We start from the raw sequence: 131,850 nt of genomic DNA, 5'->3' as shown, positions 1-131,850 counted from the left end.
TTCAAATCACTTTCAAGGTAAAAGTATAGATTCTGATCAAGTCCGGTGGCTTTCATGTGACAGCGGTGGGAAGCTTCCTTCCAGAAGGAGATTAAGCCTGGTCTTTGAGGACTAATTTGGGTCCAGAAAACTTGAACACAGAGTCAAAAGGCAGATGCAGTCCAAAAGAAGTGATAAGCAGGAGAAAGCAGAGTAATTAGAGAGTACAGGACTATCACGCGTTACTTCAAAGCGTCTGTGGAAGAGCTTTGCAGGACGCCGCCTTGGGCTTAGAGATAGGCATCGTGTGGATGTCTCTCTTTTCTTCTCGCAGTCAGACAGGCCAGAACCGGCATGTGTTTCTCAGAATAACTCCAGTATGGTGAGGTGGACTCCTTCTCAATGTCTCGATAGAGATGTGTCATCTCTCTGAGCAAGAGCAGAAAGTTCTTCTGGAGAAGTTGCTTGACAGAGTTGGCCACATAGTTAGAGGAAGCTCAAATACTCAAGTGTAACAAAGTTTGACTGTCCTTGATTAGATGTGAACTCAAAAGTCAAGTGGTAAACACAAGCAGGTTCCATGCACAGAACTGGTTCAAAGGTTAGGGGCTAATCCCTGGGGATTAACTCTTGAAAGAAACCAAGTTTGACAGATAGAAGGAGGTTGCTATTCAAACAAAACCATTTTGAATGAGTGACCACTACAAGTTCTAATTGGTAACCTGTATGGTAGTGTCGCAGTCACACAGCTCCAGGGTCCTGGGGTTGTGGGTTCGAGCCCTGCAGTCACTGACTGTGAGGAGTTTGGGGTGTTCTCCCTGTGTCTGCTCTGGTTTCCTCCCACGGTTCAAAAACATATGTTGGTAGGTGGATTGGTGATTCAAAAGTCTCCATAGGTGTAAGTGAATGAAATGTGAGTCTGTGTCATTGAAGGACTGGTGCCCCCTCCAGTGTGTGTTCCTGCCTTGCACTCAGTGATAACAGTTAGGCTCTGGAACCACCATGACCCTGAACTGAATACGTGCTTCACAGTGAATGAAAATGAATGAATCATGTTAGTATAAAATATGGTAGTAGGTGTCAGGGGTGATGTGTCTAATGCTACATTATTTCACAAGGACCCAGGAAGTAGGAGTTCATATTCATTCATTCATTCATTCATTATCTGTAAGTGCTTATCCAGTTCAGGGTCGCGGTGGGTCCAGAGCCTACCTGGAATCATTGGGCGCAAGGCGGGAATACACCCTGGAGGGGGCACCAGTCCTTTACAGGGTAACACACACTCACACATTCACTCACACACTCACATCTACAGACACTTTTGAGTCGCCAATCCACCTACCAACGTGTGTTTTTGGACTGTGAGAGGAAACCAGAGCACCCGGAGGAGTGAGTGAGGAACTGTATTGACACTGTATTAACGTCTCTAGATAAAATTAACATTTTTTACAGCAGTTTCTACTTCCAGCATCTGAAGTCTGGTAAGTCAATGATTTTATCCTCAGAATATTATGCCTTTTATCTCAAAGACATCTACAACTTCAATTTCTCTATTAAAAAAGTGGCTGTGAAACACACTAGTAGAAGATTTTCTTGTGCTTTTAGTTTTGAATTTATTTAAACATTTTTAAAAGCTAAATCATCCAGTCACTAGCCAAATGAAAAACATGAATTAAAAACTCATGTGAAGTCTATGCCCCCCACCACCCCCTCAAACCTAAAACACCTTCCAGAGTCTCAGTTCTTTCACCCTCCAAGGTGAAAGGCCAGTGACCTCCATTTTCCCCCCAGTAGCTTTTCTGCGCAGGCGCACAATTACCCCTCGTCGCCTCCATCGTGCCTAAACTCAACTGCTATGACCCGGCAGGTCTCCGTCTGGCCGGGCCTGTCATGTGGAGGTCTTCTCGGATATTCCCTGTTTGGGCGGCTTGTCGGCGAGGAGCAGAGGCTATTCTGTGGTTCATGAGCCGTGTGACACTGTGTCTGAAGGTCCGATTTCCCTCTCACTTAAGGCATCCAACAGCGCGCTCCCTGGTGAGCCCCATCAGACGTAAGCTGTCTGCTCGGAGGGGAAAGGGTCGAGAGGCGCTTCACACCGAAAACTGGCAGAACACACGGCGGGGGACACTCACCCAGACACACGTCCGGCTGCATACACAACGAGCCCTGGCTACTGTGGGGAGCTTTTATAGAGCTCAGCAACAACTGCCTTGCAAAAAGAACCAGAATTAGAGCAGGAATCACACGCTCACTGTCCTTGACAATGGCTCGTTTGATTGATGACGACCTGAAACATTTTAGTCATGCCATCATTGTAGAAACGGTTCATATCAAACCTCAAGAACACCACCACAACAGGGTGTGTTCACTATTATCTAGTTACCTTGTGGTCTGAGGGCCCCCTAGGCGTTGGCCCCTGGAAGTCAGAGGCCCCTGGGCACAGCTGCCACCAGCACGGTCGATCCAACTGTGAAAAGCACTCCAAAGTCATTTTGAAGAGCTGGGTTATCTGCTTATGTGGATTTAAAGTTCAGGTTAATGGAATGTATCGAATGTTGGCTTTTAAAGACACACACACACACACACACACAAAATGGGGCAGCTGTGGCCTAAAGGAGAGAGAAACAGGCTTAGGACCATAAAGTTAACAGCACTTTATCCTCCTTCAACATCCACAGCTGGATTGCCCTTGAGCAAAGCTGTTTCCCATTTCTTACAACACCCTTCAATTTGCTCCTCTCCGAATAGACCCCCACCCCCCCACACCCCCCAATCAGCCATGACAAGTAGGAGACGATGAAGAAAGGAGCAGCTGTCTCGTGGTTGCCATGGCGTCTCCATAGCTCCGGTCTTGAAATTTTGAAGCTGACATGAAAATCAATGGGAGAATGTTGCTCTCCTTGCTTTGACTTACCTGACAGTATGTCATATCCCAGCCGCCATAAATAGTTCCCCCCACTTATAGCTGCGGGAGGGAAAGAGCAGGAGACATAGACCGACAACCGAGACCCTTTCGACCTCGTGTTATGGAGATGAACGGTCTCGTAATAATCTGTGTAGGAAATCCAGCACTGGGACCCTTTATCCCCCATTAACTACAGATCCCCTTTCATTACGTAACACAGACCACCTCTCTTGCTTTCTTCCCACGGATTTTTACTATATCGATTTTCAGGAGGTTTTTTAACCACCTCTCCAAACGGCAAAGCTACTTTTTTTTTCCGTCGTCCACCCGGCCCACAACTTTAATAGCTTTTAACATAGTACAGTGCCGCATTGGTAACAAAGAGAGAGGCTTCCCCAGCCATTAATCACGGTGACAAGTCTTTTGTTGTCAGTTAGCAGCTGTGCGTGGAAGAACATTACTCTTCTATTCTGGCCCGCGGTGCTGACGCCCCCTTCTCGTGAGGAATCGGAAACCGGAGGGTCCACACTCCTGCTCTCCCATCAGCTGCTAATTGAACTCCCAGCTGTTAAGAAAATGGTCCCTGTGTTGTTTCTTCTTCTTTCCCCCCGGCTGCTGCTTTTTTGGCCCGAGAAGACCACCTGGAGTGAACCCAGGAAAACTTACTTGCTGCTAGTTGTAATGTTGACGGTTTGTTGCTGGAAAAGTCAGAAATGATTGGAACGAACGTTTCTCACTTTTGAGAAATTACCTGCGATCCTGAAAAATTCCTCAGCCACTCGGACAGGGATCTCCTTCCTAAAGTGTGGAAGAGTATGGCTTTTAATCAACCAGCATCAGTAACTCCTGACCTTGTCATTCATTCATTCATTCATTCATTCATTCATTCATATGTCCATCCATTTACTCATTCATTTTTCAATCTATCTGTTCATTCATTCACTTTTCATTAATTAATTAATTAATTCATTTATTTACTCATTCATTTTTCAATCCATCTGTTTATTCATTCATTCGTTTGTCCATTTGTTCGTTAATTCGTTCATTCAACCGTTTGTTCGTTCATTCATTCATTCATCCATTCATTGATCCATCCATCCATTCATCCATTTAATCATCAATCCATCCATTTGTTCATCCATCTATCCATCCGTCCATCTGCCATTTGCTCCATCCATTCATCTATCAATTAATTAAATAATTAATTAGTCTATAACTGCATCATCCAGTTCAGGATTGTAGTGGGTCTGGAATCACTCACACACTCACCTGTGGACAATTTCACACATTCCCCCAGTCACTCACACACTCACCTGTGGACAATTTCACACACTCCCCCAGTCACTCACACACTCACCTGTGGACAATTTCACACACTCCCCCAGTCACTCACACACTCACCTGTGGACAATTTCACACACTCCCCCAGTCACTCACACACTCACCTGTGGACAATTTCAAACACTCCCCCAGTCACTCACACACTCACCTGTGGACAATTTCACACACTCCCCCAGTCACTCACACACTCACCTGTGGACAATTTCACACACTCCCCCAGTCACTCACACACTCACCTGTGGACAATTTCACACACTCCCCCAGTCACTCACACACTCACCTGTGGACAATTTCACACACTCCCCCAGTCACTCACACACTCACCTGTGGACAATTTCACACACTCCCCCAGTCACTCACACACTCACCTGTGGACAATTTCACACATTCCCCCAGTCACTCACACACTCACCTGTGGACAATTTCACACACTCCCCCAGTCACTCACACACTCACCTGTGGACAATTTCACACACTCCCCCAGTCACTCACACACTCACCTGTGGACAATTTCACACACTCCCCCAGTCACTCACACACTCACCTGTGGACAATTTCACACATTCCCCCAGTCACTCACACACTCACCTGTGGACAATTTCACACACTCCCCCAGTCACTCACACACTCACCTGTGGACAATTTCACACACTCCCCCAGTCACTCACACACTCACCTGTGGACAATTTCACACACTCCCCCAGTCACTCACACACTCACCTGTGGACAATTTCACACACTCCCCCAGTCACTCACACACTCACCTGTGGACAATTTCACACATTCCCCCAGTCACTCACACACTCACCTGTGGACAATTTCACACACTCCCCCAGTCACTCACACACTCACCTGTGGACAATTTCACACACTCCCCCAGTCACTCACACACTCACCTGTGGACAATTTCAAACACTCCCCCAGTCACTCACACACTCACCTGTGGACAATTTCACACATTCCCCCAGTCACTCACACACTCACCTGTGGACAATTTCACACACTCCCCCAGTCACTCACACACTCACCTGTGGACAATTTCACACACTCCCCCAGTCACTCACATACTCACCTGTGGACAATTTCAAACACTCCCCCAGTTACTCACACACTCACCTGTGGACAATTTCACACACTCAGCCCACCTGCCAACATGTGTGTTTGGTTTGTTGGAGGAAACACACACAGACACAGGGAGAACACACCAAACTCCACACAGAGAGTGATCAGAGATGGGGATGAAACCCACAAGCCTAGGACTCTGTGACAGTGCCGCCCCTCACTGCTGCTGTGGCACACGGGGACAAACTCTGTATTTATTCTGTACATTTCATGAAAAATGTTGGATGACTAATTTTTCCCACCAAAAGTCTGGCCGCGTAGAGTGCATCTGAACCAGGAACCAATCAGCAGCCTTCCTGTTTCAGTGGGAAGAAAAACAGTAAACTCTCAGTAGGTCATAGACAGTTCACGTTCACCCCGTCCCTGGTAAACAACAGTTTCCTAAAGCGAATGCGGGTGATTCTTACAGCGAACTCCTGAAAACTCAGTTTTGTCGCAGACCCGAACTGACCGGCGACTCCAGATCCGCAGCGTCACCGGAAAAGCAGGACACGTTAATTGGCTGTAAACTGCAGCGAGCCTGGGGGGCTTCCCTCTCTGCCCAATGCTAATGCCAACGTGCCGAATAATGAGCCGTATGAATAATGTGCGTTAAAAACACCACAGAGGGGTCTGCGCTAATGCGTAAACAGATCTGTTGGGCTTATTTATTCACTCATTTATTTATTTCTCTCTTTGCCACAGCTGTTGTTGAGATTGGGATGGTGTTTGGACTGTGCTAAGGGCTAAACTGCTACACTGATGCCGGAGTGCCAAAAAAGCCCAGAGTCAATCCCTTCTCTCTGGAGAAAGAGACAGAGAGAGAGAGATATAGAGAGGGAGAGAAAGAGAGATGGAAAAAAAGAAGAGCCTCTGGATGAACTCTGTCTCACCCTGCTTCCCACCAACTAGCGCCGCCACCGCCGCTAGCTCGCCCCCCAAAAAAGTGTCAGAAAGCTTCTGCTACGAGGCTGACAAGCCTTTTTCTTTCTCTTTTATTATTCCCTCTCTTCCTCCCGTCCTTCCTTTTCACTGGCTGCTGGAGTGGGAGAGAGAACGAGGGAGGAATAAGAGAGTTGTACGCTGAGGGAGGAAGAGGAGATGGAGGGAGGGAGAAAAGAGAAGGAAAGTCAGGATGTCTCTGTCAGCTCAGCAGAAATCCCTCTCTAATGAAGTCCTTTCTGTCAGCCTCACCAGCTGTTTGCTTGCTTCTACTTCAGTTTGCATATATATATATATGTGTGTGTGTGTGTGTGTGTGTGTGTGTGTGTGTGTGCGAGATCTCTATCAGCCCGCGACAGATAATTAGTTCTGCATTAGCGACTCTTTAATAAAGGCAGAGGCAACAACAACTTCATATCACACACTGTCTTGCCTTTATTATAAACACCAACAGCCTGCAAGTGCACTGTGTCTTTGGAACAAAAACAGAAGCATTCAACCTGAAGTTAAAGTGTACACTATTATGACACTTTTCCACTACATGGTCCCTACTCAACTCGACTTGGCTCTACTCAGATCTTTCACTTTTCCAAAAGGGTAAATTTGGTCCTGGCACCTGGAATCGGGTGCTTCTTCAGTCCTGGCTTCCTCCTTGTTCCAATTGAGCTCAGTAGGGACATTCGCATGCGCGAATATTGCAGTGCCCTGATTGGCCAGAGATACTTTTTTAGAGACATCCAGCACAAACAAACGGTCTGTAAAATCTGCAGTTTTATTGTGATCCTTCAACCCTGTGATGATCGAAGGATAACGACTTCTGTTTCTAGGTGTAGTTTGCCTCAGAAGCCCTGTGAAAGACAGTACAACATGAAAGCATGGTTTAATGAAGTAGTTACCCCCAGTTTTACCTCTCTGTGGGAGCAATAATGCTCTGTAGATGGTGCATCTAATTGCCCTTGCTTTTAGACAACAACAACAACAATACCATGCCTGACTGTACGCTTAATTGCACTGACCCTTTCCAGCGGAGGTCGTCAGTTTAGGATCCTCTCACGATCTGTAGAGCTCTGTGATCGATCGTGCGGCAGTCTGAAGACCTTACGTGTGCCTCCTTAAGACTGAGGATGAATGAGTTGATAAACCATCATTTCCTTCACATATGTAGCTTTTAAGGTGGTATGGTTTCTTAAAACGAAAGAAATGAAGTGGGGAATGTCAGTAGTGTGATAGATCCAATGCACTTAAGTGTGCCTCCTTAAGACTCTGAGCATAAATTTCATGTAGCTTTTAAGGCAGTATGATTTTTTAGAGTGGAAGAAATTAAGTGGGGAACATTGAAAAGGGTAGTGATTCTACCAAACATGACTGTGATGAATGATGGATGATGAAAAATAATTTCTATCACATTTACATAGCTTTTAAGGTGGTATGCTTAACATAGAAAAAAAAGATGAAGGACCATCAATCTTACAAACTTCTGTGTGCCTCCTTAAGACTCTGAGCATGAAATAGGGTGCTGGATGATCAATTCTATCATGTTTACATAGCTTTTAAGGTGGTATGCTTTCTTAAAATGAAAGAAATGAAGTGGGGAATGTCAGTAGTGTGATAGATCCATTGCACTAAAGTCCTCCTTAAGACTCTGAGCATAACATTTTCATGTCGCTTTTAAGGTGGTATGCCTTTTTAGAGTGAAAGAAATTAAGTGGGGAACATTGAAAGGGTGGTGATTCTACCAAACACAGCTGGGCCTCCTTATGACTCTGAACATAATGAAAAGTAATTTCTATCACATTTACATAGCTTTTAAGGTGGTATACTTAACATAGGGAAAAAAATGATGAGGGAACATCAATAATGCTCAAATCTTACAAACTCCTGTGTGCCTCTGAGGATGATCAATTCTATCATGTTTACATGGCTTTTAAGGTGGTATGATTTCTTAAAATGGAAGAAATTAAGTGGGTAAAATGCTTCTTTGTTTATGTATCCCAACCATGTCCCAGTTGTTTCCTGGTAAAGTTGATTATAACAACATTTCTTGGGAACAGTGAAATATGGCGGTATACGGTATAAGGACTGTTAATGAAAACTGGTGGTCAACGTCCTGCATCAACGCGTGTGAAACCTCAATGTCGTTCTGAGGTAATTAATCCTAATTATGTGTTCTTTAAGTGATCGTCCATCATGGGAGGACCTCATCTCGCTGCCTCTGATAAAGTGATAATTGGTTCCTAATTACCTTCTACTTACTGTAAACGTTAATATGAGGGATATAAGGGTCTTTCACCGACAAGAGGCCCACAGCCTCGGCCTGAATCGCTAAATCCAAGGTAGCGCTAACAGCCCGCGAAGACCCTCCGCTGCATAATAAGTCATGGATCTATTCAGCAAGTCCTTGCAGTGAAGGAGTATCATTACAGGAAGAATACACAGGCCTCGGCAGTATTTACAGTCCGCCAGGGTCCTGAGCATGTGCAGCAGCACGTTCAATAGAGCCCCCAGCTAATTTGCAACGTGTATGAGGGGTGAAGACCACATTAATCAAGGCGCTGAATTCGGAAAGGCTTGGCACTTTCATGCAAGGCAGCTTCTTATGCTTTTGAAGGAGATAAGGCAATCTTTCACCATCGCTAAAGAAATAAAGAGCCTCCCGAGGAGCTCCCGCGGCAAAAGCCACTCTTCAGAACTGAGCCTCCCTGCAAGGGTCCGAGTATGAAGGCTAATGGAATCACATGAGCAGGGGGCTTCTTGGAGATCACAAGAGATGGTCCAAGAAGTCTGGACATCTAGATTCTAAAGCTGCAGGGATGTTCAGCGCTAAATGGATTTAAAGGATGGTGTATATCTGGTCAACACCTGGTGAAGATTGACGTAGAGGTGACTGACTGATGAGGATTTAATCCAGTCTTGTTGACCTTGTCCACACATTTAATGTCCAAATGTTTCCTATGCTCAAAAAAGACCTCTAAATATAGTGTTGTTATCTGTTAGGGGTAGGTTTAGGGTTAGGGTTAAATTTAGGGGAAGTTTTAAGGCTGTTTTTTATGCTGGGTTGCCAGAAATGCACAGAAATATTAATTAATTAATTAATTCATTCATTCATGAATTCATGGATATGCCAAGCCACCTAGCAACGTGTGTTTTTAGACCTTGGGAAGAAAAACCGGAACAACCGAAGGAAACCCGCATGGACACAGGGAGAACACACCAAACTCCTCACAGACAGTCACCCAGAGCGGGACTTGAACCCACAACCCCCAGGTCCCTGGAGCTGTGTGACTTGGATTTGAACAGCTCAGGCCAATCAGATATTAATGATGATGATGCTCCCACAAATCCTGATCATCTTTTATGTGTTAATGATTCATTCTCGTACTGGGACATAGGAAAGTAGCTTTGAGGAACAACAGAATGAACGGCAGGAGTCTCGTCTGGACGTTGAATTTTCAGGTTTGGAATCAAAGATTTGAACGCATTCAGTCGTAAGGGTACTGACTGGTGTTGGGGGATTAGTTCTGACGCTCACACCTGTGGACAGTTTCACACACTCAATCCCCTATCAATGTGTATTTTTGGACTGTGGGAAGAAACCAGATCTTCCGGTGGAAACCCACCAGACACAGAGAGAACACAGCAATCTCCACACAGACAGTGTCCTGAGATGAGGACACAACCCCAGACCCTGGAGCTCTTTGAAAGTGACGCTACCTGGGGGTCTTAGGGGCTTTATCCCTTCTAGAGCTGATCTTCTAGCACTGACTGAATCATCACAATTCAAACCAAAGGATGGTTAGCTACTAGGAGGAATACTCACGCCACAACAGCGCACTCAAACGAGGTAGGGCTGATTTCTCTCCCCCCACAGGACTCAACTCTACTTTGAATGTCACTTTGACGGCAGCAGCTGATGCAGCCCTCAAGAATGTAATTAAAGTCTTGTTAGATGTTCTCAAACTGTCGCTGGAGATAAGAGTGAGTTACGGGCAGTTCTCTCAGTCGCTCTACAGTGAGTACCCCTCCGTTTCTAAAATATACAGTTCTCAATACCGGGGTACATTTTCCAGCCACTGCTTACTGACAGCAACCTGCCTATAAGGGTCCTACAATCCCAGATTGACCTGAACAGACTGCCAGTATTCACCTGGCCTGTGGTCAGTCTGCTTGAGCACACACACACATTATCAGTGACCACACTGCCACTGGAGGACCAAGTCCACGGACACTTTGGGACAGTAAAAAATGGCTGTATATGTCATGGTTTATTGCATTTTGTGCCTCTCAGTATCACAACCTCATCCCAAAAACAGTGGGTCTGGGGTGGGAGGTCCATTGTTCTGAGAACAACAGCAGGTTTATAGTCTGATTTCTTCATGTTTGCCTTTTTATTCTGTCTATTATTTTTGTTTCTCAGAAACAACTCACTGACAGGTCCACATCCTTTCACATCCACGGTACTGAGGGTTTGTGGGTTGGTGCCGATCTGAAGCGAGAGTGGAGCTAGATGTCTCTAAAAGTTGGAAGCTTGGACGTGAAGCCGTTAGTCTAATGGGGATAGGTTTGGATTATACTCCAAAACATCTACTTGTTTTTATTGGTTCATTCTAAGAAGATGTCCACAAGTATGTACATATTTCACTAAAGACACTGCCCTCATCCTTTCATCCTGTTTCACTAAATGCGCTAAAGCTATGTAGGTTAAAGAGCTACTAAAACACTACTTTTTTCTGTTAGTGAAAGCAATACCCAGCTGTTTTTAATCTTTTGGAGTTACGGTAATTTATTAGGTTGAGTTTAGGGTTAGGGGTAGAGCTGGGTTAAAGAATTTGTGTTAATAGTAGAACTTAACAAGTAAAAACATTGCCTTTTGCAATTTATTTGGAGCATGGAATTATGGATAAGTTGGAGTTAGGTTTAAAGTTAAGGTCAGGTTTAAGGTCATTAGAGAAATGTGTATTATTTAACCCTTTGTAGCTTAGCCATATATTTAAGCTTAACGTTAAATTTAAAGTCAGGTTTAAGGCTAGATTAAGGTTCAGGGTTAAGTTTAGATGATGTTTTAATGAAAACTGGGCCATACATTCACATGAAAATTCCCCAAACATGAATCATACACATCTTACAGATGGCGACTATAATTCATTTACATACTGCGAATCTGGGAAATGGTCTTTTTTTTGTTTGTTTTTAGTGTGTTTGTGTGTGTGTGTGTGTGTGTCCATTCGTCACTGCTGAGAATCTTAAGGGAAGCTTTCAAGGAAATGCCAATAGATCGTTAATAACGGTGATGGGAGACTTATCCGTCAACAAGATGATTATAATATTGTTTGCAGTTGTTGGTGCTGGGGATCTTTTAGCTGTGGCCTAATTTTGGTTTGGTGACTCAGTGGGAGCTCCAGCGATTCTGCACCTTCGTCATGCTTCGCTGAGCTGCGGGGCTTCCCAATGTGATTAGCTCGGAATTGGCACCGGATCGGGCCCGTGGAAAAAGTGATTTATGGGTATGTTTTAAGTTGGCAAGCAATTTCAGAAAGCCTCTCAGTGGCTGGTTGAACTCAGTTTGACCTGTCCGTTGGAGCCTCCCTCTCTCTCTCTCTCTCTTTCTCTTTCTTTCTCTCTCTCTCTCTCTTTCTCTCTCTCTTTCTGTGTGTGTGTGTGTGTGTGTGTGTGTGTGTGTGTGTGTGTGTGTGTACTGTTGTCGGAAAGCCTCTGGAGTTCCTTTTTGGGCTCCATTTCAACCCCCCCCCCCACCCACTTGTGTCCCGACACTTTAGATCACCTCCATATGTGAACGCTGCGCACTGTATAAGCCTGAACTCCCCACTGTGAACCTCTGCTGTTACTCTCCATAATTCACAGGCTAACATCTCGCCGACAAGATTCTGAACCACTTTACGGCTTGCTATTCCCCATGTACCCATCCTAATCAAGGCAGGCCAGCACCTGCCCGCTCCAATTAACCACTCAGACGACTTATTTCTTCATAATAAGACAGCTCATCAGCAGCAGCTTACATAAAATTAAAAGAGTAATTTATCCCACCCCCCTCCCAGCAAGTCTCAGTGAAGAAGAAGGGTCTCCACTGGAGCCAGATCCATATTGTACAGCGATGTTACCGTGTCTCGGTCACTCTTCTTTTAAGGGCTCCTGGGCCTCGGGGTCCTGGGTTCCAGCCTAGTTTCTTGTCTTGTCTGTGAGGAGGTGGGTCTTTTCTCTCAGTGTCAGTGGAGGTATCCTCTGTGTGCTCCAGTTTGGTCCCACAATCCACAAACAAGTTCATAGGTGGACAGGCTTTGTGCATGACTTTGTCCACAGGTGTGTGTCATGCTGAGTGTTTGGGACTGTCCACAGGTGTGAGTTTGTGTTCTTGCTTTGTGTATAAAGAAGGCTCTGGACCCATGGAAATCTATTTTAAAAAATGAGGTGGTTACAAAAGAATTAAAGTGTCATAAAGTTCACATTGTCTTGTGAACAGGTTACATTGATCTCTGCTCTGATTGGGTACCATCTATTGCCTCATTCAGGAACAATACCAGACTGTAAAAGTCCTTATAAGTTAACTATAGCATTCATTCATTATCTGTAAATGCTTATCCAGTTCAGGGTCGCGGTGGGTCCAGAGCCTACCTGGAATCATTGGGCGCAAGGAATACACCCTGGAGGGGGTATCACAGGGCAACACACACACACACCACACACACACACACACACACACACACACACACACACACACACACACACACACACACACCACACACACACACACACACTTTTGAGTCGCCTGTCCACCACTGTGGGAGGAAACTAGAGCACCTGGAGGAATCCCACGCAGACACAGGGAGAACACACCACACTCCTCACAGACAGTCACCCGGAGCAGGAATCGAACCCACAACCTCCAGGTCCCTGGAGCTGTGTGACTGCGACACTACCTGCTGCACCACCGTGCCGCCCTTTGCTATAGCAGGTTTTTGCAAATTATACAAAATAAAACCTGAATGGAAAAAGCCCAACATTTGCAAAAACACTCACCCCAGACTGCCCCCAGCAACAACATGCTTTTAACAGACCCCTCACCACCCCCCATTCCTCATCTCTCTCCTCACCACACTTTAGGGCCACTCCAGGGTCTTATTTTAGAGCATGTGTAGATCACTGTACACTTACAATTTGTGCACTGAGCAAAAGTCAGAGATCACACAGCATTTATTTACTGTCCTCTAAAAGTAAGAACAACAGAAACAACACTTTTTTTGTAAAGATACATTTGGGATTTATTCCCAGAAGCGCAGTGGATGGAAACACGACTCATTTAGCTTGTTTTCTGATGATATTTCTGCACTGCACATAACAAATTTACGAACGTTTTGAAACCCAGAGGTGATAAATTATCCCTGGGCTTTTATTCACAAAGTGTAGGGGGCACCCCAAAGCCCTGCTGCCACTGTGGTCACTTCTAGACTCTGAACAATCTCTTAGCTTAATCATTCTCTCACATTTCCTCTGTGTGGTGAGTGTATTGGAGTAAATTGCCTGGCGCCACAAGATCCAGGTTGAAGTGGCCCATTGGTTGTGTTGGAGGTGACCCTGTGATGTTTCCACAAAAAGACAAATCTTTAAGGTGCAAACATTGCTTCATCAACTGTACATACATAGGTATGGAAACCCAGCTTATGAGTGGGCGGGGCTAAAGAAACTTGAAAACTGTGTTAATGGTTTTAAGTATATTATTTATTAAAATATTCATTCATTCATTATCTGTAAGCGCTTATCCAGTTCAGGGTCACGGTGGGTCCAGAGCCTACCTGGAATCATAGGGCGCAAGGTGGGAATACACCCTGGAGGAGGCGCCAGTCCTTCACAGGGCAACACACACACACACACACACATTCACTCACACACCTATGGACACTTTTGCGTCGTCAATCCACCTACCAACGTGTGTTTTTGGACTGTGGGAGGAAACACCCGGAGGAAACCCACGCGGACACAGGGAGAACACACCACACTCCTCACAGACAGTCACCCGGAGCGGGAATCGAACCCATACCCTCCAGAGTAAAGCCTCTCAGGACAATGATCTGGCGATTAACTTGATTTTAAAGTTGGATGAACAGTGTCCAAAGGTTTGATCACATGGCGTATGTTTTTACAAACCCTTTACGTACTGCAGGAAGATTTGTGTTTTCATCACCATGGGCCCTTTAAGTCAACACTGACGTTACACTAAATGACCATGTCAGCGACGCTCTATATATAGCCGGTACCCGATGTCCAAGCCTTCCATAGTGACCCCCGCCATCTGCCATCACACAGAGCCACAAAATGGCAAACCGCGGTCCAGCCAGGCAGGTAATTCAAGGTTACTGTGTGCCAACTGCTCCCGCTGACCCCCTATCAGGCACAGATGCAGGTCCTCACACGCACACACCAACACTGCTCCTCTCCATTACCCTCCCTCACACCCACCCACACACACACACACACACACACACACTCTTAAAGATCGCTTCCTAACAACTAGGGCAGAAGTGGGGAGGCGCCATGTCCAGGGTGTGTTTCTGGCTTGCGCCGATGATAGGGTCTGGACTCATCAGGATGAAGCAGTTAAAGAAGATGAATGAAGGAATGAACTCATGCAGTCATGTATATAAAGGGTGTACACCAAGACCAATGGACATTGTGTATATACCATTACTAACCAGCAGGGGGCTCAATAGTTTGGCACAGGGCCTTATATTGGGGGAACAGTGTTTTTTCCTCCCTCAACATCCACAACTCTACCAGCAGCGCCCCTGACACTGATGTGGTTTCCCCACACTGTGTGTGTGTGTTCCCTACCACAGATGGGTTAAATAGTTGAAATCTTGCTTTACATGCAGTGACAAAAGGATGGTTCGTGTCCCTGGAGTTGGGCCATTCTGGGCCGGCGTATAGCTGCAGGGGCTGCAGGAAGAACAAATGTTAGTGGATCAGATGATGTGCGCTTGCGGTGGAACCCCCCCAAACACACCTTCAACCGAGCGGCAAAAATGATGAAAATGATGAAAATGATGACAATCCTGACAGTGATGGAGGCTGGGCTTGGGGGCTTCAGATCATTGGTGGCGATGATGGTAATGACTGAGGACTCGTCCAGGCTTTCTCAGGGCCCGTGCCGTCCGGCCGCGAGGGACATCAATCCCCAGCCTCCTCGCTGTCCTTCCGCAATGCTGGTCATTTGTTTTCCTCGCCCGCCATCGTTCAAGCTTGTAAAGCTGATTGTGCCGTAATGACTCCCCACTGACAGTTCGTCCGCAAACAGGGGGCCACCCTTGATGAGAAATGAAATAGTCTTGATTTTAATGAGGAGGGTTTCGCTTATTTGCTGGGAGACATATGGCTTGAGCTGATTACAAGATATACAAGATACGCAAGACACATCTCTCTCTCTCTCTCTCTCTCTCTCTCTCTCTCTCTCTCTCTCTCTCTCTCTCTCTCTCTCCCTCTCTCTCTCTCTCTCTCTCTCTCTCTCTCGCTCTCTCTCGTTCGCTCTCTCTCTCTCTCTCGTTCGCTCTCTCTCTCTCTCTCTCTCGCTCTCTCTCTCTCTCTCTCTCTCTCTCTCTCTCTCTCTCTCTCTCTCGTTCTCTCTCTCGCTTGCTCTCTCTCTCTCTCTCTCGCTCTCTCTCTCTCTCTCTCTCTCTCTCTCTCTCTCTCTCTCTCTCTCTCTCTCTCTCTCTCTCTCTCTCTCTCTCTCTCTCTCTCTCATGTAGCGTAAGTACCTGTCTAATTCATGGTCTTTGTTCCGGGATATTTCTGTGTTTTTGGCTCAATCTGAAAACAGGCCCAACTTTAAATGGTAATAAGGCTGTGTTGTTTCCACTGGCATGTTTTTCTTCTTCTTCTATTTTTTTCCTCCACCCATCAAACCAAAGCAGAGCAGCTATGCATCTCAGGCTCCACTTCTCCTGGGGATTAGCAACTAAGGAGCTAAAGAAGCCTCACACACACACACACACACACACACACACACACACACACAAACACATACTGCCTTTACATTACAGTCTGGGCCAGGCAGCTATTGGGAGATGAAATGAAATCGCTTTACATCTCTCTGTTCATCTCAGGTCTGGCCTGATATTTTCGGCTAAAGGAAAGATGGTGTGTTCGAGCTGAGGTTGAGATCTGGACCTAATTCAGGGAATTCCATGTGTTCGCCTTCTTTTTTGTTGCTGCATTCATCAAACTTTAAGCTCATGCTGTTTATGGAAAATGCTTAGTGCCAACAGACGAAACAGTTCAGTAGGAATTGACTGTTTGGAGTTTATGTTCGACCATCAAAATGGATTCTGAACACTATGTTTATGCTAATCAAATCAGGGAGGCTGTTTAGGCCACTTGATGCTTCAGTGAAAGAGGTTTTAATGATATACCTTTAGATATACCACTTATCCAATTCAAGGTCGCGGTGGGTCCAGAGCCTACCTGGAATCATTGAGCGTAAGGCAGGAACACACCCTGGAGGGGGCGCCAGTCCTTCACAGGGCTAGATATATATACCACGTTATATTAAATATTTCTAATAACATTGTAGTTACACATGAACAACATTTGCAACAACAATGAATGAATTAGCACAGGTTACAGATGGATTACAGAAGTAAAGCTAATGTAAGCACATGTGTATCAACTTCAGTTTTGCCTTTTTTTTCCAGAAGCTTCTTCTGACAGATGTGTATTAACTTACATTAAGACATTAAACTGGATTTGCCATAGTCTGTAACATTTATTCATTCATTCATTATCTGTAACCCTTATCCAGTTCAGGGTCGCTGTGGGTCCAGAGCCTACCTGGAATCATTGCCTACCTGGAATCATTGGGCGCAAGGCAGGAATACACCCTGGAGGGGGCACCAGTCCTTCACAGGGCAACACACACACACACACACACACACATTCACTTTTGAGACGCCAATCCACCTACCAACGTGTGTTTTTGGACTGTGGGAGGAAACCGGAGCACCTGGAGGAAACCCACACAGACACAGGGAGAACACACCACACTCCTCACAGACAGTCACCCGGAGCGGGAATTGAACCCACAACCTCCAGGCCCCTGGAGCTGTGTGACTGCGACACTAACCTGCTGCACCACCGTGCCGCCTCTGTAACATTTAGCTAACATTTATTTTATTGTTAAAGTTTCAGCAACCATTCTGTAACGTGAAAGTTCAGTGGATGTCCATTATTTCACAGTGTAACATTTATGAAATTATTTAAATATGTTGCATTATTATAACCTCTAAACAATGTCCATATTAACACCCAGTTATTACACAGTACTTACAAATGTATTAACATAAGCTGTCGTACTGTAATCCACCAATAACCGTCAAGTTATTACCAAAATTTACATTGTTGTATCATGCATATTTATGTGTTATTACAGTTGTTAATAAAAGAGGTTTAATATATTCTGATCTACACACATATTTAAATGCTTGAAATATCACCTGTTTTGGGCAATCACTGTAAAAACTGTCTTTAAATTTTACGATGAAAAACTGTTAAATTGTGACAGTAAAAGACTGTAAACTATAAAAAGGTTGAGTACAGTTCTTGAAACAGGGAAATATTGTAAATATTTATCAGCACAAACACTCATTTTTACTTTACACTCATCTTTGTCTGAAAAAAAAATGTTATTCCAAAAATCACCTGCACTGCGCTTAGAACTAAAATTTTTCAAAATATTTATAAAATTTCATTTATTTGTATGAAATATTTTGTCACTGTTAAATACACAAACAGTTATGGGTTGTACATTTGGCCAAAAACTGGGAGGAGTTGAGATTCATGGGGGAGCTCCCAGCATGCCTAGCAGCATATTTTACATTTAAGTATAATTTATATTGAAATTCTGGCAAACATAGCTACCAGTTTTTTTACCCTAAATTTTACAGATTTTTTACAGTGTGCAAACCCAATGATGTACAACATTCCAAAAATTACTGCAATATTATTTCACCTCCAAGAAACCGTAGAGCACTGTGTTTATACTCGCTACACAACAGAGACTTCACAAGGGATACATTCTTGTTGTTGTCTCCTGACAGCCACAACATCAAAATGGTGGAGATCTTATATTGCACTGCATACTTTTCTTATCCTCCTTCCACTTTGGTCTACAATGGCCAGGACCTCTACAGGGCCACCACAGGGCAGGTGTGATACGGGTGGTGGATCATTCTCAGCTCTGCAGTGATGGTGGCGTGTTAGTGGATGCAGCATGGACATAGCACCATGTGTTTAAAAAAAAGCTTGAAACAGTAAAATCTAAACTCGCAGCATTCAAACTTCTGCGATACACAGTGGTTCACTACTGTCCAAAGGTTTTGGCACTGGGGCTCTGCACATAGGCGTGTGTGTTTGAAGCCAGGCTTTGGGCGGCAGAGTGAAGAGAGGTGGTGATTGTGGGCCAGACAAACTCTCCCCTGTATTCCGCCAGAGTGTGTATGCATGCATGTGTGTGTGTGTGTGTGTGTGTGTGTGTGTGTGTGTGTGTCTGCATTGGCAGGCAGGCAGCTGCCCCTGTGTTTGGCTCCAGCCACTTATCCCTCCTTCCTCTGTCTCTCCTCCGTTCACTCCAGCAGCTGCACAGAGCAGAGGAAAGAGCAGATCTGCGCTGGAGGAGAGCGATTTGCTTCTACATTGCCTCCTTAGTTCTGTGTTTCCTATAGTTCTGGAAACTTCAATTCCAAAACTCTTGGGACTGTGTGTGAGACGTTAATGAAAACAGCAAGTGAGGATTTGAGGATTCTGTTTGACCTGTACAAAAGAATACAAAGATGGAAAAGGGTGTGTTCTTTCTTAAACGTGGCATAATCTACCCCTGTTTCACAAGTGAACACAGTTCTGGGGTCTTAATGAAATCTGGGAGCTGTTTTGGTCAAAATGCCACAAGGATCAAATGCCACAACAGCAACCCCCTCCCTCCAAGAAAGACGTGAGTGAGTATTTTAGACTAAAGCCACATTATTTCTGCAGAATTACTGCACTGTGGTTGGAGCCATGACCATAAACTACATTTACTGATGAATTATGGGTCACCAACAGCTAAGAAACTAAAATGAACATATTACCATATTATTACCATATTATAACACACTTATTGCTAGTGAATAAAGCACAGCTGGAATGTCTGGTAAGTTTGCTACACTGAGTGAAGGGCTGAACTTTACACTGAGGACAGTGATGTTTTTGTTGTGCACTGAAGCTGCAGTATAAGCTGGAAATCAAGAGCATGTCAAAGCGAAAACAGAGGCTTCAAACGTAATAGTATCATTAGCCCTGTACGCTAATTATTCCTTCATTGGGCGATAATTAGCGGATCTGTTTCAGCATATTTTACACCGGTAAAGAATCCAACCCCACACTGAAGCATGTCATATTGATATTCCAAGCATCTAATGGAGCGTCTGCAGCATCCAGCTGCAACTATTTACTGACTACACCACCGTACGCACCCTTGGACCCACGGCCTATTTTCTTGCCATTCTAGATGTTAATAGACACCACTTATTATCTGTTGTTATCTGTGTTATACCCACATTGTCTTGTTTTGTTTGTATGATCTCCATAGTAATGTATTGCTTCACGCTGGTGGTGGTGGTGGGGGAGACTCTCAAAGGATGTAGAGCTCTTTTACACGTCTAGAAAAGTGCTGTGTATGTGTAAGTAAATAGAATCGAACGCTCAGGAGCAGCTGCACATGAGCCAAAATCCTCCAAAGGCTCCAGGCTAAGCATTGGCAGAGTGGGTCTTCTCCAGTAACTTGTGCGAATTGTGCATTAGTCTACGTCCCCTGTAGAATAGGTGCACTCTTTTCACCTTATGGCTTGTCGTCCCACCCGAGGCAAACAACTGAATTTCTGGACGCTGCTGCTCAGATCCAGCCCTCTGTCTGTTTTAAGGTTATCGCAGGGAAAGGACATTTTTGTCCAATAAAAGCTGAAGGACCCGCCACGAGACCACGTCCGATAAGAAGCCGACAATAATCCAATATGCAGTATGCATCATGTTTGCGCCCGCAGCTACGAGGGGAGAAATCCATCTGATCTCCGCTTGATTGTGTGTGACCCTTCGTTCGCGTGTGAAGTAAATAATACGATTTCTGACACAAACAGATTCTCCCCCCGCTACACGTTTTAAGACCATAAAAGCTCATGTGAGATTACGCACTTTCAGCTCGTTTGAGTTGGGAAAAGACCCTGGGGGTGGTTGTAGAAAACAATGCTACTTTCTTATGCAAATGAGTTCGAAAATAAGATCAAATCAGATTAAAGGGTACGTTCACTGCTTTTCCAACCTGCTCTGATTTTACTGCCTCTGTGGTGTATGGTCAGTTTGTAAGAATCTTATTTCGCTGTCAGTGCCTGTGCTTCATAAAAAGGGACAATCCCGTGAAACCGGCGGCACGGTGGCACAGCAGGTAGGAGTCGCAGTCATACAGCTCCAGGGGCCTGGAGGTGGTGGGTTCGATTCCCACTCCGGGTGACTGTCTGTGAGGAGTGTGGTGTGTTCTCTCTGTGTCCGCGTGGGTTTCCTCCGGGTCACTGTCTGTGAGGAGTGTGGTGTGTTCTCCCTGTGTCTGCATGGGTTTTCTCCGGGTGACTGTCTGTGAGGAGTGTGGTGTGTCTGTGTGGGTTTCCTCCGGGTGCTCCGGCTTCCTCCCACAGTCCAAAAACACATGTTGGTAGGTGGATTGGTGACTCAAAATTTTCCGTAGGTGTGAGTGTGTGAGTGAATGTGTGTGTGTGTGTGTCTGTGTTGCCCTGTGAAACACTGGCACCCCACTCCAGGGTATATTCGTGCTTTGCGCCCAAATTATTCCAGGTAGGCTCTGGACCCACCGTGACCCTGAACTGGATAATCGCTTACAGAGAATGAATGAATGAATGAATCCTGTGAAACCGAGACATGTTTGTTTCTAAACTCAATGGACAGCTGTGCAATCACGCGTCTGTTGGCTTCTATTGTACATGCATTGGTTTTTGACAGAAGAGAAAAGGTCGTTTATGGTTTTGGAACTGACCAAGGTACCAATCACCAATGGTTCTTTGCTTGTTCCTTGTTCATTCCCTCTTTTGTTCAAACGTCCTTCCAAAATAAAGGGTGTCTATGGGAAATATTTTCCCATTTGCTGCAGGAACAGCTTCTGAGGGGTTTATATATTAGATGTTGGAACATTGCTGTGAGGATTTGATTGCATTCCACCACAAGGACCTAAGTGAGCAGCAGGTACTGCTGTTGAATAATTAGCTCTGGGTCACAAACACCACTCCAATGAATCCAGAAAGGTATAGGATGGAGCTCTATCACCCCAGAGACATGTCTGCTTTTTTTCTTTCTTTCTATTTCAGTGGAGTTTTAACATTAAAGACCTCTTTTGTTCAGTGTATCCACACTCCACTTGAACCCCCTTCACTTCACAGGAATTCAGGGACAAAGATGTGTCCCCAAACTTTTGCTCCCAGCGACACTCCACACATGAACATAGTTGTGTATGTGCATACACCGAGCTGAAACAGAACAGGAGCAGGGATGGGGGAGCGTTTGCCAGTATTTCCAGTGTTTCTCTTGTGCATGTGCCCAGCCGTGCTCTGTGATTGGTTGCGGAGTGTTAACGGACAGGGCTGGCCCCGCCCCCCTTCAGCCTGCGTGCTCCCTCAGAGCAGGCAGGCAGTCCTGAAGTCAGCCGAATGAGCTCCGAGTTGCGCTCTGCTTTCTCCGCCGGCAGAGAGCTTGAGCGAGGGAGCGAGGGAGAGGCAGAGAGAGAGAGAGAGGAGAGAGAGGGAGAGAGGGGTAGAGAGAGAAAGAGAGAGAGAGTGTGGTTCTCTCCACATTAGCGCGATGGCATCAGACCCTGGGCTGCTGCCTCTCGTCCTGTGGACTATATCCTTACAGGTGCTGGGCTCCAGAGCCTCCTCCGGTAATGAAGGTATGACTTAATGATTATTAATTGGATGTGTGGGTTTTTACAGTATTTATGAGAGAGAGAGAGAGAGAGCATGTACACACACAAACACACACACACACACGATATATATATATATATATATATATATATATATATATATGGATGTATGTGTGTGAGTGAGAGAGAGAGAGAGAGAGAGCGAGAGAGAGAGAGAGAGAGAGAGAGAGAGAGAGAGAGAGAGAGAGAGAGAGAGAGAGAGAAAAGGGTGCATTGGCACTTTTAATGAGTGTGGTCCGGTGTCAGAACTTCATCCCTGTGCAGTGTGTGTGTGTTAACACAGGACACACTTGGTGAGATCAGACACTGCTATAATATAATATTTCTTCATTTATTCCTAGTTATTATAAAATATAATATAACACATTCACTGATATTGAGGTCAGAATCTGCTCCATTTCCTTTTCTTCTCAATGCCCTTCTTGACACATCCACATCCTTTCAGACCCACACTGCTGAGCTGTGTTCTGACAGCTGAAAGACGGACACAAACACCTGTGGATTTGTTCCGAGCTGAAGCGGCGCCATACCGGGTCTCTTCTGGTCATCCAGGGTCCCATTCTCTCTGTGTCTTTATATGGTTTTAGTGATAACAATCTGAATGGAGAATGACAGGTGTGTAGTGATCATTTTTTAAATCAAAGATAGTGCTGTCTCTGGCTGTGTAGGTCTGTGTGACGGATGTGCACGGTTCTGAATGGGAGTTAATGGCAGTAGTTATTTGTGATCATTTCCAGCCTTGGAAGAAACAAGCTGGTCTCTTGCGGCACTTTGTAGAAACACTCAGTCTTCATTCATTTCTGGAATCCTCTCTGTACGGCGGCCCCACAGACAGATATGTCTATGTTTGTCCTTCGTTTCCCTGTGTGCTCTACAAAGATAGGGGCTGTGAAAGTGCTCAGGCCAATAACACACCGCAATGCATAACACAAAGTTCATGTGGCAGGGGTGTGAAAGCTTGTGAAAGTAGTGCCAGTCAGTTTAACTAATCAAATATTTGTTTACATAATATTCTGTAATAATAGCAATAATAATGAGCAATAATAGCATTAATCAGCACCTGGAGACGTGTGGCACAAGGCAGGAACACACCCTGGACAGATCACTATAGTACATCACATGGCATAATAATAATAATAATAATAATAATAATAATAATAATAATAATAATAATAATAATAATACATAAAATAATCATCCATCCATTCATCTTCTGTCACGATCCTGAAGTGTGTTGTGGTGGATCCCAAGCCCACCTTCAGTCATCGGGCACAAGGCAGGACCACACCATGTCCAATGCAGGGCATAATACTACTATACTACTACTACTACTAATATTAATAATAATGAAAATAAAAATAATAATAATGCATTGAATATTGCAGTGTAACTTTAATTATAAAGTGCGTTTGATCAGCATCTTTGGACAGTTTCAACACTTTCACAGGAGAGCACTAAACTATCAGTTAAAAATAAACTATCACTGTTATTCTACAGAAAGTTACTGTAATTTGTTTCTCTGCAGCAGTTTGTGTGGTTCCAAGTTTGTTTGTTTATTATAAACAAACATCGGTCTGAATTCCCGCCTTGCGCCCGATGATTCCAGGTAGGCTCTGGACCCCCCGCGACCCTAAATTGGATAAGCGGTTACAGATAATGGATGGATGGATGTTCAAAGCATCGCTAGTTCTGTGCACGTTACACCAACACAGGGTGGGGACTGTTTGTAAGATGTCTGAGACAGTCCTGAGACCTTTGACCTAATCACAGAGTCAGTGCTTAGAAAGCTGAACCCTCTGTAAAGACTCGTTGTCTTTTTGGGAATGGAGTGGTACATAGGTAAAGTACATAAGTACAGTGATACAGAACACACACACACACACACACATGGCATGCTGAGGGTTCATTGTTGGCCAGCATTGGAGAGTATAAACACACATATCCCTCCACACACACACACACACACACATGCGCGCATACCTCCGAAGCCCATATTGAGCTCTGTGTTTATTTGACGGCTAAAAGAAGCATATTAAAGGCTATTGGATTTAAATATATCAACATAAAAGCACTTAAACCTCTGTAGTTCACATCTGGAACCATTTCTTAAACTGTTTACATTTGCCCCTGTCTGGGCTCTTACTGAATTCAGCTGTGTGAGATGTGCAGGTGTATGTTGACACTCCCACAGAAGCCACTAGAAATTTGTCACTGTCAAAAAATAAATAAATAAATTAAAAACAAATCATAATTTCTTCATTTTTCAGGTTTATATTATTTAAAATCAGCCACCATCCTCCACGTTATGTGAGACATGTGATGAAGAGTCTGATACAAATGCTCCACCATCACGAGAAACAAAATGACTTTGCCTTCATTTACATTAGAAATTAGAAACAAATTTCTTCCTTAAAATTTTTAATTTGGAAAAATCTTCTTTTCGGGGGAAAATTTACAATCTGTGACTCAGTGTGTGGAGCAAAATTTTGTCACTAAAGCTGTAGACACACACTGACACACACACACACACACACACACACACACATTTAAAGTCACATCAGTAAAACGTTTATATTTGGAGAAGAAAGAAACCCACATTAAATGTGTTAATACAAAAGATAAAAATTTTAAAATGTATTCTAGAAATATTTAGAATTATAATTCAATGATATCAATACTCTCATTATTGAAATATCAGCCTAAATGTTTTAAATCCCTGTATGAAAATATATAAACACATTATTTTTTATATGAAATATACAGAATATTCTTCTTCTGGACCATGGTAAGGTTCTTGAACTCAGGAGATGAGTGTTGAGTCCTAGACTGTGCTGCAAATCAGAAACTCAAAATCCATGCTCAAGATCATCTTTTAAGCACCAAAAAGATGGTACTTTCATTTTTTTGAAATATCAGCTTGAAGAAGAAATAAAATAATGTAGGTATTAAACGTGTAATTACATATGCATAACCTATGTAACAACAGTGCCCAAAAAATCTATCAATTAAATTAAGTAAAATGCTTTCAAATAACAGAGATCATTTCACTGGCTTGTTGAATGTGTGTTGTTGTGTGTGTGTGTGTGTGTGTGTGTGTGTGTGTGTGTGTGTGTGTGTTGCGGTGGTTTGAGTATCAAACATTTACACTAATTATTAACACCAATTATTCATTTTTTTCATTCATTAAAGACAGTCCAGTAGAAAATTTACAAAACGTTAGTATTGATTTTTTTTTTATAATTATATATAACTCTATAGAGTGACTCTAGAGATACTCTATCTTCATATGACTCTATTTACATGATTTATAATGTGTAAAACATTCTCATAATTAGCCTTATATTCTGTGACCTGTGGAAATGAAATAAACCAGAAATTGATTCTTAATAAAAAGCCTGTTGTTTCTGTTTCTATAAAAGAATAAGGAAAATTCAATTAGTATAAATTTAAACACATGTAGACATATCAATCGCTCTTACTGGAAATATACAAACTACAAATAACCCGTCTGCAAAAAAAAGACATAACAATATATAAAACTATGTGAAACCTTTTATAAACATAAATGCTTTGGTTGTTATCTTTTCAACTTTTAAAATTTACCATGAGATTGATTTCAGATGGTGTTTTAAAATGTTTTGTTGAATATTTCAATTTATTGGGAGCATTCCGATGTTTATAAATGGAATGTAATATATTATAATTATTATATCAAACCCAATTTCTATTAATTGTGTATTGCTATGTAGTTACAGACGGACATAATATGCATTACAGTAGTATGCACTGAAACTACATTTGATGTATTCTGTTACAATTTAAAACAACAGTCCAATATTTGTAAATAAACACAAATATATCAACTTTTACTCTTTCACATTTACTTTAATTAATTAAATAAGTCTGTCTTGGTAATTACTACATAATTACATGTGAATACACAATACAAATGTGAAGCTGATACCATCTACATTTACATGAGACATACAAACAATCAGTACTAAGCACTGAAAAAGTGTTATTGTTAATGTGTAATTACACAGTTATTAAACTTAATATAACTTAATATACAGTGGGCACCACTTCATAATAATCTTACTTTATAAATCTTTCTCAATCCTTTTAAATCCTTTGTACAACCATCTACACCTTTACTGATTATACACCCATCAGCCACATCATTAAAACCAGTGGTAGGTTTTGGAAGCAGTGAAAGGGGGCCCAGCGTAAGGGTCTGCATCTCTTTGACAAAGAGCAAACAGCAAAGGCTGGACAAACGGGTGAGAGTTAGTACCAAAAGTGAACTGCCGGCAGGGCCATGGACACCCGGGGCTCACTGAAATGCGTTTGTGGAGAGGGGTATGTTCCCACAAAACAACTACTGTTGTTTTGCACAGAGGTCCCACCTTCCATTTTAAAGAATCTGCTTCATTTATTTTATGAGGTAGAGGTAAATAGAGGACATTATTAATGACTAATGATTTGTGACAAAATAATGGAAATTAGAAGAAATGCAATAGCTGAATTCTATAGACACAAGCCAAATCACTGCTGTCAGGAAACAATAAATAAACAAATAAAATAAACAAAATAAACAACAACTACAACAAAAAAAAGGTCACTTCAAAAATGTAAATGATTAAATGAAAAGAATAAAAGTCCCTTTAGACTATTCCTAATTTATTAACTATAAACACACGAGGAAGTAAAAAAAGATGGGGACACACCGTGTTGTTTGACAGCCATAACAAGGTTTATAATGAATTACCAGCAGGAAAACTTCCACTTTAAAAGGCTGTGTGTATGTAGCTTTGTATTTACAGTGGCTGAGGGGCGGTGAGTTTATGGGGTCAGTGCTAGCATGTCTTCTTCAATTTTGCGATTTTGCCCTCCATCTGTAGCTGTAGTGGGTCTCCATCGAGAGCGAGAGAGCGAGAGAGAGAGAGAGAGAGAGAGAGGATTGCGTGTTAGAGAGACTAGCTGCTGTCACGGGATCGTCCAGTGGGCCATGCTAAAGTCATCTCACACATCGCGTGCCTGTTTGCACACACACAGCTCAGCTCAATACAGCGTGAGGAGAGCGAGAGAGCCCAGGAGACAGAGGAAGAGCGAGAGAGAGAGAAAGAGAGGCAGAGCAGGGGAAAATAAGAGCTGCATTCATAGAATAAAACAGAATTTTCTTTAGAAAGATTGTATGGTTCACTTTGAAGGAATTTGTTTTCAAGGTTTTGGTTTTTTGTTCAGACGACAAAGCCATATTTTTTTACACATTGTACACACAAGGGCAAAGCTGTGAGTAATGTCAGTGTCCCCCAGTCTCCAGTGAATGGAGCTAATGTAGAATTTAAGAACACGTCGTCTCCATAAATTTATCTGGAACTTGGGAATTTTTAAATTTTTTTATTTGGAAATTTTAAAAATCTTAAAAACAGCTGGGGTTTCCAAATAATATTTAAAAAAAAGAGGAGTTCTGAGGTTTAGCCACAGCAGGGGTCAAAGGTTAAATGGAAGCCCTACATCCTGCAGAAACAAAAGCCAATGTGAAAAGGCTTTTTTTCTTTCCGTTCTCCTAACGTTTTCACTGCACTCCCTTATTAACTTACCTACAAAATAAAAGCCCCTTTGAAAACATGCAGCATGCGTTTTCTATTTGATCTCAGTCCATTCATCACCACTATTACGAATCCGAAGAAATCTACTCATAAAAATAAGAAAGACCTTGCCTTCAAAAAAATTCACAAGTGGAAATGTTTACTGCCCTCTGTTTTTGTAAATAAATAAATAAACAAAATAATAAAAATAATAAAATAAATAAATAAACACAGCAAAATATCAATGAATATATTATAAATAAATAAATGTTGGAAAATGAATTCACAGACATTGTTCACACTTCCCATGAGCACTGTAATCATAATAATAATAATAATAATAATAATGCTAAATAAACAAGTTTAAAACATGATTAATTGGCGTGTATCAAACGATCTTTCATTAAAATCCTACAGGTCTGTGAATAAGGTGAACTTATGCACGTATGTGTGAGGACAGGGTTCATAGGCAGGGTAGAAGACACACTGCAAAAGCGATTACGAAACATGGCCCCGGCTTCTCCGAGCTGGGAGAGAGCAGAGGCTTGGATCCGTCTGGGAGAGAATAAGAGAGATATGAGGAATCTTCAATAAAAAGCCTGTGCTTTTTTTTTTTTTTTTTTTTCTTTTTTTTTGGTGAAGGTTCTGCGGAGAGAGAAATCAGGCTGAGTTCATAAGTTCAGCCCCAGTGTTTCTGTTTGGCTCCTCATGAATTAATGATTAAAGCATCTCAATTAATTGACCTAATAACGCGATGTGCCGATAGCTGAAGCTGTTTAAAGCTCTTGATGTCGAAGCTTTTTTTTTCTCCTCGTACCAAGAAAAAGAAAAAGAAAGAGAAAAGGGAAGAAACAGAAAAGCTGGAACCAAATTAATTTTATGTCTTGCTTGCTAGCGGCTGCGAGGCTACCCCTGATTTTACAGGAGTGTGCCCATCTGATATGCCCCAAAAATAAGAGGAAAATAAAGCCTCATCGTGCTTCAGAGTTTGGGGATTGGGAGGGAAGTCTGGTTTGGGGACTTCTTTGGCTGAAACATGATCATGATATCTGCAATTCACTTTAAACTCTGCCCCCTGTTGGACGCCCTGTGCTTGACATCAAAACAGATGCATGGCTTGGAAAACTGACCCTTTCGATGACCCTCAGTGACTGGTGTTGAAGTAGCAATGCAGCACATGGTTCTAAAAACATCAGTCGACTGTCTATTTACATTTTGTAATTTATCACAGCTTTAGTTTTTTTTACATTTGCTTTTTTTTGCCTGTAAGCGCAAGGCAGGAACATACCCTGGAGGGGGCACCAGTCCTTCACAGGGTGACACACACCCTGTGTTTTGGACTGTGGGAGGAAACTGGAGCACCCGGAGGAAACCCACACAGACACAGGGAGAACACACCACACTCCTCACAGACTGTCACCTGGAGGAAACCCATGCAGATACAGGGAGAACACACCACACTCCTCAAAGACAGTCACCCGGAGGAAACCAATGCAGATACAGGGAGAACACACCACACTCCTCAAAGACAGTCACCCGGAGGAAACCAACGCAGACACAGGGAGAACACACCACACTCCTCACAGACAGTCACCCGGAGGAAACCCACACAGACACAGGGAGAACACACCACACTCCTCACAGACAGTCACCCAGAGGAAATCCACGCAGACACAGGGAGAACACACCACACTCCTCACAGACTGTCACCTGGAGGAAACCCACGCAGATACAGGGAGAACACACCACACTCCTCAAAGACAGTCACCCGGAGGAAACCAACGCAGACACAGGGAGAACACACCACACTCCTCACAGACAGTCACCCGGAGGAAACCCACGCAGAAACAGGGAGAACACACCAACTCCTCACAGACAGTCACCCGGAGGAAACCCACGCAGACACAGGGAGAACACACCAACTCCTCACAGACAGTCACCCGGAGGAAACCCACGCAGACACAGGGGGAACACACCAACTCCTCACAGTCACCTGGTGCCGTGTGACTGCGACACCTACCTGCTGCTTTTATTTCTTTTAAAAATAAAACAATAGATCTATCAATAACAACAATAATAACAAACAATACAACAATAGGTCCCATCTGCCTTTGATCATCTGACCTTAGAATTTATTGCATTTTCATCAGATTTTACAATGCGTTGAGATGTAGGCAATAAATATTTTTATGTGACTGTCAGCTCAGCCCAAGAACAAAACGGCCCATATTCTTTCAAATAATTCTTTTTATTACTATGCTATCAGTTCAACTAACTTTACCTGGAAATACAAATATCTGCCCTGCCTCCGCTCATGGAAAAGAGTCCCAATATAAAAAAGGGCAGGTCACCCATACAAATCATGTTCAAATGAAATTCAGATTCAAATAAATTCCTGAAAAAACAGAGGTTTGGTCTGTTACATGTGGGCAACCAGATGGAGGAGAAGAGAGAAAAGAAAAGAGAGAAAAACACAAACACTCCAAACACACACAGGACATAGCAAAGTCAGACCAATGCCTGCAATAGCTCACACAGGTAAACAAAATATGAAAATAAGACTTTCTCTTTGTCTTGTGGACTCCTCCAGCTGTAGTCAGGCAGCATGAATGTGTTGTTTTGTTTGGGATGTGGCAATGGAAGGAGGGTGGGTATATATATATATTTATTCATTCATTCATTCATTCATTTATTATCTGTAAGTGCTTATCCAATTCAGGGTCGCGGTGGGTCTGGAGTACACCTGGAATGACTGGGCGCAAGGCAGGAATACACCCTGGAGGGGGCGCCATCCCTTCACAGTGTGACATATATACACACACACACATTCACTCACACACGCACACCTACGGACACTTTTGAGTCGTAAATCCACCTACCAACCTGTGTTTTTGGACTGTGGGAGGAAAACGAAGCAGACACAGGGAGAACACACCACACTCCTCACAGACAGTCACCCGGAGGAAACCCACGCGGACACAGGGAGAACACACCACACTCCTCACAAACAGTCACATTATTAACTGTGTGTGTGTGTGTGTGTGTGTATGTGTGTGTATTGACAGCATCATTAGAGTAACATTAAGTTCCCGCCATGCTGCATTTTCATCCTCATCCTCTACCACTCATTCTCCAGTCTTCACTTGCCAAGCTACTGTGCAGACAGCAATCAACAACAGCTCCAGCTGCATTTACAGAAATGTGTAACGTCCTAAATTCACACTGTTCACTTTATGGGGCACAGAATATATAATTATCACAGTTCCATTCCAGTTCAGTTGTGGAAGTTAGTTAAATGTTTAACTTCTTGTAATAACCCCAATAAGATTCCGTTGACTTTTCTTTTTGATCGAGTTCCATTTTTCCAGTTCCAGTAACAGTTCTCAACATATGCACATCCTTTCAGACCCATGGTGCATGGTTTTAGAGACAGGGACAGTTTTTCTACCATAGTGAGGTCTTGCGTGGTTGTTAAGAGTCCCATTCCCTCTGTCTCTGTTAGTTTTGAAATGCAGTGGGAAGTATTGTTAATTTATTATATCTAATCTATCGATCTATCTATTTGCATACATAGTAGTCATTTATCCACATGGACGTGAACTGTGAAATTTGCCTTTACTGGTTTAATCTGGGATCTGCTTTTAGCCTATGAAAACAGACAGACAGACAGACAGACACACACACACACATTATTGATTAGCGGCAGTGCTACCTGGGCTAGATTGTGATAGATGACTTGCTCAAGGGCATTTCAGCTGTAGATGTTGAGGGAGGAGAAACTGCTCTTTCTTCACTGACCCCATCCCCATCTCTCAACCTTAGGCTATGGACCCCTCAGCACGCCCTGATAACTGTATTCATTCCACATTTTATGTGAATGCATTCATTTATTAATTATTAATAAAATAATAGAAGATCAGAGGAGTCTATGTTCAAGAACTTTGCAGTTAATTAAATTATGAATTGAATAAAATTGTAAAAGAAGCTGGCTGTGTTCTGCCTGAAATGATCATTCAGACACAAGGGAAGAATGTTCCGAGGAAATGAGGGATGCTGTATGTTGTATGAATGTTAAAAAGATATTGTTTAAAGTGAATGAAGACAAGCTAAATGTCGTAGCACAGTACTCTTAGATGAATAGATTACAGGTCTCTGTTAGAGGAATGTTTGTTTGTTTGTTTTTTTACACTCAGTGACTGTTGCATGAAGAGCTGAGGCTATTGGCTTTTCACCTGTTTGTTCCTGTGTTTGTTTAGAGGTTTCGTTTTGGTTCATCATTAATTTTAAAGCATTTCTAAATCACTTTTTCAAAATTGACAACAGGGCAACTATGGTGGTGTAATAGAACTAATATATGACTTGCTTTCTTCTCCGTTAAAGGGCCAATACATCATTTTTTAAGCGTGTATCTGTCTTTTTGTGATTTCTTGGCACCTATTCGCAGCACTTAAAGGAACACTGCATAATATATTTACCGCAAAATTATAGCTTGCAAATATTTGTGATGTTTCTCTGACATGTAAATAAGGAGAACTGAGCCTATATCATTACTACTTTGGACTCAGAACTGCAGAAAATACATTTGGTAACTGTTGGAGGAGGGTTGGATAACACCAATCCCTCCCTCCTTCTCCCCATTGATTTCAGGACAGAGCTGTAAAAATAATTTACACTAGGGGGAGCTCTAGGAGCAAAAATGCCCATATCTTACTTAGTGTTCCTTTAAGTGAATTCCGTACATATCTGACCATATCATACCATAAAATACAATGTGTACAAAATATAGTTTACCATTTGTGGGTTTACATGTGAGTTTCTAAAGCCGTCGCTGTGGTGTTACCTTCGAGAACTGAACAATGGCAGCTCAATCACATCAAACTGATACTGGGCTCTAATCAGTCGGATATGACAGTCTTCAGTAATTCGCAACACAACTGTTGTTTAAATTACTGCACTTTGTTTACATTCACTGCAACTTATTGCAGTGTAACGTCATTGTCTTTTTGTTTGGTTGTACCAGCAGGAATGCTTTTTATTTTCACTGTACTACATACAGTGTACTAACGATAAATACATTTAAATCTTAATCTCAAAAGTACATATTCTGTAAGTTTAGTTAGGGAGCATAATTGTACCTCTATACCTTCTATAATGAATTTACATTACAATATTATGTTGATTTCATACGCTCAATTTAATCTCCAGGACGTATATTATTTTCTTATATATTACACAGTTCCATGATAGAAGATTATAAACATCCACGTCTCCCTCTGGAGAAAAGAATGTAATATATATTTAGGGCACAAAACAGGACTTTAGCACCACTGTTGTACATTTAAAGGTATATTTACACTGATTGTACCTTTGGTGATTAATAATATAATAATAACCAGACCTGAGAAATCAGACTTATGCGCCGAAATAGACCTGCGCCGAACCCTAACCCTAACCACAACCCCATCCTAACCCTAAACCTAACTTTAATTCTAATCCTAAATCTAAGCATAAGCTTAACTCTAAGCTCCAAAAGTTAGCAGCAAGACTGTCTCCTGTGTAAAGTTCACCTTCAACAGGTTACAGCACTGTTTCTGTAACTCTTTTTAGATACTTAACATTTATATTCATTCTTTAATTCATTCAGCCTTTGGTACACATTTATCATTTATAATTCTATTTGTTTCAAGTGTATGTGTGTGAAAGGCCAAATAGCTAGCATTAGCATGATGGCTAAAGTTTTCATGAAGTGAGCTTAACAAGGAGGCTACAGGGGAGTGAAAGCAGCAATATATACAATGCACTTTTAATGTCCATTTTTCTTGACCAGTTAAAATCTTAAATAGCCATTTAAGTGCACACACACACACACACACACAAAAAAAAAACACTTGCCGGACAATATCATGAGACTTTCACTATGTTTCATGTATCACCCACTGCAGTGTGTGCCAGATCAGACAGTGGAGAGAGAGACTGATGTGTGTGTGTGTGTGCGTGAGAGAGAGAGAGAGAGAGAGAGAGAGAGAGAGAGAGAGAGAGAGAGAGAGAGAGAGAGATGATATTGCTGCACAGTGTGTAATGAAGTTGCCCACAGCAGGCGTAACAGGATGCAGTGTTGAGCTATGTGGTAGCAGTTCTGTCCGGATGGACGGCTCCTGCCCGAGGGTCCTTCACAGGAGCTCTGACTCCTCCTCAGCTCCAGATGATGAAGAGTTTAGCAGGAGACCTATGAGCACTTGTAATACTGAAGTACTTAATACCAGACCACTGCTAATAACACTCCAGCCCCTCTCTACATGTCATATATCTGAATGTTGTGGCATCACTACAGCCAATTCTTTAAAGGGAATGATGTCCAAAATCATTTGACTGTTCAACACACTTGGAGGAGAACACCAGCCAGCTGCCCCTTCTGTTACATGAGACAACAGAGGCATACCTCCACCCTTCCAGTTGGCACCTCCAAATTAGGTGACATCATTGATTTGAAGTTATACCCTCCTCCATACGTGTCAACCTGATATCATGGCTGAAACGTGCCTATGCTACTGAAACACCCACCACACCATCTAAAACGTTCAGTTAACTACATTAAACTTCATATGTGTCCCTAGCCTCTAAGACGGCTTAGAAAACTGCATGCTGAACCAAAGCATTCAAGTAGAAGATTATTTTACTTTTTTTTCTGGTATTTCTGGTAAGTGGTATTTTTTTAAAAGTATTGCAATGAACTGATATACCATGTGTATATAAACACTAATAAATGCAGTATACTATATATATATAATGTAATCCGGCTACCATATGATAACTTGACTATGAACTAATAAAGAGATTTCATTATAAAGCTATAGATTTGGACGTAGCTATGACAAAACATACAAGCACATCTCAAACCACATGACTTACGGCTCAGAGTAGTGACATACGAAGAATTAGTTGAGCTAAAGCTAGATGTCGAATGAACTCAAGGATATGAAACTATTAGCTAGTACAAGGTGCAAAACTATTACTTGTTTTACTGATGAATTTAGAGACACACAAGGTAGCATCACAAAGTCAGCCTTTTACCTTTGAACCTTCATCAATAAATAATTAGCACCACGGCAACAACTACGTACAAATGAATACGTTATAGTGGGTATGGTCTTTTAGTTCACTGTTTCCATTTCTGACGTGATATCGGGTTGTACGTGTTATACGCTGAGGTGGTAATGCCCTAAGGAAGATTTCATGAGGACACAGATAATACTTTACTAAAATTATGTTGGAAGCTTTTGAAGCTGTTCATTATCTGGGAAATGTAATCAAAATGTAAGTGTATGTAGTTCCAGTGTGGATTTATTTGTCATTTGCCTACTGTGTACATGTGCATTGTTTTGTGATAATAACAATGTAAATATTATATAGAAATGAAAATCTGGTGTATTCTCTCCAGATATATTGTGATGATTATTGAAAAGGAACAATATGGAACAACATTAATTTTGATAACATTTTTGGCCATACCACCCAACTCTACTTATAAACACCCCTTATGACTGGAGACGGATGTATGTGTAATCTCTATAGTAACGCATGTGCTCTTAAACACTGGCTATACAACTGTTTAAGGTCACCACTCTCAATGCTATGTGTTGTGGGGTGTAAAGTCCATCAAAACTGAACTGCGTTCTCTGGAGTGATTGAGTACTACTGTATGCCTTTTGGGTACGTTAATGCACCATTTCTGATTCAAAGGTAATCATCCAATATTCATACCTGATCTCACTAATTTAATCATGGTTGAAATTGCTCAAATACTCACACAAATGTGAAGATCTCCTCATCTGTGGTTCACTAGCTGTGAGGATATCTACTGCCTGTAGATCTGTGATATAGTCAGTAGTTTCTTAATGCTAATTGGTGGACATTTACTTCTGCTTTTTACTTGTTAGTGACATTAGCGGCATGTAGCTTGTGAAGAATCAAACTTCAGATGCCAAACATGTCTTGGGCAATGGATCAGATTTGGGTTGCAAGCTGCATACATCATTCTGATGAAAGGTCAGGGCTGCAGTTGGTATTCATTTTCCAATATTGGTCTTGCATAAATTTCCCACCGTTTTCATGAAGATGTTTAGACTCCGGTGCAGCAACAATGACGCAGCGATCCCCAAACTCTATCTGATCCATGGTGATGGATCTCTATCGCTGTTTTCAGGGGGAAATAATGTATCTGAGAGCCACTGATTTGCACATAAATCAAGGCCATAACGTAATTAAGCTACAGGGTGAGGGGGGGAAAAAAACCTACAGCAGTATACCAACACCAACACTCCCCCCTACTATATTAACGTCTGGAGCTCAAACTCATTACTTTGAAAGGTGACGAATGTATTTATCATGCCGAACCTGCCGTGTGGGCAAAAATTAATAACGATTAGAGTGAGGAGAGGACAGGGGAAGGGGAAAAAAAAAACACACAGCCATTCTGAGGGGAAAAGTTCATAATGTGTGTTTCGTGCAGTTGCATCATCATCATCCTCCTCCATACAGCAAGCACTTTAAGCGGGCGCCTGGATCTGCCGGAGAAGCGGCACACACTCTACAGGTTTAGGAGAAAAGAAATCAACAAGAGGTTTAGAGCTCCCTGACGTGTGCCCAGAACTTGAACCCAGCACATGACAGAGCTATAGCTGTGCTTTAAACTTGGACATCTTTTTTCAAACAGTGTCCATTTCTCTTTGAGGTTTTATAAACAAGACAATCCAAGTTCAACATTCATCAGCTTTTAATTCTTTATGTTGTGAATCACCATTTCAAGCAGTGCACAAAAAGTGACTCTCAGTGAATCCAACAATCAAGGCAGGAAGGAGCCTCTTTTACACTGTGATAGGAAACATTATACAAGAGAGAACGTTACTGTTTGTTAAGGCCGTCCCTCTGGTCAGTCTGCTTGTGCTACCACAAACCTACTGTGTACCACAAACCCAGCTTTTTGTCACACACAGTACACTTTACTTATATCCACTTTATAAGCTTTCCTCACCCATACATGATGAAATTATGAAGTGTTTTATTTCTTTCAGAGTGAGTGTCTAAGCTCATTCAACAGAATTAGGATCAATAAGTGAATATTACATCCTACCGTCCGTCCAGTTTCTTTAGGAGGGCTGTACACTCACAGTAACCCTGATCAGGAGGAACCAGTTGGTTCATTTGAATGAATGAATGAATGAATGAATGAATAAACGAACAAGTGGATGAATGAATTAGTGTAAAGAGTGTAAGTACTTATTATTGATCTGTTAAACCAGAATAACAATAATTTGCGACTAGCTATGCTAAACTCTTCACAGGCGTGAGTGTGTAAGTGACTGGGTAAGTGTGTGTAATTGTCAATAGATGTGTGTGTGAGTGACTGAGTGAGTGTGTGATGACCTGAGATAGGCTGATGCCCTGTCCAGGGTATATTTCTGCCTAGCTCACAGTTAGCTGTTCACCCACTGTGACTCTGAACAGAATGAAGCAGTGATAGAAAATTAATGAATGAATGAGTGAATGAATTAATGAATGTAAACCTTTTTTCTTATTTATGTACTTGGGGGGCACAGTGGCACGTCAGGTAACGTCGCAGTCACGCAGCTCCAGGGTCCTGTCTGTGAGGAGTTTGGTGTGTTCTCCCTGTGTCTGCGTTGGTTTCCTCCGGGTGACTGTCTGTGAGGATTGTGGTGTGTTCTCCCTGTGTCTGCATGGGTTTCCTCTGGGTGCTCCGATTTCCTCCCACGGTCAAAAAACACATGTTGGTAGGTGGATTGGCGACTCATAAGTGTCCGTAGGTGTGTGTGTCTGTGTTGCCCTGTGAAGGATTGGCGCCCCCTCCAGGGTGTATTCCCACCTTGTGCCCAATGATTCCAGGTAGGCTCTGGACCCACCGTGACCCTGAATTGGATAAGCGCTTACAGAAAATGAATGAATGAATGAACGAATGAATGTGTGTGCCTGTGTAGCACGGCAGTTTGTGAGAGTTTGACACCTTTGGATCACTTTCTTTACATCGAATAAAAACAGCTGCATTTTCAATAAGCGCATGTTTAAAGAGAAAGAGCCAAGTAAAGAGCATAAACACACACACACTGTTCCTGCACTGGCTGTAAAGGGTTAAGAAAAAGGCCTTCGTTTGAATCCAGTGGAACATCAGATAGCACGTCAACACCGTCTGGAAAAAAAAGCTTTTTTGGCCCAAACTGTAATGTCAAACATCAATGGGATTGTTTCCGCCGCTTCTTGTGTGTTGTTTATCCCCTGAGTTTTTTTTTTTTTCATGGTGGTCTGTAATAACATATTGGGGAACATGGTGTCATGGTGTCAGAACACAGACGTCGTGCAGCTTTCAGATGCATGCGCATGTAGAGTCAGGCATGTGGAAATCCAACATAAATAGAAAAGAGCATGCTGCTTACACACAAATACGAGCGCACACACACACACACACACACACACACACACACACACACACACACATTTCAATCAAACTATATTTCTTCAACACTCAATTTATTACCCTGTTATAACTATGCAATTCTCCAATTCATTTGCAGCTACTTGGCTTGGATGTTGCTGTGAATGCTTTGAAGGGAAATGAGATGCTCTAGAGCAGCCACATATTCAAACACTTACTGAAACGTTCCAAAAAAAATCACCACACTAACTGAGGAGCTTAAACCCATTCAGCCCTCGTCACTTTCTCCGGGGTGAAGGGTCACCACCAAGTATTTTTAATAAGAGCCGTAAAGCAGAACCTGACCTCAGAAATGCCTATGTCCTGATTTTGAGTATGAGTCGCTATGATGTTTACACATCTGGTAAGCGCCATCATAAGCCAATTACAGCCCACCACCCTCGCCCCACTCCAGCACTCCCAGTGAAAGCCAGCCCAGCACTAAAGCCATTTCTATGTATTTAAAAACATAGGCTGGAAACTGCACTGATGCTGAGGGAATGTTGTCCTCGTTATTGATCCGTGCCTAAATCCGTATTACAACTCACACTCGCTGTACACTGAGCTAAAGATAGCAGCACTGCTACAGGTGGCCAAATGACTTTGTTCTTATGTCTTGACAGTGGGCACGTGATGTAGGGTCATGCTGTTTCCAGACGAGGAGGCTTCAGTCGGGTGCGGAAGGCTGGTGCTGAAGCGTGAAAGCTGGAGCGAGGCTAAATAAAAGATGCTGTTCATTAATTGATAGCTGGTGTAGATACAGGTCCCCAGCTGTAGCCTGGAAGAGGTGGAGGTATCTGTTATATTTGCAGAGTCTTAACTCGTCTAATGAGTGATGCCCACTATTTTAAGGTCATATTATCTCCATAGAAAAGCACTGACCAATTACTAGCCTCACATGAGCCTCCAAACCCATTTTAACCGATGCCCAGTGACAAGCATGGGCTAGAAGTGATGGCGCACCATTCAGTCCCTTTGGGTGGTTCTGTGGCATTTGTGATTCAGAACTAATTATCCAGCCTGATCCGGCTAATGAGGCTGAACACTATAAGATACTCACAGCTCTATTATCTAGTCTAAATCCATCCTTGAAAAGCAAGCATGCCAAATGTACAGCTTAAATTGGTCCAATATAATAAAAGTGTGCCCAGCAGTGTATATCCTAAACTTCTATATCAAACCTACATCCTTATCATATCCAAACTTTCTATATTTAACATGCAAACTTCCTATAAGCAACCTTCTCATATCCAAACTTACTATTACTGCTCGTATACAAATGTGCTGTATCCTACTTTCCTACATACAAGGAATCCAAATGTTCTAAATACAAAACTTCCTATATCCAAACCTCTCTTATCCAAACATTCCATATCCAAACTTTCTATATCCTAAATTCCTACGTCCAAGCTTTTCAATATCCAAGCTTCCAATATCCAGAATTCCTCTGCCCAAAAGTCCTATATGCAAACTCTCTACATTCTTAAAAATAAAAGTGCTATAAAAGGTTCTTTGAGCAAAGCCATAGAAGAACAAACTTAGAGAATATGTTTAAACCTGTGATATTTTTAAGTATTATGCAATTTAATAATTTTCTTTTTCTTGTCTGGAAAGTGCTTAATATGAGCATTCTTTACTTACCCTGCAAATGACTTTACTTTCAATGGTTGTAGCAATTTAAATACTTTCTCCTTTTTTATACTGTGAAAAAAACCATTGTATATCCAAACCTTGACAATTTGTATGTTCAAAACTCATATATCCAAAGTTTCTATATCAAAATCTTGTATTTCCAAAACTCCTATATAAAATGGTACATAGCCAAACTATATCCACACCTTCTAATTCTAAAGCCTTTATATTTAAACATTGTATATGCAAAGTGCCTATATCCAAACCTCTTATAATCAAATCTTTTTTTTTTTTACAAACCCTTGTATAGCTAAATTTCCAGTATCAACACCTCACATATCCATCTTCTTATATCCAAACCTCCTATATCGACCCTTCACTAAAGGAAAAAGAGGAACAGACTATAAAGACCTTGATTTCAAAGTAAACACTGGGTAAGTGGGTGTCTACAAACCTTCCGCCATATAGTGGAACTACTTCTAAGAGTTAAAGAGAGACTAATTGCTTCAGGCTTGTCTGACAAGTGAATCTTTCAGAGATAAAGCCATGCATGGAGTCAGAGATATGATGATATTTGCTCAATAAGAGCATGATTCTCTAACCGTCTGAATGGTAAAGCCTGATTTCATTTTGTTGAAGGTCAATCTTCACAGTTCTGACTGAACATTGCTGGGAAAATGGTGCCTTTTAAATAAGTTATTTATTGACATATTTAGTTAATGCACAAGTAGAACGACTCTGGATATAGTGCCTGTCTAAAGGGCAGGATTATAATTCCAAGGGGTCAAAACCATGGCCAGTGCATTAGGTCTGTTTTCTCTTGATGACTGCACTGCTTCTGTATAAACAGAGGTGGTCACAATATGGAAGATAAGACGTAATAAACATGATAATACATTCATGAATGATAGGATTAGTGCTCGACTAACTGCTGCCATAGCAACATATTTCATATTTTGGTAGACTTGTATATAATGTTTCTTGTGACATTATACATTTTTCTTTGTTTAATGTTGGCTAACCACGTTTTCTTGCCATAGAAAAATTATTTGATACAATCATCTTCGGTGACCCATTAATCCTGATCAAGGCCATGGTAGGGTCTGGAGCCTCCTCAGAACCATTGGATAGCATATAGCATGATGTAGAAAAAATAAATAAATAAATACAACAATGGATGAGACTTGGACATGTCTCAGAAAACTGTAGAAATTAAAACATACTCTGGTTTGTTAATCACTCTTTTGCTTGCTACATAATTCCAAGTTTGCTCCTTCATATTTTTAATGTCTTCCATAGTCATTTACAATGTAGAAAATAAACAAAACAAAGAAAAACCATTGAATGAGAAGATGTCCAAAATTTTAACTGGTACTGTACATTCACAAAATGTGGAAAATGAACCAAAACAAAGCTGAGTGGGCGTGTCCAAACATTTGACTGTATATTAACACATGTTAAATACAGCAAAGAGGATTTCTCAGTAGAGTGAAAACTGTTATTGTCGGAATTAAATTGTAATTCATGATTGATTGATGCACAGGGATGATAATGGGTATGTAATATCTGTTTAATAACAGTGAAAAACCTCTTATAATATATTTGTTACATATAATATCAAATACAATAATGTTAGAGATTTAAGCTGAAAGCAGATTTGACTGATGCACAGAAAGGATAGTAAAGATATAAGAACTGTGATATGACAGTCAAAACTGGTATAACATAGTTGTTATATATTTATTATATTCAATACATATCCATTACTAAAATATTAATTTGATGGTATATGTGAATGACCTGTGATCCCTGGGCTTTCATCCCATAGTTTTCTTGTGGTTATTCCTCACTGGATGGTTGTGAACTGCAGGGCCAATGGGGAAGAGGCCTATGAGTCATTTACTATATCCATTTACACTCCTACTGTGCACCAATCTTTGCATTATTTCCAGTCTTTGCTCCAGAAAAGACTCAACATGGTCTCACACCGAATACAGCCCATAATAGTCAGTGACACTGTCTGAAAGCTGGTGAAATTGCTTATTGTTTCAGATCTCTGAATATATGGATGCATTCTGTATGTTTTCTATATGTATTAGCTTAATAGAAGACCATTGGCAGCGGAATGGGCTGCTCTGGTGTAGCTACACATGAGTCTACAGGCACCTTGCCCAAGGTCAAGTGTTGATTTAAGGGTTGAAAGCCCCCAGCACTGGGTTGGGGAACAGTGGAACTGCCCTCTGGGGAGTGATGAAGCTCTGTTTAATCCAATCAGGATGATAGTATTGGGACAGAAGTACATATATAATAGTATTCACCCAAAATCATTCCTGTATATAGCTAAAAGCTATCAAATCCTCACAACAATGTTCCAATGACAGCAGAATCATCTGAAATCAGGGGTATGTAATGTTGGCTGACCAAGTGTTTAGAAACTAAAGTTGGCTTCTCCTAAACTTTACATACCATAAAAATAGCTGTGTGCCCTGGCTTCCTTCCAGAAAACAAGCGAATGTGAAAGTGGTCCCGAGGGAAGCTGGATTCTTTGCTACCTGCCCAGTTCTGTTCAGGCAGAGTGACCCCAGCTGAGGCTTTGTAAAGATGCCAGACAACTAATGCGACCGAGGATGTGGAACACTCACTGAAACTGATCCATCATCTGGAGCAGTGGTCTGCAAGTACATGTCCAAAAGTTTTACACAAGCAGAGATGTCCTCTACTTTAAGGTGTACCCACTGCTGACACAGGCGCTCAACTGTATACACACAGAATCCCATAGGACAGTGCTGCTAATAGAATCTGAGGCTGTGGAGCAGCTGCATGAGCCTGAGGTCACTTTGTCCAATGCCAAGCATCAGCCTGGAGGGTATATAGACCCTGGTATTGGGTTGTGAACAGTGGAACGGTGTTCTGTGGAGCGTGGAGCTCCATACTCGGAGATGAGATTGAATGCAGATGTTTCATTAAATATCCGTAACTGACCCGGTTAATGTTTCAGTTTGGACATATTTCTCAATTTCAGATATAGACTGTTAGTAATGTAGGCTAATAGCTAATAAAAAAATATTATTTTTAACAATGCCTTAAGATAAATACCCAGGTAGACGTTTAAAATATTATCTTTGAGTAAACATACAAAACCCCAATTTGCATAAAAGTTCAGACATTTGTAAAACAACCTTTTATTACATTTTTAATTATTTGGGAACAAAGGATACAAATTGCTGCACTTCAGCAAGTGAACGTTGTTCTTATTCTTGCTTGATACAAGACCTCAGCTCAACTGTTCATGTTTATTATCTGCCTCTTCTCTTCATGGTACCACACAGTAGACAGATGGGGCAGGCAGGGCAGTCAAGAACATACCCTCTTTATGAATCCATGTTTTTGTAATTTGTAATATGATTCCTGGCACTGGCATTATGAAATAACCATGGTCTTCCCAGAAGAAAACATCACCTTGATTGTGTGGCAGCATGTTTGGCATGACTTTCAAGACCCAGCCTTTAGTGGATATTTCTTTTATAAATTTATATGTGTATATTGTTGAGTGATTGATATTTACTAGAACTTGACTATATTATTGCATTTTCCTCTTATTTAAACCGTCACAATATTTTTCAAAGTGTGCTCCAGGCATTTAATTAAAAATATTGGGAACTATGATTTGTGCATTAAATAAATCCTAAATGTTCAAGAGAATTCACAATCACAGATGTCATATAAGTGTGTGATTTGTGATTATATAATGATAAAAAGCTTTTAGCTTGCTGTAAAAAAATTCATTCAAATTGTGTGCTTACTGCTGGCTGCTCTTTAGAAAATACCACTTATTTTACCTTTTATTCAAGAAAGACATTGAAATCACTTTCCATAGAACATTGAAGTAAAGGCACTTCCAATTTACCTGTCAGTGGTTTTGTAGACAGCACAAAAAGCAAAGACAAATTTTTTTATTGTACATAAACCCATAAACCACACAGAAAGCCTGTACTTACACGTTGTCTGACCGTCCACAAAGAGCTGAAAATCACTGGTGTGGTCCTCCCTCTTCTATCAGAGTAGAAAATCTCAGACAGCCAGGAGTTCAAACAGGCAAACAGCAATTACAGCATTAATTACACTAATGACCACCTCACTAACCAGAGGAAAACAAATACACACGTCCAGTGAAATTATTCCCTAATGTGCCTAAGCTACAAATACATCCAGAAGATGAAATGCAGTTTGGTGCTCTTTTTTGCTAAAGGCACTGGCTCTTTAATGTCAACAGAAATGGACTTTTAATGTCTACATAAAGAAAACAGGCAAAGGCTACAAGTATGAATGTTTCTGTTTAGATTATAAGAGATCTTTCACAGAAATATGACTTTTAACCTATTATGGATATCATTAAACCATCATTAAATCTACTTTTTTGTCCAAATTTACTTCAAATTCTCACATATGTCTGGACAGTACTTGTATGCTGCCATCTCAATGATGGCCTAGAAAGATAATTATTGTTGTAGAACTAGTTCCTGTCTTCTTAAACCAAACTGTGAGTGGTTGATATCATTGTAAGGCCTCCAGTTCGGCTCCTGAAGTCCAGCAGGAGAGCTCACTGGATAATGTTCCATTGCATATTGTAAGACGTTAAATGAGTCTTAACGAATGCAGTTTATTAATAAACTGTAAAATCGATATCAAATTATGATTCATTTTGTTTATTTAAATATATGCACCCACGCATATAGTTCTGCAGCTGAACTGGGCCTGGACTGTTGCCAAGCAACACATTAACATTTCCTGCACACTAGTTTGCTACTTTGTGTAGGTCTATGTTACCACAAGCCAGTTTTATTTTTTGTATTATGCACATTTATCTGTACAAGGCTGCATTCAGGCATCTGTTGCAAACCATCCTGGCACAAACCGCCTGCGCATGTGTGCAGATTTTACATGCAGAAAGCAGATATTTAAGGGTGGTGTTCATAGGCTTAACTTCACAAGCTGAAAAATGTTCCACTCGACCCATGGCAGAATAACTGATAACACCAGAATCCAGAGTTCTGTCATGGGTGGAAGGATATTTTGAGTGGAATCTGCTTTGCTGTCTGATCACAGCCAGAAAATTAAAACCTGCCCAAAGCCCAAATTAGCTGCTGCTGCTCGAGAGCTCTCTTTTACAACTCCCTCGTGTGTGCTATTGCTAATGGTAAATAGAACACACCTGTAATGTGGATTGATACATGTGAGAATTAAGAGTCCCAATGCTGTTATACTCTATAACAGCACTCAGGGAATGTATCTTTCCTAATCAGATTACTCAGGCGGAACTAATTGTTTGTATGCTTATTTTTCATATTACGAATATGAATAATGTGTATACACATGTAACTCTCTCCTTTAAATAAAAGCTCAGTATCTAAATGATGTAGAGCCTTTTAGATAGGAGGATGCAGGTGAGAAACAGAGAGAAAGAGAGAATGAGAGCTCCATTTTGTCCATCACCAATTCTCTAAAGAAGGCCGTCAATACTTTGCACAATTGGATCTGTTAGAATGCCATTACTTCACCTTAAATTGCGAGAGAAGATACAGACGCCTGAAGTGATTTGAAAGTCAGTGGGGGGGGGGGGCTTTCAATCAGTTTGAGGACAAAGGATTAAATTGAATAGCCTTTCCAGCATGGATGTTTTGAACCTGCGTGGCTCTTATCTACATCACAGTAGAAAAATACATCTAACATTTTATACCAACTTCAACCTGTTGGCGTACGGGCTTCCAGTCTGACTGCTTCATGTGTTCACATTCACATTGTGAGTGTTATCTCTACAAAGTTCTACTGTAAAATGCAATGTCCAAAATTTCTTCACTAAACAGTGAAGCCTGGAAACAACATCAAAGCATTAACCCACAAAAAATAATATGTATAATCTTTGGCCTTTTCCCCAAATGTAATCAGTCATCCAGGAATATTTGATGTCAGTTTTGTGGCGTATGTAGTAGCTGAAATAACTGAATTGTCTGTTAGAATTCTCCTCCAAGCAGGTTGATTGCTTAACCTGATATCACATCTAAAATTTACTGAAATAAGTGAATATTGTCACATATACACTGAGGACACTTTGCTTCATCATATTTCATAGTTATTGCACATACACTTAGGGAGCCCACATCCACCGGGGGCGCTGTTTCACTACATACACTCAAAGCTTCTGTTATTTACTCAGAGAAGAGAACAGCAGACTTCCCTGTTAGCGTTAGCATTACACAAATTCCTAGAATTACAATTAGGTTTATTTACCAATAGTGTTTTTTCAATTTAATTTAATTTTTTAAGTATGTTTTCACTTAGATACCAGTCTAAGTGGTATCTCCAGGTAGCCTGTTGTGAATTTGACTTTGTTTGTATTAGACAGAGAAAATAAAATAACCTGACATTGCCCTATTCCAAGGATTTGTACAATGTTTACTGAATGTAGTCTGCATCCTGTGGCTCTACATGTGAATTTCTGACAGCTATCCAGTGTGAAAAATCAGCTTTAAAGCAACCCCTAATCATAAATCCCTAGCTTTAACCCCAAGCGTAATCAAAACCCTAATGCTGCCTCTAACCTTAACCCTAAACTCAAGCCTAACCCTAATCCTAACACTAACATTCAAAAGGTTAGAATCAGCAAGATCGTCTACTGTGTAACAGTACTGTGAACAGTTTACAGCACTGTTTCTGTAACTATTCTTCAGGAAGAGTCTGGGTCAGGAAACTAAAATGACTATAATTTATAATTAATTATTACTTAGAAATCTTCTGAATAACTTCTGAAGAGCTGAAAAGTTTTGGCAGATTCCACGTGTCTTGGAGGAACTCGGGCTAATCTTCAGTTACAGCTTGGAAAAGTGTGGCTGAGACATATATGGAACTGTTCATGCCTGCAGTGCAGGAAATGAGTATGAGTAGTTGAGTATATTTGTGATAAGAGAAAATATGTTGTGTCCAGTGCTGTCCTCTACAGTCAGCCCCTTATTCAGTGTCACTGGACGCATTGTGTAATTTCTCTGCGTCTGACCTGGCCCGGCGACCGCTACTCGTCCGATTTGATATACACTTCTCTCTGAGTGGCTGGAGAAGGTGGAAATAGGGAACAGGGTTTGGAGGGTGAGGGAATGGCTGATGAAGTTAATCACTGCCTCAGGAGTTTTCTGTTTTCTCTCGGCCACTGACAAACAACAACAAAAAACAACAAATAACAACAGTGTAATTTCACCACAGGTCAGCTAGAGGAGAGTTCTGTGTTTCATTTAGAGATTGGTAGTTTGGTGGCTTTAAGTACAGGCAATACATAGGGAGAGAGAGAGAGAGAGAGAGAGGGAGGGAGGTAGAGAGAGTGCAAGAGCACTTTGTGAGGAAGGATCCTTATGTTTATTTGGAGATGTCATTTAGTGGTGTGCCCTGTGAAAGACCAGCGCCCCCTTCAGGGTGTATTCCTGCCTTGCACCCAATGATTCCAGGTAGGCTCTGGACCCACCGCGACCCTGAACTGGAAAAGCAGATAATGAATGAATGAATGAATGAATGAATATAGTGATGTCTCAGGAGGATGGGTTACTGGTTTGGGGGCTTTCAGTGGGGATTTGGTGGTGTGTGGTGATATGAGTGAGAGAGGGAGAGTGGGTGAGAATGGAAGTAAGGCAAAATGAAGAAAATGAAAGAGAAATAGTGATATGAACAGCAAGAAGAGAGAGAGAGAGAGAGAGAGAGAGAGAGATGCCATCTGTTCCTGTTTTCTGACCCACTGACCTCATCAGCAACAGCTTTCCCAAATTAGGACTTTTATCACCGTGTGCTGAGTTCTAGTGATTAGTGCTCGCTTCCTGTGAGCGAGAGACCTGCGCCAGTCACTTAGCTGCCTCTCTCTCTCTCTCTCTCTCTCTCTCTCTCTCTCTCTCTCTCTCTCTCTCTCTCTCTCTCTCACACACACACACACACACACACACACACTTGATCATTGATCATCTAGTGTTTCCTTAAAGGCACATAAATACTTTACGATAGCTGTGCTGGTAATGACTGTGCATATAATATCTCTTTTCAGAGTGGCCAATTATTTGTGCTCAATTTCATACTGACTTTTTTTTTCCGTAACCATAGTTACCTCCCATTGAGTAATGCTGGTACTGCAACCACAATTCAATACTGGTTGTCTACGTAAACATATGTGGTCCTTCCACCTAGCCCAACAGCTCAACACACTTGGAGGAGAATGCTAAACATGCAGCTCTGTCTTGCAAGCTAACAGTCACCCACACTGCCTATGATTGAGATTATGATGAGGGGAATATCCCCAGAGATAGTGAGGCCAGCTGAATGACTGAGGTACCATCTGGGACTCAACCAAGCATTCTCCTGATACAGGTTCACCCCAAATATCAGTGCACTTCTGAAGCCATCGTTTTTCAGAATGAATTAAGGCTTTATACCTTCCTTGCCAACACGTGACACTGGGCATGGTGACCTTAGGCTAATTTGTACCTGCTCTAGAATGTCTTAGTTTATATATAGCTGCTCAACATCGCTTCCCATTTCTGAGGTCCTGAGGAAAGCCCTTGTTCTGCCATTTCCAGCAGCGCATGATGAATACAAAGCGGGAATATAAGTCTGGGGGATGAGGGCTAAGGTCTACAGGAGTGGGGAGGGGGAAAAGTGGGTCAGGTTAATGTCTCTTAGCATTTCCTCCACAGTCTGCAATGGTCTCATCTGTCACAGACCACCCCAGCCCTTCATCAAGTGTCACCAGCCCAGGGGAGGAAAAAGGGATGAGCCACTCTTCTTCCCCATGGTTTAGACAGAGAGAGTTGAGGGTGAGGGGCCGTCTGGGACGTTTATCTACTAAAGGTGTTTAACATGACATGGCCTTCAGCCAAGGGGACACCGGAACATAAATAACAGTCCTGGACAAGCTTGGAATATAGTGTGGCTCAAATAAGACATGCACAGTTTACCCTGATCCTAGATGTAGTCCACCTTTAGCTGTCATTCACCCTGCTCTTCAAAATCAGGACCGCCCAGAGGACCATCACTTATCTGCTATGATTTGTGTGTTGGATTATTGTCAGTGCTTCAGGGTTAAAACTCGAGCAGCACTGCTGTGTCTGATCCACATCTATCAGCACAACACACGCTAATAAACCACCACCACGTCAATGACAATGAACTTCTAAGTGAGATCCACCAGCCAATAATACCTTCGCTAAGGTGATTCTGAATGCAATCAAATCCTCACAGCAATGTTCCTTGAGTCCCAAGCCTTCCCATAAGAGTAGAATCCATAACGTAGTGAAGGACAGCCTGGGCATGGTGCAAACATTTGTCCATTTGACATTTTGCTAAACTATGTCTCTAAAGCTGGGTGCTTGCCTCTTATTGTGGGGTCACCTTGGAGTGTGTGGAGAGTGGACTGGGTCTAGATGGTCTAGCCATCAATAAATTAAAGGAGGGGAAAGGCCCAGAGGAGATGTCAATGTGGTGGTGGAAAACATTTCATCACGCCGAGCATAAGGGGGCTCGAGGCAAGGAGTGGGAACATACCACCCCCCGGTATCAGGGTTTGGATTATGATTCAATTGACATCGATTCTACCATGAAGGAGTTCGGACGCATAGAGTGGCAATTAATCAGTCGGTCAGAGCGACATCTGTTGCCGCCGTGGAGTAAACAACATGCTCTAATTCGGCAGGAGGTGGAGACATCTTGATTGGAGGTTCAGCTGATGACAGTCCATGAATTGTCTAGGACGTACAAAAGTATATCTCTTGGAAGAAGACACTAAGGAAGTAGGATATTGCCCTGAGTGAGTTGTGGTCCTGCCTTGCGCCCACAAGACACCACCATGACCCTAATCAGGGTGAAGTGCTTACAGAAGGTGGTTGAATGAACATAGTATTGCATATAGATGCTAGGAGGTTTAGCACAAAGAGAGGTACAATAAAAATCAAGCATATTTCAGCTAAGCTAATGAACTAGTAGAGTTAATTGGTGCAATGTTGGGTGCTGAGGATGTCTCCTATAGGACATACATAAACACTTAGGACTTATAATATTATTGCGAGTTTAACTGATGTCCGTTTGAACTTTATGGAAAGAAATTATTGGATTTGCTCCGGGGTACCAACCTAGCCGCCAACTCATTAATGTTTTAAAACAGCAAAGATGGATTTGCTGCAGCTGTAGATGCACGTACCCTCCGAACCAGGCATAGATTTTGAGGCCATGTATGTACTCATCCCTCAGAAGGACATCTGCACTGGTCAAGCAAACACAGTATGTTTCTTCCACACACACAGAACCAAGGCGGATTATCTGCAGGGTTTAAAAAAAAAAAAAAAAAAAAAAAAAAAAAAACAGTGCTATTGATTTTCAATCTCAAACTCCTCTCTATCTCTTGCAGTGAATCTCCTGGACACTTCCTCAATATCAGGAGACTGGGGCTGGCTGACATACCCATCACATGGGGTAAGGAGTTCGGATTATTTTTGGCTGTTTTGCAGCCACGTTTCTGCACTTCTTATTGGTGCCATTATTGTCCAGTGACGGATCTGGCAACTCATTGAGGATTTTAATGCTAAGTCCATTCTATAGATGAGTTTGGTAAACTTTCCTTTGAGTCTATGTGCTTTATAACACTGTATAGTTCTTATAACTACAATCCCATATGTGTGTGATTTGATGATATCAGGCTGCAGAGCAGGTTATCACAACATTGTAAATGATATTTTGGGATTATAACGAGTGTGTAATGTCTCAGCGTGAACTGTGTATTAAAGTGTAGGATCATGACAAATTAGCGTTAGATATGACACACGTCGTAAGTCTTATTGATGCACTTTTAAAGCCTAATGAATACAGCTTTCAGTACAGGAAGTGTTATCTTTAATATGAGCAGATTAATATTCAGTTTTCTTCAAGCGCTAATGAATGGATATTTGGTATATATATATATATATATATATATATATATATATATATATATATATATATATATAAGCTAATAAAAATAGTAATAAAGATACGAACCTTGACACGTTTTGTTTTGCTGTAATGACACCATAAGGCAAATCGATGGGATTTTAGTTGCCCATCAAGATGCACACTGATTACATCTACCTGCCAAGTGTGGTGTCTGTACGACCTATGGTCTCTTTTACAGGAGAAATAATTATAAAATTAATAATAATAATAATAATAATAATAATAATAAGAAGAAGAAGAAGAAGAAGAAGAAGAAGGATAAGAAGAAAAAAAATCTACACAAAAGCAATAGTAATTGTATTATACAATTATACAAATATAATGATAAATATATAAATAATAATAATTATACAAATCATAATGATAACAATAATAGTATTTTCAACGATTTCTAACTTTTTCAGGATGTGAGAATTATTTGTGCCTCTGCTCTTTTCCTCTATAAACACAACCTCTATCTCTCTTTCTCTCTCTCTTTCTCTCTCTCTCTCTCTCTCTCTCTCTCTCTCTCTCTCTCTCACACACACACACACACACACACACACACACACACACACACACACGTCCTTCCTGTCTTTGTTTGACACAGGTTCAACTGCCAGCAGAGAGTGTGAGAGAGAGAGAGAGAGAGAGAGAGAGAGAGAGAGAGAGAGAGAGAGAGAGGGACAGAGAGAGACAGAGAGAGAGAAAGAGAAAGGGACTGTGAAGGAGAAAGAAAGGAATGAGTGGCAGACAGAGAAGTGAAGAGAGAAAGTGAGACACTTGAGGCAAATAGCCAGGTACGAGAGAGAGAGAGAGAGAGAGAGAGAGAGAGAGAGAGAGAGAGAGAGAGAGTTAAAAAATGAAGGATAGAAAAAGAGTAAAAAAGGATGATGAAATGCTGTGAATGTACACTGTGAGCAGGGAGCCAAAAAGAAGAAAAGATTAAAAATAAAGAGTTGGGGCGAGTGACATAAAGCTAGAGGAAGGTGAGGGGCAAGGAGCTACTGTGTGTTTTCCAGCTGCGAGGCATTTGCATATTCTAATGGAGAAAATGATGCATGGGGAACTGAATTAGCGCCGCACAGAGCGATCTAAGCGCTGAACTATCACAATTAGCATGGCACGGCTGTCAGAGCTCAGAATGAGGCGACGATTACCCATCATCCAACATACCCCCAGCAGCCACACAACAAGCCCCATACTGTCTGTTTGCATGTTCAACAACAGTGGGGTGGGAATAAATACACTCCTCACACCCAGGGAAGGAGTGTATTAGTCATGCCGCTGGACAGATACAATCAAAAGTTCAGCTGACACTGATGAGCTAACAACATATCTCCTGTGTTTATTCAACTAAATTCAGTTCAGTTCAGTTCAGTTCAATTTGATTCATTTTTTCATTCATTCATTCATTCAGTGTTTGTAATGGCAAATCCAATTCAGGGTCATGGTTGGTTCTGAATTGGTCCTCCTTGAATCATTGGGCGCAATGCACTAACACACCCTGGATGAGGCGCTAGTCCATCGCATGGAACCACACACTCACAGATTCACTCACAGTGATGGATATTTTTGCACAGCCTGGTGTATGTTTATGGACTGTGTTAAAAAAGCCAATGCAGCACCATGAGGAAACCTATGCAGAAGGTAGGGAACAATAATGCAATTCAGCTGAACTCAATTCAGTTCAAATCACCTCAGATCATGCATTCATTCATTATCTGTAACCCTTATCCAGTTCAGGGTCACGGTGGGTCCAGAGCCTACCTGGAATCATTGGGCGCAAGGCAGGAATACACCCTGGAGGGGGCGCCAGTCCTTCACAGGGCAACACAGACACACATTCACTCACACACTCACACCTACGGACACTTTCGAGTCGCCAATCCACCTACTAACGTGTGTTTTTGGACTGTGGGAGGAAACTGGAGCACTCGGAGGAAACCCACACAGACACAGGTAGAACACACTAAGCTCCTCACAGACAGTCACCCAGAGTGGGAATCAAACCCACAACCTCCAGGCCCCTGGAGCTGTGTGACTGCGACATCTACCTGCTGCGCTACCGTGCCGCCCCACCTCAGATCAATTCAACTGAATTTTAATATTGGAATACACCATTTTCTACACACTTTATAATATCTACTATCTACTATCTGAAATCATAGCATGCTTTTTACATGATGAATGGTCCGAAATCAGATAATGATCTGAATGATTGGTGTACATCTGAACACTCATTTCTCATGACTCATGTCATTTGTTATAGATTTATTTGGTGGTGATCACTGTGATGGTAGTGGCTCCTATATCATTGTAAATTTCAAATTGTTAAACTTCATAAACCTGTTGAATGCTGTAAAATGAAGTGACTTAATGAGGGCAGGGACTTCAGGTTGTAGACCCGTGGGACTCAAAGCGGCAAATGCAGGGAGCACATTGTTTTTTTTGAAAGGAACAGCAGGCTAAGTGTTGAAATGGGCCGATAATGAGCTTCACATGGCCGAGCAATTAGTGTTTAAGTGCGTTTCTCAGTGATTAATGATTGCCATTTATGGCAGCTTTTAAATCCCTCCAATATCCATTTGCATTTACTAAATTCTTTAAGCAGAAACAGCAGAGATGGCAGAAAAGTGTTGACTGGCCTTCACTCCTCTGTTCAGCATTGTTATAATTCTGAGAATAAATGGGAGTGGGATTTTGCTGTTATTACATGGACTTATGCCAACTAGATCTCCAAAACTTACTATATACATGACCAAAATGAACTCTCCAGATACTGCATAACAATCATTTGTTATGATTGATTACAATGCGTAATTATTTTACACTAAGAGAGCTCCCAACCACTCATGGTGCTGGTTTCTTAAATTTGCACAAGGGCTCAGTTATGTGCCTGAAGAAATGCTACAGAAACAGTGCTGTAATCCGTTTGTGATACAGTTACTCAAGAAAACAAAGGCTGTTTCTAATCTTTGGGAGGTTAGAGTTCGATTTACAGTTGAATGTATTTACAGAGTTATACACTGAATGATCGCTGGCTAATAGCATCCTTCATTCCTCCTGAAATTAAAAGACGTCTCCTTTGCTCGTTCCCGTCTCATTCGTGTTGTTCCCTCCCTCTCTGGCCTTGTGCTCTGAGGATGGTGGAGAGCGAGAGGCACTCGTCCACAGCTTCGCCTGAGCGTCTCTCGGCTCTCAGTAATAGATTAAAGAGTCCTTCAGTGCTGTTTACGGCCCCCATAGCCACAATCCCTCCCCCCCATTACAAAAGGATTTGCTGCATGGACACTTTCCCCCACATCCATCTGTCTCTTTCACGGATTCGGCACTTCCATTACCTTAAAGATTCTCCCTCTGAATGCTGCAGGATTTTGGGGATGATCACAATACGGCAGCGGGGGGACGGGGAAAAAGCAATACGAGATTGCTTTGCAGAAACATTTGCAGCACTTACATATGTTTTATTATTTTCTTTAATATTTGCTGGACACTTCACTGGAAACCGCCCACATCTCCCAGCACCCCCCCCAACCCCCCCCCACCGACTCATGGGTCCACCTCACTGGTGTCCAGTACAGAACTCACTTTATTACAAACACTCTTCTTGTACTTCTTCAGCTTTATGAGGTCTGCTGATCTCATATGTGCACTTTATAGGTGGGCAATTATCTGTTTGTGAAAGGTTCATTTTATGAATGGTCAGTGTCTGGTAGGACAGCTTGGGGCAGTTGCCCACTGTATCTGATAAACACGTGACTGTATTTCATACCATGTTCTGTGATACACAGATTACCCACAAATGTTTTTTTGGTTCCACCTTAAATGGTAAAGAAACCATTATTTATGTTCAGTGTTATGGCTGTTGCCCTGTGAAGGACTGGCGCCCCCTCCAGGGTGTATTCCCGCCTTGCGCCCAATGATTCCAGGTAGGCTCTGGACCCACCGTGACCCTGAACTGGATAAGCGGTTACAGATAATGAATGAATGAATGTTATGGCTGTGTGCATCTAATTAACAGTCAATAAAGAAAGTACTTATGTTTATTGATTAATTCTAAAATGTATTTTTTTTACTAAAATGTAACAATTTTTTCATTCATTTTTTCCCCCGAGAGATAAGTTCTCACCTGATCCAAACTTGACCCTTAAATCTGTTGTGCTTACTCAGAAGAACCAAGTGCATCCTAGATTTAAAAAAAAGCCACAGCGATAGGAAACATGGTAGCATCCAGAAAGCTCTGATTCTACTCTGATTTATTTCACTCAGTATGAATATGAATGTTCACACACAGTGACTCCTCTATCACAATATGGTTAAACAGGAGAAAATATTGTTTTAGCCAGGCCATTTCGATCCTCCCAGCAGGATAGCCACTGAGGGCCTGTGTAGAAGGCTTAGGTGTAATCATCTATCTGTGACTGTTGGTTTATGTATGCGTTTATGTATGTATAAACTGGACAATGAGCTTTATCATCGACAATCCCCTTCAGTTTGATTGGTTTACAGTAAACGTAATGTTGGGTGAAGCTTCGCCAAAGCAAACACAATATTATTTCAACCTAATTATGAAATGTTGTTGACAATAAAGCCGACAGAATGTGAAGAAAATTGAGAGTTTAGGATTTATTGCATCTTTGACTTGATCCAGTCAAGCCACCGAGAGAATAATTAGACAAATGAGAGACAATTAAATATGCATGTTAATTATGCACATGTATAATAGTGCATTTTCCCCATTGTTTTGTAGTAATTACGCAGATTAATGATGTGTCTGAAAGGTGGAAGGGCATGTTTTCATTAGCCAAGATCAGCAGTAACAGCCACAGACTTCAAGACACCCCTGGCGTTTCTGATGGGTCCGTGGAAGACACATCCCTCACACATATAGACAATTTCAGACACTTACCTGGTCACTCACACACTCATATCTGTGGATAATTTCTTACACTCACACACTCACTCAGTAACTGTGGACAATGTCACACAGCCAATCCACCTAACAATATTGTTTTTTAGGGCTGTGAAAGGAAACAAGAGCACCCAGAGTAAACCCACACCACAGTCCAAAGCTATACCTCAGACTGTGCCACTCAGTAAATGCACAACTAAGTGTGGAACACCAGCCTGTGCTTTGTGACACAAGGGGAGACTTGGGGACCTCGGTTTAGTTTGGTGTTCTGCGGAATAACAACACTCTTCCTAAAAACTCATCCGCACCTCAGTCGAGTGATAGTGGAATTCCAGGCTCCTGCGGCTAATGGGAATTTGGTTTTTTGACTGGATCACAATGTGGCAGCGAGGAACTGGAGACAGATAAGAGACTTGTCAACTTGTGTTTGGACAAAAAAAAAAGAATATTTGAAAGTTTAAAGGCCTGTAATCCCTTTCTTATGGAATAACAGTTGTCAGGCTGCTGCTGCTTTTTGAGATTACCTCATCCTTAATAGTGATGACAAACCTTCCGTCTGGGGGTTTGGGGGGGGGGGGGTGAAGAATGGTGGTGGAATGTTGTATTATCTCAGCTTCTTTCCTGGTGAGGTCAGCCACGTTGACTGGAGGGGTATCAAGCATTCGAATCAGGGCCTAGCCATGTCTCACTTTTGGTGGCAGGGATGCTTGTAATGCAAAGCAGTTTGGCCCGAGAGAGGGGTTTTTAGGAGCTCGGGAAGGAATGAATAGAGGGCTGTCAGAGGGCAACGGCATGCCTCCGTTCCAACTGCTGATAAGGGACCTCCAAAGAGATTAGTGTCAAAGTGTCTGGACCCCCTGCTCAGTGGGCCATTGCATTGATCTGATTCTATTATATATAAAGCAAAACACACAAACAAGCAAGTCCAGACCGCTGGCGGTTCAGTCCGGGGGGGCAAATAACAACAGCCGTGGAGAAAGAAATAGATACACACACACACACACACACACACACACACACACACACACACACACACTATATATATATATATATATGAAGCAAAAGCTCTGTGAGATGGATCTAAAATTGGATTTAAATAGTACCTTGACTGTGAAATCCAGGAGGCCCCGCCATGTTGGTCCGAGCTTATCAAAGTGGGTCTTGAGAGTTTGTCTGAGGCAGAGATGACTGAGTGAGGGGAGAGGAGGAGTGATAGGAGTGGAAGAAATATTGAAAACAGGAGGATATATTTTACAATTTATTATTTGTACTTCATTTTCCTAGTGTTGGCAAGGGGAGGGCATGCGAAGATATGAGGTGCCACCTATGCCACATTGCATGGCCAAACTGGTATCACACGTGAGTGTGTAATACACATATTTGCCACCTGTACTCTTAAAATATAGGTGCTCCAAAGGGTTCTTTGAGCAATGCCATAAAAGACCCACGTTTGGTTCCATGAAAAACCATCATTTTTAAAAGAGATACATGAGTTAGAAGAATGTTCAAAAAAACATTCACTGCTCATCTTTTCTTTCTCATCCATCATCATACACAGGATAGATGTAAAATATCCTATCCCAATCCATCCAAGCTTCACAGATTCCTACCTGCAACACTAAGTTTGCTGTGGTCGTTTATGATCCTTAACAACTGCGGTTACTCATTGAGCCCAGCCTATGAGTACACAAACCACCCACTGCATCACTAGCTCTTCACATGGGTCATCAGGTAGTCACCCCCCTCATCAGTGTTCCGCTGAATTAAGCCCATGTCACCTCCAGAAAGCTCTACAGTGAAGCCCACCCCACTCCAAGCCAGCTTTACAGTCCTACCTTACGCTTAAGCATCAACAACCATAAATCCACACTGGACTCCCAGGTGACAAAGGCTGTACCTAGCCCCAATGGCACCGTTAATGCATGCTGAGTGCCACCAGTTCCATGTATATATAAAACATTTTACCATAAAGTACATAAAATAACATAAATAGTATTTACTACAGTATTAAAGGTTACTAAGTCATGTCTAAAATACCTTAATTGACATTAGTGAAGACATTATAAGAATGATAGCTATTGTCTTAAATAAATATTAATTAATAGTACATATAGCATTCGTATGTGTTGCTAAATGGTTAGGACATCTCGTAGTTAACCATTAACTACTGAAGGAAACACAAACTAAGCTATTTTTGTATATATTCTAAAAGTGTACTAATATTCTAGTACTAGTTTTCATTCAGGCGTAAAGTCTTAAAGTCTTTATTTATTTTTAGAATTAATAAAAGCATAAAAAATTCTGTAAAATCTTGTGTTGACATTTGGTAATGTTTAAAGTATTCTTATTGCAAAGGGTTATATTTGTTCATTATTTTTGTATTGTATTACACTGAACTAACTTGCTTTGCTTAATTCAATAATAATTATATCATTAAAAATGTGGAAAGGGGTCACGGTCCATTTCTTATCTGGGCCAGTTCTTATACAGTCCAGACCCCCAGGTTGACATTTCAATAGAAACACATTTTCCTATCAGACGTTGGTCAATCCAAGTCCATCTTACTATTCTAACACTCTTCTAATCCCAAAGTGGTTGGACAATGGCTATTTGAGCAGTCGGTCACTCTAAATATTTAACACACTTAAATAAATCTCTCAATTAGAGAGCTCACTGATCTAAAGGCCATTGTTGCCCATCTTCACCTTCGTCCCAGTCGCTCTAAATTATTTATGCAGCTTCATGAGCTGGCAACCAGGAGCCTCTGTTCTGTCCATTTCCAGCACGCCGATCGAGGCCTGACCCACTGCTGACCTCCAGTTCAACAGCGTCCGGCAGAAGCTTCATCGGCTGCGGGCTGCCACTCAGCCGAGCTCGTGACAGCCCGCACCAGACGACTTCATTATTTTCCCATCTGCCTCCTGTTGGCCATGACAAGTTCATTCGCGGCTGCTCTCTCTCTCTCTTTCTCTCTCTCACGCTCTCTCTACAGCCCACCCAATCAATAGAGCTGATAAGGCAGGTCGGGGGTCCGATGACAAATGGGCTTTGAGACTGAGATGATGGGGATGTCACAGTCCCTCGTCATGGCACTTTGTCATGTTGTCACAGTGTCACACGCCCTTTGTAGCCATAGCATCTCGTGTAAAGCTTGTCGATGGAAAAGCTACGATCGATCGGCTGCCAATCAGAATCGGACCCTCGATCGAGATTCAAATCTCGGACGCTGTGATATTTTGCCAGTCATTTCCAGACATAGACTAAAGAGCAGGGAACTGAGAAATCAAATTCCCATTTTCCGCTTGTTTGCTCCCTCTGCTGCTCCCACATGAGCTTAAGGTCACAGTGCCAAATGCTAAGTATCAGCTGAGGAGGGGGCGGGTGTCAATCCCCCTCAGCCTTGAGCTGTGGAGTGAGGCTATCCCAGGTTTCTTTTAGCTAAAAACACAACTGGGTAGAAAGATTACTCCTCCAAGTATGTTGAGCTGTACTGACGTTGGTCAAGGTGCAGAGGCAGCATGTGTTAGTCTTTGTCCAAATATGAGCAGTAATACTGGAGACTCTCATATTGATAATATGAGCCATTTCCAATATCACTCAAGGGGTGACTGTCTGAGAGGCATAACCCTAATTGGAGGGCTCTACCAGTGGCAGAATCAGCTTGTCCTGACAGGTTGGTGTGGCATCTCGTCTGATAGAGGAGGATGGTCAATGACCTTGTATTGCTGGAGGAAGGAAATTAATTAAATTAGATGTGTCCAGATCCACTCTGCAGCTCATCTGGATCCCAGTCCCGAGGCATCATCATGTCCAGCACATTGTGGGTAGAAGGGCATCTGACAAGGAATGGAATGATAGAGCAATAGAAGCTTCTGTTGAATGTACACCTTACTCTCCACATGACAATGTAAGGACACCAGCCCAATCCAGAAGACCACTCTTTGTTCTATGAAACACTGTAAATTTATAAGGACAATCAGTTTGTATTATCTTAATGGGTGGAGCCACTCTAGAGCAGTCTAAGGGTTAACTATCTAAGGTGCCAGTTGTTGGACAGAGAGGTATAAATCCCAGGACTCATACACTGTGTACATATTATTTGCGCTGGTATGTGTAGTGTTTATGTTTGTAGATTTTCATGTAAATTACTGGCAACTGAAAACTTTACAGGCCTTAAAAGCAACATATAAATTTCTGGAGACCTACTTTTCTCACAGCAAACAAACTCCAACCCCTACCTTTTAAGGTGGAGTGGTAGGTTTGAGGAGAAGCTGACTGTAGCTTGTCCACTGTTGAAGCTGAACATGTCTGTAAGTTTTTTCTACATAGACTCATTTGTAACTCTAGCTGTTTTCAGTCTGTGTTTACTCTCATGTAGTTAGTGAACTTCTGTATTTGAAGTCAGTTCCACCTTAAGTGGGCCTAATAGTTCTGAAACAGCAAAAATAAACCAATATTACTCACATATGAAGCAGAAGTAGAGCTACATCCTCATTTCTGTTCATGCTTTTCCACATTCAGAGGTCTCTCCACTGTCCAAATGTCTCCAGATGCTGTTTCTAGGCTGTGGCTGGATTGAGTGGGCAATGGAGAGAGAGAACCCCTGAGCTAGTTCAGACCAAGACTTTTTCATTCATTCATTGATTGTCTGTAAACACTTGTCCTACCCGGAATCATTGGCGCCAGTCCTTCACAGGGCGACACGCTCACACCTACGGACAATTTTGAGTCGCCAATCCACCTACCATTGTGTGTTTTTGGACCGTGGGGGGAAACCAGAGCACCCAAAAGAAACCCACACAGACACAGGGAGAACACACCAAACTCCTCACAGACAGTCACCTGGACCCTGGTCAACTTCCAGGACCCTTGAGCTGTGTGACTGCGACACTACCTGCTGCACCACTGTGTCGCCCTTAGACCAAGATTTATGCTTGTGTAATCTTTTTTCCAGTGGCGTACAGCAATGTTGCTGTAGCTCTTCTTCATGCATATAACAGAGATATTGAGTATTTTTGGTGTAACAGCGCCACCAGTGCAGGGGAGCTTGTTTAGTGACTGTGAATAAATAACTATGAATTTTGATTATGTAAAACACAGAAGAAGGAAGTTAGTTACTACCAGTGGCGATTGCTCTAAGACTGCAAGGGAAGCTCAGCTTCCCCTAAAATGTCAAAACATAAGTGATCAAATATATACTGTTGTGTGTACATGTCATTGAATAAATATGCACTACAACGCGCTCAACTTTTGTTCAGAATCAGCTTCTTATCACTGGTAAAGACGTGGCTTTCCTCTCAATCATTTCTGCAGCTTCACAGTGCTTTAAACAGTGTCCACAGAGTTCAAAAGCGAAGCAGCAAAGTGCAGCGAAACGAGACGAGTCATTGGACAAATGCTGGGCTTTGTCCCGCCCATCGGACGCTCAGCATCTCTGGGGGTCTATGGGGCAGTGGGCTGGCCTCGTCTGGCCCGGACGCTCAGCTTCTGCATGATGATTGGATGATCTGTCTGAGGCTGAATCCCTTTTTGATTGACAGCGAAATGAGCGAATCAGCGATCCTTTGGTGTAAAGATCCGTGGGAGCACAGGCGGACACACTTCACATGGGCCAAGGCCGTTTAAGCAGCCTAGCTCTGCTGGCCATTGAGAGGACACTAGTCAAGTCCCTGGAAAAGACGCCTTGTTGGTACGACAGGGTCACAGATCATTTTCTTGAAAAGAAACGGAGGGTAGAATTTACGTATAAATAAACCAACACTTTTCATGATGTAGGACGAAATTGAGCTTCCCCTGCTTGAAAGACCAGCATCCACTACTGGTTACTACCCACCTGTAACCAGTTGTAAAAAGTGTTTGTGTTCACTATTCACACTCCACTTATGATCCCAGTTTTGGAGAAATCCAAGTTTCCTGGATCCACATTTCAGCAGCCTCTATCTGGGAGGACTCGATAAGTGCCACTTACCATAGCCGCTTTCTTACCGCTGGAGTAATTACTAAGCAAGCACTTAGAGAAACAAGCCCAGCACTTATCTCCCTGCAGCAGTGTAGTCTTAGTGAGCTGTTTAAGGTACTCTCTCTCTCTCTCTCTCTCTCTCGGACACCCGATGCTCGGGTAAATATTTGTAATTCATAACCTCAGCACCGTGGCGACGGAGGGACAGGAGAGATCTTGAGTAAATGCCGTGTGGGGGTCTGCCGAGCGGGTGTCACCGTCTTGTGTTTGTTCAGGCTATTTTTTTTTTTCACAGCACGGCTGAAGATATTATAGGGAGCTCTAAGTGGGTAATTAGTTGGAGATTAGCTGCCACAAATAAATTAATAATGGAAGAGGAATAGGCCTGAGCAGGTAGCATCTGAATTTAGAGTCCTTTCTTTTGAGAACAGAATGCAGTGTCACAGGAAGAAGGGAAGCTGTAATGAAGTCTCTATCTTTCTTGATTGTTCTCTGTCTCTCTCTCAGATAAACATTAAAGATGCTTTCACAGAAATCAACACTTCTTTCATAGCAGAAACCCTGTAATTGCTCTATACACTTAGATGCCAGGAATGGTCAGCAGGTCCAGCTGGACGTGCTCCTCTCCTCCTCCTTGCATGCAACCTGTCGCTTCAATTAACAGTCATATTCTAAAAAGGTTATCGCTGTCAAAAGCCCAGATTCTAATAAGCGGGAGGAGAATTCAATTCAGCTGGAAAGTTGTGGCTGTTGAGAAAGGAAACAGCAAAGGCTAATATTTCATGTGTTAATATTCTGAGCCGACGCTTCATGGAGCCGACTGCGTCACTGCAAATGCCACCAAAGATGGACAGTCATATACTGCTGCCTGGACGCTGTTTAAACAGATTCAAAAGGATTTCTTCCTTCTCAGCTTCTAATCTGAAATTGGATCTCTCTGAACGGACGCCGGACTTTTTCTTCGTCTTTTAGAGTTGTTCTAAATCTGTCTTCTGTCAACCGAGACGGCTCGTGCATTCAAATCAATGTGTGCCAATGACTTTAATTTTTGTATTATCTCACGTAGGTGGAGTCTGGTAGCCTGGGGCCATTGTGGGTTTAACAATAAGCCAGGATCCCCTCTGTCCAGTCTACAGGCTGAACTTAGTCATAAATAGGCCTTTTGTGAAACAGTTAGTTGGAGTTTCTAAATGGCTAGCAGTAATGGTGAAGTCATTTGCATATTTGTACAGAACCTTGGCCAGCTTGTGGGCCCTGCAAGAATAATATAGGTGTTGCAATATATGGATGAGTCTATAGCACCTCTCTTGCCCATATTTGAGCAAAATGTATTATTCTATGTGTACTGTTCTCCCAAACTAGATTTTCCATGTTATAAAGTCAATTATCAATGGAAAGCACATATCCTTACGAACATACTAACTGCAGTGTACTGAAAAAGTTTGCTACTCTCATATAACAACAGCATCAGCATTTCCAAAGCTTGTGAGTTTTCTAAGGATGTTTTGGTAAGCTTGCGAGTTGTATGTTTAAACTCTATATGCAGTAGTGTTAGCTTGCACATAGCAAAATGTGCAGTATATTCACGTGTATGTTCAGTCACCTGACCACTGGTGGCACTTTTTAATTAAAACCATTCCAATATTTTTTTAATGAATAAAAGACACAGAAACATTTGTTAAATTTTTTGAGAGAATGTTACAATCCTACAGCTACACAGGACTGTTGGACATTCTGGTTTGGGTGGCACGGTGGCTTAGTGGTTAGCATGTTCACCTCTCAGCGCTGAGACCTTGGGTTCAAGTCCCATCTGGGTGGAGTTTCCAAGTTCTCCCTGTGTCTGCGTGGGTTTTCTCTGGGGTCTCTGGTTTCCTCCCACAGTCCAAAAAACATGGCGGTTAGGTGAATTGGCTTCTCTAATAACTGTCCTGGTGTGTGAATGAATGTCTGTATGTGTGTGTGCCCAGACATGGATTGGTGCTCTATCCTGGGTAAAACCCTATAGTGCCCGATGCAGTCCTCCAGGTGAACAGTCATTCCTGGTCGAGAGTACGCTGTGTGGGTTTGGCTGCTGCTTATCGCCAGTGTGTTTGTGTGTACTAAATGTTGAGTGTGGATTGTAAAGTATACTTGGGTTTCTAGAAAAGCGCTATATAAGTGCATCATTAAGTAAAGAAAATCACCGGCTCTTTTCACATGTGAACTCACTTGGACTCCCTTGAGTTGGCAGGATAAAACCTGGCTAATGTCTAGTACAACTGTTATGAACATTTGTGTTCACACATAAAAGTACTCCAGGTAAAGTCCAGAAACTTTCTGGGTTACACTGCATGCGTGAAAGTGGCTTTAGTTAAATATATTTGAACTCAAATTGAGACCAGATTGGTTATTTAGAAGGTGCAGTGACAGCCTAGTAAACTGCATGTATAGCAAAATGCATAGGATGTAAGATTTTTGCTTCCCACATGGAAAACATCATTCAATTTCTCCATAAATAATAACTGCTGAGACAAGAAATTCTTGGTAAAATCTTGATTAGTGTAAAACACTGCGACTGATACTGTATTTGTGCCTATATCAAGGCAATGAAATCCAGAGAGAAATGCAGGCATCAGAGAGGTTTAGCCATAATTAAGACATCTGTCTCCTCTGATAAACAGTGGAGCGTAAAAATGTCTGCCTGTATCTCTCTGTGTCAGCTCTCATCAATAAACTCCGGGATGCAGATTGTCTCAGATACTGTTTGCATGTCTGAAAGGAAAACTTTCATATTTACAGTTGTTTCCTAAATCCAACAAAAGCACAGAGGAACATTAAAAGGAAATCTGCTGTGGATTTACGGACGTTTGACAGGTGTCTTGGGCCCGAAAAGAGGGCAAAACAACTCACAAAAGCCTGGAAAGATTACCTCTGATGTATCAAATCCATCTTTTTATGTGGCATTACCACATCACATAAATTCTCCGCCTGAAGATTGAGAAGGAGCTCCATCTGGTAAAAGCTCCCATTTCTTTAAGCTCTACTTTTGTCCATATCCCTCCTCCTCCCCCCACCTACTTTGGTAATGTTTAGCGTCTCTGAATGGAAGGTCATCGGATGCTGTTCCAATTACCCACTAGGTGTGGAACAATCTTAAGAAATCCTTTGTTGAAGCCATACACAAGTTCCACAAAAGCTTAAAAAAGCTTTTCTTAGAGTTTAAAGAAAGAAAATGCCCAAGAAACAAAAGCAGGGAGGAACTGTAAGGCTGTGTGGATATGGAAATTATGGAGATGGGCCACATTTGCATACAAAGCTGGTTAAAAACGCTGAACAGCATCAAAACACTGTTCTAAAATTACAAGCAGCCCAGTCCTGATATCATTTGTAAAGGACGACCGTGACATAGTGAAATAAACTAAAACAAGTTCATGCAAACTGTGTGGAGTTGCTTTAAGTGGCTCATAGCAGCCTAAAAATGTCCTTTAACCAAAGTGTTTTTGGACAGGCACCACTACTTGGCTGACGCTACCACAGACATAGGCCCCATGACTTTGAGGAACTCCTGACAGTTGAAATTTGGTGGCCTGTGGTGAGGATAAACTCCAACCCAGAGAAACAGGGCAGCCTTGTTCTTAAGCAAGGGGACTGCTCTCAACCAATGGAACCCAATCCAGAGAGACAACCATCTTGTCGGGATACCAAGGCTCTACCAAAGGTTCTCTACCAAACCCAGTTTGTGTACAATCTAGTCTTTTGGGGTTGTGCCTTTATCTTGGTGAAAGGAGATCCTTCACTTGCGAGCAAAGTGGGCTGAGGTTTCCCTCACTAGATGTTCCCAATGTTCAAGTTTCCAACTTTCAGGAGTTCCTCAAGGGTCTACACTCTTGAAAGTAAAAGTGCTACAAAAGTTTCTTCGAATGATGTCATAGAAGAACTGTTTTTGCTCCCATAAAAAAATCTTTTGAAAAAACATGGTTCTTTATGGAACCAAATGTGGTTATTCTATGGCATCACTCAAAGCACCTTTTATAGCAACAATGTTTAAGAATGTAGAACGATTGCACAAGCAGATAGCACTCCAAGTCACAGTCTGAATGTGTTCTCCCAGTGTCTGTGTGGGATTCTTCCCAGGCCAAAAGCATACATTGGTAGGTGGATTGGCTGTGCAGAAATTCTCCACAAGTGTGAGTGTTTGACTACCATGGATGTCCAGGATGCTTTCCTGCCTTGTGATCAATGAGTCCAGCTGTGTACTTATTTTAACTTAGAACATCATGTCTCATTTGACCTTGGGTTGAAACTTTTACAACTGAATGGCGTATTCCTCTGTAGTTCAAGGACATTTTGGTATTTTTAAGCTTTTAGGACGCAGCAGGAAAGTGTGTGTGTAAGATCCAAGGTGTTAATTACCACAATGAGCTTTTTTTAGTCCTTTTCCCTTGGGAAAGACAAGCTGAGATAAGTTAACCAATGAGCTGCTTCAGTTGCCGGACATCTAAGCAAAGGCCGAGTTGAGCAGAGAGCAGCTTGAGGCTTTTCCGGGGTCACTGCTCTCACTTTCAATTAAACCAGCTTGAGTTATAATGTATGCAGAAGGATGTCCTGAGGGAAATCTTGGGGAGTCATGTCCCCAGATAACGTTAACACTTCCTGAGCTACTCACAAATTTCAACAGGACTCGCAATAGATCCCATTTGGTCACTAAACGCAAACTGTTCTGCCTAAAGGATGTTAGCTTGCTCAAATACAGCACTGTGCAAACATCAGAGACCAGCTTTTATTATTTGATTTCCTGTGGCCATTAAGGTCATGTTATTCATTTTTCAGAATTGGGAAAGCATCAGGCTTCCATTATCCAAGCGATCCTATACACATTCAGAACACCAGAAAGGTCATACCAAGGCTTGGAAACCGACTGCTACAAACAGGTATAACATAACAGAGTTTCCAGGCCTTGACTGACCTTTGTCTACACTTACCAGTGGCCACCACTTTAAAAACATGCCTGATTTCACGGTCATCCCAAGCCTCTGGCTGTGGCTGCCTCTGGCAGCTGTGTCCAGCACTATCTGAGCTGTTTGTCATGCCCGTGCTGTGAGGTGTGGGGAAGGGTGTGCAGGTTAGGGATTAGCCTCAGAAAGTGGCGCATTATGAGTGAAGCCTGAGGCTTCCTCCACCTTCCTCTGCTCAAACTAAACCCTCCGCCTCTCGTTCCACATGCGACTCACAGTCCAGTGCTGAGGGAAAGCTCCAGGGGCAGTTAAAGCTGGGGGCTAAGTGGTCATCTTTCAGTCTATCCTTACTCCCACTGACCAATCTCATTAAACTTTTATACACAACAATGCAATAAACATTCATTATTGTGTTACTGTGTCCATTATTATTCGTTATTATTCATTGTCCACACTTGACCCTTTCAAGTGATTTCCCGATTTCCCAAAATCGTGCTACAGATGTCCCATTACTCATTATGCATACTACTTATATGTAATAACATGGTCATTTATAGTCATTTGCTGCAATTCTTAGTCAAACTGTATGTTTTGTTACTTTGTTACTTGAAGGTATCTGGTATTCTAACTAAAAGAGGTGCTCATTTGATAGCATATGGTGTCCATTTTTATAGTACTTGATGGTAACTCTATATTATATATATCTTATATAATCTGATGTTCATATAATAATATCTATTATATTAATAATAATAAAAATTCTGGGTGCACACCAAATAATATCTGCTCACTTGAAAGTGCCCACCAAAGAGTACCTGGTGATTACTTGGTATTGTTGCTTGCTTGATAGTATCTTGTGCTTGCCATGTAGTGTTTGGATTTGGGGCTCACTTTATAGTATCTTGTGCTCACTATATAGTGTTCCCAAATTGTTTTGTGAGCAATCTCTGATCATTCCAATTTTCTCATTGAATTCAAATTCTTATAAAAACATTTCTTCCTTAGGAACAAATGTTGATGGAACATGTGAAATCTGTTCTCCTGACAGATTGTCTCAGCTTGCTTCAAAGAGCTACAGCTGAGACATAATTAAAGGAGATGTAAGTAGAGACATTTTTAAATGTGCATTCACCATGGGGGGTGTCCCACAAGAGTTAATCATCTCTCAATATTCACTGCTCTTCACAGGCTAGTGAAGTATAGGTGGGGTATGTTGAGTTCAGGGAAATGAAAGCAAGTTTGTGCGACCATTCATACGGATCCCTTTCACTTTTCTGATCATGCAATAGAGAGTTGTTCCCATACAGTTTGGTTTAGGGTCTTACAGAAGGCAGCTTGCCTTCAACATCACAGTCCAACTTTCATCAGGGGAAGCATGGCCATGCTCTTGTCTCTACTGATGCACCTGAGAGAAGCTGAGATTTGCTTGGTCTTGAATAATTTAGCCTAAAGCTAAAGCCAGCACCGGTTCTTCCAATATTTTGGCTGAGGTTAAGTGTATTAGTAAATAGTTTGTTAAATTTTGCTGTTGTACCCTGTTGTCTTTACACTACATATCAGAAGATTTTTGCAGGAATTTGATAGCAGTAAGCCTTTAAAACATTAGTGAGGTCAGGTGCTATCGTTGGATGTTTAGTTCTTCACACCCAACCCTTTCAAGGTATTGAATAGTATTTTATCCCTGCTTCACAGCCCTATGCTGGGGGCTTTATACACCTTTAATTGACGTTTAGCACTGGGTATGGTACAAAGACCACTCTGACTGAACTCAAAGTATTAGAATAGTGGTCTATCAGCAAAAGAATGCAGATACATTGATTCACAGGCTAAAGCTTGTGTTTTTTTTTCTTTCTTTTTACTCTAGCTCATTCCTAGCATTGGACGTAGCACCCTTAAGCTCATGTACAGCTGCATTGAAGCATCTTATTTATTTATAATGCTTTTCTCTGGAGAATAAGTCTGTGTCCACTGTGGGTGAATCTTAAAGGAGCTAAACTGAGAAATGCTAAGGGGTGCCTAGCATAAGAGTTATATAGGGTTATTCACAGCTGTGGACAGTTTCCCACACTCACCCAGTCACTGACACACTCACACCTGTCTTGTTTTACATTTTGCAGGTTGGCAGGCTCCAGCTTGTTCTGGCTGAAAATGTACTTATGTCTTTGCTAAAGTCAACATTTGTGGCTGTATAAAACATACAGGACATTCTGTAAATACAGTGAAACTCAGTCGTGGTCACTCACTGCCCACCTGTCTTTTATTTTTCCTCCAGTGGGATGCCATTAATGAGATGGATGAGTACTTCAGCCCCATCCACACGTACCAGGTGTGCAATGTCATGAGCGCCAACCAGAACAACTGGCTGCGGACGAACTGGATCCAGCGCAATGGAGCCCACCGCATCTACATTGAGATCAAGTTCACGCTACGAGACTGCAACAGCATGCCTGGAGTCCTGGGCACCTGCAAGGAGACCTTCAACCTCTACTACAACGAAATGGACCGGGACATGGGCACCACCATGTGGGAAAGCCAGTTCTCCAAGATCGACACCATCGCTGCAGACGAGAGTTTCACCAACGTGGACCTTGGGGTCCGGAGACTCAAGCTGAACACTGAGATACGAGGTGTGGGACCACTCAGCAAGCGAGGCTTCTACTTGGCCTTCCAGGACATCGGTGCGTGCATCGCAATCGTCTCAGTTCGTGTTTATTACAAGAAGTGCACAGGAATGGGTCGGAACTTGGCCGTCTTCACGGATGTGGTCACTGGCGCGGACTCGTCCTCATTGGTGGAGGTCAGGGGTCAGTGTGTAGACCACGCTGAGGAGAGGGACACGCCAAAGATGTACTGCAGTGCAGAGGGGGAATGGCTTGTGCCAATTGGACGATGTATTTGCAGTGCTGGCTTTGAAGAGCATAGGGATTCCTGCATTGGTGAGTAGTCATAGAGCAAGTGTTCTTTGGGTAGTGGATCAGACACAGCAGTACTACTGGAGGTTATAAACACTGTGTCAGCTCACTGTCCACTCTGTTAGACACACCTACCTTGTAGGTCCACCTTCTAGATGCAAATTTGGAGAGAGTAGCTCATCTGTTGGTCATCCTCTAGTCCATCATCAATGGTCACTGGATGCTGCCCACTGGCCATTTTTGGCTAAATATACTTGGTTGGTGGACTGCTATCAGTCAAGCAAGAGTTTCTGAGCTGTTTACATGACTAACTTGAATAACTAAGATAACACTGCAGGAATCTGAATATGAGATGCACTCAAAGAGGTGTTCAAGAACTCTAGCAGCACTGCTGTGTCTGATCCATTAATACCAGCCAAACACACACTAACACACCATCATCATGTCAGTGTCACTAAATTGCTAAGAATGATCAACCACCCAAAAGGGGGTAAAAAATTATGCAGAGGAACAGATGGACTACGGTCTGTAATTGTAGAACTAATAGTGCATTTATATGGTCAGTGAAGCTGATCAAATGGACAGTGAGTGTAGAAACAATGAGGTCAATGTAATGCGCTGTTGGATTTATATATGTAGTGCTTTTATGCTGTTATGTTACTGGAGTCTGTTTGCTGTTCTGATGCTTTTATGCTGGTGGACCAACCTCACATGGCCACCCCTGCATGTCTTAGGCTCTCGGATGTTATGGTAATAAGATACAATTAATCAAACCCATCGGGTAATTAAACATTAAACAGCTAAAAGCAGACATCCACAGATGAGTTATGGAACAGTAGCTTCGGCAAAATATCCATGGCTCCGGCTTCCCTTTCCGTGCTGTTCTGGGCTCTTCAGGGTTTGAATTGTTTTGACAGCTCATTGGTAAAGCACTTCACCAACGCTGAATAATGCAGCATCGCTGAGAACGTCTCGGTTCTCCATACGCTTCGCAAGCTCTATATTAGCATTTGGTGTAAAGACCATTTCATGTTTTCATTGCCACCCACCACCCGATCCCCCCGAGAATGTAGGGAACATTCAAGTCACGGAATGTAGACTTTTGATAGGACTGTTTTCAAGAATCTGGCTTTCTTTAGCTGCTTTGGCAGAAGGGCACATTTTTTCACAGGCTTTACTCTACCTCGCTGTAGGTCTTATAGTTTTTAAAGTAGAACCAAAAAGCATGTTTCATGCCTAAAAGGAGCAGTAGCCATTGAGACACTAGCATTAATCTGTGCATTTTGTTTACAGAATAACTTTTAAAGAAATTCAGAGAAGGCTTCATATTTGATGCAGATTGAATACTTATGTGATCAACTTTTGGTTATATGTTGAAATTCCATGCCAAAGTTAATCGAAAAGTCACCTGACATGGTCGCCATTTTGTTAAAGCACTGCACAGCTGGTTCCACTCATACAGCACCAGCATTGTATCTCCAGTTACATATTGTTGTGGTGTAATATCTTGGTACAGTCAGCAAAACTCACTCACTAATTGGTTAGGTCTTTTGGAGCTGAACAGAAGGCCTAATGTGCCAGATTAACCTCTCAAATAGTTTAGACGTAATGCTGGAAAGCACCAATCTCAATTATTATGCCAGGCAGTCTGGCCTGTTTTCTAGAATATCTGCAATAGGATAAAGACATTCACCATTTTATCTTAGCAGGGCTTATTCCTAAACTGCCTTGCCTAAATCCATGTTATAGGGAAGTTAGTCCATCTTGGTGTTCACATGTCCAATAATCATTTTCTTTCTTTTTTTTTTCTTCTTTTTTCTATGGACTACATATTAACGCTTGAGGAAATATTGTAGTGGCTACCTGACACTGGCAGGTCTGGAAGCACCCCACTAGGTCCCAGCCCCATTCAGTGTTTGGCAGTCACTATAATAAATGTTTGGGTTTTAAGACAGGTTTCACCACATTATAATTTAGACTTCAGTGAGATTACTGCTTAAATGTTTGCCTCTTTAACATGGTCTCCGCTAATGTGGTTTGGTTGTTTTTGACCAGGACTCTAATTCAGTAATTGCTCACAGGGCTCAAGTCTATTGCTCTGTGTCTGGATGGGATTCGGGGGTGAATTGTTGAAGGTTAAGTGTGAGAGTCGCTAGAGTAGTGCCGTCCTGCTCCAACTGGGTCGCTGTGCTAATTTGTCCGGCCCCCAGTCATGCACATCTCAGAGTGGAGATTCACACACGCACTCATAAGCAATGAAGCTTCACATAGACACGGGGTCTATCAGCCCCTCTAACTCGCCTCCAGCTCTCTGGAGCACTGTGGACGTTCTCAGAGGTTGGAGAAAATGTCCAAAACTTTAATTGTATTAGAACACTTTTTCATATTTGAATGACAATGCCTAAATGCCTAGCAGAAACTCATCCAATCAGATTTTAAGGTGGGATTTAATGAGTCCCAGTGAGCTCTTCCTTTGGTTGATCCTTCAGTAGTTTGACTGAAGGCCAATGCACATTCGGAAAAATAAATAAATAAATAAATCAACAAATCACAATTTAGTTTTCTGTTTTTTATTTTTGTTGTTGTTTGTATGTTGCTTGGTTTTGTTACTGAAGGAGTTACTGTAGAATAACAGTATAGAAGGAATATTACTTGCTCATTTCTTAATATGCTTAAAACACACACGTTGGTTTTGCTATATTTTTGAGGACCTTCCATGGAAATAACCATTATTGTAGTTAATTAATGCCAAACTTAAACCTAACGTTAACCTCAGTAACCAAATTTTCACTTTTTTAGTTTTAAACATCAAAATATTAGAACTTGTGAGGATGAGTGAATGTGTGGGTGTGTGTCTGTGTTGCCCTGTGAAGGACTGGCGCCCCCTCCAGGGTGTATTCCCGCCTTGCGCCCAATGATTCCAGGTAGGCTCTGGACCCACCGCGACCCTGAACTGGATAAGGGTTACAGATAATGAATGAATGAATGAATGAACTTGTGGGGACCACCAAAATGTCCCCACAACACAACAAAAAGTGTCATAGTTCTACCCTTGCCAGGACATTTGGTCCTCACACATATATAAAAACACAGGTACACACACACACACATAAGGGCTGGAGACCCTGGGCCTGCCAACCCCTCCAACTAGCCTCCAGCGCTGTGGCCCGCTGCAGTGGTTCTCGCGTGTTAGCGCTATAGAAAACATCCAAAAGCTTTCGCCCTTTCCTTGGAGCCAGGTTCTGACCGACAGGCTCTTCTTTAAGTGTCGATCAAAACACGGCACTGGCTTCTTGTGTGAGGCTTGTCCGCTCTGCTGTGGGTGGGCTCTCTGCTGCGATGGCTCCGGGCCTTTCTCTGGCTGGTGTGGGGGGTGCAATAGAAGGGAAATATCCATTTCAAAGGGGACGAGACGGTACATGTTCATTGGGGTGGCAGGGAGCCTTGTCAGATCCACTTGGCCTGGCCACTTGATTTAACCCACTTCCTCTCAACACACATCCTCCTCCTACACATCAGCCAGCAGCTGTGCTCTAACTTATTCATGAAGCTTAATAAACAGAGGCTCATCCAATAGGAGCCAGCACGGCAAGCCATGATGAGGACATTAACCCATATGAAAATGAAAGCAGTAGTAGGGTAAAATACTATTAAAAGGCTCAATTACACTGCAGTGTACAGTTACAGCATCTTACCCAAGCAGGGAATCGAACCCTAGCCATTGGTTCTTCATGATCTTGGGTTCATCTGAGTTCCCAGATTCCTGTTGTCGTTGCTTTTTTGAGTAAATCCAAAATCTTCAGGAGTCGGGTTCGTAGACAAGGCGCCGGTTCCCCTGGAACTCCTCTGTCTGGTCTTTAACTGAGAGTAGACAGAAGAGCTTAGTCATCAGTGACACGTGTGTGTATTCTTTCAGTGTTGTGAGGAGTGGAGAGTGTGTTCAAGGCCTCTTCGCTCTGTCTGCTGCTCCTCTTTCAGCTCTCATCACTCACTCTCAAATCTCTCTGTCTCAAAAGCTCATCCTGAGAAGATCTGAACCCATCCGTGCCAGCCTCTCTTATGAGGGAACAGTGGGTCGATGCTGATATCCAACTGTATTTTTTTTATGTGTCCTATGTCTCTAAGCATTCCTTGAACTACAGTTTTCCACTTATTCTTTCCTCCACTTTCTTCTTGCTTTTGGCATATCTCCTTTAACTATAAGATGCAGATGAGTAACGCCAGCTGAGGTCTGTTTTGGTAGTGGCTGATGTCAATCTTATTTTGTCTTTGAAAGGGGAAAATAATATCAACAATACTCTTGGGAACAGCTTTTGTTGGGAAGGCACAGCTATTTTACACTGTATTGTTAGGGTTCCGATGTAATATGTCTGTTGGACTACCACAGATCCAGTTATGGAATCTAAGGAACTCTAACCTGCAGAATAGGATGGCTTGCCCTTAAGCGAGGGAATAGTTCACACACTGAGGAACCCAAAGACATATGATTCGGCTTTACTCTGCACCTTAGACTAAAGCTTTACCAGCTTCTGATGTGTTGTTGGTGGTCTCTGAGGCATTTTAGTTCTACAGATGTGAGGCATTCCCTTGTTAAATGCCCAGGTCCACCAGGCTGGATCTTGTTCCACAAGCTCTGAGGTGTCCCCTTGCTACCGGAAAGGCACTCTGTTCCTCCAGATTGGAGTTCTCCTGGTCAGGGACGTTGTCTCTTTTATGTTTTTACATTTCAGATTTCCTCTGAGTCTCTGGGGCTGGACCTGTGGTAGGGCAAGTGGACCAGTGGCACCCTCTATGACATCACAAATTGTAGGTTTAGTTGGAACATAAAAATATCTGATACTCACTTTTGAAGGAGTCAGCCAATGAGAACAGAGGCTCTTTCCATATGTCAGTCTTAAAGGCATGGTAACAATGACTACTTCAGGGAAATTATGGGTTGGAAAATGAAAATATTCAAGCGTTTATGACCAAATATAAGTGAAAAATAAAAGATGTAGAATATGTGAAAGAGCTAAGCCATGCTTCAGATTCTCTTTCCTCACTGACATCCACCCAGAAAGTGAGCTTCTTGGCTCATGGTAGTTTGGGCCACTTTTGCATGGTGCAAGTGTGTGTCAGTTCACCTGGTGTTTGTTTATGTGAATAATTTGAAAGCAGTCCTGTCCAGCTTTTTTTCTTTTTTTTTTTACAAGCAGGCTTAAGCACAAATAAGAAATCAACAGGAGCAAATTGGACAGAAACAGGCTAACGGCTAACAACAAAGCTCCTCTAACTATTCTCTCATTTCCCTTCTCTCGTTTTCAAGGCAGAGCAGGGTGTTTGATGAGTAGAGGTGTTGTGTGTATGGAGTGAGGGGCAGGGAGGTCTTCAGTTTCATTGGCACTCCCCCAGGATGGTGCCTGTTCACGCTAATTATCTCTGGTGACTGCTGTTTCTCTGGGGCTTCCTTTCATCAGCAAACAAAGCCCCTCGACCTTGGTGTGAACCCCAAGTAGGAATAGCATTTGTTCTGTAGTGCTGTGATAATTTATATGTTTTGAAAAAGAAAGTGTTTATTTATTCCGTTTGCTGAGATGAAGGCTCCATCTGTGTCTGACCTGGATGGTCCGGGTGGTAAACAGACTCTCTCGATATGATACTGAGTAGATGGTTGATGTGTATACATGTACACAGTGAATACATGCATTATAAATGAAGTCTTGTATATAAGACCAGCATGCGGCTTTGAGAGACAGCAGGAAAATCAAGCTTTGCTCTCAGATCAGATCAGAAACAATCCATCATTGATTCCAAAAGTATCTTTCCATCCTTTCTAGATAGTGCAACTTGCTACAACACTTTCAATAGGGTTCTTCAACAGGGTACTTTAACAGCGTACATCAAAAGACCACCATAATAGTCTAAAATGAAATAAAATTGGGAAAGGGCTGCCTTACTACAGGGAAAAGACAACCCTAATACCCTACAAAGTAGTAAAAGTGGCCACAGGGCACCCTACATACCCTAAATAGAAGTGAACCTGGAAAAGTCCACTTTAAATCAACTGAAAAAAGTACAACTGAAAGAAGACCACCTTAATATTCCTAAAATAAATTAAAACAGTAAAAGACCACCCTAATACACTAAAATAAACTGATGTTAAAAGAAAATGAGGAGAAACTAGGAAAAGACCACCCTAATACACTAAAATAAAGTGAAACTCAGAAAGGTTTGTGTAACGCTGTGAGATTAACATATTTCTCTAGATAAAGCCACACTGGGAAAAGACCCCTAAGAACCAGGGCCACCATCATAACCTAACAGCCAAAACAAAACATTGCTGTCTCTGATTGCTAAAGCAGATACTGCTAATTTTGAGTAAAGTGGGAGGAGGTTGTTGGCAATCGATGGGGGGCTAATTAGCCTTCTTTGTGTCTCGATGGGTGGCATTGTTTGTAGCATAAGGCTTTTTCTCTGGCACCCACATTACATCAGGATTAAACAGGGTGGGCCGGTAAGAGCTCAGCTCTGCGATATTAAAGCCCCCATGTGCTATTTTGCCATTGTGATGGAGCACTGGTTTAATCTGTGAACTCACAGTACAGGCAGGGGTTGGGCGGGGGTGTTGGGTTGGGGGGGTTTCTTTTGGGGGAGCGGGAGGCTTTTTCTGATAAAGGAATGAATTGTATCTCCAGCAGACGGGGCTGCGTCATGTCACTCAAATGGCAACACACACACACCCTCTCTCCAGGTATGCTGTCTGCCAGACAAGCGAGCAAAACCTCCTCAGTCACTCCAGGCCATTCAGAGCGCATTTCCTTCACACATTGCTAAGCACCCGCTACTACACATGCTTTTCACAGGGGTCGTCAGCTAGGCACCACATTTTGTGTGAACTCTACTCTCTTCATCAACAAATACAGTAATTTTGTCCCATCAATATCCATAAATCCACACTGGCCTTCCTATTGAGTAAGGCTGTACCAAGCCCCACTGGCACCGTTAATGCATGCTCAGTGCCAGCATTTCAATGTGAAATTTACAAGTTACAAGTTACCACAGACACCAAATCTGCATAAATCAGATTTTGCCTTTTTAAGCTGCATTGACTTCATTGTTAAATGCAGTGGTTAACTCAGTGAAATAAACTCATGTATTTGTGCTTTTAAGTTCGGATTCATACATTTACATTCATGTGATATTCTTGCATTCATTTTTCTATGTGAGACTGTTCATTTTCATAGCGAATCAGGAATGCAAGCAGTGATCATAGATTCTCAATAGCATCTTTAGAGTGTTAGTGATGCCCTCATTGTAAATGCATTAATACTTTTAAGTACAGATTCATGTGTTCATATGTGGGTAGAGATTTGTGTATTAATATCTCTATACATTGACAACAGACGGTTGATTGTGAGGGTAAACAGTGCCTGCCAGACATCTCTCGCTGGATAACACGTCCCTGGCTTCTTTCTTTCAAAACGCAAAGAATCAAACACTGTAAACATAACAACACCCTCTTCTGCTCCACCCTTCTGCATTCCAGAGCAGTGGAGGGGGGCGTTTTATCTGTCAGCAGCGCTTTTGTTCGGGTGAAACAAATGAAACGCGTGGGAAAATTCAAAGGCGGCACCACGTAGCATCAACACAAAGATGGAAGACAAAAGGACGGAAAGCTCGCCTCATTTTCTGCATCATTTCGGAGGCGTATTCTGTGGTGAATTAAATCTTACCTTAGTTGGAGAGAGTGAGAGAGAACTACCAGCCACTTACCTCCCCTACACCCCCCCACCCCATACACACCCACCCACCTGAATAACACAGATCAATCTGATACACTTAGATAGGTGACAGCAATTCAATCAAACAATGAGTAAGCGTTTAATTCTCATTAGCATGTATGCGTTTGTGTCATTTGACGTGTCATTAATACAGCCTACTCACAGGAACACACTGTCTGTGGTTGTGTGCTGTTGTGTGATGGTTCGATAGTCACACCAATGTACAGTTTAACACACTCACCCTGTCCTTCACACACTCACCCAGTCATTCACACACTCACACCTTGGGATATTTCACACACTCACCCAGTCATTCACACATTCACACTCACGCAAACACACGTGTGTTTGGACTGTGGGAGGAGGGTGGAGCCCCAGGAGGACACCCACTCCTACACAGAGAAAACACCTCACAGACTGTGCTGGTAGGTGGATTGGTTGTGTGAGCTAGGCGAGTGCCCTGTGGTGCCCTGTGATGGAGTGGTGTGTTACTGATCACGAAGAAGCATGTACAGAAGATGAATAAATGAATGAATGAATGAATGAATGAATGAATATAGGAGAAAGAAAAACATTTTTACTATCGTCTCCTTGACTTACAAAGTCATTTGTGCCACATTTGTTGGTCTATTCATCATGTCATTGGACAGTGTAAAGGGCAGGTCTGATTGTCAAATGGAGACATTATTGTTTCTTATGACAGCTCTGAATTTTATTAGTTTTTTGTGTGTTTTTGTATGTTTTTATAAGTGTTGATATCAAAACTGCTCTTTCTAGTGGATTTGGACTTTTGGCCCCAGCTGTTTATTATCTGGAATCACGCTGAAAACTCATTAATTCCTTGTGGACGAGCCCTTACGCTGCAGAGAGCCCACAACAAATGGAGATAAATGCACTTAACAGTGAGGGTCCAGTGGGGCTCAGTCTAATCATGTGCTTGCTACGCTACACAGCGTATTTCTCTAATACTGATACTGCCAACAACATCTCTAATAGAGTCAGGTCCTTTTAGTTTTTACCTTTTTTTTTTTTGCTTGGGCAGAACTCCTCAGTGCAGTGGCATGTTTCCCTGCTGCCTATTAGCACCAGAGAGAGACGTTTAATAACATAATTAAAATAGGAGGACCCTCGGGGACCGTTCAGGTAGATTAAACTTCTTCATTAATGCCTGGCTACAGCCAGAGTCCCTCTGCCCAGGCTCCAGTCTCAGAGGCCAATCACAGCTCAGAAACTTCCCTGATGATTGTCACCAGTCAGATTACGGCTATTCTGAAGAGTCCAGTGGTAGTGTGGGTATTTAGGGCCACCATTAGCATTTACATGATTCTGTCATTGGGTCCTGGGTTGTGGGTTCGAGCCCTGCTCCGGGTGACTGTCTGTGAAGAATTTGGTGTGTTCTCCCTGTTTTCTTGTGGGTTTCCTCTGGGTGCTCCAGTTTCCTCTTACGATCCAAAAACACAGTTCAATAGGTGGATTGTCTACTCAAAAGTGTCCATAGGTGTGAATGTGTGAGTGTGTGTCGCTCTGCAAAGGACTGTCACCTTCTCCAGGGTGTGTTCCTACCTTACGGGTAGGCTCTTGACCCATGGTAATTGGAAAATGGTTACAGACAATGAATGAATGAATGAATGTTGTTGGTATGCTCTTTAAAAAAGAGTGGTTCTTGTGTATAACCAGATTTCAATATAGAACCATTTGTATGATGGAGTGGTTCTGTTTATGGTGAAATGGTTCTAACATTATTCATTCATTCATTGTCTGTAACTGCTTATCCAGTTCAGGGTCGCGGTGGGTCCGGAGCCTACTCGGAATCATTGGGCGCAATGCAGGAACACACCCTGGAGGAGGTGTCAGTCCTTCACAGGGCGGCACACACTCACACATTTATTCACACCTAGGGACACTTTTGTGTCGCCAATCCACCTACCGTGTGTTTTTGGACCGTGGGAGGAAACCAAAGCACCCGGAGGAAACCCACGTGGACACAGGGAGAACACACCAAACTCCTCACAGACAATCACCTGGAGCGGGACTTTAACCCACAACCTCCAGGCCCCCGAAGCTGTGACTGCGACACTACCTGCTGCACCACCGTGCCCCCCCCCCCCCCCCCCCAATAAATGATTAATCTCATTTAATTAAGCTTCATTATGAGTTAAAACCATTTCAAATTTGAAGATACAAGGTTTGGTTTAGATGACAATAATAATGTCACATCAACATTTCACCACGGTTAAAATAATGATAAATTAAAGGAGTTTGATGCTTGTGTGTAATTATTAATTACTGCGCAGTAAATGCATCATTGCTGTGGGTAAATATTTGATAGGAAAAACACAAACACATTCAAAACAACAAGGATGCTCAGTGTCAGTTGAATGAAGGACCACTTTCCCCTTTTTCAGTTAACAGCTCTTCAAGGTCGCTCTCAATTTAACCAGGTTTGGCTTCATCTATCAAGCACTTAGAAACAGACAACACATTCCTTTAGCAAATTGATCGGCAATTCAGCTCCTCCACTCGTCTGTCTGGACCAAAAAACTTGAAGATCGCGTAGTTTTAAAGACACAACAGGGTCATAGTTTGAAATATCGTACTAACCCTAGCTTCATGTGATAAAAAATAAAAACAAGTTCATATTTAACATTCACAAATGTTAAAACAAAAGTTTTATATGTCACCCATAGCTACAAGTCTAGCCTGTGATCTGCCAAGTCTTTAAGTGTAACAGAAACAAGTTCACATACAACTTATTCACAACAGATTATAACATTATTGCAGAGATTTAAAAAGTTCAGAGCTTGTATTTATTACATATAATGCATTTTTTATTTTTTGGTTGCAACCACCAGACCTTTTCAAAGTAATAAAAGTAAGTTTACATCATTGTCACATTTTGACATTGTGCTTTAAGTGTCACAAAGCAGGGTGTAGGAGTGTGTCAGGGTGGTCCAGGACATAGAAATAGGAGCAGAGGTAAGTGCAGGAGACTTTAACAACCACAAGGAAACTAGACAGAGGCTATGGAACTAAACAAAGGGGCTAAACACTAAACAAGAAGGCTAAACAAGAAAGCTAAAAACTAAACACTGAACAAGAAAGCTAAACACTAAACAAGAAAGCTAAACACTGAACACTAAACAAGAAAGCTAAACACTAAACAAGAAAGCTAAACACTAAACAAGAAACCTAAACACTAAACAAGAAACCTAAACACTGAACAAGAAAGCTAAACACTAAACAAGAAACCTAAACACTAAACAAGAAACCTAAACACTAAACACTAAACAAGAAAGCTAAACACTAAACAAGAAAGCTAAAGACTGAAAAAAGAAGGAATCACAAACAAGGACAAGTAGCATAGACCACAGAGAAATACATCTACAATGACCACAATCAAAACACTGACAAGGACTATATCAAGAAAACACAAACAAGAAACACCTGGGAACTAATTAAGACATGTGACACTAGAAACACAAGGGAAGGGTATCACATGACATGGGAACAAGCAGGAAGTAGACACAAGACAGGGGGCACAGTCACATGACAAGGGGAGCACAAACAATAAACAATACAAATCAGAATACAAAACTATGTAAATTACATTAAAGTTGTGAATACATTGAACAAAAACTTGCTTTTGTTACATTTAAAGCCCTTGTTGCTCACTGGCTGTACTTGTGATGAAATGAAACCAAGTTCCATATATTTTGACACTGCACTATTATGTAGAAATAAACACATTCAATTGCCAGAGTGAAGCGGTGTAACACAATTAAGCTGTTTCTCTACAAAGTTACATATCCACCCTTCTCTGCCCTCTGGGATAAACACACATATTTTTCCACATGGACGAGTTCAAATTTGGTCTTTTTCTCGGGGCTAATACAAGCCATTTACTCAAATGAACTGCTGCTCTGGTGTCAGAGGGACCCTGCAACATCATCGTGGGGCAATCGCTGGATCTTGCGTTTTATTCTCTCTGGCTTGCATTTGGAAGTCAAGGATTTATTTATTAATTGAACTAAGCTCATAACACAGGTAAAACCACCCTTAGTTTGTAGTGTAGTTTGCCATAACGTATTTTAATATATATATGTTTAATGTTGCTAAATGCCATTAATGTAAATGCATGAATGCTAGCTGGCTGTTATTTGAAGCATGGCCGGCCTGAATACACTTTTTGTGCCTAATCCTAGTGCTCTTTTCATGGACTGCTTGGGTAAGTATCATCCTAATCCTCCTGACCTATACCTCATGCTTGTGCTCTTACGTAAATGTGGTTCCAGTATTGTGATTGGAGAGGTCTTGGATGTATAATGTTACCTGTGTCAGATGCATTTATATTGAGCTTGATCTTGCCCCCCACCCCCAAAATCTAAACCAAATTCTAAACCAAACACATGGCAATTAAAGGCCGTCACAATGGCACAGCAGGGAGTGTCCCCGGGGACCTGGAAGTTGTGGGTTCGACTCCCGGGTGAGGAGTTTATGTTCTCCCTGTGTCTGCATTGGTTTCCTCCCACTGTCCAAAAACACATGTTTGTAGGTGGACTCAAAAGTATCCATAGGTGTGAGTGTGTGAGTAAATGTGTGAGTGTGTGTCACCCTATGAAGGACTGCCGCCCCCTACAGGGTGTGCACCTGCCTTGCGTCCTGTGATTCTGAGGAGCCTCTGGACCCACAGCGAACCTGAACTGGATAAATGCTTACAGACAATGAATGAATGAAAAAAACATGACAATAAGAGCTCCGCCTCTTTTCTGTGTGTATATAACAAACACAAGGTCTGGTTCTAGTGGCTTTATTTCCTTATCCAGGAGCCAATAAAGAGCTTAAACTCCATGAACACTTCTCCCTGTGTCTCCTTGGGTCCCCAGGTGTGAGTGTATGAATGACTGGGTGAGTGTGTGTGAAATTGTCCCCAGGTGTGAGTGTGTGAGTGACTGGGTGAGTGTGTGTGGAATCGTCCCCAGGTGTGAGTGTATGAATGACTGGGCGAGTGTGTGTGAAATTGTCCCCAGGTGTGAGTGTATGAATGACTGGGTGAGTGTGTGTGAAATTGTCCCCAGGTGTGAGTGTATGAATGACTGGGTGAGTATGTGATGCCCTGTGTTGTTTGGTTTGACCTTTCACCCAGGCCCCACAGTTTCAATACCACTGCTTTAAAAGGGGTAAAGCCAAGTGCGTTTGACTCTCACTTTATTGTGTGTGTGTGTGTGTGTGTGCGTAAGTAGGACTACACTCCACAGACAGGGAGAATCCTTAGCGTTCCTAATCAAAGGTCTTTCTGTTTAATGACTATCAAAAGGTCATGTCTGTGCCGCTCTGGTTTTGTGCGTCTGGTTTTAGACTGAATTTTACGCATGGCTTGGCATTTTGTGAGGCACAGCCCAGGTCCAAAGCACCGATCATTTGTGAACAATTTGCCTTTCTACCTTTTTACAGTCACCCCCCCCCCCCCACACACACACAAACACACACACACACACACACACACAATCCCCCAAGCCCCTTCACACAGCCCCTTTTTCTGGCCACAGCCCATCTTGAAAGTCATCCGTTTGGGGCTCGGGGGTCCACTTGGTATCAGTGTTCTTATCGTGAGCAAAAAGCTGGAGGGTCCAGATGGTGCCAGTCATGGTCAGTATCAGAGCAGCATGGACGCAGCCTGGGGACAGATTGGCCGACTGCAAATGTCATGAACCTCTAATAATGTCACCCCTAAAAGAGGAGGTGTGATGCTTTGCCCTCCCATGGCCCAGCAGGAGGGGTCTTCATGGCATGCATGTCTTTATTCACATGTTTTACCCTCTCATTTAATGGTAGCAGGCAGTTGTTTTATTTATTTGTTACTGCAGTGACTTAAAGTGGGTTTATCTTAATCAAAACATGCAGGTCACATTGTAGAGACTGTACTTTGTCTGACATGAACACCAACAAGTCCAGACCCTACAGAACCACCATTTACAGGACGTCTATATACAGAGGCCCAGTGATGGAGTGGCCCATTTCCAGCTATGATGCCAATGACAGACACATTCATCACTTGAACTGTGGTCCCAGCTTGTTAGCAGCTGTTGTTTGGTCCCTGAAGAAACCTCCTGGTATTGGAGAACTTGAAGTATGTGTGAGTTTGAGAGCGTAGACCTGTCAATGTCCTCTTCAAATGAAGGCCAAAAACACCTGGTGATAGTGACCACCTTGTGGCTGCAAGGCTGTAATGCATGTACTAGTTGCAGCTTATTTTATGTAAATGAATTTCAAGCTAGCATTGCTAGCATATGGGGGCACCATACTCATGTCACTTCTTGGACTGTCATCACATCACTACCAACAACCAAATTATGATCCACCACCCAAAGCATACCTGCCTAGAGCTGTGGTGATCCTGGCAGGTCCAGATCCTTGAAGAACAGGGTGAAAAGTGGGTAATAAAGTATGTCAAGCAATAATTTGAGTCCATTCTGTGGTTGGAAAATGACAAAGTGCTCCTGTTTAGTCAGTGGATTTGCTAAAATGGACAGTGAATGTAGAAACAATCAGGTCATTGTAATGTATTGGCACATGAGACAACATGGATGATCCAGAGTGTCAGTACTGTGTATAACCCACCTCCTGTAGAACTGAGGCGGGCCATAAATAAGACTGGGAGATGTGAGAACCACTGTTTCTGCCATATTTATTTATCTGTTTGTGCCCAGAGTACAGGGAATAAAATCAAGGTCAGTATACAATGGCTGTAAATATTCATTAAAATTCATTGTGATGCAAATCCCCCCTGCAATGGGCGCGCAGCCCTGACAGGTTCTGACAAACCAAACAATGTGGTGATACAAAAGAGAGAGGGGAGAGAGAACCAAACAAACAAGCAAAGCACCGGCCCTAATCTGGAATGTGTAAACACCCCAGGACAAAAAAATATATATATAAATAAAAAAATTTAAAAAATAACAAAACAAGCCCTGGTCTAAAGCTATTTTCCACAGCCTCAGCTCTTCCAGACTCGTCCCAAAATGACCGAATGGAATGGGTTCCTCAGGAACTCCTGACAGGTCACTAGGGGGCGTGGTGATACATACATCCAAAGCTCCATTGCCTTGGATTGTGTCCACTGCATGCACTTGTTTTGAGGCTATCGCAGAGATGTGTGTTGCTGATTGTGTAGCTGCTGCTAATCTGTCAGGAACTTCAAAGCGTGGAAGCGGCTGAGCACTCGACGAGCGTGCCATCCCGATGTTTATCGTGACCCGCTTCTCAACTCTGGAGCTGTTCAAAAAAACATCAAGGCATGGGAGAGGATTAATGGCATAAAACGAGGAAAAGGAACCAGACAGGGGATAAATATCACAAAGCAGGAACTCGTCTTTTCAGGGGTCCCTGAGGGATTCAGAAGGAGGAAGAGGGAAAAAAATATGAACCTATGCTTGTTTAGCATATGTATTGAAAGCATTGTTAATATCGTTATATTACTGTTTTACAGCTAAATGTTCACATACCTTTCAAATGGTCAGCAAATAACCTCATAACCTCAGTTGTGTCCTTATCTGAGCATCTGAGCTTTGTAAATTTAAATGTGATTCCCCAGTTAGCCTCTTTGCTAATTATGTTGCTAGTTATGTTGTCAATCTGACACATTAATCCTCCTGTTTAGCTCCTGAAATCCTACCCAATGGGATTCCTGTCTACAAATATAAAACTTGGCCATGCCTCGTGGAAAACAATGATGTTAATGATAAGTACAAGCCATTATCCTAGCATATGTTTCAGACCACTGGCTTTGTTAAGCCTTCTGTTAAGCTCCTGAAGACCTAACCAATGGGAGAGCCCCCTTCTCTTTATCTACCTTGGATTTCCTAAGCATTCAAAACAAATATCATTAGGCATTTGATAAAAAGGCTGTAAAATCCCTAAGGGATCCCCTTTGTTGTCTGTAATGATACAGGCTTATTCCAGTGTAATCAATGTGTGAAGAATGACTATGATCTTATCTCCATGTCATTTCAGCTTGTGAAGTGGGCTTCTATAAGCCAGTGGCTGGAGATCAACTCTGTGGTAAGTGTCCCCTACACAGCCACTCTGAGACCAGAGCTGCCCTCACCTGCCCCTGTGATGCCAACCACTACCGAGCCCCCACCGACACGCCGGCAGCCCCCTGCACACGTGAGTCTTTGGTCCCAGTCTCATTATGGGCTGTTTGAGCAACTTCTACCCTGTTCTTCCTAAAATGGCAAGATCCATTTACCTGATACAGTGATGTCACACGTTTAATTAAAATTAATTTATGTGACTTGAATCATAGAACATTACCTTGTAATTCACACTGTGTATCTACTGTCCCACTTAGGACCCCCATCAGCCCCTGTGAATGTGATTTCATCAGTCAATGGGACCTCAGTCAGCCTGGAGTGGGGCTCTCCTCTGGACACAGGGGGTCGGAAAGACATCGTCTACAACGTGCAGTGTCAGAGGTGTGTGAGTGGGGGTCCATGTGAGGACTGCAGTGCTGGAGTCGGGGGCTCTGGAGCGAGTATGAGCGGAGCAGTGGGAGGCGTAGCGGGAGCATTTGGAGCAGCAAGTGGAGGAGTAACTGGGAGTGGAGGAGGAACGGTGTCTCGAACTGGTAAAGACAGTTCTAATGAACTACTGTGTTTCCATCAATAGTTTTCAGTTGTAACATGCTACAATCACAAGGCCATCAATGATTTAGAATTAGTGCTTTGTTTAGGGGTTAACGCAACACCTCACAGAACAAGCACAGTTCTGTAGACATTTAAATGTAAGGAAAGCTGGTAGTTCTTGAGCAAATGAAAAGTAACATCTCTAATAATGGAGATGTAAACCAAAATCAATAGTTAACCGTAAATTCAAAAAGATTAGAAACGACAGTGTTCTGTGATTCTGTTATGCTACTGTTAATAGAAACATGCACTGAATTTGTAGCTATTCCTTAGACACATAACAGAGAGTTTGGGTGGATTCAGTGCCATCAGTGCACAGGCGCTCACTTGTTGACCATAAAAAACCCTAAAATTATAATGAAGAAAAACATAATGTTATGAATATTTAGTTTTCATTTTGCTCATGAAGCTGTTCTTTAATATTATTAATAATACTATTAATAACTGTAAGATCCAAAGTTCCAAATTTGACATGGTTTATCTGAACACTTTTTAAGGTCAGTTGGGATATGTGTATATTTTTGTGAATAACCCCTCTCATTCTTCTAAACAGGAGCTGCCCCCATTCGGTTCATCCCTCAGCAGACAGGGTTAACAGAGCCCTGGGTGAACGTGGTGAATCTTGTGGCACATGCAAACTACACCTTCCGCATCCTGGTGATGAACGGGGTTACTCACCTGAGCAGTGAGCCACTTCCCTACGTTACAGTCAACATCACCACAAATCAGGCAGGTAGGACACTTTTACTGCGTTTTAACAGAGCCATATATATATATATATATATATATATATATGTCAATGTGTGTCCCACCACCTGTTATTGATATAAGTGGACTAATTTAGGTCAGTAGCTTCTTAGTATTTTCCAGCCCTGATATTACAGCATCCTTACACTGCACATTTTGAAATGTCCCTTGCTTTAACCCACTCGCCTTAAATAAAGTACTGAATGGTTGAGTCAGCTGCAGAGGAAGCACAGAAATATTCAGAGCTGGCTTCTCCAAGACCAAGCCTAAAAAATATAAGATGAAGCTAAATACCCAGTATGTGTTTATTAAATTATGAGTAATCAGTATGAATACTTGCCTGAAATCAAGGGGCATTTATAATCTCTCAATTAAGCTTTTGTATCGATAAGTCATGGATTTATCAGGGGTTTTCTAAAATCTTTTTGACAGTCATTCCTCAAAATCATTGCAATCATACACATCAACCATGAGAAAAGTCTCATTGCTGTGTTGTTTTTCCAGCTCCCTCCCAGGTGATGGCCGTCCGGCAGGAGAACGCCAGCATTAACAGTGTCACACTGCTGTGGAATGAACCCGAGCAGCCCAACGGAGTCATACTGGAGTATGACATCAAATACTATGAAAAGGTATGAGCATCTTTTCAGCAGCTACATCAAAATTATTGTCCTTGTTTTCATTAACTCTACTGACCACAGTGGTGCATTTTGTAGTTTTACAATTCCAGTGACACTGATGTAGTGATGGTGTGTAAGTGTGTGATGCATCGGTACGAGTGGATCAGACACAGCAGTGTTGTGTCCAGTCACTGTTCACTCTGTTTAAAGATGTTGAATGTAAAGATGTTAAAAGTCCCCAAATGGGGCTAAAAAGTATGCAAAGCAACAGATATTTGACAAAACCTTTGCATTCAACAGTGATTAAACATATTAAATATATATATATATGACTACGATATTGAAGTTGAATCATACATTAAGAGGCAGAAGTAGCTATTTTGCCTTGGCATTGAAGAGTTAAACCAGTGAAGATGAGCAGTGTGTTGTTAATCTCATGAACAGCCTTCTCTCTAGGTTTGCTATTTTAATAGAAGCATAGTTATGCGAACAGTTCCTCATGGGTTAACTGCTGTTGGTCCACTCTTGTCAGGAAATACAAATGGCCTGAGAGAGCCATTAAATGGAGGGTCAGATTTGATGGGGTAGCTTGGCGGCAGATAGCACAATTTAATCACATGGCTCAATGGAGGCTCCAGTTAATTGAAAGGAAATTACCAACCAGTGGCGGGTTGTAACTGATTTGGTCCGATTATTGAAAGTGACAATGACTGCAAACAGCATGAGGCGAGCCAAGCGCCCCAGAGAAGTTAATTGCAGAGCGAGCCGGGAGCTTTGGCAGCTAATGGGGCAAGAGGGATCTCAGCTGTGCAGCGGAATTAGCAAGTGCTGGACCATTGGAGTTCAGAGTAGTCACTAACCACATCTCCATATCCACCAGTGGTTCAGTACAAGTCTAAGACGCTTGATCATGTCAGTACCACAATTCCGCTGTTAAGCTTGAACAGGTTTGTTGTGACTGTTGTGGCTTTGAGTTTTCAGATGTTTGAAAATCTCTTACATTCTTCTGGAAATGTCCCGCAGGATAAAGAACAGCAAAGTTACTCCACCCTAAAATCCAAGAGCACCAGCGCTAAAGTGTCCGGCCTCAAGCCTGGGACCAGTTACATCTTCCAGATCCGGGCCAGGACCTCAGCTGGCTGTGGACGCTTTAGTCCCTCAGTGGAGATTCAGACTGGGAAAGCAGGTGATGACATAAGCCTTCTAATGATTCTGAAGGTTCCCAACATATAGACCATGGGTCAGTAGTGGGCTGTGGCTGGTTTGTGGAAATTGTTGTAACAGGGTCCATGTGGGGGGCTGAGGATTCATTATTAAAATATTACCACCCAGTGCAGGTATTAGTTGATTTAGCAGATTAGAGCAGTTAGTTTTCTCCTCCAAGTGTGTTGAGCTGTGCTGTAATGGCAGGTTAGAAGTTTGAAAAGAATCCATGGTTGGCTTCACACCTAGGAACAAGGTGCTAGCCTTCACCCTCTCACCTTGTTAGTGCCACGTGATTCAGGAAAACCTAGAAAAGACGGGAACTGGGGCATGACTAAAACCTGAAGAAATCTGTGTAAAAACAGATTGGCAAACCTACTGCCACAAGTCAAAAGCAGTATCAGTGGATTTCTTCTTATGAAACACAGCACAGTTATTAGTGGCGTTCTCTATTCTAAAGTCACATCAATTTACTCAAGTAGTAAACATCAATAAGTCATTGCCGCCTATAGCTCGCTGGGTTGTACTGAAAAGCTTGGGGTGGCCTTCATAGCAGATTGATTCTGCTGTTATTAGAGGGTCACCTTGCACTGAATCCCCATTGCCTGCTTATAATCGCCTCACTTCTTGGTAGGTCACATCACATATTTGATGTAAGGGTCTTTAAAAGAACATATACGTTGTCTCCAGAGGTTTGGGTGAATGGCAAAGTGTTGAGCGTTTCATCCGTGAAAGATAAAGAAGGAAGAGTTAAGGTTAGTTTAATTATTCAGTATGTTTGCACATCATAGTCATAAATTGTTTTGTATATATTAATATACAGAATGTATCAGGTACTATTACAACTATTACAACGTAGATGACAAGAAATTATAAATAATTGTTTATTTCACAGTAAGTTATCTGCCTTTTTCCTGCTACATGAAGCATTGTGAAGTTCAGAGATGAATTTTCATTGTTATTCTCAGTTCTTACTTCTTTTAATTAGGTTATGTTATTATAAATATGATTAGTTATAACACAATTATTACAAATGTACAGTGAGCAATAATCATTTATAAGTGACATGATTTTAGTTTCAGCAATATTGTCAGTAATTATAATATTTTATAACTCTATATTCTTAGTATTATTGGCCGTAATGGGTTAAAACTCAAGTATAATACATGTATTATAAGTCATTATAAACCATTATATCTCAGTCAGTGTAACTATATTTTCAGGATTTATAAACAGTTCAAACTCAATTATTAAATCATTATTCTCCCAAGACAAATTAACTCTTTATATCATTACTGTACAATCCATGATTACCTCAGTTATTAGAACACATTGATACTCATTTATTATAATATTATTCCCTAGACCATGTTAATAATAATATCATATTATAACTGAGTTATAACATAGGCTCTATTGTAATTATTATTGTTCTCAGACATTTAAAAAATATATATTTACAGGTCCTTTCTGAGTGCATAATTGTAATCACACAAACAAAAGTGACCATTTTAATTATTACAAAATGGCTGGAAGCTAATCAGATCTCTGGTATAGTACACTTTGAATGAAACAATGTACAACTTTCTTTCTCTGTCTATCTCTTTGCATGAATCTTCCTGTGGCTGCCTTCACCGTCCAGTCCCTTTACGTTACAACACAGTGACCATAGTCTGGATCTGCATGGCGCTGGTCACTGGGCTCATGACCTTTCTGGCCATTGTCATCTGCAGAAAACGGCAAGAGGAGTACTTTGAATTGTCTGCCTTTTCTTTTTCTAATTTATAAACACAGCATGAAAAAATCATAATGAATAAGCTTTGATTTGCTGTATGACATATGCTGTACATTCAGAATTCAGGGGTAAACATTCAGAAATGTTCAGTACTGGGCAAAAGTCAGAGACCCTTCATGTATTAATTTTTCAGTGTCAGCTACAACCTTAAATGACTTCCTCATTTATATATTCCGGCGGCACGGTGGTGCAGCAGGTAGTGACACAGTCACACAGCTCCAGGGACCTGGAGGTTGTGGGTTCGATTCCTGCTCCGGGTGACTGTCTGTAAGGAGTGTGGTGTGTTCTCCCTGTGTCCGCGTGGGTTTCCTCCAGGTGACTGTCTGTGAGGAGTGTGGTGTGTTCTCCCTGTGTCTGCGTGGGTTTCCTCTCGGGTGACTGTCTGTGAGGAGTTGGTGTGTTCTCCCTGTGTCCGCGTGGGTTTCCTCTGGGGTGACTGTCTGTGATGAGTGTGGTGTGTTCTCCCTGTGTCTGCGTGGGTTTCCTCCGGGTGCTCCGGTTTCCTCCCACAGTCCAAAAAATCACACGTTGGTAGGTGGATTGGTGACTCAAAAGTGTCCGTAGGTGTGAGTGTGTGAGTGAATGTGTGAGTGTGTGTGTGTTGCCCTGTGAACGACTGGCGCCCCCTCCAGGGTGTATTCCCACCTTGCGCCCAATGATTCCATGTAGGCTCTGGACCCATCGCGACCCTGAACTGGATAAGCGGTTACAGATGATGAATGAATGAATTTCTACATTCCTTGTCCATTTTATCAGCTCCACTGACCACACAGGAAGCCATTGTACTTCTACAATTAGAGTGGATCAGACACAGCAGTAAAGCTGGAGTTGTAAAACATCCTTTCCACCTGTTGGTCTGCATTGTAGATTTAAAGGCAGAAACAGAAGCTGTCGCACGGACAGGTTTAGTCATCCAACAGTCCTTCATCAGTGGATACTGGATGCTGACCACTGGACACTGTTGGATGTATATTTTTGCTCCGTCATACCGTGATGTTTAAAAACGACTGTACTGTTCTATCCAACAACAACAATTGAGGTGTTCTGTGAGGTCTTGTGTGGTTGTTGTGAGTCCTACATTCTATCTCAGGTATATATTTTTTTTATTATTTGGGACTTACCCTGCCCAGTCCAAGTGAACGACCTTTGACCTTATCGCCTCACACATCAGCTCCTGAAGGGTCAGTGGCTGTAATTATAGGACATGTGATAATGGGTGGTCTCTGACTTTTGCACAGCTGCTTTGGTCATATTTTTACACATGATTTGTGCTCTTATAAGTAGTAAATGAGGTCTCACTTTATATTACATGTCTCTAATAACCACATGAACAACCTATGTAACAGCAGTCTGATAATGTCTGGGTAAACTCGTCCACGTCATCAGAAGCAGGAGCACTGCATTTTAAATGACATGAAACAATTAATTCGGCTCAAACCAACAAAATACACAACTTTTTCCATTTCAGTTTGACTTTAAAGTAAATTGGAGATTTACGTGGGGCGATATTAACAATGCAAATTCTCCAACTTTCCATATCTTCATACAGCTGTGTGGCAGCATTCATTTGACTGTAGTTCCTTATCAGTCACTTCAATGAAAATTAACTTTATTTCTATATAAATATAATTATTTCATAGAAGAGAGAGAAGGGGGATTTTTAAAGACACAGAGACACGTGTTTAAACCCCCATATGACTCAGTGTCCTCAGATGACAAGCAACTCTTTCAGAGTTAATTAACTTTTACATTGAGACGTTAATTGCTAGACTCTCTCCTGGTGATTTAAAGGCTCCTTGTTATATAATAGTTATACATTTAAGCATTGAGTCATTATTATTACCAAAAATTAGCAGACAGTATTAACCAAAGGGGTTATTTATGACTTCTGTTATGTTTCTTTGAAGTGCAACTTACATGTGATGAAGAATTAAATTGTTTTATGGCCTTTAACCCCACTATTATCCTTCGGCTTTGTCGGAAAATTGTATCGTAATTGATTTTGTGAAAGTGATTTTCTATGTCATATAATTGCCATTTATGAAATGCATGCTAAATATATTTGTGGATATTCACGTCTGCTTTATGACTCATAGCCCTAGTCTTAACCCTGAACTTGATTCTAAACTTAATTCTAAGCTACAAAAGTTTAGAAATTGCATGTATTTTTCTCTCACTCTCTCTGTATATACTGTATATCTAATACTTAACCATTAACATAGCTCTAACCCCAAACGTCATTGTAAACCTACTTTTAAGCTCCAGAAGATCAATTCTGTATTTTTACAACACTAACAAACAGATTACAGCATAGTTTCTGTAGCTTTTGTTCAGGTACATAATAGAAATTGGGTTTAATGAGTGGGTTTAGTGAAACAGCATCACCAGTGGACAGGAGGTGTCTTAATGACCATATGATACATTACATTAATTATACAGTACAAATATTAGCAATATCTGGAGTACTGTTCTTATGTGCTAAGTTTTCTTTGGCAAACTTGCTATAATCTTGGGTTCAGTTTGACCCCATTCAGTGCTTAATGTTTATAAATACAGACAATTTTATATTTAGTTTATATATAAAATGAAATAATAAAAACAATATATACAGGACATATTCAGTTCAAAGATTTTAATTCTCAATGTGTTCTCAATGTGTTTCAATTTTGAGTTCAAATTTATCCCAAGGGGAATTCTGAAGCAACAGGAGGGTTAAATAAACCATAGAATGGATTCCAAACCTTGGGCCAGCCATGATTAAATAGGTTTAGGTGAATGATCAGAGAAAATAGCCATTCTTTAAGGACACGATACTAAATATTAGGACGTGATGTCATGTAAGATGTCCCCTCTTTCCCAGGGTTCTCAAAACTGTTCTCCGTATGTTGTGTGTTACAGACACTGTGGCTACAGCAAGGCTTTCCAGGACTCCGATGAGGAAAAGATGCACTACCAGAATGGCCACGGTAGACCTCTGTCCCTTCCTGCTCCAGAATATAACATGATGGTTTGGGTTGAGGGTCGTGGGGGGTATAGGGTCTGGGGGAGGGACTATTGCTTTTCAAGTCCTGTCTGTAGCCCTGGCTGCTGCATCGTTTGAAACTGTGTTTGTGACTGTGATTGAAAATTGCTTTCATCCGGCAATATGTGACCGAATGCTAATTCTGTTTATTCTAGTATCATTTCCAGAAGCCAGGTTTTATATTGATCCCCACACGTATGAAGACCCATGCCAGGCTGTCCATGAGTTTGCCAGAGAAATTGAAGCTTCCAGGATCAAAATTGAGAAAATCATTGGCTCAGGTACAGCTATATTTAGATCATAAGACAGCATGCATACTGTGGTCCGCAAAAGGCACCGATGAATCTTACATATTCTCCACTGAGACGCATGAAATTAAACAGGATGCTCATTGGCTAGAGCCATTTAAAGACCACCAAAACTGGGCTGTGAAGCAGTGGAAATGCATTCTCTATAGAGTCCAGTACATTTGGATTTGAGATTTTGTCGATAGCTGAATGCCATCAAATCCTCAGATACATAATGCAGTGGTAAGTGGACACTGCCAACAATATGCTTTTATAGTTTTGATTGGTGGACGATTCTCAGTCCAGCAGTGACACTTAGGGGTTCTACATTTCCAACAGCACTGCTGTGACTGATCCACTTGTGACATATTTCATGGCCTTTGTAGTTGACAATAAGTTCAGTCCATTTCTACATGGATGTACATTTGGTATAAATCGAGTCCTCAAACCTGTGCACATGACTGTAGAACCACTGGTGTTCTGTGTGCTTCAGGAGAGTTCGGGGAGGTGTGTTATGGGCGAATGAAGCTCCCAGGGAAGCGGGACATCCCGGTGGCTCTGAAGACCCTGAAGGCTGGATACACTGAAAAACAGAGGAGAGATTTCCTCAGTGAAGCCAGCATCATGGCACAGTTTGACCACCCCAACGTCATCCACCTGGAGGGAGTGGTCACCAGGAGTAAGATCCAATAGCTAATTATGACCAGTAATGTGGACCAGTAAAGTTATTAATGATCATATTACACAGTAACAACTATGTAATAAGTAGTGCATAACTAGATAGGAATACAGTGTTACTGTCAATATTATATTTTATGAAAATATATTAAAGGATAAATTCTGTAATAATTAGATGAACTGTACTATGTCCTTGCAACTGATTAATAAATTATGAATTAATATTTCGATTATTTGTATAAATAAATGCAACAATATCAGAATAACATTACAATGATTACAATTTTAAATGGTATTTTATACAATTGCGGTAGTAGAATAGATCATTATTCAAATTCTTAGTTTTTTTTCTTCTCTTCTCTTCTCTTCTCTTCTCTTCTCTTGCTTTCCCTTCCCTTCTCTTCTCTTCTCTTCTCTTCTCTTCTCTTCTCTTCTCTTCTCTTCCTTTCCCTTCCCTTCTCTTCTCTTCTCTTCTCTTCTCTTCTCTTCTCTTCTCTTCTCTTCTCTTCTCTTCTCAGGTAAGCCAGTAATGATTATTACAGAATACATGGAGAATGGCTCCCTGGATTCATTCTTGAGGGTTTGTGAACCGAATCTTTCCTAAAGAATCATATCTGAAATAAATCAACGTAACATTTAAAATCAGTCATTTTACAGCAGCAAGAAAACATAATATATGTTAATGTTAAAGCAGTAAGAAGCAGTTTACTTCAGTTATTCACATTAACATAAGACTTCAAATGAACCACTTCATCTCAAATTGTAGTTCAAACATTTCAAACTAACTCTGCATTAATTTCCCCAGAGGCACGACGGTCAGTTCACCATCATCCAGCTGGTGGGGATTCTCCGGGGCATCGCGGCCGGTATGACTTACCTGTCTGACCTGGGCTTTGTCCACCGGGACCTGGCTGCCCGCAACATTCTGGTCAACAGCAACCTGGTCTGCAAGGTTTCAGACTTTGGTCTGTCCAGGGTCTTGGAAGATGACCCTGATGCTGCCTACACCACCACAGTGAGTAACAGCTGCTGCTGGAGAGGGTACATGACAACTCATATAACTGACAACAGACCACTTGGCCCTGACCCCTCAGGGGTCTCCGATTACAATGCAGTAGACTGAGATCCTTCCACGCCTCCAAGGAAGTGTTGTACTGTCCTTCTGCTTCTTCAAGACATTCAGGGTGGTCAAAGTCTGAGATCCTTTGTTCAACAGACTATTCTTAGTGATTAGAATTGAAATTAGAATCACTTTATTGGCCACTGTGCTTGCTTTTAACACAATCAGTGCAGACTAGTGATCACTAGGGGAGATTAGGAGTTGGGGGTTAGGTGCCTTGCTCAAGGGCACTTCAGTCATGACCTGCCGGCTCTGGGGATCGAACTGGCAACCTTCCGGTAACAAGCTAAGTTCCCTAGCCACCAGGCCAGGGCTGCCCCACGAATACAAAATAATACACATCCTTTCAGACCCACATCATGTAGAAGTTCTTTTACTGAGGTGGAAGAGGTGGACAGACCCTTCCAGCTTCTGTCATTTTATCATGTTTTTCATTCTTAAATTCCCAGGGAGGGAAGATTCCGATTCGTTGGACGGCTCCAGAGGCCATCGCCTACCGCAAGTTCTCCTCGTCCAGTGACGTGTGGAGTTACGGGGTGGTGATGTGGGAGGTGATGTCCTATGGAGAACGACCATACTGGAACCTCACCAACAGAGACGTAAGTACTTGCAGAGGGCGAACACAGCTACCTTGACTTGACCTTGACCCCTACTGTGGAGATGAGTGGTCAGTGTGTGCAAACTTTACACATGTCTTTGTGCGGTTTTCTGCAGGTAATAAAGTCAGTAGAAGAGGGCTACAGGCTGCCGGCCCCCATGGGCTGCCCCAGTGCTCTGCACACGCTGATGCTGGACTGCTGGCAAAAGGACCGCAGCGAGAGGCCAAGGTTCTGCCAGATCGTCACGGTCCTGGACAAACTGATCCGCAACCCAGAGACCCTCAAGTCAATGGACACATTGTGCAGGTAGGGGGACGGGGCAATCAATACGAGGGGCTTTCATTGGGATTTAGTCGACAAATACACTCAGCATTAGATGCAACCCCCTTGTTGGAGCTCCCAGTGTGAAAAAGCCAAAACCTGAAAGTTTCTTAAGACGGGGGGCTAAGAGGCGAGTATACATTTTTCAATAAGCCCATTCCAAATAGATGTGTTCTGTGTTAAATAAAAAGGCTCTGTGCTATATTGACATTGATCCGCTGTGGAATCAAAAGAGAGAGAGTGTGTGTGTGTGGTGGAGGTGGTGGTGTTGGTGGTGGTGAAACAGTGGGCCTGGAGTTTAAGAGACTGCAGTTACAATTGGACTTGTATAAATTGGTGGGCTCAGAGTGAGGGCGCCAAAGAGTTACTGGTGCATATCGCGATGGGGGTGAAGTGCAGGGTGGGGGCGAAGAATCCCTCCCTACATTAATCTCCGCCCGAAAAGCAGCCGTCCTGCAATCAGCTCCTCCACCAGCCTCACTTCTCCATCATTTCAGAGAGTATTGATTTTCTGCCTGAGCTAGTTGCAATTCAAACCCCCCCCCCCCCAACTCACGTCCCCATCCTTCACCCCTCCTCATTCTCGCTCTTGCTTTCCATCCCCACCCTTTGTACCCCAACCCACCCCACCTCGACTACCCCATTTGCAGACTGAACAGCCCTTTGATGAACAGAAGCATTCCTGATTTCACTAGCTGCAGATCAGTGGACGAGTGGTTGGACACTATAAAGATGGGCCGCTACAAAGACCACTTTGCGGCGGGGGGCTACCAGACGCTGGGTCATGTGATGAGCATGAATCAACAGTAGGTCCCCCCCCCCCCCCCCTTATGTGCGATAGTCAGCAAACAGTAAGTGTATATGTGTATTAACCTGCAGAGGTGGGCTTTCTAAAGACAATGTGAAGTTGTTTTCACTTGGCAAATCAATTAAATATTATAGACGCAATATTTAGCTTTCTTTGGGGTTGCATATCAATTTTAGCACCTTAGCCCTCATCAAGCATTTTGTACATGATAGCAACTGCCTAGCAACAACTTAGCAACTATCTGAGTTACCAAAGCAACCACCTAGCAATCACTTGGGATACTATAGCAACTGCCTCTACATCATTTAGAAACTACCTGGGATACCATACACAAATACTTCACTGAGCAATGCCACAGAAGAACCACTTTTGGTTCCACAAAGAACCAGGTTTGTTTAAGAGACATGTGAGTGTGAAGAACCTTTTAAAATGTAAAAATCCATCGCTCAATCTTAAGTCTCCTTATCCATTTAAATGCCACAATTAATTAGCAAAAATGGTTCTTTATGCAAATAGATTTTTCTATGGCATCTCTCTACAAGGCTTTTGTAGCACCGTTATTTTTAAGAGGGTAGCATCTGTCCTCAACACCATAGCAACCACTTAGCAACAGCTTAGCAACTACTTGAGACACTGTATCAGCTACATAGCAACCACTTAGCAACACCATAGCAACCATTAAGAATGAGGGCGAATGTGTTGTCTATGGTCCTAAATGGTCTGCAGTGCTAGATAGGAGCATAAAACATCTATTTCCATCCATCTAGACAGCTGTTTCTAAATAGATCCAACGTATTCACTAAAGAACCCTTGAAGAACCCTCTTTTTGAGAGTGCAGGCAATAACAATCTATGGTGTGTATGTGCTGTGTTGCTCTTTGTTGCAGTGAAGGGTCACAAAGTCAGACAGAGATGTATTACACCATTATTACAGCAGAGCAGTCAGAGCCAATGCATCAAGAAATATAATAATTCCCACTGTTTATTAATATTTAATGACCTGGATATATTTCTGTAGGTTTGTTTGAGATCATCCGACCATCAGAGATTCCTCTAGAGGTCAGTCCACTATCATCTGAGGGGTCAGAAAGACTAGGTGTAGGTCCAAAACTTTATTGTGTAACTGAAAAGATAACAAACATTAGTTATATGGATGTATATACAGATCAGCCACCTCCTTTTTCTAAACTCTCTGTCCATTTTAGCAACTCTACTGACATTCTTTAGCAGCTCTACTGACATTCTACGTGCACAGCTGGTATTATCTGGATGGTGGATCATTCTCAGTGCTGCAGTGAGTTGTGGTGGTGGAGTGTTTGTGTGTGATGTGCTGGTATGAGTGGATCAGACACAGCAGTGCTTCTGGAGTTCCCTTAGTGTCACTGCTGGACTGAGAATAGTCTATTAACCAAAAAAATGTTTGAACACCTCTGGTCATAACAGGGTTTGTTGATTTTCTAAGTGAAAATAAATTAACACAGCCTCTGCAGAGAACACACAAATATCTATCTATCTATCTATCTATCTATCTATCTATCTATCTATCTTGGAAAATATATTTATTCTTGCCACACATAAAAGTGGTAATCTTTCTTTGTCTCTCTCTCTCTTTTTCATTAACACTTTTTCATGTCTGTTCTTCTCTCTCACACTCTGTTTTTCTCTCGTTTCATCACTGTCTCTCTCTGTCCTTCACTGTCTCTCTCTCTCTCTCTCTCTCTCTCTCTCTCTCTCTCTCTCTCTCTCTCTTTGATGAAGGGACATCCAGAGGCTGGGAGTGACACTAATGGGTCACCAGAAGAAGATAATGACCAGTGTCCAGGTGATGCGAGTGCAGGTGCTGAACCAGAGCGTGCCCTCAGTGCACGTATAATCCATCTCCGTCCAAATACATATTCATCTGAGATGTGTTTCTGGCTTGTGTGAACTCTTAAAGACTTTCCTCCAAGAATCCACTGCGAGGCAACTCTTTCAGCAGCGGGGGCCTCCTCAGCACCGGAATATTCTGTATTTTTCTGGACAATCCCTGCATCCTTTCTTGTTTTTTTTTTTTTTTGTTTGTTTTTTTTTGTTGTTTTTTTTTCTTCTTCTTCTCAATGATTCCCCTGGACTTGATGTTTTCTCTGGTTTTGTTTTAGGGCGTGGGAAGGGAGTGGGGTGTATTTTTTGGTAACTGAAAGGACTGCCTTAACCAACGCAAGTCATTTCAATTTTGATGTATATGAAGAAGGATTTCATGAACTTTGAGAGGTGCGACGATGTACAGAAAGGGTTAAAGACAGGACATAAAACGGGTGCTGGAAGCAGAGTTTATTGTATATGAATAAAATGTATTTGCCAGTCACCCACCACAGCACCTAAACGGCATGGATGATATTATGAATGCCTCAAAATGCTGAATATAGACACTGGATAAACATTGAGAAACACTGGCAGAGAGAAAGAGAGGCAGAGCTACTTGCATAAAACATCGCTGTCAGAACAAAACCTCGCATCCGCAAAACAGCAACTTGCAATATATTTTAATTAAATGAGTTCATTCTTAGACTATTTCTACTGGTCTATTGGGGGATTCCATTAATGTGGTGCCATTTGGGTCCCATCAGTGTTACATTTACACACACATGCAGCACTGTGCGAAAGTCAGAGACCATCCCTCATTTATTACATTTCCAGAGACAGTGCTCATTAAAGGCAAGTCACTCACTCTTCAGGGGACACTGCTGAGAGCATTAAAACATCGTCTGGACGGCAGCGGCAGTCAGAGGAAAAAAGACGGACAAGGACGTGCAATGAGAAGCAATGAACAGCACCACATTTTTGGAGCAGTTTCTAAATGGGAATGAGTGAGTGATTATATATGTGAATGTGTGATTAAATGAGTGAATTACTGAGTGAGGGATTGGGGTGTGTGGGTGAATGAGGAAGTGAGTATGTGTGTATTTGAGTGTGTGAGTGGTTTAACAACATGAGCTATTCATTCGAAAAAAGACATTTATAAAAGCTTCCAAACTTGGAGTAGAGGAAGTGGAGTTCGTAACTCCATACAAGGGTTAATTAGCCAAGCTCCAAAAACTGCAAATCGTAAAGTATCAGTTATAAACATGGTATATTATAAACGTTATAAATGGCACCCCAATCATGGAATCACTTATTAGACACTCGGACAATATATTAAAGGCAGCTGACACTTTTAAACAGTGTAAACAATAAAGAAATATATAAAAAGTTTACAAGGTTTTGATCTGATATCGACTCTATCAAAGAAGCATATAAGCTATGATCTGAGACACTTCAAAGGCCTCAGCAAAAAGCTGCGTATCGCACAAGTATGCTGGAGAAACGACAACGAAGTCAGCCACCATTTGCCTCTGATGTCATACAAAGGGAAAAACGATGGCGGTGTATGTTCCGTGTTTGATTAAATATCCTGAAATGAAACTTGTTGTTATTTATTGATTGCTGTTAGAGTGAGAGAGATGTCAAAATGTTCAAGAAATAAAGGAGCAGCCCTCCCTCCCCAATGAAGTGTATGAGAGAAGTGCAATGAGGTGAAATCTGTAAACCCTTTAACATTAAATTCTTTTGGCTTTTCCTGGACTAATTAATTATGCGCATATCACCCACTTAAAAGGTCAGATGCAACGTTTTCCCCCAGCCCCCGAGAGTGCTGAATGGGTATGCTCGCCAGTTTCCGTCCGCTGCCTCAAAATAATTGGACGTCATAAAAGTGGAACGGGTTTAAAAAGCAGTTGGAAGCCCATCCTCCAGTGCCACCATCTTCCTCTTATTAAACTCCAGCGCAGCAACCAGCACCAACTCAACCAGGGTCTTCACAAGGTATAGATACATTACTGAGACCGAGGGAAGAAAATTTCAGCTGATCTTTAGGATGAGTTTAGATTCCAGAACAAATCTGATCAACAGAAATGGGCTAAATTTGCTTAGGAAACAGATGTAGTCCATCAACTTCCATTTAAATTTAAGCATGTATCCGCCTTCTACAGAAACATACTACAGTTGAGACACAAGTGTGTGTTATCATAGTGATGATATTGTGGTTGTACACCACATGCTCACAGGTGATTTTACTGGTTTTATAAAAGCCAAATCATTATTTGAATTAAAATATAAGAAAATGAATACGGATCCTTCACATAAACATGTTCTTCTCCATCTGTTCAAATCACAGACTGATTTCACATGATGAAACCTTTACGCCAACCTGGTTTCAATTGGAATTTGTACATTATCTGACTGAAAACAGCATACAATTGTAAAGCTCGAAAAACATAGCTCACTTCTCACAGGTGTCTGTACACATTCATTTCAGATACCTGCCCAGTGTGAAACATCAGCCTCAAACCTTTCCCTAACCCTAATCCTAACCATAATTTATCCTAAATGCAACCTAAAGCTAACCCCAACTCAAAGACTGAATCTGAATTGAAGTGACAAGGTTGTCTCTATGAAAGTTCACAGTGCTGTTTCTCTGATAATTCTCTGTTTAATCAGGGCCGTCAGTAGAGATTAATGATTAGCGGGGCTACGATTTAACCGAGGGTCTGGGGTATTTGCCTCATAGCGGCAATTTTCTTTGACGAGGTACAGATTAGGCAAAGTTCAAGTTCAAGTTCAAGAAGTTTATGGTCATTTCAGCAGTATACGGTGTTTACAGTCACAGTGAAACGAAATAGTGTTCCTCCAGGACCAAGGTGCTACATAAGACAATACACAGCATTAAAGTGCAACTAGTGCAAACATAAAACAGTGCACACAAATTAAAGTGCAAAAGACATGGCTAAGGGAGAAAGACACTGCAATTTAAGGTGTATTTGTGCTGTAAACGGTAACTGTATGTAACCATGATGTAAACAGGATGTGTAAAGCCACAAGGAGCTATGATAACATTAGTTCTATCTAAAGCAGAGCTGTAGATCCTGGTTTTTCAGCTCTGACCTGCTGTGGGAGGGACTGTGACTCCATTGGTTGCACACTGAATGATGTACAGATAACTCTGGCAGCTGATTCGCTAAATAAAGACCAATGAAAAGCATGTTCTCTGTTTAGGAGCCGTGAAGAATCTGCCCCTTGCTCCGGCAGAGAGAGCGGTGTTTCTGTCTCAAACATAAAAGTGTGGCCTCATAAATACATAACAAAACGCGTCCCATATCAGTTCAAACCTGAATGCATCTTTTAGTGTCCAAATACAGGACAGTTCCTATGTTATGGGACAGATGGCAACACCATGTGTGTGTATTCTGTCAAGAAATCAATACAGATTTGGAGACAGAACCGTTGTTGATAATGAATGAATTGATGCCTAAAACAGGTCTAACTATGTCCTTGGGTTTAATTCTTCAAATACAAATATGCGAACATCCTTAGGAATAGTAGATAAAAAAAGACCACTTTTCAAAAGGCCATTAAAATATGTGTCAAGCATTAAACGTTCTATAATCTTTAGCCTAATAATTCTGTCCGATTTACTGCTTGTGCTACACTCACATCAGGTTTGTTACTAGGATTTCTAACAAAACTGTATCCTTCTCTTGATGAATGGTTGTGATTGGTCGAGAGATGGTCCAGTCATTATTCTGAAAGCAGCAGCTACTTGAATATATATTTTGCTTGTAAAATTAGCATCTAAAAACAATATATTTCCACCATCAACACCCTTTACCGAAGCATTCCGTCCATTTTAATGGATCCATTGTGGGCTGTGTATGTGAGAGCTGTCAGGTTTGTTGCAATAAGGTGTTAAGTTGGGTGTAATTGAGAAAGACTAATGGGTGGGATATGCTTCTGGGTAATTGCTGTGTACATAAGAACACAATAACAGCCAATCATTTCTGTATTTCTGAAAGAGCAACACTCTGCTGAGTGCGAATAAAATTTAAACACTGTCGTCAATGGTTTGTCAGTGAGTGTGGGCTAATCCAAGCTGAGTGCAGAAAATCTGGCTCATCAGTAAATGGGAGGCATCTTCATCTTCATCCTCATCCTCACCCTCTTCCTCCGAGGGGCTGTGAAGATGATGCAAAAAATAAAGGAATACGCCACCAGCTGCAAAACCATAAGAGAGTGAGGGGACTGGGCTCTGTGCCGTCCCTCTTCCAATTTTCATCTGTCCATCTCATCCCTCTCTGTCTATAAACGTCCCTCGATCGTCTCCACATCTCCACTGAGCTCAGCATCACTCTGACAGCAACACAATCCCATCACCTGCCCAGTGGAAACAACAGGTCCCCCTTTGTCAACTTTCCTTATAATGGAACTGGAATTGCAAATGCTTTGAGGAAACAAAACCTTGCTGTATGTTGAAAGATATATCAGATTTTTTTAAAATAACAAATAAACAGAATAATCCAATTTAAATTACACAACAGCTACCTACGATTTTTCCTTCCTTTAGTAATAGGCGACCACACAGCTCCAGGGCCTCAGGGATTTTCATTCAGTCTGCGCCTCAGGTCACTCTCAGTGAGGAGTTTGGTGTGTTCTCATTGTGTCTGTATGGGTTTCCTCTGGGTGCAGTTGTGAGTGTGTAAGTGGGTGAAATTGTACACAGGTGTGAGTGACTGGGTGAGTGTGTGGTGTCTTGTGATGGACTGAGGTCTGATGTCCATGGTGTGTTCCCGCTTTGCGCCCAGTGATTCCAGGTCGGCTCTGGACCCCCAACGATCCTGACTGTGACCACCAATAGGAACCTAGCAGAGTTCAGGCAAGGAGTTACATGCTTTGAAATGAGAAACAATTTTGACATAAAGGTCATTTCTAAGTGCACCTAATTATTAATCCTCAGACTCCGTATGACCGTGGCACTTTGAGGAGCCTTATGGCCCGGTCACTGTAGTCCACTTTATTAGAAACCCCTACTTTGTAGATCCACTGAGCAGCTAGTCTTAGTGTGGGCTATAATTATCCGAGTTCTGTCCATCTTTCCATTGTGAGAGCACTAGTCACTAGTCACACTGAGATGTGGAGAAAGCTTTTATGGATGGAGAGGTCTAAATATGGACATGAGAAGCTGAAAGTGCAATCTACTTCTACAGAAACATTTAGTTGTAGATGTTCTCACAACAATGGAGAGGTCACCTCAGAGCCCTGGCGTCAGCATTACTGGATGTGTTCGGGATTACTTCAGTCATGGGAAGCAGAAAATTAAACCAAATTCTAAGACTGAACTTTGGGAAACATATCCAGAGTTCTTTGAATAAATGGGATGCCAGCTGTGACTGACAGGTTAAAGCAGCAGGATGAGGGCCAAAGGGCTGTCTGCTGATACCCTGGACTGGCAGGAAAAATGGGGACCATGGGGTGAATGGACAGTGTTTTTTTTTTTCCTTCAGCATCCACAGCTGAGTAGATCTTGAGCAAGTAACCAAACCCCCAGCTGCTCCCTGTAGGTGCTAGTATGGCAGCCCTCACTGCCCTCACCAAATTCTTTGCCTGGAAATGAAAAAAAAATAAAGGCATGGCCTCTAATTTAGCCCTGAACTATACTTAAAATATACAGTAGACATAGGTTCTTTGAAATTGTCTCCAGCTGTTAACCACAACCCAGTTCAGAAACACATGCCTTGCACCCTTTCAGGTTCTTGTTCGTGAAAACAGAGGAACTTTGGGAACCGGGAAATGTAGATCAGAGTTCTGTGGCGCAGTCCCTATCTCCATCACATTCTATCTCCTGATGAAGGAATGCAGCAAGCGGTGCCCACAGGAGCTCAACCAGCAGCTGCTTAGCAACAGGCTCTCCCCAGGCCCACCACAGAATGTCGTGTATCCCCCCACACACACCCTGCTGCTGAGGAGTAACAGAGCAGGATTGGCTCGGGGACTGTGTTTACAAAGATTAAATCCCAGACTTTAAAAAGTGCAACTTAGTCTTCATCAAATGGAGCAGTAACAATGTTTGACAGCAGTGCTATATTTGCTTCTGTCACTGTGTGTATTGTAGGATGCACTATGTAACTAGAGAGAGAGAGAGAGAGAGAGAGAGAGGGAGCAAGAGACATCTTGAAAGGACTTACATTACTGTGCCAATGTCAGAGACTCTTCATTTTTCACCTGTCAATAAAGTACAATAACTCTATGTATTTTTAAGCTCCATACTTTAAGAAGTGTAAAAACCCACAAGAACTCAGGTCTATATTTCTACTGAGAGATGACAATGACATGGGAGAGATTTTTTTTTTTCATTTTTAAAAAAGGGCCATTTCTAATCTTTTGATCTTAGTGTTAAGTTTACAGTTGGGGTTAGGGTTAGGGTTGGTGTAAAGTTTATGTAAGATTTGGGTTTTTTGCTCTTGGGGCTCATTCATTCATTCGTTCATTCATTATCTGTAAGCGCTTATCCAATTCAGGGTCGTGGTGGGTCCAGAGCCTACCTGGAATCATTGGGCGCAAGGTGGGAATACACCCTGTAGGGGGCGCCAGTCCTTTACAGGGCAACACACACACATTCACTCACGGACACTTTTGAGTCGCCAATCCACCTACCAATGTGTGTTTTTGGACTCTGGGAGGAAACCGGAGCACCTGGAGGAAACCCACGCAGACACAGGGAGAACACACCACACTCCTCACAGACGGTCACTCGGAGCGGAAATCAAACCCACAACCTCCAGGTCCCTGGAGCTGTGTGACTGTGACACTACCTGCTGCACTACCGCCTGCTCTTGGGACTCCCCCAGTGCAATTCATTTTTACAGCACTGTGTTGAAACCAGTGGGAAGGTGCGGGGAGCTAGTGGTTTCCTACCCTCCTTCAATATTTACACAGTGCAGTTTCTGCAGTGCTGAGCTTGGAGCAGCAAGGGCAGGGGCTCTATTCTCCAAATTACAAGTCAGTGAAACACCACAACTGGAAGGTAAAAGTACTATATTGTTTTACTTTAAGGCATATTTTTCATGCTGGGTTGACAGACATTCACTTGAAAATCTACAAAAATGAATAATACAGATTTAAAGAGAACCAATTATAATTCATATACAATTTATGAATCATGGGAATGGTATTTTTGTATATTATCTACAGTTTTACCTTGAGAACAGTCTGGAGAGTCAACAGTGTGTCTGTTCATTTGGTAGCTGGGAGTAGAAGGACAACAGTATTGTCCTTCTACTCCCAGCTGCTCCACCAAGGGGTGACCACAGCTGATTACCCAGCACAATATAGAGGGTAACCAGCACAATATAGTGGGCACCGGTGCCATTAAAGCATATGGTTTTCCTGATATAAACATTTCTATTTCATCTGCCTTTCAGGCTGACAGCAGCATAACACAAGCCCAAACCCAGTGACTGGGCAGTGGACACAGTGAGAACACACCAACCTTCAGACACCCACTTAGGCAAAGCTTGAACCCAGACTTCCAAGGCTGCAAAGCTGTGTAGTGGCAACATCACCCATTGCACCACCCAGTGAGCCTTAGTTGTTGAATATTTTTTCATACCTTCGAAATTACAGAGATTTTCACGTCTTTATGCCACACAATTTTATTACATTGTTAGCATAAATTATCACACTAAAACATAACGGAGTTCTTAATAGTCAGACCTTAAGCTGAGAACTTGAAAAGTTTAAGGATGAAGTGTTTGGACGCGGTGAGAAACTTCCCTGAACTCAGTAACACAAACAACCCTTGTGTAAACTATTTATTTCCATACTATATTTAGCATTAAGCTAACATTTGAGCCTATTAAACAACACTGCACTTTTATCGGCAGCGGTACTTAAGCGCAAACACCTCGCCTGCATTATGTTGAAAGCTGTGACATTCGCGGCAAAGGCAAAGGCAAACAGGCGGCTCTCCATACTGCTCAAACATAATTGGCTATGCACAACGCATGGTTCAAAAACGCACTCATGAATTATGTATACACGGGTTACGGCTATAGTTGTGCATACATGGTATATATTATGCATTCAGTCTACAGTCTTACAGTATCAAAAAACGAAAGACAAATATATAGACATATGAGCTCTGGGCACTGGGGAATGGAGTGAGATAATTGTTTTCCTCAGAGGTTTGCTTTGCTGTGCTATAGATTCCTTAAATCTGTGTTAGCTTCCTGTTTTTTTAATGTTAGGTTATGAAAAGGTACAAATATGCACACGTTCGCCTCATTAACACTTACTTAAGATACACGACTGGACCTTATTACCATTGCTGTAGTAATAAATAAAAACAACAACAGAAAACATGGAGATACAAGGTTTTATTCAGACAGCGATGATGTCATAAAGAGGAAGTAAGTCATTATGTTTATTTTGGTATACCAAACACTTTTTGTATGAATGTGATTATTTATTATTTTATATTTTGCTCTGTAAAGAACAACTCACCTGAGATGAAGTAACAAATGTCATTTAGGCTGCTTTAAAGTCCCTGTTTGAATTTTATGCTTCATGGAGTGGGTCTCTCACTTGGAAGCAGCCATGTTTAAAATCTCTGAAACTCTGAATCACAGAATCAAAGAATGTCTGACACATCCAGCCCACCAGGTGTCAGTATAATGTCTGTTTAAAATGACAATTTAATTATTTATTGCAGTCATGTTAAAGAAAAAGACTTTTATTGTTCAGCAAAATAAAAGTCTCAGCTTAATTTCAAAGCTTTGAAAAACATAATATTAATTTTACCAAAATGTCTGATGGTGGTATTTGAGGCTGAAAAGAAACTGAGACAGCGATTGTATTAAACTATAACATTAGCATACACCCACCAGCCACAACATTGAAGTCACCTCCTTGTTTCTACACTCATTGTGCATTTTATGAGCTTCACTGACAGTACAGGTTCACTCTAAACAATCTGTCCCCCTGTTGCTCTGCATACTTTGGGTAGCCTCATTTCACCCTGTTCTTCAACAGTCAGGTATGATTCGGGTAGTGGTTCAACCTCAGCGCTGATGTGACATGAAATAGTGATGGTGTGTTAGGGTGGGTTGTGTTTGCACGTGTGGATCAGACACGGCAGTGCTGCTGTTAGACACACCTACATTTTTGATCCACTTACTTTGAAGATTCTGGTTATAGGACAATACTCAGTCCAGCAGTGACACAGATGGATTTAAAATATACACACAGTATATAAACAAAACCTATATAATGAAATTAAAATGCATTTGGCTTATTGATGAAATCCAGCATTTTCAGACACTTTTGCACCGACTTCCAGTACAAAGCACTTCCTTGACCACCATAATCTCTCGTTTCTATAGTTACTATTCAGGACCACGCTCACTCTATTGAATAAGTGATAATTGAAAAAAGAAGAGTGGGAAAAAAGTGGCTGACCCAATTACCTGAGCAACTTGAATGCAGGGTCCCCCTTCGCTCCGAGCGGGAAAATGCAGGAATCAACGAGTTCGGGCCAGCAATGAAAGTCCTACTGTTTTGTAATTTGACCATCCTCTTATTAGCATATATGTAAATGGTTATGGATGCTCGGCTGGCCTCTGAGTGCACCCGGCTTCGTTACCCCCCTCACCCCCCCCTTCCCTCCCTCTCCAAACTTTTCCTTTGATGTTATTAAGCAGAGTCTGTCACTGATGATCCCTATTTGCATGGATCTGATGAGGAGGAATGATGAAGGCCCTGGAGATATCGCTGAGACAGAGTGGAGAAATAAAGCTCCCTCGCTCTTTTTCAAGAGATAAGGGATTTTTATGCTGTGTTTTTGTATTTTTTTTTCCATAGGAACAAGAGAGAGAGAGAGAGAGAGAGAGAGAGAGAGAGAGAGAGAGAGAGGTAGATAGAATAGGAAAGGGGGACAAGAAAGAGAAAAGGAAAGAGAGAGAGTGGGAAGAGAGGGGAAGTGAGAAATAAGAAAAAAGAAAGGATGAGAGAACAGAATGCGAGAAATGGGGAAAGAGGAGATGGGATAGAGAGAGGAAAAAAGGGAAAGTGCGGTAAGAGAGAGAGAAAGGAGAAAGGGAGGAGAAAAGAAGAGAATGAGAGAGATACAAGGAGAGAGTGGGTGGAGAAGGGGGAGTGAGAGAGAGACAGAGAGAAAAGGGAAAAGAGAAAAAGGAACAGAGAGAGAGAGTGGAGGGGGAGCTCGTGCTGAATCAGGTTTTACAGGAGCGGCGCTGGCCCAGATTGCTCCGCTTTAGGCACACAGCAGCGTGACCGCCGATTCAACTTCACGGAAGCTTACTGTGAAAAAGAGATCCACACAATGGAGCTGGAAGTGATGTCCTGACCAGGCTTGGCGTTCCGTGGCGGATTTCGGAGACGTAATTCCTCCAGTAATGAGGAGCACACATGAGATGCACAAACAAAACAGGATGTTTACCCCTTAAATAAGCGTCAAAAATGGGTTGGAAGTGTTTACATTCCCACATTCCCTTTTCTCTGAGAAAGGCACTAGTTGTCTAAACATTTCTGTCAGGATTTGATGGCAAAGTGATGTTAGGGAGTAGCTCTGGATCACAGGTGCTATCACTGCAGAGAACACCATACCAGTGTTCCACAGGCCTCATGGCCACCTCAGACAATTTGTAGAGTTGCAGGTAATTACACCACCAAACCACTAGGGCTGAATCACAAATATCTCCCTCAACCCTGTGTAGTATAAAATGCAGTGGTGTAGTAGTATTAGTTTTATAATCTGTGAAGTGCAATATTTAGGGAGTAGGGGGCCAATTGAAACAGAGCATTGTTTACATGCTGGGCCTGTAAGGAGTCAACCTGTGCTACCAGCTGCCAGCAGGGGGCCGACGGCACTGAGACACTGCTACTCTGGGAGACTCAAAGTCTCAGAATACTAAGAGGTAATTAGTGGCAAGCAGATGCACCTGGTAGTCCTTGTATTTAAGGCTGCAACAAACAGTGCACTGTTGTCATACCTTTGTTGAGGTTTGACTGGTATGAGGAGAGGAGAGGAGAGGAGAGGAGAGGAGAGGAGAGGAGAGGAGAGGAGAGGAGAGGAGAGGAGAGGAGAGGAGAGGAGAGGAGAGGAGAAACGAAACGAAACTAGAGGTTAACAAAGATTAGCTGAACTTTAAAAAAAAAAAAAGGAGCTGAACTGAATGAGAATTAAAACAAGCTCTGAATTGTTGTTGTAAAATTACTAAAAATTTAAGTGCTTCCGTTTTGGTTCTGTCCTTTGTTTGAGATAGGGGCAGCCCTGGCCTTTTGTTACGGAACTGGGCTTTTTAACTGGAAGTTTGTGGGTGTGATCCCCAGATCAGGCAGGCACCTAACCCCCAACTATTATGCTCACTGCCCCCTAGTGTTCACTAGTCTGTGTGTAAAAACGTTTCACTGCACCTTCCTCTGTGTGTAAGAACAGTGGCCAGTAAAGTTGTTCACGCAAGGTTGCTGATTCATGTCCAGCTGGGAGTGACTCCTTTCCCACAGTTCACAAAGCACTCATTGCCCTTGTATGAAACACCTATGTTTACATGACAGTATCAGGAAAGAAATAAACACAAAGCCAGCGCTTTCTATCCATACGTTCACGCTCCTCGTAGCGAGAGTTGTTTCCCTTGTTCTATCTTAATATTCCTTTCATGACGTCCAAACCAATGTCTGAGGACATCTCTCACTAAATTTGAATTTGCTGCTGCCTGTAGTCTCTGTAGTATTTCATATTTCAAACTTCCTCAATTTAACTTGATCCATGTATGTCCAACTGTGGACCAGTCTCAGCAGTCTGAGTCGATGAGATGCCTAGTTACATTTCTGGGCAGGTGTGTGTCAAGCTACGACGGGTTTTTTCATCTACATCCGACCTACTCATTGCTTATGGTGTAGGTTTGATACAGAAGCATAAATTGGCCTTTACACTAATATTAATGCTAAACCTCAACCTTAATACTCTAACTGAACATGACTTGACTAAACCCTAAACTTAACACTGTATTCTCCTGTAGAGCAGAAATGGCATTGCTTTGTGCTTATGTAACGCTATCATTATCAGACACCAGGGACATGTCCAAAACTGCACCCTATTCACTATATAGTGCGCCATTTTGTATGAGTGTCTGAAAACCTAGTGTAGACTTTTCAGTACACCCAGACAATCCCACAATGCACTGCAAAAGTTAGTGTACAACCCATGTACACTAGCTGAGACTAGTGGATAGCAGATACCCACAATGCACTGCATTTTGTTTGAAATCTGCCTGAGTTAGTGTCCAAATTCGTTCACTACCCTCCTGAATTCAGTTCCCTGTAATAGTGCACTGTATAATGAGTAATATAGAGAATAGTGAATAGGGAGTCATTTGGAACACATAGCTCTTCTTCAGGTACATATCAGAGTATGAATGCACAGTGTAACAGCGCCACCAGTGGATGGGAGCTCACTTGGTTAAATAATAAATACATTAATTAAATAACTACAAGATCCAATAAATCAAAACATAAAATGTTTTTTCAGTCATATATATTCTGCTTGAAGATCCTGTATTTCTTACTGTGCAGGACTTCACTGGCCTCCAGGCAAATCATTACTGTGTTAAGCATCATCAGTAACAGTTATAGACAACTCGTAGAAAGCGTTCACATCCCTTGCTCCCTTAGCAATCTGTCGGATCTCATCGAAACCAGCAGAGATATGAGTCCTACACCTCCCTGGATAAAGAGGCCTGTGTTTATTTTATTTATCCGTGATCAGTAAGCAAACAGCCCCTCCGCATTATCATGGGACGCTCAGCCCACTGGTTTGTTGATTCAAACTCAGAATACAGAGCTGAAGGGAATCTAAACTTGCCCTCGCCGCGAACCTATCCCTGCAATACGGAAGACTCTGATTGGCCGCCTCCTTATAGACAGTTAACGGGCCAGGAAAAACAACAACAAAACACAGTACGGCAAGAGTATAGTGAGGACAAAATATCCCCTTTGGATAAATCTGTTCTCTTTCATGGCTGGTGTGTTTGGAAAGCACTGTGAATATTTGAAAGCCTCTCTGCTCTGTCCTAGTTCCATAGTGCGCTGAGCTTGCCAATGGTTTGTTGTCCCAGCGTGCAGTGGGCACCCTGCTGGCGCAGTAAAAGGGGGCGGCAGTGGGGGTACAAACACACGCTCATAAAGCCAGGATTGGGAATTGTCGCTGGAAGAAAAGAGAAAGTGATGAAGAGATTATTCCAGACTGTAGATTTTAAGCCCTTTCTTCAAATAACAGGACTGTTTATGAGCCACAAACCACAAGGACCACTGAGGCCCTCGAGACAGCTGTGTTACATTGCAGAGATCAAGAGGGTCCATGGAATAATCATAGCCGTATCAAGAAGGCCAAACATGACAGACGGATGTATCTGAAGAATAAAGTTTCTAATGGATCCCAATAAATCCCAGTAGAACCCAGGTTCATTAGTGATCTTGAGTTTTCCAGCTCAGTTTTTGTGGACGCAAAGGCCATGCAAATGATTCAGCAAGCACTTTGGGTGGACTACTAGGTCTTGCATGGGTGTTAGGGGTCTCACGTTCCCATATGTTTAGACCTGTAAATAATGCAGGATCATCTCAAGGTCGTTGGACTAAAAGACCTTTCCCGGAATTGGTAGAATGTTAATAATAGTGGCACTTTTATAAGATGTACTAAATATAATTGTGAATGTTCATGGGAATTCCTGGCAACCCAGTGTGAAAAATGAACCATAATCTAACCTGCCACCAGGGGACATGGGCTCAGAGGAGTGGTATGTGTGAACACAAACACCCGTAACTTTTTGTCCCGAACTTTACATTGACTTTATCCCGAACAAACGCGCGCCCCATATCAGTTCAAATCGGAATACGTCTTTGTGTCCAAATACGAGACAATTCCGTATTTTACGGAACGGTTAGCAACACTAGTTCCAGCCCAGTCTTGCTGTCTCCGTTAGCCATTTCACATCCAGCTAATTGTTCAACAGGCTAACTAATGCAATAGCATGGCGCTGTATCCCCAGTAGCTAAGCACTTCTCTGGTGTCGTCATAGTAACACAGCATTCCTATTACACACCATGCCACTAGGTGTCGCATGAGGCACTACAGCATGCCTCAGAACTATGTCCTTCTCTACAGATGGCTGCAACTCATTAACGCGAGTTGACAAATCACTCAGAATGGTTTTTAAAATGAAATCTTAATGTATTTGTTTCACAGCTCATATCATATCGAAAGAAAATGCATATTATTATGTGTATTGTGACACCCCTAGTGCAAAAAGACTGAACAGCTAGCAAAGAGTGAGGAAACATTCTCTGAATTTTTTTTTAGAAGTTAACTGGCTTCAAATTGTGAACATATGCCTTTTGAAATGTTTTTGTTTTTTCTTTTTCTTAAGACTCACATCTTTCACATCTTGATAACCAACATCAGGTAGTTTTGGCAACTTCAGGAACACACACACTTGGAAGCAGTGAGTTTAGGTCATTTTCCTGGTTAATAAGGCTGTAGGTCCTTTTAAACTGCATGTAGAAACTATATACATGCATAATACATAAAGAAATAAACAATAGCTTGAACTTCCTCCCCCTGGGCATAACCTTTAGCACTGTACCTGTAGGCATGGAGCGGAACGTACTGCAAGTAAGCAGGATTCCCTGATTACCGCATGCAAATGGGAGAAGTTTTTCAGGCCAAAAATAAAAATGGATGAGATCAGCACAATCCTCCACTCATCCCATTACTGGTGGGCAGAAAGGACCCTCAGAAATGAACCACAAAGGCCTGCTTTGCCTTGTTCGCCGTCTCCCCAGAGCCACGGTTCCAGCCTCCTCTGTCCTATGGTTATCATGCTCTCCAGATGAACCCTTCAGAGCCGGTCCGAGTCCCCACAGCAATCCCCCTGGGCTATAGCACAGTCCCCTGGGCGAGTTAGCATCGGACCAACACTAATATTCCTTTCTCACCTCTGAAAACAAAAGCATAAGGTTAGATTAAATCACCCTGTGGAAATCTTCAGAGCTCTGTCTCAAAGTTAGAGCTAAAAGCTGCCGATTCAGAGACAGACGTGACATTTGAACCCTTTTCCTTGACATGTAAACTTCTAAAGCCCCAAATGTCTTCAAGATGAATGTCCACAGAAGCTTTGTGAGAGGAAGCTGTTACAGACAAAATCCTGCAGCATCTATTACTGGAGTCTCACATTTGAAGATGGAATATTTCCTTAAAAACAAAGGCTCCAAGAAGGTTTTTAAAACCCTTTTGAGAGGATGTTTCTTTAAATGAAAGTTTGGGCCTAAAACTATAATTTCTTCAATGTTGTGGGAAAAAAAACTTGGATTCCCAATCTAATGTAAGAGTAAGAGCCCTAGGGCTAGACTCCTAACATTCACCTACGTCTCTAAGACAATGGACTGCACTAGATAGGTTAAAGGAATCTGCCAAAAGTCACAAGCAAATTTACAAAATAAATAATAATAATAAAATTAGACAAAAATGTAATATATTCCTGACCTTACTATTAAAACAACATAAATCGCTATACTTTCGCTGAATTAATGCCTGTAGACGGTGGGCAACCCATTCCCCAAATATGAAGACGCACTGGGCTCCCAGATATTTGCAAAAAAAAGTATGCTCTCATTTAACCCTACACTGTAAAAATGTCTGTGAATTTTATGGTGGAAAGCTGTAAAAAAAAAAAAAAAACTACTGTAAACTCTAAAAAGGTTGAAAACAATTTATGTAACAGTAAAATACTTTTATCAGCCAAAATACAAATTTTTACATCTCTTTACTGTAAAAAATACATTATTTCACTGTTAAACGCACAAACTATTAGTGGGCGGTACAAGTGTCCAATGACTGGAAGGAGCTGACACTCATTAGGGAGCTCCCAGCATGCCTTGCTTCTCCATATTTTCTGTGATTGTCAGAGCTTCTTTGTTTTTTTCTGTCTTTGAGACTTTTTGATTTTGGATTGCATTGGTGTGATTATTTTGTGTATTTGTGTGTGTCTGTGTTTCTGTGCATGTTGTGACGATATGTGTGTTGGTCAGGAAAGTTCACCATCAGCCTCTGCTTCAAGTGCTGGAGTGTAGCACCCAGATACCACACATTTCTTTGGTCTTTTCAGTAATATCTCCTTTTAAGGGCTGAATATAGGATGCAGTTTGTCTGTATCTAAATACGACTATATCTCAGTCTACATTCTCTCATTTGTCACACAATTTACATGTTAATTTTTTGGCAAAACAATGTTTCTTTGTTATTTTTATGTAAATACTATGGCTTTTTACGGCATATGAAACGGTACTGTAAATGAAACCGTTCTTAAATGTAAAATTAATGATTTTATGGCCAAAAACGTGACTGTATACTTTACGGTGAAATTCTGGCAACCACAGCTGCCAGTTTATTTACTGTAAATTTAACACATTTTTTTACAATGTACTGCTCAGCAAAGAACCATTCGGGAACCTTTTGTTTGTAGGAGTGTAATCGGAGTGTTCACTTTTTTCATCATCATTTATAGGGCAGTGTGTGCAGTGGTTATTTCTTTCATGAAGCAGCCTCCAAATTGAGGTCAGACATGTTTATAAGAGTTCTGAGCCCTTTTATCTTCAGGCTTCAGGCAAAATATTGTTGAAACTGAGTCACAGAGCCTGTAACTCAGCGTCCAGGCCCCAGGGGCCACAGCCTGCTGCACGCACATCCCAGCACATCCCTTTTAACACGAAACCCTGCCACATACACTCACAATACTGCAGTGGTACCGCTCTGAGCAGGGTCAGATGATATAAGATTTGTTAACATATCATCTGTAACTCCCTAGAAAAGCAGTGACCAATAGGAATGTTCTAAATCAGCTGCAAATGAGGGGTATGAAGCGAACTAGAATTGGAGTGGGACACTGTGGATAACTGCGTAATTATATTTAAACAACAGAGCTAAAGTGACTGTTCCTTTTATAGATTAAATCTGATCACAGTTGTATTGTGTAGCAGTGTGGGAATAAATATTATATACAAAGGTAAGCATCAAACAGAAACCAATCTACAAATGCTCAACTGAGACTCAACGAAGAGTTTCAAAGAGAAAACAAAACTAGTGTCAGAGGGGTGGAGATACGAACCACAACACACACAACACAAGGGCATATGACAAGGGGGAAAACTAAACAGAGGCACCAGGGCGCAAAAACAAGACGGAACCTCAGGAACAATGTGTAACCCCAAAATCTTTGGTCCAGTCCTACCTCATTCTTCGATTAGCCCCGCCCCTTCATAGAAAAACTCCATTTGAAACTGACGGTCATTACATGGATGTTGAATATGACATCACCAGCCCACAAAAAAATTTAAATACATGGATACATCAATAAACTCAGCGAATCAAACGATTCGTGAGAAGTTTTCTAAAAAGCCCACCTCCCCTAACCCCTTCCACTGTCCTCACACACACAAATTCACATACACAGACACGCACACCACCCCATCAACAACCACCCCTCCTTTAGCAAGGAGAAAACCCAACAATCCCAGCTATTAAAAATGGATGGGTTGCTTGTGTGTGTGTGAGGGGTTGAGCGTGTGGAAGTGAAGCGCCTCGTTTCATTAGCCTCGATGTTTCATTCATGAGAAAGCTTTCTCCAAAGCATTCACAGAGTAAGTCTGCACGAGAGTCACGGAATCAGACACACACACTGCTGCAACTAGGCCCCAGAATCGTCCCTGCACCATCCAGGGACAGCGTTAGTCTTCTAATATCAGAAGATCTTATGTAAGAAGACCTAAGCAGACTTGTCACTGTTTTGAGACGGTGGCATCATTTTAATGAGGATGTGTTCTACTAAGTGATCAGGGATTTAAAGGAACATTTTCCTTGTTTTTTTTTTTTGTCCAACCTAATCTCCATCTGTTGTATCTCTACAGCAATGTTAATGACAACACTCAATCTCAATAATAATAATAATAATAATAATAATAATAAACAGTGGCGCAGCAGGTAGTGTCGCAGTCACACAGCTCCAGGGGCCTGGAGGTTGTGGGTTCGGTTCCCGCTCCGGGTGAATGTCTGTGAGGAGTGAGGTGTGTTCTCCCTGTGTCTGCGTGGGTTTCCTCCGGGTGACTGTCTGTGAGGAGAGTGTTGTGTTCTCCCTGTGTCTGCGTGGGTTTCCTCCGGGTGCTCCGGTTTCCTCCCACAGTCCAAAAACACACGTTGGTTGGTGGATTGGTGACTCAAAAGTGTCCGTATGTGTGAGTGAATGTGTATGTGTGTGTGTGTCTGTGTTGCCCTTTGAAGGATTGGCGCCCCCTCCAGGGTGTATTCCTGCCTTGCACCCAATGATTCCAGGTAGGCTCTGGACCCACCACGACCCTGAACTGGATAAGCGCTTACAGATAATGAATGAATGAATAATAATTAATTGCTGTAGGGTGTGTTTTGGGGAAAACCACTGCTTTTCATGTATAAAAGTTCAGATCCCAGATAAGTAACAACAGATGACTATGGTTCAGGTCCTTCCATGTATAGAGCATAGATCACTGATGAACAGGGTTTGATTCCCTGCAAAGGGTAAAGAGCATATCACTAAGAACTATGGCTTAAAATGTGAGATGCAGTTATTTATATAATTATTTTTTACTGTTTGTACGTCACATAGAAACTGACCATTTGAAGATGAATCCAGTGAAAAATAGATAAGAAGACAGTGAATAAGAATTTCTGCACAGTGGTGCCACATATTTTCTGCAGTTGTACTGCATTGTTCATATTTTTAAACTAATTACAGACGATCATACTAATTTATTATAATTATATAGTAGCAACTAGAATATTGACAATTGGTTTATGGGTAATTACAATTGGTTAGCATGCTATTATTATACTGCTACACAGTTATTACACAGCTAGTGGTATACTTCACAAACATTTCATGTTAAATGACTCCTGATGCCATTTATAGACCATTCAGTTGAGGTTTTCTGGATTTCAGAACCTCACGTTAAACCAACTGTTCCTCAGCCTTAAAGCAGCATATGTGAGCAAGTAGAGCAAGACCAGACTTATAGCAGCGTTTTAGTGCAGTGCAAGTGTGGACCCGGTACTTGTTTTCCAGCCAAAAGAGCGACTTGTGGCCAAGTCGTAGGCGGTGGAGGACTTGGGGAGGTGCCATAGCTGATGTAAGGCTTATTTATTAACAATACTGACTCAAACAAAGGAGCTGTGTGTTCAAATATTCAAATTATATTCAGTTTCCAACCTTTTGAACCTCCTAGCTGTCCCTGATCATCACTAATCTCCTGAAAAACACTTTCTTTTTTCTAAAGGCTAATGACCACATATTCCTGGGCACGTGATAAAGGTCAATCTATGTCATGTGAAGGTTCATAAAGTACCATTTTCCGTAATTGCAAGCTACTAATTGGGTCACCTCTGAATAGGGCAAATGGTGCCAATTTAATTGGTAGCAAGAGAGACGTTTCAAGGACATCCCCAGCAGTGACATCTGTTGTTCTCAGTGGTGGATCTTTTGGGTGAGTTCGACCCAATGTGTGCTCCCCACCCCGTACTGGTCACATGGCACGGGCCAGGTAAGTGTCCGGCTCTTTCACTGCAGTGTGTGGATACGGCTCATCGCAAGCAAACTGTTTATTCCAGTTCATACAATTAGATTAGTGTGGTCAAGCAGATTAGCATTGGCTCATCAACTTGCTCAATTAGAAACAGTCCCAGCCTGTGGTCAAGTCTCAGCACTGAGAACCCAGTCCCCAGCAGAGTGGGTACTCAGATGAAACCACATGAATTAAAAAAATGTAATATTTTATAAATAATCATGTTAAAAATGATGACAAAAATCCATTATTGATAAGGCGTTGAATTTTCTCTCAAATTTTCCTTTGGTTTTGCACCAAAAAGCCAGATCCAGATTCAGGGCCTACATAAAGGTTTATCAAGGGTTCTTCTGTAGCTGATTAGATCTAGTAGAACCATAAGTTCTAAAGCACCTGACAAAATGAGATTTAAAATGATATTTATCTGCACCCGGGGACATTTTGGGGCACCAGTCATGGGGATCAAACCAGCAATCTTCCAGTACCAAGCCCACATCTCTAACCATTAGGCTGTGGTTGCCCCCTGTGTGTGTGTGAATGTGTTGGTTTAACCCTTTCCAAACCTCTCCTTGTGGCTGTATAGAACCATATTCCAAACAGTGTTATATAGCACCATTTGCAGTATATTCTCCATCAACCCTTTGATTTCACGCTGCAAAGATGCAGTTTGCTTGGTGCTGAGTCTGGACCACGGCCTGGGATTTTTTTTAATCAAGCGTGTTGATGAGCTAATGCTAATCTTCTTAACCACACTAATCTAATTGACTGAACTGGAAAAAACAGTGTGCTTGCAATGAGTCATGTCCACACACCGCAATGGAAGTGCTGGACAATTACCCGGCCTGTGTCAGGTTCAGCACCTTCCTGGTTGGAACCAGCTCCATTGCTGTGTTTACATATGCCTGATATATTTTGGTTCAGTTTTAGGAAAACCATATAAGCGAGACTTCGTAGTGACCAAAAATGACACATAATTTACTCCACTGAGTTGACAAACTTGTTAGTTGTGAGATCCAGAGTTAACAGTTCTTTCTTATTGATGACCCCAAGCCAATCACTTCTTTTTTAGGTATCTCATCACCTAAAGTTTAAGCTTTTTTTCCACATGACCAGTAACTCTTGCACCTAGTCCAGCTAAGAGTGCGGATTCAAGGAGCGAGATGTTGCCCCCTCTGCACTAGGACAAGTCATCTGATTTGTTTTAGAGTCTTGGGATGTTTTTGTGTTTACTTGTACGTGTTGTATCTGTCACCTCAAAGGGCGAGGTACAACATCTTGACGCTTTCATCACGCTAACACCAAGCCACAATAGATTTCTTTTGTTCAGATTAGCACGGCAAACCTAAACGGTAGTTTTATGCAAATGCGGGCCTGAAGAAGTTTCATCAATTATATCTGCATCATGCGTCCTTGCTGGATGGGATCTCGCTGGGCTGTCTGGCGCCCGTCTATCCAGGCTAATGTCTGGAGCTCCTCCAACTCCTCCGTATGGCAGGCGAGGCGAGACAAGGCAGGCAGAGGAGGCAGGCAGCCCCTGGGAGTCGGGATTGTGTGATAACACTTTGAAATGATAGTTTAGCCCAGGAGAGCACTTGACACGCAATCTCTTCCCCTTGCAGATCGACAGGCCAAGCAAGCACAGGCAGCAGAGTAAACATTGCAGCCTGGGGCAGACGGGCAGACCCTTGGAGAGCTGGGTGAAGGAGGAGGGCTGTTGCGGGGGGAGTATAAGGCTTTCAAGCTCTGGGCTCATCACAGGTTGGGATGGGCTTCACTGCACAATTACCACTCTGTCCATCAGCCAAACCCAAAGCCAAGCGACTATGTTTATTCTCCTCTGGCCTCTGTCTCAGCGTCTGTAACTGACATCTGCAAATAGACAGGCTAATAAAAAAAGGGGGGAAAGAAATGGTGGTAACACTTCTTGAAGGTAAGAAATCATCTGGCAAGGGCTCTCTTGTCAAAAATGGGAACAATGTTGGGCAAAGGACTTTACTGTTATTCTCAGTGTGGATGAGGTATGGCAACAGTGCTTGAAGTGAAAAACAACACACCACACCATCAAAGTAATCGTATGACAGCTATTAGTAGTAGGTGCACAGCTGGAATTTGACCACAAATCACACATTGAATTTCCACAGTCGTCTTGCATTTTTGTGGTCATCCTTGTTCACATGACGTGATAGCCTATATAAAGTTAAAAAAAAAAATCATTTAATCTCTCATTAATTATCTGCTGCAACCCCTTCATCCTGATCAGGGCTGCAGTTGTTCCAGGGCCTACTTAGAATTATTGGCAGGGTGCTGGTTCAGCATATCACACTCACACCTGTGGACGATTTCACACAGTCTGTCTACCTACAAACGTGTTTTAGGACTGTAAAAATGAAGCACCTGGAGGAAACCCACAAAGACACAGGTAACCCATTTCAACCAACATGGAACCAGTTCAGTTCTCGTTCAAAAAAAAAAAAAAAGAAAATAAAAACACTTTGGCAATTAGAAACTTTTACAGCAATGTGAATTGATTCACAAACCAGAAAGGTTAATTCCCAGCTGAAACCAAAGAATAGTAAGTTCTTTAACAGGAACCATGACAATGTCCTTGGGCTTGAGATAAAGAAGCTCCAGAAAGAGCACAGAGGCTCAAATATTGATATCACACAGTGGACCTGGACTGGTCATTTACAGAGTGTGATCTACAACTCTTTTTCATTGTTTTTAAGCTCAGTAGCATGGCTTGGGACTCAGCAACATTTATACATGTCATGTATCAGTGTGATCAGGTCCCGCTTTGAACTGTGGACAAACCATGGACCTGACTGGAATCGAGAAACCCTGCAATGCCCACCTGCTGTTGACATATCCTTGGTTCACCTCAACACTGGTGGAAATGTGGGTTTGTTGGATAGCACCAGGGTTCTGATGATTCAAACACAGAACCAGAATTCTTTAGGTGGAAAAGAGCCAACTCCTCGCAGACAGTGACACGAGACAAGGATTAAACCTAGAAACAAGGACACTGCAGCTGTGTGGCAGTCACAGTACCTTTCGCACCATGTGCCACCCTTAAACTAAGTTTGCATATCGCTAAAACTGCCCCTAGTGCCTCTTGCAGACACATGACTTTAATTCCTGATGATGCCTGCGCTCAGTGTTCTGATTTACTATTCAGAGCAGTGGCATGGTGCTCATGTACACGTAGTTAAAACAAAGTATAACTGCACCTTAACGTTCTTCCTGATGGAGGGGGTGTCAGCAAACTGTCAAAAGTTTAAAAATGGGGATTGATTTAGGCTGAGCTTTGGAAGGCAGCCAGGTGACCTTAGACGGGCGGAGTGGACGGGGGGATGTAATCTGCCAGGAGAGGGCGGGCTGTGGCGTCTGACAGCTCCACTTTTAAACACATCGCTGCAACCTTGACTGCACATTCACATCTCAGGCAGCACTTTCTTGTTCCACCCAATATACACTTGCTTTCAAAGTGACTCATGCCAGTAGAGGGCCTTCTGTAGCCTCACTCCAACTTCACCGTCATCTGACTTTAGTTTAATTACACTTTTAGGTCTGAACATTCTTAGAAACCCACAGTTTGTATAATCTCCTTAGAAAGGTACACTCCAAGAAAAGATGCTCTAGAGCATCAGGACATATGCTGGAGGAGTATAACCTAACCACCCCCAGCCCAGAACATTTGAACAGAAGATCTTGTTTTGTGAAAAAAAACACTCTTTGCCATGTTTCTGTCGGTTTCTGACATCAAAACAAATAGAAGAATGTAATAATTGCAGAGTTGAGCTGGATAATTAACCAAATTCCTTTTGGAAATGTAATGGTTTTTATTACAATGTAATTAATTACACTGTTTGGTTTAAAAAGCATGGTTAAATAACAGTAATTACATTTCTGAAATATTAGCTGGTGATTTTTTGTGTCTATTTTAATGTTGTAGGGCATTAGGTTAATTATAGCAATATCAGCTGCATATTTAAGAGTAATTACATAGTAATCACATAACAGGAATTGGGACTGTTACATGTTTTTAATATAATACAAAAGTCTGTAAACCTGTTTATTATTTGAGGGCCTCTGAGTTTCTAAGAGTGAGATTTGGCTGACTTCTGTATATACATCAAAGAGGTGTGGATGGGACAGGAGTCAGCTTGAAGAGATTTAATAAATCATTCGTCATGGAGGTTTTGACAATCATATAAATAATCTTTCCGTATTCAAGGACTGACCCAAAGGTTGAAGGAACAATATTTCCTTTTCTCTTTTCTGAAATATTAAAGTCTCCCTGTCAATTTATCAAGCCTCTTGCTCTGCCTGATCTGAAACACTTGTTTATTGATCTTCATTCCATAACCCTGGATATATATATATATCTGACCTTAAATGAAAATGCTGACATTTTGTAAGAGGAAAATTACAGTCAGTAACAGAAATCTAAATTATATTAAATAATTACATATATATTTCATGGTCAGTAGCTTCTAACCCGGCATTACTCCTGAGATAAGGGTTTAAAAAGTGAGTTCATCTCATTTTACTGCAGTAACAGTTCTTACTCTTTAATGTTGAAACATTTCTGTGAGGATTTAATGGCATTCAGCCATAGGTGATTAGTTTTGGATAACAAACACCATGGCAACTGACCATGAATGTACTGAGTGGAGCAAAGAACACAGTTCCCACTCAGAGAGAGAGAAGCTATTGTACGTTCTTAAACACATGCAGTTATTTAACTATATGTTCAACAAAATCTTGTGTTTCTTAGGTAGCAGATCCTTACAGATTCAGTGATACCTACACACACATAAGAGATATATTGGTATGTGAAAATTTAGGTACCACTGGACAAATTACATTGTGTGTCTTTTTGACACATTTTTACACAAAATAAACATTGATGTTTTCAGAAAATTAGTGCATAGTTTTTTTTATTTTAACGCAAAAAATATATTAAATGTGCAACATGTATCGAACCTTCACAATGAAAAATGGCAATTAAAATAGGCTCAAATCATGGATTAAATGTGTAAATCCTTAAGTGATTAGTCAAAGGTCTTTTGAAAAGCAAACCACATATGAGTGTCTTACATAATTACTGGCACTGACAAAAAGACCAAAAAAGCTAGGGTTCATTGAACTAACTCAAAGCCTAACACTATCCATACAAACCTTTTTTATATTTTCCTCATTCAACAAAGGTCTAAGAACAGTATTCCAGCCCCTTATTTTACCACAAACCGAAACTATGACATTGTAAGTTAGGAATTAACCGTGGCTTACAACAGTTTACAGCACTTTTTCTGTAATTCTTCTTTGAGTAATAAGCCAAACAGTACCAGCAGTGGACGGGACCTTGCTTCGTAACCGTTTTATAACTCTGACTCATAACATCTTTGCATACAGGTTATAGGTCTAAGGTTTTTGCAGAGCTAGTTGACATAGAATTGACATCTATTTTAATAAAAAATAATCATACCTGAAAACATCATCATCCTCGTCATGTTCTCCTTTTCATCCCCTGCCTATTGCGCTGTCACTAAGGAAAATATTTTGCAGATTTCTTTTCAAGTGCAGCTGAGGAAAAACTCATTATTCTAAAAAGCAACCAACTGCCACGTTGACATCTCCGACAGCTTATTAGCGCTCAGCCTTTATTTTTAATATGTTCGTGCCGGTGATTAGATCATCTTTCCCCTTTCCGCCTACTCGCCGGCTGATCTGAGTGAAAGATACATAATCTCACCTTCTTCCTTTCCCATAAATATGTTTTTTTATAGGGAAGTGATTTTTTTTTGGCTGAGTTTTTGGCTCAGGAGAGAAGACAGTGCATATGCCAGATTGAATTAACAGCGAGACTTCTGACTGTCAAGTGACTGGTGTAGAAAAGACTAAGCCTGACCCTGCACTACGCTTCATGTCTAAATAATTAGCGCAATCAACTTCTTTAGGATGTGCTCGTTGTGGGCATAGATTAGTTATAAATTAATAGATAAATTAGCTTCATACCCAGCTTCATAAAAAGTGGGAAACACTTAAGCCAATAGGCATCTTGCTCAATGCAAAATGTTGGCGAGAGGGGTATAAGACACTTCATTTATGGTGTAAGAGAGGGAAACCACTAATATTCTACTAATAAACTACAGAAACAATGCCACCCCTTCTTGATTTCATCGTGGTTGTGATGTCAGCATGTTAAGATATGCCCTGTCCAACCTCTCCAATCAAAATCCATATCCTTGGTGATGTTTACCGTATAGCGCTTAAATAATTTCAGTTCTTTGTCACTGCAATCGTGGCGTTCCCATTTCAAAACATCACAAGCAACATCGAATTGATTTGACCGCAATTGAACTGTCGCAGCTGTCCTCTGCGACCTGCTCATTCCCTCCATCTGCATCCATCACAGGCTGTTTTTAGTGCTTAGGCTTGAGTTAATTAGGAGATTCTGATTGGCTCAGAGAGGGGCTGATGCGTCCTGCAGGGAGTAGGAGAATACAGTCGAATTGCTGTCGCACCTGAAGCAGCTGGGCGCCAGCACACAGCTGTGGACGTTTCCACTGCATCCGAACCTTTCTACCCACCAGCCGGTCTCGTCTGATTGAAGGAGGGCTATCCACCCCCTCATTATCATTAACCAAACTGATGCACAGCCAAGAAGAACGCAGCATTGCAGTGAGGATTACCCAGTGTTTTAGAGGGAGTTAATGCCTCAGTTCGCAGCAGAGCAATGACACAAGCGCCTCTATCTTCTAATGATATTGCAGAGGTAAATGGACATCATTAGGAGTCTAGACCAAAAGCTAATCCAACCCTAGTCTTATCTGTAGTTTTTTGATGAAACTCTAAATTTAAACATGTGAGGCCCCACTGCCAGCTTGTCACTCACATATAATAGGAAATTACATAAGGGTGATAGTAGATACATTATACTTTATAACAACATTCTCCTCTCCAGTGTTCTTATGATCTGGAGACATTATGGACCATGATTTTCTAAACCATCTGTTCATAACCTTTTCATTTATGAATATTTAAGATTTATGATTATTTATTTCTAAGCTTTTGGAGCTTAGAGTCTGGTTTATGTTCGTGTTTAGGGTTAGGTTTAGGGTTAGGATTAGGCAGTGGCAGCTGGTGAAAAATATTATGAGGGAAATCTCTTTTGGGCAACAGCAGAAGCGCCCAAATGGGATAGATTCAAGAACACTGATTGGCTAATGTTATTCCGCTATGTGCGTTTTTTTCCACCAGCAATGGTTTTTATTTGTCTTTGCTCTCTTGTCCCGGGCCAGAGCAGACACCTGGAATTTGGCCCTCTGCAAATGTAGAAGCCAATGGAAACACAGCAACATAAATTAATATGAAGCTCTCGTTTCTCAATATAATTTTATTTAACATATTGTTTAACATTTGTAACACACTCATGTCTCACAAATATAGTTAATGGTTTTATAGACATTTGTTTAATTAAGAAAGCAATACATATTGCCACCTGGGAGGGCATTGCACTAGCACCCTCTATTGACCAGCTGCCCCTGGGTTTATGTGTTAGCATTAGCATAGAACAAAATGCTACAACCATCAGAAATACATGTAAACTTCTGTTGTGTCTAATATTTTGAAGCTTAGTATTAAACCTTGGGTATGTTTAGGCTTACGTTTAATTTTAGAGGTTAAGCCTTAAAATATTGTGAATACCCAATGTTTTGAATAAAATAAATTACAAACACTACCATACACAAGGCAATGTGAGTTGCTAGGATTTGTTTATATTATCCACTGGTGATTACGTTTAGGTTTTTAAATAAGGATTTTTTTTATCTCAGATCTCTAGCCAAGGGCACTAACGAGTCCTGACCACCTTAAACTGTACCAAATGACGCTGTCAGAGGGGAATCTTTTGTGTTGCTGAAGAGTAGTTTTAATCTTTTGTCTAGAGTCTTCAACTTTATATGGCGGTCATACAGCCCTGAGAGGAGCCGGTGCTTTTCATGGAGGTGGGACGTGAAAAAAGAGAAAGACTGTACTGGCATTTTCAAAGGCATGCTAATGGATTAGGCTCTGGAGGTTTTGGACTGCAGCTTACTCAGTGTCACAATGAAAGAATCTCCAGATCCCTGCCTGGTTTGAGTCGGAGTCAGGGGTCACGCGTTTGAAGTGAAAATCAGCGCGAAAAACCCCCTTATTGTATCGTGGCGAGTGGGGAAAAGGCCTGCTCTTCAACAATTAATAAAGACTTCCCAAGGTGCCCCTCTACATCACAACATCTCTCGGCCTTTGGTGTAAATGGAGGCAAGGACAGTGTGGTGGAGAGGGGCTCTTCCCCCACACCCCCCACCCTTTGAAGAAGTTTCAGCTCATCTGGAACGTCGTTTCAACCATTCCTCCTCCTACAAATATTCACCAGAGAGGTTTAGAATGTGGCAGCATCAGGTCAAAGTTCAGCTGCTTTAATATTAGAAAAGCTCCATCACCTGCATCTGTCCGTCCTTGGGAGGAAACGTTTATGTTGCCACTGAAAACCAGATACTTAATGGTAAGTGATAGAGTTCAAAGCATGTCAGGATGAATTGTGTAACTATGGGATTTTATTTGGGTCAATTACAATTAGAATTGTATACGAACATGACACACATTCATTCATTCATTATCTGTAACTGCTTCATGGTCGCGGTGGGTCCGGAGCCTACTCGGAATCACTGGGCCCAAGGCAGGAATACACCCTGGAGGGGGCACCAGTCCAACACTGAATGGCAAACACCCACACATTCACTCACACACTCACACCTACGGACACTTTTGAGTCACCAATCCACCTACTAACGTGTTTTTGGACTGTGGGAGGAAACTGGAGCACCCGGAGGAAACCCACGCAGACACAGGGAGAACACACCACACTCCTCACAGACAGTTACCCGGAGGAAACCCACGCAGACACAGGGAGAACACACCACACTCCTCACAGACAGTCACCCGGAGGAAACCCACGCAGACACAGGGAGAACACACCACACTCCTCACAGACAGTCACCCGGAGGAAACCCACGCAGACACAGGGAGAACACACCACACTCCTCACAGACAGTTACCCGGAGGAAACCCACACGGACACAGGGAGAACACACCACACTCCTGACAGACAGTTACCCGGAGGAAACCCATGCAGACACAGGGAGAACACACCACACTCCTCGCAGACAGTCACCCAGAGGAAACCCACACAGACACAGGGAGAACACACGACACTCCTCACAGACAGTCACCCAGAGGAAACCCACGCGGACACAGGGAGAACACACCACACTCCTCACAGACAGTCACCCGGAGCGGGAATCGAACCCACAACCTCCAGGTCCCTGGAGCTCTGTGACTGCGACACTACCTGCTTTTTATTAAAGACTCCTTCTAATTTTCTGGAATTCTGGAATACAATCCAAATTTTTCAAGTGGAGGTTTATTTATTATAGGAATAACAGAGCATTATAAAATGCTAATTATTTAGATATCATATACAGTCTAATAAAATGATCTTTCACTTCCAAATTGTCAAACTTTGACTACAGGAAAACTGGAAGTATTAGAAACCCATTTGGGAAAAAAATGTAATAGCATTTTGAAATATTTACGTTACAAATTCTTCAATTTTAACATGTTAAAATATTTAAACTTAAATTTGCATTTCTGAAAGTCATTTCTAAAGTGTTTCCATTTCTTTGTGTAGCTGTGCTCCTCTTGATCTCCTCTGTATTGTGAAGTCCTAGTGAAACATGTTCATATGAAAAGCTTTTACTTTCAGGAACCTGAAATCTGCAATAAGCTTTAATAAGCTAAATAAGCTTTTACAAATACTGAACCGTGAGGCTCTTAAGTGCTTCTGAAAGCACTTCAGCTGGGTTTTAATGAGGCATTCTTTTAATATTTTATATTGAGCTCATAAATCCTAAAGGTAGAAAAAAAACAATCATTTAGGTTCCAAAATGGGATTTTCTCTAAAAAGCATGTTGAGTTTTTCCAGAGTGATGACTCTGATTACACAGTTGGGCCACAATGGGAAATACAGGGAACTTCGTGGTGTTTATGAAGATATTAAGCTTTCATTTTGGAAGTAATCAGAGATAATATTAATTTCCTTCAGAAAAAAACTAGTATAAAAATGTCAGTTGCTTCTTTTTTTTCCCCTGAAGATTTCCACAGTGGTCTGATGTAAAAAGGTTAACTTTACTTTGCAGATTGGTAATAAGTGGGTAATAATATGGTAATAATACCATTGTGGCATTTGACTCTAAATTATTAAATATATCATAAAATATATTTTTTTAAAATATTTGAAAACGCTGAAAATTATGTAGTTTTAAAAGCAGTTTGTTTTGCTGTGATTAATAAGATTTTAATACTGTAGTATATCTATGTTATTACCCATTAATACACATCTATGTAGTAAAGGTCTGCGGTAGTGAAACAGACACTAGCACATGTTCATCCTTTCTTAATGTGGACTGATGGCACCTGAAAGTTTCAGGGCACTGCAAACAACACTGTCCTCAGATTGCCATGTGTCAGAAACTGGAGAAACTAAAGCTTAATCAACCACACAGACCTCCATTTACACATTGAGCAAATGGACTGTAGAATAGAGCTTATCCCATTCTTTCAAAGCACATACACACACTGACACCCTCTCACCACCCTCTATACCCATGAATGTACACAGCGGGTTTTGAAAACTCTCAGAACAGCAATCTACCTTTCTGCTGTGACATGTCGGCTCAGTGCTATGGGTCTAAAAGGACGTGGAGCTGTGAGGAACCTGTTAAGAAACTTTAACTTTTGAACATTCAAATGTGTGAATGTCTGGATCTATCTGTTTTGTGCAATTCATTTTAACCCCAGGGCTAGACACTGTTGGCTGTAAGACCGGGGGTAATTGGGTTGGTGGTGCTAAGAATTGCTAGTCCATCACAATAAAAAATAATAGAAAAGCAATTAATGCGTTCCAGCCCCCACCCCGAAAGTCACCCTTTTTGCACTGACATATGTTTACAACACTCTCAAATTAGTAAAAAAATACATGTAGCGTTACTGAAAATAAAAAATAAAAAATACAGTGGTAACAGTAATAAAAAAGAAATAAAACCGTTTTAAGTGGTTACACATCGCTACCTTGAAGACGTGACGACTGGCTGGAGGAGTAACACAGGCCCTGGCTGTATGACGGGAGGTGGGGGTGGGTGGAATAACGGAGAGTAGGTGGGTGAATGTGGGGAGACGAAGCGTAGATACGGCTTAATTTAGCACAAATTTTGATGTTTGCTATTCACACTAATGCTAAATTGCTAAAGCTACAATATGCTAATCTTAAAAGCTCACTCAAGTCTGGGCGCGCTGGGAGACTCGCCGATTGGGGTCAGTGGCCATTTCCAGCCGCCGGCTCGGGGGAGGCTCGGGTTCGTTTCTAGAGTCATGGTTTAAGGATCTAAACTGTTGTTTCTACTCTTTTGGAGCTCATTTACGTTTATGTTTAATCGGTTAAGTATAGAGTAGGTTGGGCTTGTGTTTAGGGTTAGGTGCTTATTTTTGATGATTGGTGGCCAGAAATTGACATGAGCTTCCACAGATATATTTAGTATACATTGTATAAATTCTGGGAATGCTGGTTTAATAAAGTATATAAGAAATCCACTTAAGACCAGTCGGAAAATCAATACATACGTGTGTGTGTGTGTGTGTTGTATACTGTGTATTCACTGTCCCCTCACCTATGATTTCCCTTTATTTCTCTCTTTTATGAGCGATTTATTCAGAAATTCATCCAGTGGTCCGGAGGAGAGCAGTGCCCATCACACAGACACGCGCTGCTGAAGAGGCAACAAGAAACAGTAATTATCTCAGCGGGACCCCTTCTTACACTGAGTCCGACAAGGCCCTGAGTGACCAATCTCTCTCTCTCCCTCTCTCTCTCTCTCTTTCTCTTGGCCACGAGGAGGGCAGCGAGAGTCAATCTCTATTTGAGAACGAGAGATAGGGAAATTATGGGTGACGGCAACCCTCCACTACAACTGAGCCCCTCAGGCCAGGTTTGATTTGTACCCCATGGATGCGTTCCCTCTACCCCATCCTCGCTCCTTTTTTTGCAGCAGTGTGAAGCTTCTTGTTTGCAAGATGAAAATATTTTTTTAAATATAAAACAAAAAAGAAATACAAAAAAAATTCCTGCTTCATTTATAGTATGTAATATCTTTGTAGTTACACAGTAACAAATAGAAACTACATTGTAACTAATGGTTATATATTAACTATGTTAGAAACAATTGGTGTAGCGTTTTTTTTCTTTGTGTAGTTAGTAATTATTTAGTCGTTAAACTTGCTAAATTACATGAAACACAAAAAACAATTGCAGTTTCCAAAGCTTGGGCAGCCCCAGGTTTATTCACAAGGCAGAACTTCTGCTCACTGTGTTTTGAAAGCAACAGAAAGGGGAGAAGAAAAAAAAACCTCGGCAGTAAACTCAGCCTCTGGCAGCTTGCCTCGGGGCTGTAGTTGTGATCAAAGGGTGGGCTGCTGCTCAGATGGGAAAAACCCAGTTCAGAGTTCTGGAGTTGTACATGCAGCCTACAGAGTAGAGCCAGACATCCAATGGACAGGGGTCCATAGAGAGGGCACTCAACTCTAGTGCACTCCATCAGCAGGCTCACAGTTTGAGGGGCGGAGTCATGGGGCACTCGGGGCAACTGTGTCAAAACACTCGAGTACATGCTGAATAACTTCAAAAGTGTTTTACAGAAGGTAGAGGATGGGGAAAGAAGCAGCTGCACAAGAATATAAGTTATCCATGCCTAATGTCAAGCGTCATCTTGAGATGTATAATGTCACCCTTATAGTGTAAGGTTGTGTTGTCATAATTCAGTGAGATACAGCAGCCTTTATGATCCCATTCTACATCTATAGGTATTAATATGAATTGCCCCCCCCCCCCTTTGCAGCTATAAAAGC

The 131,850-nt window shown here is 41.9% G+C and overlaps 1 protein-coding gene across 1 annotated transcript; it reads left to right on the top strand.

Moving 5' to 3' along the window:
• The first annotated feature begins 22,118 nt into the window (after positions 1-22,118).
• On the top strand, positions 22,119-100,827 carry epha8 (eph receptor A8). Its single transcript, XM_066673231.1, has 18 exons — positions 22,119-22,250; positions 50,422-50,486; positions 69,062-69,725; positions 85,472-85,627; positions 85,812-86,087; positions 86,699-86,878; positions 87,397-87,521; positions 88,533-88,695; positions 90,355-90,460; positions 93,406-93,473; positions 93,685-93,810; positions 94,310-94,495; positions 95,013-95,074; positions 95,300-95,509; positions 96,064-96,213; positions 96,329-96,519; positions 97,185-97,340; positions 99,100-100,827. Exons 1-18 carry the CDS (start codon positions 22,163-22,165, stop codon positions 99,212-99,214), a joined length of 3,087 nt encoding a protein of 1,028 aa, XP_066529328.1. The 5' UTR covers positions 22,119-22,162; the 3' UTR covers positions 99,215-100,827.
• Positions 100,828-131,850: the final 31,023 nt, after the last annotated feature.

Source organism: Hoplias malabaricus, chromosome 5 (assembly GCF_029633855.1).
Source record: "Hoplias malabaricus isolate fHopMal1 chromosome 5, fHopMal1.hap1, whole genome shotgun sequence".
Lineage (NCBI taxonomy): Eukaryota > Metazoa > Chordata > Actinopteri > Characiformes > Erythrinidae > Hoplias > Hoplias malabaricus.
The sequence above is the reverse complement of the archived record's forward strand: the minus strand, read 5'-3'. Positions and strand labels throughout refer to the sequence as shown.

Bases quoted from the DNA above. Each gene is read 5' to 3' on its own strand.
- epha8 (XM_066673231.1), top strand. From the start codon at position 22,163: ATGGCATCAGACCCTGGGCTGCTGCCTCTCGTCCTGTGGACTATATCC. The intron at 93,811-94,309 runs GTACAGCTATAT...TGTGTGCTTCAG, and splicing joins TGAGAAAATCATTGGCTCAG to GAGAGTTCGGGGAGGTGTGT. The intron at 94,496-95,012 runs GTAAGATCCAAT...TTCTCTTCTCAG, and splicing joins GGAGGGAGTGGTCACCAGGA to GTAAGCCAGTAATGATTATT.